Consider the following 144,179-nt stretch of genomic DNA (forward strand, 5'->3'; position numbering starts at 1 on the left):
TATTATCGTTATACCGAACGAGTACTGTGTTGTAAGCCTTTTAGGCTAAGACGCTATGGGGAAATATCCTTTTTTTCAGATTCCTTTTTCAGTCACGCTGTGGAACTGCATGACTATTGGTTTGTGAGTGAGCCCACCTGAGCCAGCCAATAGTGGCGGGGCATAGGGCTATATAAGCAGCTGTCTCACCCAAGCAAACTAATTTAATTCGACTGAAGTGACAACATGAGGTGTCCTTGAGCATAGCATGGCAAAGTACGCAGTACTCATTCCATATCTAAGTAATCCGAGGTTATGTTAGTAACTGAGTACATTCCCTTTTGATACTACATTAGTACTGCATCGTAAGCCATTTAGGATAAGATGCTATGGGGACAATATGGGGACTATTGGACATTCGAGACCGCTATGGGGACAATACGATCATGCCGTGATATCAGGGAGGATGACTGGGTATTTTCGAAGAGCACTGAAAAGGGCTTGTAATGCTTGTAAAGGGCTTGTAACGAACACATAAATTATCCAAAACCAATTGGGGATGTAGTTATATCAGTCATCTCATTGACCTCCTACAGTTCAGGCGCCATGGGGCAACAAGCAAAAACCGACCATGACGGTGGGTTTATGCTGACAGGACCTGTGATTGTAGTGCAGGAATATCAAGGTTGTAGAACCTGACAAATGTAGACGGCGAGGCCCAGCTAGCCGCCACAGATTTCTGCAATAGACATGCCACTAGACCATGCCCACGAGAGGTGGGGCCTCCAAAGGACACAAAGAAGCGTTTGGGGACAATACAATACTGCTCTTAAGCCGTGGTGGACGAAGTACAGATATGTATAATAAAATATTACTCCAGTAAAATTAAAAGTACTCCTTTTTCAATTTTACTCAAGTGAAAGTACAAAAGTACAAAACAATTTATGTACAGTACTTAAGTAAAAAAGTACAGAAAGATAGATTTTGCAATTTTATATAGACTTAATTAAATTTTATATTAGAAAATATTTTTTATAATTCTACTGCTCAAAATACCTGGGATTCTCCCAAAATAACCACTATAACCACAATATAACCACAATAAACCACAAAATAACCACAATAACCACTGGTTTTGCAGAACATCACAATTATATATGACATGAGAATAAGGCCTGAAGTTAGGAAGAACATTTTAAGGGAAATGTAACTATATTTTCATAATGATTTTTTTCCTTCTCAAACCTGGTTTGTGGTGTGAAGCCACCCCTGGTTAAACGCTCCCAGAGGGCATCACTTCCCACTTTGATAATTACTGTTACCACGCTCTGAACATCACATTCTTTATTGTTTCTTCTAGGGATGCACCGAAATGAAAATTCTTGGCCGAAACCGAAAACCGAAAAAGAGAAAACCAAGGCCGAAAACCGAAACCGAAACACCGAAATAAATTATGCCAATTATTAGTACCATTGCATTTATTGCTATGACCGTGTACTAACTTTACTAAAATTAAGACATTGCAATTGCATAAATTAATACTAAAGTTTCAAAGATAATTACAATTAAATAACTTATTAAAAAAAAAAAAAACATAAAAATACATAATTACAAATGATGTAAATATTTATTAAGCACATTGCAACAATGCACAGTATAAAATAAAATTCAAACTAAAAATTTATCCCACTCATGTGTCTATTTAATAATAATGTACAGGCCTACTGGCTGCAGAAAGGTTTTAAAATGAACAGTTCTCTCATAAAAAAAAGTGCATTTAGGTGAAGTGCATTTGAAATTTTTCTATGTAGGACTAGAAAGTGCATTACTTCTCCATTTGGCAAGACTGTTATCACTTCTGGGGATGGGGACTTCAGACAGATAACCATCTAGCTGTTGAGCAGTTGAGCTTGTCATCTGCCTGACATTTGAGAAATATTTGAGAGAGTGTATTTAAATAGGGCCAGGGCATAAATAAACATTTTTATCAAATTAAAGCAGAAATCTAGCAGAAAATCTAGCATAAATATGGCTACAATCTGATATTATGTATGTATATATGTTTGTGTGTGTGTATAAGAACAAAATAGCCAACGTATTATTATTATTTGAGGCACTTTCTTGCAGAATTCCACTGAACATATCAGACAACGATGGTGCATGCCACTCATCTGGTGCAGAGGCCAGTCTTTTTTTTCTGCGCTCTGATCTGTCTCCTGCGCTTGGCGCTTCTCCGTATCCGCGCGGGTTCTCCGCATCCAGCGCGGCCTGGATCATTTCTCGTGCGCGCTGCCTTATTTCCGCATCCAAGTAATGGTCATTATAACGCGGATCAAGCACATTCGCGATTAAGTGCAGAGGATCCGAAAAGATCTCAGTGAGACGTGTGCTAACAGACTCTATAAGACTGTACTTTTCTTTGTTTTTACTTCGTGGTCCGTCTTAATCTCTTTGTTAGGAGACGCTTTAGTGCTGCGAATAAAGGAATACGAAGAGAGAGAATGTTCTCACTGGTGTGAAGTGAATGTCGCGGGGAGCTCGTGGTCTTTGCTATGCAGGTGCACGTGCAGGTCGCGGTTTCTGTTTGCGTCATCACAACATTTCGGCCGTGTTGTTTCGGTGATAAAAGTCTATCGGCCGAAAACCGAAAAGGCCATTTTCGGACGAAAATTTTCGGCGGCCGAAATTTCGGTGCATCCCTAGTTTCTTCCAGATGTAATCTAATGTGGTTGAAAAAAATATTTTGACTTTATTTTTAAAAATTACCTCCACTTAGCACCATCAAGCTTGTCAGCTAGACAGTTAGCATCAGCTAACAATATTTACTTATTTCTAGTATGGTTATGAACAAACATTCATATCCGTCTACTCGGCTAGTTAATCCAAACAATATAAAAAATTATACTGTTGATAAACAATATAACAACAGATGTCACACAGGCCATTTTAGCATTTCAATAAAACATTACAGCAGTGTGGAATTTGAACGTGCATGAGTTATTTTATTTAATCTGTGTTATTTTAAGGTTTTTTTTTAATTTATTTATTTTTACCTAAAACATAGAGACACTGATTGATGTATCTGGATCGTCTGCATTCAAGCATTTCAGTGGGCTTAAAGGTACAATTTGTGAGATATTTGAAGTAAAATATCCAAAAACCACTAGGCTACAGTTATATATTTTGTCCAGCTGATTAATAACAATATCTCTAATGTTTTCAACTACTTGTAAATCATGAGAAAATTCCCATTCTAAACAGTGACATGGGGCAGTGCAGTCGCCTGTCAATGACGTTAGTTACCCTTTGTTACCTCCTTTACTGACTTAGAAACCACATGACAAAATTGTCGTGTATACAGCCTGGGTCTGGGGTGCCATATCGAGGCGGTCCCAACTCAAGGGGATCAACCATGGCTCCACTAGTGACAGCTGCGACAGGTCCACAAGCCATGGTTGTCTCCTCCACTGAGGGGCTACCAGGAGGACCTTGTGGGCATCTTCTCTGATTCGTCTGATGACCTGGCGGATCAGAGCGATTGGAGGAAAAGTATAAAGAAGTAGACTAGGCCAGTCATGGGCCAGAGCATCATTGACTTTTGAAAAATAGATTGGGAAATGAGAATTGTCGTCAGAGTTGAAGAAGTCGAACTCTGCCCTCCCAAAGACACCCCAAATCCTTTGAACAGTCTGGGGATGAAGCCTCCATGCCTCTGAGGGGAGGTTGCTCCAGGACAACACCTCCGCCCCTCTGTTCAGAACGCCCTGCACATGCACTGCCCTCAATGACAGCAAGTGGTGCTGGGCCCACTCTAGGATGCTTTTCACTAGAGTGAATAGGAGTTTCGAGGAGAGCCTGCCTTGGTGAAGGACACCACTGTCGTGTTGTCCGACCCTAATAGGATGTGGTTCCCTGTCAGAAGTGGCAAGAAAGCATTGTAAGCTTGACATACAGCCAGCATTTCCAGGCGGCTGATATGGAGTTCTCTTTCTGCACTTGTCCAGATGACAAAGGTCGGATGGCTTGTGCACAGGGCTCCCCAGCCCATCTTGTAAGCATCTGTGAAGATGACTTTCTGTCTGCCAACTATCCCCACCCCCTGCTCGTACAAGCCGGTGTTCTTCCAAGTGGGTTTTGCACTGCACCTCTGGCTCACATTGATCATGTGGAGACTGTGCCGGCAGGCATGGGGCGGGACTTGAGGTTTTAGCCAAAACTGCAATGGCCCCATTTAGAGCAGGCCAAGTTGCAGAGCTGGCGATGCAGAGCTCATGAGAGGTAGCATCTTTTAAAACCTCTTGAGTGGCAGAGCTGTTCCGGAAGTGAAGTTTTCCACAAGCTGCCGAATGGCCAGAGCAGGCTCTGACAAGACTAAGGCCCTCATATGGGTTGAATCGATGATTGTCCCCAGGAAATGTGATATGCTGGGTGGGGGACAACGAGCTCTTGGAAAAAATTATCCTGAGTCCCAAACACTCTAGGTGGTTGAAGAGGAGGGATCTGTGAGTCACCAGCTCTACCTCCGACTTGGCCAAAATGAGCCAGTCATTGAGGTAATCCAATATGTGAACTCCCATCTGTCTCAGAGGGGAGAGAGCCACATCTATGCACTTCGGAGAAGTGTGGGGTGCCTGGGACTGCCTGATCAGATGGACTGTGTATTGATATACGACTCCCTCTAAGGTGAATCTCAAGAAGCGCATGTGATGGGGGGCTATCTGGATGTGAAAGTAAGAACCAGGCCCCTGGGCATATTTGCACAAGGATCTGCTTCAAATTGATCATTCTGAATGAGCGCATCATAAAGGCCCAGTTCAGATGGATGTCTTATATCGAGGATGGGTCTCACATCCTTTTTGGTGATGAGGAAGTACTGGCTGTAGGAGCCTGACTCGCTTTGTGCTGGGGAACCACTTCTATGGCCCTTTTTGCCAGCATAGATTCGCTCAGCGAACCCTTCCACAGTGGGGCCGAAGAGACCAGCGGGGGAGACAGGCGAGTCAAGAAAATTCTTTAAATCTGCATTCTTGATCTCCAACACCACCAAACTGGCCATCAAATGCTCGTCCCACAAGAGCTGAAGTTGCTCGGCATGGCTTGGATGGGAGGATCATCTTAGACTTCCATCCAATGGCAGCAGGCTATCAGTTGTGCGCTTCAGCTTCGTCCACTGGAGGGAGCTTTTCATGGCCCTTCTGCCCCATCCCCTCAACCATAGTGAGGGCATGAGAGGCAGATGTTATGAGGAAGGAGTAAGGGGCGCGTCATGACTTCATGTGCTCCTTGTGGACCTCTGGGAAGAAGGGTGCGGCCCTCTGGGTGTCGCCTGGCTGTGTAGACATCAAGGGGGCGGGGTCAGGAGTCTTCGCCCGACCAATCCTCTGCATTATTGTCATGCTGTCGTCTAGCGGCTTGTCTTTTGACCCAATGAATTCATTTCTGAAATGAAAGTTATCCACAAGCACAGAGAGGCCAGACTCATATCCATGCAATGTGGACAGATCATAGAAAATGAGCACTTTTAGACACCTCAGCAAAGCAGGTGGAAGCGCTGAAGAGCGATCGACACTTGCAGGCAGCTCGCAAGCATTGTGCTGACCAGATGCTTGTGAAGCAGTGTAAGGGCAGAGCTGCTCGAGGGTGGCAAGCTGAGGTTAAAAGCTGCGAGGGCTGCTAGCTGCTCGAAGCAGGCGGAGAGCAGGGAGAAGTGGCTAATCTGCTGTGCAGATAGGCGAGCTGGTCAGTGGTGATCTTGGCTGCTTGATCGGCTTCAGGTCTTGGATCCTGCGAAGAGATATCAGTCGTCGCTGAAGGAGAATTAATCAGTTTTCCTGGGTGAGATGGCTTCTTATATAGCCCTATTCCCCGCCCCTTTTGGCGTGCTCAGGTTCTATTGAACTCCACACACCAATGGTCATGCAGTTTAACTGTGTGATTGAAAAATTTGAGAAAAATTACTTTTCCCTGTAGCGTTTTAGCCTAAACAGCTTACAACGCAGTACGAGTCTAGTACTGAAAGGGAACTTAAGCAGTCTGCTGTTCACTGGTCGTATTCGGCAGTTTTTAAAATAATCTCCGTCCACACTAGCATTTTCAAACATTTCCTAGCCTAACAAATTGCCTTTCCTAATAATGTGCTAACGATGAATGCGGCTAAAGTAAACAGTCTGTCTGAGAGCGGGCTCGGAAGAGAGGGGTGGGGTCAGCAGAGCTCATTAACATTTAAAGGAAATGCTACAAAACCGCTTGCTCTGAAAAGAGCTGTTTTTGACAGGGTAAAAACAACATTTTTTTTACACCATTATTGAGAAATTTTAACCAAACTATGTTACAGCCTTTTAATAAAGACCCTAAAGAAACATATCAACTTGTGGGAAATGGGCATCCGATGACCCCTAACAATAATAGTCTATTTTTTTGTATTTTCAAAATACAAAATACTGTATTTGTATGTAATACTTTTTTTATTTTATTTTTTTTTCTATTTTATTTTTTGCAAGCAGTATTTTGTATTTGTATTTAAATAAATGTTTCCATGCAATATTTAGTTTTTTATTTTAAATACATTTTCATGTATTTATGCCCATGTCATCTTACTCTCACCTTGCATGACGTGTGACCAAAACTCAAAAAGTACTTTGGTGTTATATGTTAGGGCAAACTTGACAAACTGCCAAGTCCTGCTTTGCTGGGCTGTGACAAACTAAAAAAAGGATGAGCTCTTTGATAAGTCTCATCTTAACTTCCTGTTTAAACTAAATATATCTGCACATTGAAGAAAACTGATCTTGTCACATCAATTAATGTAAACTTTATTATTTAGTTACTGTTCTGTGGATATTCCACTGACTTATAGAATCCTGGAAATGACAGAGGGAGATGCAAGGATGAAGTTATCAAATTAAATGTCACAAGCAGAATTTGGGATCAAGTAGGGAAGCAGACTGTGACTTATACATCGGTCTTGTGTGTCCCACTGACCACTTAAACCATACAACCAAAAAAAAAAAAAAAGTGTAAAATATGCCAGAACCATGCTTTATCCCATAATTGTGTGAGAGAACCAGTTTGCGAGCTTGAACAACACACTTTGGTTTTACAAACCTAATCAGAGCAAACCCCTGATATATAGTATCTGAATTGGTTCTGCCACAGATAAAGAACTGAATTCAGAATATTGTACAAACTTAACTTACCTTGTTCTTTCTCCTTCCTGGGACCAACGGTTCCCCTCCTCACATTAGTCTGAGGATTCCTCTGATCAGACAACTTTTGACTTATCATGGCTTCCAGTATGATACTCTCATTATCCCCAGACCACAACAATGTAGCTTATATTTTTTAAATAAAAGTGGGTAAATTTCGCCCTTTTGTCTGTGTATGTTTCTCTTACTAAACTCAGAACTCACTGATGTTGGGAGAGTCCAGTGGTCTATTTTGAGTGGTATAATAAACCCTGAGAGGACCTCTCTCACACTCTGCCTTTCACTAATACCATCAGATTACCATGAAGGCATATTCAGTTTTTGGCACAGCTATAAAGCATAGCTTGTCGCTCTTTCTGTAAAATTCACAACAAAATTATGGGGGGGAATTTTTATACTCATACGATTATCCTATTTCTCCAGCCTACATGTGTGCTTCTCCAGCTACTTCAAGACATTCTTTGATCTCCTTTATTAGTTGTCATATAAAGTCAATATTTATTTTACTAGTCAAGCCATGAACTTATCTACGGTGATATTCATTTAGCTACATTTCATTCACTAAATGGGAAATACATTTCTGAGTGGATCAATAATGCTTTGTAATTCCTTTACTCTTGTTCAGATTTGTTATCATTGTGGGTCTAAATAAAAATACAGGCATCAGTCCAACACAGCCACATCTATAATTGAGAATGATGTGTGGCAGAGTAACAGTAAATCTGTAACTGGAGCTCTGGCACATTCCAGGCTGTAAATACCCAGAGATAGATGGAGAGAGAGAGACAGTGGGGAGAAGAGAACAAGATGAGATACCCAGTGCCTAAAAGAGAAAGAGTGAGAGGTGCTGAGTGTTCTGACAGCTGATGACCCTGCATAGTCATAGCCATAGACTGTGTTGTAGTTGGTGTGGCTCTTGTGTATTTTAGATTCAGAACAGCAATAACTCACAGAAGTGTGACTTGAAATGTATAAACTGTACCCCCATTACTCAAAAAGAGTGAAATAAGCCTTTCTGATGTAACAATTTTATGTCCTAGACATTATCTTTATTTTATATTTTGATTATAATTTTATAAATTAAATGAATATAATTTTATATATAACATAAACAAACAATGAGCAGTATGTTTTTTCAATGTATTTAATATTTTTTAATGTTATCATGTATATAATAATAAAATTATTCCTAGCTCCTAATGTTGGGGTAATGTGAAGTAATCAGCAATCATATGATTTGTTCATGCTTTTGTTATACACTGATTTTCTGTCATGGTCTATGGACCCCCTGAATTAGCTTTGGCCAGCCTCTGGCCATACCTTGTATAAAACTCTAGCTCCGCCATTGTTAGGGATGCAACAGCTTATCACTGGAGCAATACCCTTAAAGGGATGATTCAACCAAAAATGTCATTATTTACTCACCTCCATGCCGTTCCAAACCCGTAAGACCTTCGTTCATCTTTGGAACACAAATTAAGATATTTTGATGAAATCTAAGAGCTTACTGACCCTTTTGCAATGCAAGAACAAGTTAATTTGTGTTCCGAAGATAAATGAAGGTCTTATAGTTTTGGAATACCATGTGGTGATTTTTCATTTTTGGATTATGGATTATCCCTTTCAAAGGTCATCTTTGTATCTTATTTACAGGTTTATATCAGTACCTTAATGGTAAATGTTGCTATTTTAAGGTGCCAACATGCATAATTTAGATAAAGTAGATAAGATACAATGTTTTCCATTTAGGGGTACAGATATAAGCTGTTGTACTCTTAAAGGTACTTTTTTTCTGATAGTGTATATTCAGAAACATTGAAAGAAATAATGCCATGCTGTACTGTAGATCATACCAAGAGAGTCAAGAAGGGACAACCTCTCCCCCATCACATTAGGGGAAATGTATCTTTCATTAACATTCAGACCACATAGTCAAGCTGGATCCAGCAGACTTGGGTAATCTTTTTTTCTTCTGCAAGATTTTGCATTTACTCTCAGGCACCTGCTATACAGTGCAGCTTACCTTCTCCAAGGTCCAGCACAGCAAGGACAGCACTGGTTCTAGATTCACCCAGGTGATTAACGGCCACACAGGTGTAGAGGCCTCCATCAGTTTGCTTGCAATCTCGTATCCACAATCCGTCATAATCCTCATGATCATTTATCAAAGGGTCGTCATTATGGTACCAGTGCAGTGTGGGTATTGGGTTGCCTCCCACAGATACCCTCAGACGGACATCACATCCTGCTGCAACAGCAGCCCACTTCAGCTTTCGGAGGAACACAGGTGGCGCTTCAACTGGGCACTGCTCCATCAATGTTTCTTGGTTCGGGGAAAATATGGAGCTAGAGTTCCTCTTCACCAGCTCAACTTTTTTCATTGTGATTATTTTATTGAGCAACACTGTTAAACTTAATCTTTTGCACTGAGACAAATCCTTTGGTGGCCACTGACTTCTTGTGATATTATCTTTCCCAGTTTGTTATAGGCTGACATGATAAAACTAGTCTGTAATCTGCAAAAATAATTAAAAGCAATGTTATTTTGAAATTTAGCAATTATTAAACATATTTAATTGCTGACTGTCTGATCAGAAACTTATATAAACAAATATAAAATGATAATGTGCACATAACATTAAAATACATCTAGATTTTAATTTAATGTACACTAGAATATGGAACGGTATACTTCAAAGGCAAATTAAGCCCTGTCATACCTCCTTGTACCAAAATCCAATTAACAGTAAAAAAAAAAAAAAAAATTAAAAATAATAATAATAATAATATACATACATACATACATAAGAAAGAGAGATGTTTACCCCAACACGATGCCTCTGAATACCTTCATTAACTGCAGCTTAATCTTTTAGCCATCTCAGGATCATGTAGTATTAGTCCAGTACCAGGGTCTGTTTATTCAAGAGAGGGTAATAGAGTGTTCCTTTCCTCTTTTGGATTGTGACCCTCTCTCCCAGCAATCTACCAGCACGTCACACGGCCCCTTGCTGACTAGATGGTAGTGTAGCTCAAGTCATTTAAAGATCTAACACATTCCATTCTCTCTTCTACCCCCCTTTATCTTTCCTTCCATGCCCTTTATACTACACTGACTGTCTGTAGAGGTGACAGGTGACTACTACCAGCTTTAAAGAGACAGCTGGAGAAAGGATATAGCTGGACATTCGCAAAGCTTCCTGTTATGCTTTAATTGTGAGATTTGAGTGTTTAATACGGTTATAAGATTTACTCCATAAATGTATTTGTTTTGAGAAAGAACCCCCAAAAAAGTATTATGTCTCATTTCAGACTTCTTGAATCCATAATTAATAAAACATCTACTGTAAGATAATTCACTTTTATTTATTGCTTCCTAAATTTAACTTGATCAGAATACATGATTAATTTTCAGTGGCAATCATTTGAGAAAAAAATACTTTTGCATGCATGATGGGGTAGATACAGCATCTATCAGCACGGTCTAACTGTTGACACTGATGTGAGATTTAGTTCATCTACTTATGCTTCTGATGTTTTTGGGAAGTGCAGCCCTATTTGAACACTGTGAGCCATGTGTCAGCAGCAAACGCCGTCTGTGATTGATTGGTTCTGTCTTTCAGCATGACTGTGTTCTGATGAGCAGAAGAAATAGTTCTATCCAACACAATTATTTGCTAATATCGTCTATTTTTCCACTTAGAAGCTTTTTATGCACTGAAGTTCTTGATAAATAAAATAAAGTTAATGGTTAAAAATGCACTTCATTTTTCATCATCAATATTTTTATGTGAGGATCCCGGAGGATTCATGAGGGCGTACATCTGAACACTGCAGGTATGACCGACATATACTGTACTGACTGTGTCTCTTTCTACAAACATAGTAGACCTTCATATAAAGACACAAGTGGCAAAATGGACTACTATGAAGCATGCAGACATAAAGGCTATTGTGATCAAAGTCCTAGGAAGTTACGGGACTGTGGACTCTCTGGATCGTTCTTGTTGTTCCGACTGTGGTCAGGTCAACAGGTCTTTTGGACAGCTTCTCACCAAAGCGACAGAGTCATTGTTCCCCAAGTCCTGAACATGTGCGTTTCCAGTTGCCTTTACATGTTCCTCAGAGCCAGGGAAATTACTGGTAGTAACAATGAGGGCCAATAGCCAACTGCTGCTGACACCAGGCCCATTGGTAACTTGGTTGAACATCATGTAACTTTAGACACTGCTCAGTTCATGACATAAAATGTATCACTTGTAATTGAGGACAAAGTAGTTAATGTGGTTGTTGATACTGATGCTTATGAATAAAGATTTCAGAATGTCTACTGCTTTACGTAAAAGACCTTTGGTTTTCATACCTCTGACACTACCTGGTGTAACAGATATGCAGATCATCGATTCATGGGTTAAATTCAGGCATAAAAAATTGAAACCCATTTTGCACTAATTGCCTGGCCTGGCGCCAGCCTGGCTGGACTTAAATTAATTTACGATGCCCGGGGGAGCCTCAAAGGAGACACTAAACCAACCACATTCCAACATACACAAAAAGAAACCTTTCGTAAAGTTCCTTACTTTTGTAAGTCCTTATTAATATGTATTTTAAATATGTTTATGGATTGCATAAAATGGTTAATTCTTGTTATGTGAAGAGTATAAGTTGCTAGCTTATACTTTAGGAAATGTCTCTCCTCACTTCAACTTTCTCAAAGAGAGCCATGTTCCTGCAACCCCCACCCCTGCAGGTCGTAAAACTTTATGACCACACAGGACAGGAAACCTAATCCTTACAAAAGAATGGTAAAATGTACTCAAATGTAGTCTTAATGTGTATGTTATTGATTTTGCGGTGCATTAGAAATTTCCCATATAAATTGGGACTATCTGCAGTGTTATCATGTGTTAATCAAATCTTTAAATATGTGTAATTCTGCATTTGAATGTAACTTCATGTTTTGATCATTTATATATTATGTTTAGTATTGTTCTAATCGTCATGCTCTGACAGACCCATTTATCTAGAGCAACGTAATGAAAAATGTATGTAATCTGAATTACAAACTTGCTAGAATAATCCCTGGAATTTGGACAAGCCCTAGATCTCCAGAGGGGTTGTCTCCACAGAGACAAAGGAACTTTTCCCTCCGCTTCAGATCGTGGACTTTCATTGGCTGTTTACGCGAAAAAGGGGCGTGAACCATTTCAAGCCATAAGAACGACCGAACAAGGTCCGCCCTCCTCTTCTTCTCCTTCTCCGTTCTCGGACACGCTGCTCTCCTGTGCGACCAACGTTGCTTCCATAGCGCAAACTCCCTCAGCACAGGGGCTGAGAGAAAAAGCCATTTTAATGGCTCCTTTGGAAGCTTTCGTTTTTGTTGTTTATTTTATTTTCTTTACTAAGTTTATTCAACTATTCGCCTCTCCACGCAAGGAAGACGAATTCTGGAACATTGTTTGTTGAACCTTTCAAATACCGCGCGAGGACAGAACAAAAGACCACGTGCTCCAGCGTGCGCCGGTCTCCAGCACGCGCACGCCGGTTTCAAAAGATCCAGCGCGCCCCGATATCCACCTCATGCACATTGGACACTTTGCAAGTATCACTTTCTCTATGGAGAGTTAAATGCTGCTTTAAATTATTGCTGTGATCTGATCGTTGTTGGCTTCCAAAAGTTACTGACTATGATTTCCATACCTGAGCTCCTTATGTGATCTCATTCTATTTTCTCTCTCTCTCTCTCTCTCTCTCTCTCTCTCTCTCTCTCTCTCTTTTATTTGGATTCAGTTATGTCTTGTAAAGCTTACTGTTTGTATTGTCGTACGCATATTTACTCTGTGTGATTTGTAGTTTGACGTATTACTAGTTTAATTATTAAAAACCCATATACTGACGATTGGCTTGGACTCCACCCCACTCACATTATGAGTCACTGAGATGTCTGATCTATAGCTACAAGCTTTAAATTTAGAAACTAAATTTATCATAAGGATAGGATAATGTTTTCATGGCCAGAGAATATTTTTCCTTGAATTATAAGGCGTGATAACCTTATTGAAAATTGATAGGTCAACAGTGGTTTGCTGGACATACCACTGTTTGATTTGCAGTAATTTACAGTAAGAGATCACAATAATTGATATGAAGAATGTAATATTGACATATTAATTAGTAAGTTACAGTGCCCTGTGATTATTTATTGGTATAGGCAATTGAGCTATTTTTCATAATCAATCAAATTTAATGTAACTGTCATCTGAGATATAAATTAATCATATTCCTGATTAATTATTCTAATTCCCTATATATCATTTGAGTTAATTATTCTGTAAAACTCATTGTTGTTACACTGGTGACACTTTAGATTTAGTCGGTACTTTGTCAGCTAATGTCACTCTGGGAAAACGTACAGTGTCACTCTCACATACATTTCAAGTGATCAGAAATTACTCATAAGCTGTTGTACTTGTGTATTGCCTTAGGTTTACCTGGGGCAATACACAAGTACAACTGGTCATTCCTGACATTCTCATTCAGGATGATTTACATTACCCCTGTGCTGGACACTACAGCACTGAATGCACACTCAAATGAGCTCAAAGTTTGTGTTTTTAGCCAGGATGGAGAACTGCCAGTATTCTGAGTCACATGAAGCTTTTGAGTCTCGGAAAAAGCCTGTTCCTCAGCGTAAGGCGCCTCTCTAGTCAATTAGTGTTGTGTGAGACCTTTTCAGTTTGTATGTACTGATATCACTGAATTGCCAGTCACAGAATGCAGAATGTGTCAGAGATTTGCAGGACCTTTGCAAGAGACCAATAACAAGAGAGCTACACCATACCATCCTCGTGGTAATTGAATGGTAGAACGGTTCAATAGAACTTTAAAGGTTCAGTTAGCCAAAGTTATCTTTCATAGTGATGGTGAATGGGACCAGTATTTATCTGCAGTATTTTGATTAGCACTGGTTACTCCCCATTATTTTCAACACAGGGACAGTTTGCTGTGGACATCCTACAGACTTGCAGTTCAATTCTAGTCAATCGCATTGAAACTGTGTTCCAAGAAGTACTTAACACTGGTGATGATCAGAGACTCAAGCGTGATTACTACTTTAATAGATATGAAAAATTCAGACCTTTCAAAGTTGGTGATCTAGTGTGGATGAATTATCCAACCACACAAAGAAAGAAACTTGATCCTAAATGGAAGGACCATATCGAGTGGTTACAGTGGACATAAATGGTCCCACATAGTAAATGTCTTCTGGCCCAGATCCGGGGCAAACAAGCACTTTTCCCTCGGCACAAGTGCCACAAAGAATGACGGCCTTGAAGTGGCCCAGAACTGGATTAAAGACAAGGGCCACACATGGGCCATAACTGGCCCTAATCTCAGCCAGTTAATACCCCCTTAACTGGCCCTAAACTGGGCCAAAACTGTCATGATTCTGCCCTCACATCCTTGATTTCTCTCTAGTCTTGAGGCAGGATCATGACAGACCTGTGTTTTGTGTGCAAGCACATGGCCTTGTCTTTGGGCCATGTGCTTGTGTTGTCTCGTTTCCTGGCCCTGCCCCCTTGTTATCCTTGTTCTGTCATTATTGCTTTACCTGTGTCACCTGTTATGTTCTCATTAGTCTCCCTATTTCATTCCCCTTGTGTTTGCTGCCTAATGCGGTTCATTGTTACACTTTGAAGAAACGTTGTGAGACCTGTGATTGGTTTTCTGTAGTGAGAGTTCCTGAGTGAAGAGTCTTTTGTTTATTGTTTGGTTCTAGTCTTGTTAAGTTATTTGTCTTTGCCCTAGTCATTGTTTTCTCCCTCGTGGGTTTTGTTTTCCTCTTTTGTCACTAATAAACCCTGTGTGTAGTGCATTCTGTCTGCCCCTGAGTTCATCCCCAAACCCCCACGTGACAGAATGAACCGCTGAAGAAAGAACGAAGAAATGTCCTCCGAACTTCAGCAACAACTGGAGTCCCAAAAGCAATGCTGGTTGTCATCCCCCACTGACAAGAGGAGGGTCACCCTTCCATTCTCGTCCCAGTGTGAGTGGATTCTGGGGAACTATGAGAGTTTCTCCCGGGGGGAGCCGCAAGTTTCCCCCTCGAGATCTCCACCTTCTGCCAAGCTGCCAGTGATCTCGGAGGGTCGTGTCCTGGCCGTTGCAACACTGGGGGATCAGGCTCTTCCCTCCCCGAATCCCGAGGCACATTCCACACCAATCAGTCTCTGCAAGAAACAAGGGAGAAGGTTCTCGTGGGAGTCTGCTTCGAAATCCTCTGCATCAGAGTCTACCCTGCCTGAGACTGAACTTCCCCAACCAGTCTCAGATCCGACTACTGCCTCTGCACCGCGGCCAAGGAGAAAGAGGAAGAAGGGTTCTTTCAATCCTCCGTCCCTGTCTCCCCCTGAGTCTGTGATGCCTCTCCAACCCACCGCTATAACTGAGAGTGGTGTTCCTGAGCATGCTGCTTTAAGTACGGTTCCAGAGGTTCCTGCAGAGGAGGCTGTTCCGAAGACTGCGGTGTAAGATGTTGTTCCTGAGATTACCTCAGTAAAGGAGGATTCTGAACCAGCAACAGAGAGAACTGTGTCTGAGTCAGCAGTTGTGACTGCCGAGGAGAGAGCCACGGCCGACTCTTCTGCTGAAGCGGTGTTGCAGTCTGTTTCGGATCGTCAAGAGATGCCGGTTGTCATTGCTGCCAAGACCCTGTCAGAATATTTGTCACACCTAGTCAAGATCCTAGAAGTCCCTGCCAGACCTTTCTTGTCCCCAGACCCCGTTCCTAGAGATGCAGTGAGCGCTGTTCCCGAGTCAGCTGCAGTGAGCGCTGTTCCCGAGTCAGCTGCAGTGAGCGCTGTTCCCGAACCAGCTGCAGTGAGCGCTGTTCCCGAACCAGCTGCAGTGAGCGCTGTTCCCGAACCAGCTGTAGTGAGCTCCTTTCCAGAGCCAGCTGCTGTCAACGCCGCTGCAGAATCAGAGATGAGTGTGGATTCGGATGGAAGCTCTGATTCCAGGTCGGTAACTGTGAATCCCGGACTATTTCCCTCTTCTCATTTGCTTGCTGCACCCCCTGTCATGGTCCAACCCTGCACTGTTTCTCCCAAGATCACTTCCCACTCTACGCCACCCAGACCTGCCCGGACACCTCGTCGTCAGCCTTCGTCCCGTCAACCTAAGACTTCTGCCCCACCCATCCACCCTGGATGTCCACCCATGAACTTTGTTGTTCTGCCTTCTCCCCTTCCTTGTTAGTTTTTTTTCTGATTTGTCACCCAAACCCTGTCGTGGTGTTTTCGTGTTTACCTTTAATGTTATTTGTCATGTTTTGTTGGTTAGTGTCTGTATCTCAGTCAGTCATGTCCCGCGTTTGATGTCCCCTTGAAGAGCGTCTGGAATCCGCTCCTTAAGGGAGGGGTACTGTCATGATTCTGCCCTCATGTCCTTGATTTCTCTCTAGTCTTGAGGCAGGATCATGACAGACCTGTGTTTTGTGTGCAAGCACATGGCCTTGTCTTTGGGCCATGTGCTTGTGTTGTCTTGTTTCCTGGCCCGCACCCTTGTTATACTTGTTCTGTCATTATTGCTTTACCTGTGTCACCTGTTATGTTCTCATTAGTCTCCCTATTTCATTCCCCTTGTGTTTGCTGTCTAGTGCGGTTCATTGTTACACTTTGAAGAAACGTTGTGAGACCTGTGATTGGTTTTCTGTAGTGAGAGTTCCTGAGTGAAGAGTCTCTTGTTTATTGTTTGGTTCTAGTCCTGTTAAGTTATTTGTCTTTGCCCTAGTCATTGTTTTCCCCCTCGTGGGTTTTGTTTTCCCCTTTTGTCACTAATAAACCCTGTGTGTAGTGCATTCTGTCTGTGTTTGAGTTCATCCAGGACTGAGTTCATCCCCAAACCCCCACGTGACAAAAACAGGTTTAATTGTTGGAGTCAATTCTCAGCCTTAAGTAAACCAGAATCCCCAAAATGAGCCAAACCTCAGCCTTATATAGCCCAGACAGCAAGCAGTTTTGGGCCAGATGTGGGCTGAATCTGGGGCGAAACTGATTGCTGTCTGGGAATACAGAATCGTAATATTTTATATTATTGCATTGTGTATTACTATCGCCATTATTCATTTTGTGACATGCTTTGGTCCCAGACAGCAACATAGTGTTGGCCCAGATCTGGCCCACATCTGGCCTTTGTGAAATCCATGCGGTTTGTGTAGACACAAACTATGCCATCAAAGTGCATTATACTGAATAGAAAATCAGACTTAAAACCCACAAATCATGTAACTGTGCAATGAAAAAAATATATTGCATTGATTTTTCTATTTATTTTTATAAAGAACCAATCAACCAATAAAGAGTGAGTGTATAAAGTATACAGTCTATAAGAGATGTAACAGATAGACACATGTAACTTAATCATAAGAATTTATAACAGATGTGTCACAGAGCAATACCACAGTAGTCCAAATGACGATGCATTTCAGTTGCAGTCCTCTCTGGCAGAATATAATAGTAGAGCGAGGAGCAGGGCATAATTTAATTTAACATAATTTAATTGTTAAAATACTATCCCGTCAAGGCATGCATTTTTCATTCAAAATACACATCCCCGGAAACGGCATGTCGCAATCTAAGACGAAACTGATGAGAGCAAATGAGCGTTCGATATCGCTGCCATAAAACTTGTTGTAAAACTTCTTAAAGGCAGATTTTTTTAATTGTTACTATAGCTACAGAGGAAGGAGATACATATGTTTGATGATGAATAGTTTGAATTTGGATCTGTACCTCACACCAAGCATCACATGGATACAGAGGATTTAAATAAAAAATAAGATACTGTTATGGTAATTTTATTTAATCTATTTAATCTATTTAATCTTCATTTAATCTATTCATAAACACTGACACGTGCGGGTTGAGTGGCTTTGAGGACGAGGGCGTCGGGGTGCAGGCTAAGAGGTTAATACTTGTGCATGACAGCATACTAATAAAAATGATGTGCCCCCACTCCCTAGATCAGTGTGTTTCCCATGGTAAACCAAACAAATATTACATGATAATGGTTAAATGATCTCTCTCTCTCTCTCTCTCTTCATGTAAGGATTCTAAGATTATTTGTACCAAGATAATAATATAAAATTTATTACAATTATAATAAAGTGCAGTTTATGCACTTGACTGATTTACTTCATTTTGAAATGATAATGTTTAATTCTGTGTAGACTTCCCATTTCAAAGACTACATTTTAACATTACTACACTTCATTTAAATGTATGTGATCATTTAAACATTATCATGCAATATTGTATTTATCTTGTTTATCATGGGTCACATAGCCTGATCTGGGCCACACTCCTTCCACCAACAATCGGCCCTCATGTTGTTTGCCATGATCCACACCGTGCCATGATTGCCACACATGGCCCAGCTCTGGCTGAAAGGGTACATGCCATTGCCAACAGGAGGCCAGCAGTGTCAGCTTGAGGCCACATTTGGGCCAAGTCCGTTTGCTATGTGGGGTGTAATTTATACAATACTGAACTTGAGAAATGTACATGCAGAACCCAAGGTTGTTCACTATGAATGGTTGAAGCCTTACAAGTTACATTTGTTGTAGAGAATAGGGCCCAGTACTTCCCTCTGTTCCTCATGTACGTAGACCTTCGGGTCACATGTCACGAGTTTCACATTCTGTGCAGTAGCCACTACAGTTGGTTGAACAGGCCTCATCATTAGTTGGGGAGCACATGGATACAAACTATTTGATATTGCCTGTTGGTATGTTATTTTATGTTTCCTCTAGAGTTTGGGACATTAAAGAAAAAAACTGAGATTTATTTTTTCTCTGTGTATCTGAAATGAGAACATAAGAAATGAAAACCATGACCCGTTGGTCTTAAAGAAAAAGTACAGACAAGTATTAATACGACTTCTACACTTTTTGGTACAAATATGAAACTCATCCCCACTGCTCTGAAACATACCAGATACTTTGTAACCAACCAACACCATTGTTTTTGTGTGTGTGTAGACACTGAATGAATGTTGCCTGATTCATTGGTTAAAGATAGCAAGGTCTAGCACATGATATGAATACAAAACAGTGTAGTATAATAGTGGAATGGAACATGGGCCTTATGTTGTGTTGAAGCATAATAAATACATAAATAAATATATAAAATTATTTAAATGTACTTTTATTCCAACAACAAAAAAGATCAGTATGAGTTTTTCTTCTATCCAGTTTCACATAAAGTTCAAATCATACAAATTAAGGCTACTATATAACATTTCATACATTATGCAGACTTCAAAACTGATCTTTTCCTGTAAAAATAAAATAAATAATAATAATAATAATAATAATAATAATAATAATGCTAAGCCATTTGCAAACTACACTACCTACTTGTAGGTTTAGCCCACCTGCTGGAACAGTGCGGAAAGCTTAGACATCTTCTACATGTATCCTGTTATTATTATGATGCATATTATGTTATTTTGACTGTTTAAAAGTAGAAAAAAATCCATATGTACTGCATCCATTAGTACAATGGTCTAAATCTAAACCAGACACGTGACTAACAAAAATAAGGTGTCAAAGTGTTCGCCAAAGACAAAAATAAATAAATAAAATATTTGCTAAAATTAGCTCAGAGAAACCATTATATATTTGCTATATTTAATATCAATCACAAGATCTGATCTTCACCATTTATATATTCTGGTGGTGTATCTGAAGTGGCAAGTGGCAGAACTGATCTTCTATATTTAAGAATAGGCCTGCCAAGACACTGGCAAAGCACAAGACAGAAACATTTGCACATCCAAGGTCAAACATTTGATAATGTATTATCTTGTTTGTTCTTGTCAAGCTCACATTTTATACTGTGGGAAAGCAGGTGTCATAGTATCCAAACTGTCAGAAGAATCGTACAGAGGACAAAGAATAAGATTCAGCCAATATAAAGAGTCCAATATAAAGAGTTTTGATGCGAGGCAACAATACAATTATCAAGAATATATAGTCATTACAGCCAATACGGAGCCACTATCCAGACACAAAATAATATAGTTGAAATGTAAAAACCTTGTTTTATTGATTGATTGGCATGTATTTTTTTTTTCTTTCTTTTTTTTTTATGTTTCACATTAATAAGCAAGTCATACAAAAAAATTTAGTAATGGAACATGGAACAACATGACCGTGAGTTAATGATGACAGAGTAAATGATGACAGAATTGCAATAACATCACATTCACATAATAAATAATATGGGCCTCTGAATTTAAGATAAGTTAGACACTTGAAGCAGGCTGGAGGAATAAAAGCATGATCAGCTTTTGTGTAAATCTGCTTTCTGACTATTTAAAAATCCTTCTGTTATATTGTGTCAATTCCCTTCAAGGACAAGGGAATGGGGGAAGAAACCGACTCAAAGGATTGTAATCTCAAAAGCTGTTTTGTCCTGTCTACACTTTGATAGCAGGAACCCAAACAATGGTTGCCATTTGTTGGAGTGTAACAAAAAACAATCACAGACTCTTTCTACCAGACGGATCTGCAAGAGAGAGTTTGATTTCAGCTCTCTCATGAAACAGCGAATCAAAAGTGTGAACTTTAAGAACTTGCTGTACATATCTTTGAAAACCTTCTATACAAATCATTTTTTGTTTTTGAGCCTGCAGTTTTCAGTCTCTGATTTTAACCTTAGTTTTGAGGATGTTTACCCTGACCAGCTCTTTGCCTTCATTTGCTTGTGCACTGATGTTGTGGGCTTTGTTGTCACCTCCTGTGGTCCAGGCCTGCCAAGGAGATGAATTACCGCGTGACATGGTGCTTGGCTGGCTGAAAAGACGGATCCTTGACGGTTTGGGGATGGATGAGCCTCCTCTGCCAGTGCTTCATCTGCCAACACAGCAAGCAGTGAACAAAGTTGTGCATCACGTAGCTTCGCGAATGACAAGGGAGACAAGAGTGGAAAGAAGACACCATCAGGAGACCTCACAGGTCATTCTGTTCCCAAGCTCAGGTGAGCTTGTCTCATGTCCAGTATTTATATGAAAAACATTAATGTCTAACATTATGATAGTTGGTAGGATTCTTGGCTACTTGTATGATTATGTGTAGTCATAATATTTTTGAAGTGGAATTCATACATACAATAGCTTTAATACACTTACTGTAATATACATATTCTAAAAGCATGTTTTCAATTCCTGACCGTCTGTGAATTGATTTGGGTGGAGGTGATGGTAGTAGTTTGGCATAATTATTGATTATTGTTATTTCTTTCAGCTTAGCTACTTATAAATATTTGAAAGTTGTGTGAGACAACACAGAAAAGAGGTAAAAACAGCTACCCTGCTTATTGATACGGGTGGTGCAAACAACATTAAGGAATATGTAGAACAAAATATGTTAAAATGGTGGATAATTTGACATTTTTGTGACAGGACAAGGTTAGATTGTAAAATATCATCTAATGCGACTCTCCAAAAACCTAATGATATTTATGAATATATATATATATATATATATATATATATATATATATATATATATATATATATATATATATATAGTCAACGTGTATACTTAAGTTTTAAATGTGGGAGGGAAATATGGTATTACTTCTGATAGTGACAGTGACGCCACATGGCATTTTTCATTATTGAAAATTGTATAAAAGTTTTTCAAAACCATATGACACCAACATTAAATAAAAAATACACTTCTAAGAATTTGCTGTCTTAAACTAGATTTTTTAAAAATATATTATTTATTTAATTATTTCTTTATTTATCATGGAAATTTGTCATTGACCCACTTAAGGCTGAAATCAGAATCAATTTTTTTTTTTTTTTTTTTTACAAAGATGCTATTTTGACTAGTGAACATAGTTTCAAATGCTGTACATTCTGACTTTTTATTAACTTTCAGAGTCTACATGCAAGGACACCCTTGATAACTCATCTGAGGCTGCATCTGGTTACTTTACTTACTACTTTCAGCCCTCTCTGGACAGCCAGGACTCCATCATCACTTCTGCCCACTTCTGGTTCTATGCTGGAGAGGCCATAGCGTCTAGTAACATTTCAGCGCCCCTTTTCATTCTCACCCCTTACCATGAGCTGCTCCAAGCATCTGTAAGTCCAGTCAAACGCTCCACTGATGGCTGGACCACCTATAAGTTAGATCTCCATCTCCACATTGCCATGGCTATAGGCCCTTTCATGTTGCAGGTCCGTTGCCCATCCTGCAGTTGCTATGATTCAGAAGATAAAACACCCTTTTTGCACCTTCACACCCGTTCAAGTGGCCCCGACCGCTCTCGCAGAGCACCCAAAATTCCATGGTCACCAGCTGCTATCGAAAAGCTCAGGAGACCTGCTTCTGATGACACTGATTGCAAAAGAGAACAGATAGAAATCTCCTTTGAGGACCTTGGCTGGGATAACTGGATTGTACATCCTAAAGCCTTCACCTTCTACTACTGCCATGGCAACTGCTCTAGTGCTGAGCGCACTACTACCCTTCTTGGCATCAACCAGTGCTGTGCTCCTGTTCCTGAGAGCATGAAGTCTCTCCGTTTCACCACCACCTCAGATGGGGGATACTCATTCAAGTACGAGACCCTGCCTAACATCATACCAGAAGAGTGCAACTGCATCTAACACTCTGCCGTGGCTGAGTTTAAGATTATCTGTAAAGTGCATGTTTTTTTTTTTTTTAACAAAAATCTGCCATTTTAAATAAATGATCAAAGCAAATAATGTGTGCATTAAATCTGTGTGAAAGATATATTCTATGATTGTAAATGTAACTTTATCAAATGCTTAACTTCAGTATCATTACAATTTTGTTAATGCACAAACAGCAGTTTTCTGAAAAACCTTGCTCAGTAATGTTTATCAAACATACACAACAGTTAATTTCATGTAAGACAATTTGTACTAAATTAAACAGCCATTTACAGAAAAGGCATCTTAACCTTGTCTACTAAGTTCTTTAAAAATAATAATGCTAAAATACTTAAATTGCACATTACCCAGATACTGTATCTATGACAATAAAGAACAAATGTTTGAAAAATGGACCCATCATTATTATGTAATATTTATCCACTTTTACTCTTTTAACTTTTTTTTTTTTTTTTTTATCTAGGTCATCATTCAAATGTGTTACTGATTAATAATGAATCTCAAAATTATGTTAAAAAATTTGTTAAATGCTGGTGATTATTTAGCAGAAACTTACTTTAATACACACTGAAAAATTAATGATTAGCCCCAAAAGGCATGTTGGGTTTGCACAGGGACATTGTGAAAAGGAATATCTGTACTATGATTTAAACACAGGAATTTTGGCTTTTCAGTCCAGATCAGAATTTTCTTTTTTTTATTTATTTATTATTATTTTTTTTTTTCTTCAGTTCTATCAAACCCTTTATAAGAAAAAATGCTGAGGGTAAGAAACAAAGGAAATATTTTTTCTTTCTTTCCTTTTTTAAGAGGCATCAAACAGAGTTGTAGTGCACTGATGCACCCATGGGTGCACTGATGCACCCATGGATTTAGATTTTTGTCTAATATCAACATGACAACCACTGTAAGACGGAATCCAATAAATACAGGTATTAACAGGAATTTCTAGGACCCAGCCCTGGAGTAATTTATTCATTTAGTAAAGGAGGTCATAAAAAACAAATATTAATCAAACAATAACAGTCTTCATTTAATATGAGTCTACATTTCACACATATTTGTCAAAGTGCTATTCTTTTGTTAAGATGTAAACTTTGTAATTCATCTCTAAACCAACAACATGTATGTTAGACCCTAGTCCATCTAAGCTCCTAAAAGAGGTGCTTCTAGAAGTCATAGATCCTCTTCTGACCATTATTAATTCCTCATTGTCAGTAGGATATGTCCCCAAAAACCTTCAAACTGGCTGTTATTAAGCCTCTCATCAAAAAACCACAACTTGACCCCAAAGAACTAGTTAATTATAGACCGATGTCGAATCTCCCTTTTCTGTCCAAGATACTAGAAAAGGTAGTATCCTCATAATTATATTCCTTCTTTGAGAAATATGGTATCTGTGAGGATTTCCAGTCAGGATTTAGACCGTATCATAGTACTGAGACTGCTCTCCTTAGAGTTACGAATGACCTGCTCTTATCATCTGATCATGGTTGTATCTCTCTATTAGTGCTATTGGATCTAAGTGCTGCGTTTGACACTATTGACCACAACATTCTTTTGCAAAGACTAGAACACTTTGTTGGCATTAATGGAAGTGCATTAGCATGGTTTAAATTGTACTTATATGACCGCCATCAATTCGTAGCAGTGAATGAAGATGTATCATATCGATCACTAGTGCAGTATGGAGTACCTCAAGGCTCAGTACTAGGGCCGTTACTCTTCACGCTTTACATGTTACCCTTGGGAGATATCATCAGGAAACATGGTGTTAGCTTTCACTGTTATGCTGATGATAGTCAGCTCTATATTTCTTCATGGCCAGGCGAAACACACCAATTTGAAAAACTAATGGAATGCATAGTCGATATAAAAACAATGGCAAGTAATTTCTTACTGCTAAATTCCGAAAAAAAAAAACTGAGGTGTTAATGGTATAGTTTTAAAAATACTGCTTGTTACTTATAAAGCGCTGAATGGATTTGCACCTCAGTATTTGAATGAGCTCTTGTTACTTTATAATCCTCAACGTCCGCTGCATTCTCAAAACTCAGGCAATTTGATAATACCTAGAATATCAAAATCAACTGCGGGCAGCAGATCCATTTCCTATTTGCCGCCTAAACTCTGGAATAACCTGCCTAACATTGTTCGGGAGGGAGACACACTCTTTCAGTTTAAATCTACATTAAAGACCCGTCTCTTTAACCTGTCTTACACATAACACACTAAAGTGCTTTCTAATATCCAAATCCGTTAAACGATTTTTAGGCTGCATTAATTAGGTAAATCGGAATCGGGAACACTTCCCATAACACCTAATGTACTTGCTACATCATTAGAAGAATGGCATCTACGCTAACATAAGATCCAGTCTGTATCCAGATCAGAGGTTCACTGCAGTCACCTGGATCCAGTATGTATCCAGACCAGATGGTGGATCAGCACCTAGAGAGGACTTCTACAGCCCTGAAAGACAGCGGACACCAGGACAACTAGAGCCCCAGATACAGATCCCCTGTAAAGAACTCGTCTCAGATGACCACAGAGACAAAACCACAGGAAATAGATTCTTCTGCACAATCTGACTTTGTTGCAGCCTCGTATTGAACTGCTGGTTTCGTCTGGTCAGAGGAGAAATAGCCCCCCAACTGAGCTTGGTTTCTCCCAAGGTTTTTTCTCCATTCTGTCACTGATGGAGTTTTGGTTCCTTGCCGCTGTCGCCTCTGGCTTGCTTAGTTGGGGACACTCCATTTACAGCTATATCATTGACTTGATAGCAAATGATTGCACAGACACTATTTAAAATAAACTGAGATGATGAAATCACTGAATTTAATGATGAACTGCCTTTAACGGTCATTTCCCATAAATCCCATGTAAACCACAGGTATTTTGCATATGAAGTAATGCAATAGTATGTTGCATAAATTATTTATTTTTTTAACAGTAATACAAAGCATGACACCTAATAATAAACAATTCAGTTTTCCAGGTTCTTATATATATAGTAAATGTGGTAAGATGCACATGTATTGCCATAACTTTATTCAAAATTTCTAAATACAAAATCCTCAAAATGCATATCAACAAGACAAACAGACATTTATTGTGCCCTTGTTACGGTTCGAAAAATGTCTTCCCACAACCAACGATATTTACATACAGGAAAATGTTCCAAAAATATTAGACCACACAGGACTTTACTCCAATCAAAAAGCAACATTACAAAACACTTCTGTTTTTTTCCAGACAAAGACAAATACAGCTTTCATTTCATTGTAGTAATCTGAACAGGATGATCTGTGAACTTTGGCTAAAGGCTTCAATCAATACTGATTTGCTAAAACTGATAACAATGAACAGTATTCATAAATATCTTCACCAACACAGGGAAATGGTCTTTGTTCTCATGCTGTTGTTAAAATACACTATAAACAAATATAATTTCTTGGTAAAGAAAGGTACAGTAATGTGGATTATAAGAGCTGGTGTTTCTCTAGTCTTTAAACTTTGGCAGCTATGGTTTTAATACTGTTAGTAATACTTCTTCTGATATGCATTTAGAGGAGCACACAAAATCATGTCAATAATATCCCAGCCTTGAGTTAGAGTATTCAATGCAAGATGAACCGGAAATCTTGTCAACAACTGCCCACCAAAAATAACATCACAGCCAGGTGTTGGAAAGCTGTTAGTCTCTTCAAGCATGACCCTCTTTAAAAACAGAAAAGGAAAAAGTATATATATATTATTAAATATAAAAAAATAAATTGTGCACAAAAATCACATTAAAAGATAGCAATTTCCTGTACAACGAGCTGCACTTCAGATCTGACTGGAATTAATGCTTTATATCTTATGAACAGAAGAGTTTAAATATAACTTATTCACCAGCCAATTTTGCTATTTTTTATTTTTTTTTACTTCCATCCATAACGAAAATAAACCCAAAGCATATTTAAATTTATCATAAAATTACATATTTATTATTATTATTATTATTATTATTATTATTACCATTCATTATACTGTATCCTACCAGCCTTAACATTTTCTGTGACTTCCATTATAAAACAGTTGCGGTAGTGAATTGTCTTGCAAAGTCTGGAGGCTCTGATAATGCAACGTGATAGGCTAAATGTGTGGACACATTAGCAATATTTCAGCAAATACTATTATGGGGAAAAAAAAGATCCACTGTCAATTTCAAACAAAAAATCTTTCTGTTAATCTATTTTAAGTTTTACATTTTCGTAAAATCTAACAAGAGTAAAATCTACGTGGTGAACTTTTTTTGCCCTGGCGAAAAATTCCAATTGAAATGACTGGATTTTGCCAACAAAATTTGGCAGAGCAATGGTAAATGTGACCACACTTTTCCTTAATGAGTTAATAGCGTTACCCCCATGATGGTCGATTTCCATCCACTTTTGGTGGGAGTTAATTTCCAATACGTACTTACATACAACATAATGTCAAAAAAGGTGTAGCCCAAAACAAACCTTTTTCCTTGGAGCTGACATAGCCCTCCTGAGCTAGGTTGAGCCGGTTTTGCTCAACAGCAATGCTGTTAGAGTCTGGACCACTGCTGCGTGAAGCCCCAACATCCTCATGGTGGTAGGCCTGGTCCAGATGTCGCATTTTCAGGTGTCTTTGTAGACCAGTGTTGGCATCACCCAATGACTCCCGTCCCGACTCTCCCGCGAATTCAGCCTTAAGCTTGCCAGTGGAGTCCTTTTTCAGGACAGCCTGATATCCCGGGGGTGCACTGGCAAGGCGGTGACAGATAGTGGATGTGGATGACCTGTGTACGGGGAGCCTCCGAGTCGATCGACTACGAAGAGTGTCCCTCACACCACTAATTCCCAGATGAAGGATTTCCAGCACAGTCAGCGCCAGGCAGAGTATACTGACGACATACATGATGACCAAGAAGATGGTCTTTTCAGTTGGACGTGAGACAAAGCAGTCCACAGTGTGTGGGCATGGGCTTCGGGTGCAAATGTACGATGGCGCAACTTCAAAACCATACAAAACATACTGCCCAAAAAGGAAGGCTACCTCAAAGGCAATGCGAGAGATCAACTGCAGCACATACACCTTCATGAGACCATCTCTCTTGATGCGACGACGACCGTCATGCTTCGCAGACTTAGTATCGGATGCAGGGGCAGACTTGGCTGCAGCTGCCACTTTACTATCCTTTTCAGAGGGCTCAATCTCCTCCAAGATCATGGGAACTTCATCATCCATTTCGTAAGCCTGGTCATAGTCACGGCTCACACCTCGATGAACCATAGACATCAGTTTGCGCTTGCGTGGTCGGTATTCGTCATCAGCCATTCGAGCGATTTTGTGCATGGCAAAGCCCAGGTACATAATGGACGGAGTGGTGATCATAATGATTTGAAAAACCCAGAATCGGACATGTGATAGAGGGGCAAATGCATCATAGCATACATTTTCACAACCGGGTTGTGCAGTATTGCATACAAACTTGCTCTGTTCATCTTGATAGATGGTCTCACCGCCTACCACTGTCAGAACGATTCGGAAGATAATAAGGAGTGTCAGCCAGATCTTTCCCACAAATGTGGAATGGTTGGAGATCTCATCAAGCAAGCGTGTTAAGAAGCTCCAACTCATGTTGCCACCAACACAAGAGACCTGATCTTCAGAAGATAGAGAGAGAGAGAAAAAAAAAAAAAAAAAAAAAAAACGGTTATTGGGATTATAGAGGCATTGAATGTGGAACACACAACTTTAAAATTAAAAACAGTTCAAGTAGTCTCTCTTTGAGAATAAACACAGAAACCAATGCATGTCATTAATTGCATTTGTTTAATGCTGTAACACACTTATATTATTATTTGATATCGCAAGTGCTTCATTCTGTTCTGATGATGAATGCTGGAGCTCCAGCAGATGTCTGTTAAAGAACTATAGCTTCTGTTTATCAGCATACAGCAGTGAACCTCTTAATGGAAATCATTATCAGCCCAATGGGTTAATGACAGACAGTAGGTGCCCAATATGACAAAAGTCTGATACAAAACATTTACTCTTGACAAAGCAAAAACAAACAAAAAAACTCTAGTTTAAAACATGCCACATTAGAAAAGCACTTGTATTTATAATAATAATAATAAAAAATCGTTTAAGAAAAATATTTAACAATTCAAAAGGTGTAAATAAAATAAAACAAAATTCTCTCTTTCATTCTTTTGTTTTTTATTATTATTAGGACAATAACTCAAAAAAATCAGAAAATGATTCAATTCATATTTGGTACGTCCTTTAATGGAAATTTACTGAGTAGCTGCATGCCAACATCAGCAACCCCACCTGTGAGCTGGAGCTTCAAATATAAGGACAAGTCACAGCAAGTCACTACCTGACATAAACCAAGACTGATGATGTTCTTTGGTCAAGAGAAAGCTAGGAGGAGTTGTGAAAAGTCATGTGTGTACTCAGAGAATTGACATTCCATCTCCACTACTGAAACAGTAAAGCTACGAAGTGTTGATTGTATAGTCACGTGTTAGCACAATACAGTGATCATTTAATATCAAATAACAAATAATAACATATAAAGAGTTCTCTTAGCTTGTGCTACAGAAGACAGGCCACAGAAGACAAATGCTTGTAGAAACACAACAGTGCATACTTGGCCACATTCTCTGAACTGAGTGTCCCTCATCATCCCACAAAATAAATACAACATGACACACACAATGCAAATAACATCCATACAACATAACACCCCTATAGTTGAAGGTGAGCAGAATGATCGTTGATTGGAGTCAGACTATTCAAACTTCTAAAAGTGAGTGATGTTTTTGAACAAGACCTTTACGGTACAAACACACATACCAGAGTTAAAGTATAGATTATTATAGCCTATAATAATAATAATTATTATTACTATTTAAATTAGCTCGACAGGTTTTAAGTTAAATGTGACAATCGATTTATTAATCGATATGATAAAGTTTCTTAGCCATACTGAGCTCATTAAACTTTCTTTTTTAAAAGAAAGAAATAAGTTTTTAAGTTTTATACGCGACAACTTTGTATCGACGATAACTAAAAGTCGCTCACGTTGCTCCGGTAAATGCGCAGCAGCAGTACACCTTAAACAGGTAAGAAACAAAAACATTCACATACCTTCGTCTAACAGATGATTAGTGCTCCGGTGCTCAGCTGTTGACAATACTTATATGTTTGACCAAACCTCCCACACTAGCGTGTCACCTGTTTTACAATTTACTTCCAACCCCTTGTTTCCACGTTGATACACTGTTTGGAAGCCAAACCACGTGAGCCTTCCATCCTTAGCATCGTTTTCACCTCTTCTACACCCACACACAAGGCCTTTAATCTTGAAACCTGAGCTCAGTCGTTTCCCGTCCAAAAAAAATAAAATAAATAAATAAATAAATATATATATATATATATATATATATATATATATATATATATATATATATATATATATATATATATATATATATATATATATTAAAGAAAAAAATAAAAACATTCCATTCAGTAAATATTTCCCCATAAAAGCAAAGTTCATTTATAATGAAATATATCAACTAATTATAGATTTTAATAGGTTGCATATCTCCAGATGTCTGTCTTAGTACGTCTTAGAGAGTTTTTTCCAGTCTATAACCTAAAAAACGTTTGTACTGATGAAGATTATTTTTTTCTAGTTAAAAAAATACACTTTTAATTCTACTTCCTTTAATTCAAATTGTAATTATATACAGTATCTTGTTTGCTTCCTTCAAATTAAATTAAAATTCAGGAATTGAATTGGAGCAGGCATTCTCAGTTCCTTGTCACATATCAGCATCCAAGAAAAGCAATCTCCAAATGTAACAGGGCTAAGCTGCAACTTAATGTAAACCATAATGTTAAAGATTTTTCCTCTTTCATTTCACTTAAATATTTCAGATATTTAATTCCTATTCCCTCACGGACACAAAATATTGCTTAAAGGGACACTAAGTAGGAATTACTCCGATCTAGTGGTGAAATTGTATTATGCATTCAAACTAGTGATGGCCGATTCGTGAACGAATCGTTCAATTTAACCGTTTCTTCTTAGTGAACCGGTTGAACCAGTTCACCAAATCGAACTGAATCGTTTGAAACGGTTCACGTCTCCAATAAGCATAAATCCACAAATTACTTAAGCTGTTAACTTTTTTAACGTGACTGATACTCCCTCTGAGTCAGAATAAACCAATATCCCGGGGTAATCCATTTACTCAAACAGTACACTGAATGAAATGCTGTGAAGACCGAACTGAAGATGAACACTGAGCCGAGCCAGATAATGAACAAACACGCCCACTGCTGGAGCAGTTCTCGTTCTCGAGTCAAGAACCGGTTGCTTCGGTTTTCGGATCACCAGTACACTCAACCGAGAATCGTTTCTGTCGGACGCGTCCGATTTGAGAACCGATGAGCTGATTCTCGTTCTCGAGTCAAGAACCGGTTGCTTCGGTTTTCGGATCACCAGTACACTCAACCGAGAATCGTTTCTGTCGGACGCGTCCAAATTGAGAACCGATGAACTGATGATACTGCGCATGCGTGTAATTTTGTAAGTATTTTGTTAAACATCGGAAAGTGTGATAAAATAACTATATTTTATTTTGATTTTTTTTTATTATAATTTTTTTTAGATTAATGTTTCCAATCTGTATATTGTATATAATGTATAGGCCAAATGAGTTTTCAGGGAAGTTGGACAATAATTAAGATTCTTAAGACTCTTATGTTTAATAGGAATAAGGGATGATTTATGAGATATCTGTACTGTATTTGTAGTTAATGATGACACATTCACAAATTGAGTTTGTAGAACATGAACACGAGTAGAGCAGCTGACACTGAACTGCAGCACGTGCCGGTTAGAGCGATTCTCGTTCTCGAGTCAAGAACCGGTTGCATCGGTTTTCGGATCATCAGTACACTCAACCGAGAATGGTTTCTGTCGGACGCGTCCGAATTGAGAACCGATGAACTGATGATACTGCGCATGCGCGATTCAGCGATCACAGCATGTCTGAACCGAAGTGATTCTTTTGGTGATTGATTCTGATTCTGTACTAGTAATGTTATGAGCACGGGTATTTCGAGGGCTTGGATGAAGGGCAATCTGGAGAAACGTAAGCTCATTTAATAACAAATACATCGCAATGGATTATGTTTAGTTAGTGGATCATGGTTTCTGCGCTGATGACACCTAATTTATTTACTTTATATCTTCAAGACTTAAATCCTCATATGCACATTATTGCTGTTACTGTATTTAGGTGTTGTTGCAAAACTCAAATGTAAACTTCATGATTATGAGGTTTTAACTGACTAAAGTTATGATTACTGACTTTATATATTTGAATGTTTGATAGACGTGACGCCATTACGTCATCGCGTGAAAGAACCGATGAACCGGTTTTTTCAACCGATTTAATGAATCGAACCGTCTGAAAGAACCGGTTCGCGGAAAAGAATCGAACTTCCCATCACTAATTCAAACTAATTTTGCTCTCCAGCGCCTCGCTTTTTCAAATGCGCGTTGCATCTACGGTAGGCGATATGTACCAAAAAGCTTTGACAGGATGTCTTCTAATAGCACTTCGTCGAGTTTTCCTGACCGAGAATTACTGACTGTGGAAAACATGAAATATTGTAATTAGTAGTTATGTCTTCTTTATTCGTTATATTTTCTGAATTATATGCATTGTTAGATATAAAAAAAATATATTATAATATAGATTGTAACACTGACTTACCTGTCGAGAAGAAAACTGGTCACTTCAGCTACTCTTTTGAAATCTTTATCCAGCATTAGCTCTTTCCACCTAGAAAAAGCTTCCCCGACATTAACTCTTGTTTTCTGTAATCTACGGTCACGTTTCCTTTTACGTTCTATTTTTGACTGTTTTGGCGACTATGTTTTCTTCTCCTGTGGCGCGGCATATGTATGGTCCATAATAAGAATGCAATCCAGACTTTTAAACTTGCCGGTGCAGTTTCAAGCGCCTCTCACTGCTCTGCACCTGCGTTTCTGGCTCTGACAGAAAACGCGCTGTGGAAACGCGTTGGCTTAGTACTTTTTGTCCCTCTCTGCTATTATAGTTTTGCAAGATGGCGGAACTACATGGAAGCCTCCGTCGACCTACCGTCCCATGTATATAAAGATAATAAATTCTTCATTTACAAGGATTAGTTTAAACATTGGCATAGGTATTTGTACACCATTGAGGGCATATTTATGAATAAAAATATTGATTTTAGATAATAAAATACCTAAAGTTACTTATTGTCCCTTTAACATTCTGATGGGAACTACAGCAGCAGCTGTCCAGTTGTATGTGTGTGTTTTAATATACATTTATTTATTTAGCATATATCTGATACATCCCATAATAATGTTGAAGAACAAATTCTGAGCGATTTCAAGTTTTCCTTTCTCTTTGGAGTGTTACAAGCTGTTCGTGAATAGATAAGATCCCTAAAGTTGCAAAGACTAAAGTTTCAAACCCAAAAAGATATTCTTAAGTAATTGTAAAAGTTAAGACTCGTCCATGCCCTCCAAAAACGCCTCGTTTAAACATGCCCCCACGTCTACTTCACTGTGTGGGAATATTTGCATAAAAATGCCCCAAATGTTCACGCAAGGAAGGTGCAACTTTAAATCTCGCTGTAGTATTGTTGCCTCCACTGCCCTGTCATGGAAACTTTGTTTGGCCTTCCAAAAGTGGACACCACTAGAAATCAGTGGTCAAATTGTATTTATTACACTGTTCCAGAACAGTTCAACCCAAATATTCAGATGTGTGTACCGCTTTTTATGGAGGATTGTTTCCTGATCCTGGGCTAATAGAGTACAATGACGGCTGTTCTAACTCACAGACTGTAAGTACATTTTCAAATTTAAAGAATTTGCCAGGACTATTCAAATGCGAGTTTTAAGCAGTGTAGAGTAGCGCTTGTTGTTTGTAGGCACAACGCACTGGATAGCTGGCCAATCAGAGCACACCTCACTTTTAAGAACGATGAGCTTTGTTAAAATTGACCCGTTTCAGAAAGGCGGGTCATAGAGGAGAAACAACAATGTACAGTATCTGGAAAATATATATATATTTTTTTACCTTAAACCGCATAAACACATTTCATTACACAAAGTAGTGTTCTGTTTAACAACATCTTTAATAATGCGGAGATGTTTATATTGTTTTTGTCTTTTTTGCCATAACTTTACACAGCGTGTTGCCATGATTTATTTCATGCTTCACAGTCACCAAGCATAGGAATAGATCACAAAACTAATTGCTGCAACACTGCTATACAGAAAGAAAAAGTGAGAGAAAAAAAAATATATATATTAGATCCACATAAACAAATCAACAATAATAGTATTGTTAAAAAAAATAAAATTATATATATATATATATATATATATATATATATATATATATATATATATATATATAATAAAAATAATAATAAATAGAGAGAAAGAAAGAAGGAAAGTTTCACCATAACAGACACAGAACGAGGGGGGCTCTGCTCCCTACCTCACTCCGGGCTTCGTGTCAGCTAAGGACAGCCCTGCGCTTGGAAACGGTAAAAGTGCTGAACAGAAATGAGTGACCAGCAGAAAATGAAGGCTTGTTTTCATGGTGAAATAATTCAAATTAAATATTAATAATAATAATAATGACCAACTCACTTATGTGCAACAATCATTCTCAGATATATCTCTCCCTCTGCCATGTATTGGACATAATAAAAAGCTATGTAATGTTTAAAGAGTTTATTGTGATTACAAAAATAAAAGTTACTATGATTTCCTTACTGGAGACCAGTACAAAGATGAATAAATACACATTAAATACATTTTACATTGAATGAGAATATGCTTTCAACTTTGTTAACAACATCTATTTATAAAACAAAGCCATTTCACTAATTTTCAAGCCATTTAAATTGTTTCAAGAAATGAAAGTGCAGAACATCTGAGTGACACAAACGACTTGGCACAAAACTGCAGGTGGTTGTACTAAATTTCCTCTTCACAGCTATTTGAGGTTTCTTTTGCCCGTGACCATTAAGTTTCAACGTGTAATCACTAGTTCCCTTTTTGTGCTCTCTATACAAGTGCTGGAACAGAATATTGTGGGGGGGGGGGAGGGGGGGACAACTATAGTTACGCTCCACATATATGCTTGTTTTTTTTAATTAAACAAATAAACACAAAACACTTCAAGTCCAAGTTCATTATAGAGAATCATGTGTACCTATACAGTTCATAACTACCTTCAACAAAGTTTCAAATAGTGAGAGGTTATTTTAGCTCATTAACGTGTCTTAACTAACATTGCATTAACACCACCAACACTCAAGTAAACCTTTTATTCTCCTGTGATCTGCATAACCCAATTATGAACCTTTCTGAGAGCACACTGAAAGGCTTTTCCCCCTGAGATACAAACACATCTTCACTACCACATTCATACTACTCACACGAACCCATTTGCAAATAAACTGTGTGTGCATGCATAGTTACTGTATGTATTTTAAGGTGCGTTTGGTGTTTGTTGGTGACAAAGCCAAAAAGGCACTCTATGCAGCTTTGTTACTGTACAATTAGTATATAGAGGAGACATGAGCGCAACCAAGAAAAAATAATAATGGAATTTGGAACATATGGAGACAAAAGGACAAATAGTCCACATGTACACCAAGACAGTAATACAGATTAAAACCGGTTTAGGCAGGAATCTTCATAATGTAAGGTAGGTGCTTTTCTTTAACACTGTGGCTAGTGGTTACTGCTTGATAGTAGTGAGCTTGACCCCAAACATGGCTTCCCACTGATTTTTGATCCAGTTCACCAGGTCTTGCACCAGCTCTTCATCTTCAGCATGTAAAGACCATGTCTTTTCTTTCTTGGCCATCTGTCAAAAACAAACAGCAAAAAACTAAATTTATTCTACCCATATAGTAGCTGTATGTTACATTCAGACATTTGCTTTAGGGTTCTCTATGGTTTGGTTGAAAACATGAGAACATGTGAACATGTACCCACATACCTCATCATAAAGTTTTAGGTCCACCTGGCATGGATTTGATGAAAACAGATGAATAGAACTGACACAACTGATTGGCTGAGTTTCCTGAACGTTCACCTTCCCACTGCTCATTTGACTCTCAGGTTGGCTCTTACTCCATTGGTGGTCTTCATCAAGGAGAAAAAGCATTTCTTTGGTGGCTAGTACACTTACAGAGGCCAAAGAGCCATCCACTGTAAGAAAAAAAGAAAGACGTTGTAAAATAATTATGTCCTTACAAAAAGCTTGAGTATTGAAGATTTGGCCCTGTAGCAGTTGAGGTGTAAAACGTGTAGCATAAAAAGTAACTCGCAGAGTAATACAGTTTTGTTATCCTGCCAGTTGAGCTTCAGCTCAGCCCAATAAGCATTTATCAGAGCGAATATGATCATCCGATTTAATTCAGGCTTTTGTAGTTGTAGCTACAAGCTGTCAGAACTAAAATACGGCAGCGAATGTGCACTAGTCAGACATCCTTCTCTTTTTTTCACAGATATAATGTATTCAAGCAAAGGCGAATTAATAAAAAACAATTCTGACAACTCAAAAATTAATAATCTGAGCTTAAATTAGCTAAATAATTACTATAATCTTACTCTAAAGTTATTGCAAGGATAGAGTTCTGAACAGTGAATTTAATATACTTGCTTTTAACAACACGCATATATTGTTGCTGCAATTGCCAAGACACAGCGAGACACCATTCTTTTATGGAAAATACAGACATATCAGATGCATTTCACCAACAACAGTACAAGCACAAATGATAGCACATTTCCGCGCACTGACCACCCACAAAGATAAAATAAGAACATCTTGCAGGAAAGAGAACAAAATGTCTGTTTGTGATATCAGATGCACTTCTTGTTTATTCATCAAAATCTTCAGTGTATTTTTATGTTAATGAGCATTTTGGCAGGCGCACACAACTGAAAGCACAAACGACTTTATGAAACAGATTTGTTTTTGGGGGACATGAACGATGTTTCAGGATGTTCCTGTTTTTTTAAGATCATTGTAAGATTGGCTGGGTTTGGTCTCACCAGCTGAATGCTTATCACACCACAGGTCTAGCCTGCTGTGAGCCCTTTCAATGTAGTGGGATTGGGGGGATGTTCTGGAGGAGAGTCAGCCTGCCAGCAGGGTACTGGGACTCTTGAAAGCTGAAGCAGCCGCTCACAGTTGGAATACTCTCTCAAGAAGAATCAAATAAATCTGTTTTATGTGACTCTCCTTTCTTCCACCAAGACATGAAAGTTTGGTTCCAAAGATAATAGTAGGATACTAACAAAAGCAAGCACTCATACATACACCTTTGTGTCCTAGTGTTAACCTGGGCAGTACTATTTCCCACAGTTATCTGATGAAAGTGTGTATGAATCATTAAAAGAACTGTTTCTTTCATCTCTGAGTCACATCTGCGCTTAAACTGAGATGAATGGGACATTCACTGGGTGATAAATCAGACCATAAATACCCTGGAGGTGAACATCACACCCATGTTAATACTTATTTAGTCTAATAATGTCTAATTCTGTAATTTCTTAAATATAAATCAGTCTACCACTACATGTTCTCTTACTCTAACCATTTGCATCTCTTTCCCGTCACAGGCAAGTCATTACATGCTGTAGTCACTGTATAATTTCTTGCTATCTTCATCCTGGAGAACATAGACACTAACCTTGGTGAAGGAATGCCAAAAGGTAACGGAAAGGAGGATGGCTGTCGTCTTCTTCACATGGCAGGGCATCCTCACAGACTAGATGCCTATAGAACAGACAGATTTAAAATATGTTAAGAAATTACTTATGGGATAATGTCTTTTTTTTAACTGTGCAAATGAGAGTATTCTTTATTTCTATTCTCACACATTTTATGCATTACATTTTGGGTAGGATAGGCAGGCAGAAAAATGAAAAGCCTGCAACAGAGATAAAGACAGACAGTGTTGGAGAGGAAAAAAATGCCTGCCTGTTTTCCCTGCTTACCAGAGGTGGTGCTGTGGGTTGAGCCGGGTGGTGGAGATTCCCTTCAGTTTGCTCTCAGACTTTGGGGCCATTTCCCTTGCAATTTCTGCATGAAAACATAGTGCTGAAGTGAGGAAGAATATCTACACAATTTCTTCACTAACTCTTAAATCTAAAAAGCTCTAAAATAGCTTTTCACATTATGTACAGTACACATAGTTCTGTCCACATAATTGCTTTTTGAACATCATTGACTGTACCATGCCTTTAACTAAATAAATTGGTATAATTAAACATTTAAACCCTTGAAGAAAAAGATTAAAAACAAAAGAGAATGTTTCAGCAAACCAAATAAAGCTGCAAGCAGAAATTATAGACTAAGCATCAACATGTTAATAAAATTTGAAATTGTTTCCACGTTAATTTGCTGATTTAATGTGCAAATGCTTGATTACAAATTTTAATATTAGGTGTGATTAATTACATAAAAATAGTTCAGTGTCTTATGCTAGGTCTTATGACTTCTAATGTAGTCCCTATTTTATGTATTTTCCTTTGACTCTCCTTTTGTTTTTGCTAATTGTTTTTATTTCTAAATAGACTTAGAAACCAATACATTGCGTAAACTGATACATTTTACATTGCTGGGTGCTCTACAGTGGATTTCACAAAGTAACGGTGGAAGCACTCATGGAAATAGTGTTTGACAGTTGCTGGGATGGTTGACTACCTGATACTGTAACTGCATGATGCCCCAGGTAGTAGAGAGAGGGCAGGAATGTCAGCCAATAAGTTTATACCCTGGAATGTAAATTGCCCAGTAAACCAGATGGAAGTTTTTTTCCTCATCTTAAACTTCATAAAAGTCCTCCTTCAGGTAACACTTATTTAATTTAAACTAAAGAAACCAGTGACAGACAACTGTAGCTATTCTACATAAAATTAATTTTCAAATCGCTGCTGTGTCCAAAGGTTGTCTCATGGATTGCCACATGTACAGTATAGTGCAGCCTTCTTTGTCACTGGTGGGGGATTCACATGTAATAAATATAGGGAAATAGTTAGGTAGTTAATAGATACCGGTAGTTAATTTCAGGACTAGAGACACATCCAAACTTTAATTGAGTAAAGTAAGAATGTGAGGGGCTTAGATGCGGCTTTGGATGCAACTAGCTTAGCAAGTTCCACACATAATTCGGTTTCGTTGCAGAAATAACACGCCCACTGCTCAGGGAGGGTGTGTGTTCACTGCTGTCTGTGCACTTAAAAAAACTGTTGCTACAGTTTATGGCTATATTTTCAGTATTTCTAAAAGGTCTAGTTTAAAGTTTAATTTTTTTCAAGTAATGGTACATTTTTTTCAAGCTTTAATAACATGATCTATTGTAATGAGTGGTAATGATAAATCCCTACTGATGTTTGTGCTAGCTACTGTATACAAACCACCAGGGCATCATATAAATATCAAAAAAATTTCCTGATTTTCTAAGTTAGTGCTAGCTTTAGATAAAAGACTTAATAGTTTGACATTTTCATATCCACATGGATAAAAAAAAAAGATAAACTGGGATCAGCATTTACAGTAGGTAAAATACTTATTTGATTCCCATCTGATTTTGTAAATTTTCTCACTTAAAAAAAAAGAAAAAGAAATGAAGGATCTGTAATTTTTATGGTAGGTTTATTTTAATGGATAGAGACAGAATATTAACCAAAAAATCCAGAGAAAACACATTATATATAAAAGGTTAGAAATTATATTACATTATATATAAGGAGTGAAATAAGTATTTGATCCCCCACCAACCAGCCAGAATTCTGGCTCCCACAGATTGGTTATGTGCCCATGTGGAACAGATTAGCCTTGCCACTTTAAGAAGTTACTCCTAATGTCAGCTTGTTAGGTGTATAATGGCCCTTTTCCACTGCGTGGTACAACTTGGCTCGGTACGGCTCAATGCGGTACAGCACTGCTAGACTCGGCTTGGTTTGTGTTTCCACTGCAGTTTAGTACCACTTTAGAGTGGGCTGGATTATTCACATGTCGTTATAGTTGAACCGCTTCTACTGCCGTGACTCAAAAAACTTTTTCATTCTGCGTCACCCCGTTCCTCTGCTATCAATGAGAGGAATGTCTGTACTTCTTCAACAGACAACAAACAATAATTTTTGGGTTATTAAAAGGGTGCACTCATTTAAAAAATTGTGTTCACTCCTTTGCTGGCTGTGCTGTGAAATCTAGCGGTTCTGTAATGTTTTTGTCGCAAGTTCAGTGACGCAGGTAAGAAGATTCTCCCCGGCAAAGTCAGTGATGTCAAACTGGCTGTTATTAAGCCTCTCATTAAAAACACAACTTGATCATGGAGAATTAGTTAATTACAGACCAATCTCAAAGAAACGACAGTCTCCTCACAACTATGTTCTTTCTTAGAAAAAAATGGTATCTGTGAGGATTTCCAGTCAGGATTTAGACCGTATCAAAGCGTTGAGATAGAGATACAAATGACCTGCTCATATCACCTGATAACGGTTGTATCTATCTATCTATTAGTGCTACTGGATCTTAGTGCTGCATTTGACACTACTGATTACAAAATTATTTTGAATAGACAAGAAAATTGTGTTGGAATTAGTGGAATTGCATTGCCATGGTTCAAGTCATACTTATCTGACCGTAATAAATTCATAGCAGTGGATGAGGAGGTATCACTTTGTTCTCAAGTGCAATACGGAGAACCGCAAGGCTCAGTACTAGGACTGTTGCTTTTCACTGTTTACATGTTACCATTGGGAGATATCATCAGAAACATGGTGCTAGTTTTCACTATTATGCTGATGATACTCAGCTCTATATTTCTTCACAGTCCGATGAAACGTACCAAATCGCAAAACTAATGGAATGCATAGCTAGAGAAAACTGGTCCCCTGACTGTGCCTCATTTCTTCCAAGGTTTTTTTCTCCATTTGTCACTGATGGAGTTTTGGGTCCTGGCAATTGTTGCATTTGTCTTGCTTAGTTGGGGACACAATTTCTGGCAATATTGTTGACTTGATTGCACAGACACTATAAAGAATACTGAACTGAGCTGGATGATGACATCACTGAATCAGCAATGAACTGACTTTAACTGACAAATGAACTACTGTCCTCTTGTCTTAGCTCACATTTGTACTGTTTAACACTGTAAAACTGCTTTGACAAAAATGTATAAAGTGCTATATAAATAGAGGTGATTTAACTTGATAGTCTCTGGATTTTTTTCCCCACATGACTGTATTTCTGGAGAATTTCTGCTGAATCTTTTTGACAATAATAGGGCCAATAAGCTTGTCTCAGCACTGACCAACTTGAATCACATTGTTTGATATAATGGGTGGGAATCTGTGTAAATGGGATCAATCTTAAATCCAAATTGACATACTCAATTTTAAAATGCAGACTAAGCTGTAAGTGTTTCTGAGTCAAACTGGGTGTAGATACCTGGAGGTGTTTTAACCAGTAATGGTATTGGCACATTTTGATATGGACATCACTTAAAGTAAAGCCTTTGCCATTTATAAGAATCAAAGATTAAATGAACCAGATGTTAATTTATTAGATTCCCTGGTGGATTCAGTTCAGCAAATCATTCATCAGACTGATTAAACTGGTGATTTGTCTACTTGACCTATTTATGAAAATAACTGGTTCACATTAGTCCTTTTCCCTATAACAGACTACACTGGTTTTACTGTTTGTTGTTTTGAGATCAGCCTGCAAAGGGAGTCACAATATAAATAAACAAATATTTTTTGTGTGTTTTTTGTTGTTGTTTTTTTACATTATTTTTTGGTGTACCATCTTTTTAATAAATCATACTCAATACAGACTGCAATCTCACATTCACAACTCAAGGTAAAATGCTACATTTTGCTCAATATACAGCTGCAGGGGAACACCAATGCTGAAAAGAAATGCAGAGAGAAAAGAAAAAAAAAGCTTTCGGAAAAAAATAATGACAAAGTACAGTTAAACTGAAAACAAGCTGCAACAAAAGCATTTTGATTCAGTTCATCTCTTCTGCATCTCAGTTTTTCACTGAATAATGACAGAAGAGAAACTTTTGGGCTCTCAGATAAACCCTGTAAATCTTAATAAAACCGTTCTGGGTTTTGGCAATATGTGTCGAGATGCACAAGTGCTACTGTAGAGCTCCATCTGGCAATTAATTGATGTTAATACTGTACATGCTGCGGAGATCATCTCTACTGGGTGGAGTTCACATAGTGTCAACTACTGAGGCAGCGCAAATATGACAGAGAGAAAGGGAACATTATGTGTGTCTGTTTGATGGCTTGTCGTCAAAAATGAACATTTCAGTTTGTGAGAAAATGTACTCTGGGATTTTTTTTTTTTTCAGATTTTGCAATACACCTTGACAAGTGACTGAGCACACACGGGACAGTGATCTTCAGTCTTGTATTTTAAATTTTTCTCCAGTTTTTAAAGAAAGTCAACAATAATGAGTCATGAATAAAAGACAATGCAGCCTTGGTTACTCTAGTTTTAAATGGTAAATGGTAAATGGACTGCATTTATATAGAGCTTTCAACAGACCACATGGCCATCTAAAGCGCTTTACAATTTTGCCTCACATTCACCCATTCACACACTCATTCACACACCGACTGCGGTGCCAGCCAGTCAAGGCGCCATCCAGCTCGTCGGGAGCAGCTGGGGTTAGGTGTCTTGCTCAAGGACACCTCGACACTTGGTCAGATGGAGCCGGGGATTGAACCACCAACCTTCCGGTTTGTAGACAACCTACATGAACCACTGAGCCACTGCCGCCCCGGACATTTTAAAAGACAAAATACTACAAAGACAAAGAACTGCATTCCAAAACATCTGATATATAGGTTAGTACCCCTCTAAAAAGAAACACTACTTGTTTAAGTTTTTTTTTAGTAAGGTTTTTGTTTTTTACAACAAGAGTGGCTTTAAGCTATGCAGACAATTTCAAAATGTCATTCAAAAGCAATGATGGATAACAACAAAAATATAACTTTACTCAAAAATATAACTTCAACTGTAACTTCAAACTGGTCAACTGTACTCATCTACTCATCTTAGAAATAAACTCATCCTCCATCAACATATTGGTCATGAACTAATTTGATGCTTTTGAAGAACAACCACAACACAAAGAAAATGATCTAAATCAAAGAAACCAATTTTTTGAGTGATATATGTCTGTCAGTATGTTTCAAAACAAACTGGGAGGACAATTTCTTAATGGGGAACAGAGGTACATCTGCAGGTGAATTGATAACCACAAAAAAGAAATGATTAAATGGGTTGCTGTGAGAAAAAAAAAGTGTCAGTTTCATTGTTCAGGAGAGACAATATGCAGACCTGTTTTTGTAATGAGGTCAAGGTTTAGTTTCTTCCCTGCTGTATTGTGGTCTTTGTAAAACAATATATTTTTTTAGACAGGATCCTCTGTTTTGCCACATAATGTAGTGAAAATGAATACCCATTACAAGAACACTGAGGTGGACAGGCAAATACACCCAAAGGTTGTGTTGTGTCTGGTTGCAACTGGTTCCTGCAATGTGCGTCAGAAATCTGCCAACTTCTAAGATCACAGTGGCTGTGCCAGAAGGTTACTGTTTCTACAAGTCTACTTTCTAAGCTAGGTGTACTGGTGGATTGTCGGTGATAGTTCATACCCTGTCTGCTCCTCTATAAAGATAACAGTGAATCTGTTAAATGGATTTCAAGAGTTGTTTTTAAACTTTGAATTAACAATATTCAATTAATGTGTACAGCATTTTGGATCCATAAGATTGGGTTTATGCAATAAACCAGACATGGGGACTTGTGACTTGGTGACTTGGACTCGAGTCGACTCGAGTCGCTATTTTTAGGACTTGAGACTTGACTCGGACTTGGAAGTTAAAGACTCGGGACTTGACTTGACTTGAGACACGATGACTTGAATGACTTGAGTGTTAATCACATCATGTTTTCAGTTTGAATATAAAATATATAAATTATTTTTTAAATAAAGTTGATTACTCAGCTGGAGCGCAGGCTGAGAATAGCGTCGTGACTGGATCAGGACACTATCATCAGTCATGCCCTCTCTACCTTACACACACCACGCCAGTAGCGGTTTTAGGCACGGGCGAACCGGGCAGCCGCCCGGGGCGTCATTTTTTCGTGACACATTGGGGGCGGCAGCACGAGGAGATAAACAAAAAATCCTCTGTGTCGCGAATCGGTTTTTCGTCATTAATATAATTTCACTGTGTGTGGAATTGGCAAATTGGCGCTCCCTGCAGCTGCCGGCGCCCCTGCTTGCTGAAAATATCCACTGAAGCTTTGTGTTGTGAGAGAAGTGTAAGGGGGTGGGGCGAGAGGCGCGTGCGACATTTCACCTCTGGGTCTCTCTCAAATGGAACGGGCAGGGCGGGGGTGGACGGGGACGGGGGATCCACACTAGTAATATAATTAATAATAGGCTAAAGTCAGTCACACACCTCGACTTTCTTCCAAATAACACACATTTCATTCATAATGTTATAATACAGGCCTATAGTTCCTGCAAATGAAACTAGGTAATACAAAACGATTATGCGGTCATCAAGGTGAATTGGTTTAGTCTTGACTTCTGGTCCTGAGTGACAGTTGGGGGGATGGGAAATCTGTTGATTGTCGAGTGCCAAATAAACAGAGATGGAGAAGAAAAGGTCAAAGCCAGGTGCCCAATTTCGAAAAAAAAGAAGAGGAGAAACGAGCAAAAGATAAAGGTATGCAACTATTGTCTCTGTATGATTACAGAATCCATTTCATGAATGAAGGGCTAATGTTAATTGGTGGTGGGTATAACTCTTTGTTAGCCTTTTTGCTATGATGCTTGCTATGCTTATACAACAATAATTTGGTTTCAACTCAATCACGAGATCTAATTTATAATATTGTGCTTTGCAATAAAACTGTTACAAGTTCAGTTATCATTTCCATCAGTTGGTTTAACATTAGGCCCTGCAAATAACCAACGGCATTTTATTTGCTACACAGTATGCTAAGTATTGTTTCCTAAGTATAGTTTTACAAGTCATAACTAAAAGTGTGTCATGCATATAATTTGAGGCAGTAACCTAATGGCACCTCCATGAAAGTTAGATTGATATACAAATTTTGGTTGAAAAATATCCTGAAACCCAAAAAGTTTTTGTTTTTGCCTATACATATAATTTAAAGTCATTTTATTTTTTTAAACAACTGAGTCCCAGTGACCATAGCATAACATGAATAAAATATAATTTTTCAATGTATTTTTTTTACTATTTGTTTCTATGCTCTAAACAATGTGATGACATGGGGAGAAAAAATAAAATAATTTTTTTTCTTTTCGGGTCTAGGAGGATATAGCGTGTAATGACAGACATTAAGTGTGTAAGAGCATGTTTATGTAACCCTTCTATTATGTTTTGAGTCAATTTGACCCTAGGCTGTTTTAACTTTATAAAACATTATCCTATGGTCTTTTGATTTCAAATGCAGTTAAATTGCAATTTCAGGGGCACTTCTAAAATATTTTGGAGCATCCTCTGCCACTGGTCAGGATGAGCCAACCACCTCCTCCGCTACACATATGTCTCCACAAATATCTGATATTGAGGATGAAGACCTCTTTGCCTCTACTTCTACCCAGCATGAGCTTTCAGGTGTGCATATCGTGTGTGTGTGTGTGTGTGTATGTGTGTGTGTGTGGGCTACAAGACAACTGCAATTTAATGTAATTTTAATATTTCTGATAATTTATGAGTAGGACTGTGTTTTTTCACTGCTATGTGTTTTGAGTAATATGCCAATATGCTGTCTGATAGAAATGCCTGGAGCTGAACCCCCACTGAGCCCCACTGGCTCACATCTGACTGACAGGATTCGGACTGAGCTGGTTCACAGAGGACCAAGTAAAGTGCCACCTGGCTTTGTTTTCCATAGGAATGAGAGTAATGGGAGAAGTTGCCACCACTAATATTTTAATAAGACATTAGTAAGTGGTGAAAAGATGGCAAGAAGTTGGCTGATTTCTTCAATTAAGAACAACAGCCTCTTTTGCTTCTGCTGCAAATTGTTTTCCAAGAGGAACATCAATTTAACAAGTGCAGGAATGGCAAATTGGAAACATGCATGCAATGATCTCACATCATATGAAAACAGTTGTTATAATAAAATATTGCTGTTTGTGCAGAACTTTGTTTGCTTTTTTTTTTTTGTGTGTGTGGGGGGGGGGGGGGGGGGGCGCTCGAAAGGGGTCTCGCCCAGGGTGTATTTCAATGTAGAACCGCCACTGCACCACGCCCACTTAAATCAGATATCACATCACATCAACATGTCAGCCTGAGAGGTACCGAGGGTCATCGCTTTTGTCTTCAATAGTTCGCGCCTAAAAACGCGTGGAAAACGCTAGTCGCGCCGCTTTCTCCTTCTTTCCACAGCGCTCGGACAGAAGTGCTCCTGGGGCGTCTGTCGTTGCTAAGCACCATGACACGCTCTCTCTCAATGAATTTTCAGCAAAGTATAAATGGATTTGCAGCACTAAAAATCGCTCGCAGTAGCTCTGCTACTAAATTCGTTTCAAAATGGCAATCCATATACAGCTATAAACAGCTGTTCCTTCATCTTAGCTGAGCTTTCAACGTTGATACGGGAAAGGATGAAGCTGATTGGTTAGTTATTGTCATATGACCTGCGGTGCGCTTGCGGCATTCTGAAAAGTTTAGATTGTTTTTAACTCGATGCGGTGCGACGCGCGCGCGTTGCTTCCATTATGAGCGCGCATACCGCGCGCCTACATTGGAAATAACGAACTTGCGCGCGCAAAAGACGTGATGTGAACGGCCCCTAATGATCCGCTAGCAGGCCGTCAAAAAAACGCATTGAAAGGGCTGGGCTAAGGGGGCATAAGCCCCGAACATTTTGTTACCTTGTCTTTCTCATAGAGCAAAACAATTAATCAGAAAAACTAATGTAGCTGCCGCGATTACCCAATAATGAGAAGTGCACACACACACACACACACACACACACACACACACACACACACACACACACACACACACACACACACACACACACACACACACACACATATATATATATATATATATATATATATATATATATATATATATATATATATATATATATATATATACAGTACAGAATAGAAATATGACGTATTTTAAGTTTTTTGTTATGTACTGTTTTTTGTTATGTACAGTACAGACCAAAAGTTTGGACACACCTTCTCATTCAAAGAGTTTTCTTTATTTTCATGACTATTGACTATTGTAGAGTCACACTGAAAGCATCAAGGGCTATTTGACCAAGAAGGAGAGTGATGGGGTGCTGCACCAGATGATCTGGCCTCCACAGTCACCGGACCTGAACCCAATCCAGATGGTTTAGGGGTGATCTGGACCACAGACAGAAGGCAAAAGGGCCAACAAGTGCTAAGCATCTCTCAGGGAACTCCTTCAAGACTGTTGGAAGACCATTTCAGGTGACTACCTCTTGAAGCTCATCAAGAGAATGCCAAGAGTGTGCAAAGCAGTAATCAAAGCAAAAAGTGGCTACTTTAAAGAACCTAGAATATGACATATTTTCAGTTGTTTCACACTTTTTTGTTATGTATATAATTCCATATATAATTCCACATGTGTTAATTCATAGTTTTGATGCCTTCAGTGTGAATCTACAATTTTCATAGTCATGAAAATAAAGAAAACTCTTTGAATGAGAAGGTGTGTCCAAACTTTTGGTCTGTACTGTACATAACAAAAACGTATGAAACAACTGAAAATACGTCATATTTATATTCTATACTCTGAGAGAGAGAGAGAGTGTGTGTGTTTGTGTGTGTGTGTGTGAGAGAGAGATCAGATTCTGCAGGTAAAATAACAATATTAAGGTGACTTGACTTGGACTTGACTTGACATAGCTTGTGACTTGACTTGACTTGACTTGCCCAAGAAAAAAATACTTGGGACTTACTTGAGACTTGAAGGTTAAGACTTGAGACTTACTTGAGACTTGCACATGTGTGACTTGGTCCCATCTCTGCAATAAACCGTGAATCCAAGTTACCTTATGATGTTTCCTTTACAGACTCTTGAAAACAAATTTTATATATATTTTTACTATTATTTTAATTTAATCCGAGAAGCAAATATATTGTTCACTTAAAAAAAAAAAAAAAAAAAAAAAAACAGCTGGTATGGTTAAATGTTTCTGCCAGACTTGCTGGGTTGTTTTATTTAAGTCAACCATTGTTTAAAAATTATTATTAATAGGCTGGAAATTAAAAATCACATATACGGAATTACTTCAAGCAACAGCAATAATCAAAAGATGAACACTGATTAATAAGCAAGAAAACCCATGGACAAAAATATGACAAATTAAATATATTTGGGTGAATACAGCATAATTTACGATATTAAATACAATTAAACTAGTTTAACAAGTATTATAGAAATAAAAACTTAACAATTAAAAGAAGCTTTTTAAATTTAAGTGTATTCAATCGCTCTCTCCATTTCCTTTTCACCAAAATAGTGCTAATTATTGTTGCCGGTGTGTCACCGAAATCTGAGCCAGTGATGGGCTGATGTTTGCCGAGGCAACTGTGAACCTCAGACCACCACCTTGCATTTCACTCATAGCTGAAAGATGCAATAACTGACTTCATAACCTGTCCATGAACAAACAGTACTGAGATTAAAAATCATATTTTAACATTAAATTATATTCAGTATTACAGGTGCATCTCAATAAATTAGAATGTCGTGGAAAAGTTATTTCAGTAATTCAGCTCATGTATTAAATAAATTCAATTCACACAGACTTGTTAAAGGTAAGCAAAAATAGTCACAATTAAAAGAACCAAAGACTTAAACTTCAGGGGCCGGTTGCACCAGCTGGACATACACCCGGTCGTAAGACTAGGCTGGACGTAAAATGCACTTTAAGTCGTGTGCAGAATTTATACCCGTTGCACCATCTCTGCTTAGTGCTACGTCTGAGGCTAAATCTTACGCCTAGTCAGAGGTAGGTGTAAAGGTAAAAGTAATTTGCTCGGACATCATTAGTTTTCAGGATCATCTGTTAGTTTATTCTTACTACAGATGTGAATGTAATGCTTTTGGATAAAATGTTATATATGTTATATATGAACTGGGATTATTAAAAGAAATTGAACCATTTGACATCTTGGACAGTGTAAATGTTTGGTAATATGTAATTTCTTTAATTCCATTCATTATTTGTAGCGTGCCTACCATCCAATAATTGCAATACGTTTTGTGCATTGTTATTTTAATTAGAAATCAAGGGTCAGCTTTAAAATTTTGATTTCAAATATTTTCACAAAATACAAACTATAAACGTGTTTTTAGCCACAGAAAGACGACAGTAAAACACAAAATGTCACGTAAAGTCACATTTAAGACATTCATTGTACATAAACTTGATAGTCAGCTATAAAAAATAACTCTAGAGTGTATTACATTTATTATATTTTACTTAACCTTAATTCAATCTGTCATGGGAATGTGAGAGACTTCAGATTTAAAAACTTGGACTTGTTAAAATGTTTACTCAATGAAATCATGGCGCGGTGGCTTCACTTGTTATGATGTCTTGAGCAATTTAGTTCTATATTAGTAGCTGTAGTCATTGTGGCGTGAACATAGTCTCAGATAGATCTATAACTGTGGGAGAATGTGTCGCATGGACGCGCCTTGTCTGCACCGGACATAGTTGTGCCTGATCGTGGTGCAACAGGTGTAAAGATTTATAGTAAAGCTGGACATTGCAAAGCCCAGCACAGGACTTACACCCAGCTTGTTTACGTCTAGCTGGTGCAACCGGCCCCTGCAGTCTGTGTGCATTGAATTTATTTAATACACGAGTTTCACAATTTGAGTTGAATTACTGAAATGAACTTTTCCACAACATTCTAATTTATTGAGATGCACATGTATATCAAATAAAATCCGTTTATGTTATGCAAGGCAAAATGTTTCCATTAAGCGAAACGACCGCTGCTGACAGATTTAGCTGACTGACATCTCGTCTTTATGTTGCGTTGCATAAAATAATCTAATTTAAGCACAGTAAACACTATAAATTATATAAAATGCATACAAACCTTTTTTTTTTTAAGAAGTGCACAAAATCTGAGGCGCTAAAAATCGCTCTCTCCTGTAGAGGACGTAAAAAGCCTGTGCACTGACTAACCCAGCAGCTGGGTTTTTTCGTGCCACTGTGGCCAACAGGCTGAACACAGTATTTGGGTAAAAACACCCCATCTTTTTTTAGAGTGCTGAAATTTACCCAGCACATGGGTAAAAATATTGAAAATAACCCCACATTTTTTAGTCTGTGTTCAACCAGCCATTGTTCACATACATTTTAATGCAATTTCTTAGCAAGTCTACTAAGTGCTATTTCTCATTTCCTTCTTAAAATTTTCTAAACCACATAGCACGCAAAAGGAAGTCTTGCCTGTAAGCTTGCTGAAGAACCTTTTGCAGCGGGCACTGTTTCGCACTAGTAGTGTGTACGCTGCTGCACCCTCATCAAACTCTAGGTGAATACTCTGAGAGCCCAGACCAACCTCCAGATAGCTGAGTTCACACAGCCGATGGCTTTCTCTTTTCCGCAGCCAGTCTGAGGGTTGCCCTCTGCAACAGAAATGCGAGACAGTGTGAGGAAATGTAAAACACATGAAAAGAAAGTTAAGAGAAATGTAAAGAGATATGCTTTTAAATCATTAGTAAAGTTAGCCATTTCAATTGTTTCTATTAAAAACATTAAATTCAGGATGCGTATAATCAATGAGATTTTGTGGAGATGGCTTAAAGATATAATCTCTTACGGTTAAACTTTAACCAGATTTGTTAAGCCAGTGACACACTGGACAAAAAGCTACATGTAACATCACGTTGAGGGTGTGACAACGAACACACAGTATTGAACGTCAGGCATCATTCTGTATTTGCTTTTAAAACTTAATCTATTACCATGCAGGCAAAAGTTCACTTCAAGAATGTACAAGTTGGTAAGTATGAAATTGGCTGTATTAAAAAAAAAAACTGAAAGATTACAAGGTCGATGTACTGTATTGTACTGTACTTTATGAATTGTTGACTTTACAGGCAGCAATATTACTGACTGTATAGAAACCATTGGATAATACAGAACAGAACTAGATGATGACATCACTGCTTTCAGGGCAGCTTTATAGCTGAATTGAAGTACTTTTACAATTTATGATCTTTACAGAGTTATTGAATGAAACTAATCAACACTAAACTGACGTAAGCTGAACATGACACTATTGTTTTGTTAGAGCTGCAGAATTGATCTCTGAACAGTTATTAAATCATTAAAAAAAAAGGTGTATTGCATTATGTGCTTTTCAAATATAGGTGACCTGACATTTTCAAAACTTGAAAAAGAAAAGTCTATACACAATACAAATTCTACTATAGTGTGAAGTCTGTATGGTCGGTCCATAATAAAATTAAAGAAAAACTATGTGTGTGGTGTGGAAGGATTTTGAGCCTCATAAGTGGTAGTTGGGTGTAGGGCTGGTCCGAAATACAAATTTTTTGAGCTTCTAAGCTTCAGTAGTAATCAACACTGAATATTAGAAGTTTTGGAGGCTGGGGGGTGAACATATTCTCTCTAACATCGTGTCTACACCGGACGCGAGCGGTGCAGAATACAATAAAACTTACATGTATTATGCTATCTACACGGCCTGCGATGCGCATGGCTGAAAAATCTGTGACAGTAAACTGCTGCTGCATTATATTTATGACATAACGACAGAAATTTCAAATTATTTTTAATGGTCGCATTGTCACGTCCAGTGTAGACAGACTTTAGCTGTTGCGGCACAGCGTGACATGACAACTGTTGCGACCAGTGTAGGGTAGGGTAGGGCCTCAGGAGGGTAGGGCTTATATGCTCCGAGAACGGACACTGCACTAGTGATACAAAACATACAGGTCTGTCAAGAGCAATACTTTTAATATAGACACATTATTATTAGGCTGGGCTACTACTGCCATTTTCGCAACTATTTTCATAGCAAATAAAGTGCACGTTTTTATCACGTGTAAAATTACTTATTAACATGGTGGATAAAAGGCAGATTTACACCAACAATATACCATAGGCTTACTACTTACAGAATTCAGGTGATATTTCAAATTTGTTTAACTTTTAGGACACTTTGTGTCCTCCGCCAGACATGTGCAACCTCTTTTAAAGTTTTATGTAGGTCAACAACTGTTCATCCAAAAATATACATTTGCTGAATATTTACTCATCCTCAGGCCAAGATGTAGATGAGTTTAATTCTTCATCAGAACAAAAGTAATTACATCACTTGCTAATGAATCCTCTGCAGTGAACAGGTGCTATCAAAATGCCAGACCTTAATTCATAATAACGCATCCTTCAGTCAAAAAATCCAAAAAGTCCAGCCTCTATTGTTCTCTCATATTAAAATCCATCAACAAATTTGTTTAGAACAGTTTTTGCTTGTAAATTATGCTTGATCTGTGCATATTTCTCTCTTAATGCAGCAGAAATGAATTCTTCACTAAAGAAAGCAATATTGTGGATAGAGGACTATTTTTGCTTGTGGACTTTTTTTTAGCCAGAGGATTATGTAAGTCTTAGTAATAGTTTGAGGTAAAAAAAAATATTTTGATTAATTTATTACAAATACACAGATTCTCACTTTACAAGAAATTAATTGATGGACTGTAAACATGTTGATTACTTGTGGACTATTATGATACTTGTGATACTGGATGGCACTACTGTCTTCTGTAGAGGTGCTTTACAGCTGAGTCATATCTTGCAACATCAACACTGGTACTTCAATCAACACTAAACTGACTCAAGCTGAATAATGACATTGCTGCTTTTTGTAAAACTGCTAATAAATACCTGACTGATTAAATTCACCCTGTTATTGATCTGAACTAAGCCAACACTGAACTGACTTGAGCTAAATAATTATACTATTGTCTTTTAGAGCTACTTTACAGCAGAATCTTAACCATCTAGATGAGTTTCCATAATTGATTCAGTGATATACCTTTCTATCTTTGTGAAGCTGCTTTGACACAAGCTGTATTGTGTAAAGCACCACAAAAATAAAGGTCCCATTCACAATTTACTGCAGAAGATTCATTCCTGAGCAAGTGACATATTTAACTATGGTGAGTCAACTGACATAAAGAAAATACAGCATTCTTATTAATGTGATATTGCTTACATTTAACATGAAAAATGTACAACAGGTATGGTGAATGGGTGGATTCTAGAGATACTGCACAAGAACATTTACCTTGCTGACACATTAAATCCACAATATTACAGAAAGTTTCAGTGTTTCTTTTTTCTGGACTACCCATTTCCAGCTGAAAGCTGCTCTTTCAAAGCCTGCATTTAACTTTAAGTTGCTTACTCAGACTGTGAGGTTATTTCTAAGATGTAGATGTACTGGTCCGACACAACCATAAGGGAATGGAACTCCGCTGTATCCCCAAACTTCACAATGGACATCTGAAATCAAGTGAAACAGGAAAAGGTTAATACAACTAATTCCAGCTTCTCAAACACGAAGTATAAAGTAAAATAATGAAACTACACTGATCTCAACGGTTAAATTAACAATAAAACATTTACTAATTTTCCAAACAGTGAAGAAATTATGTAAACCAACTTGATATGATATGGTTGAAGTGAACAGTGAAAATAGTAGCAATAAATATCATAAATGTACTTTAAAAAATAAAAGATCCATAATGGATTGTTGGTTTTGTCTAGGTAGATATCCTCTTTAAATATGTCTCTAATTTTATTGAGGGCATTTTATACAGGTTATCGTGCCTTTAAAAAGCAGCGAAGCTCCTCTTCTCCCCCAAACACTTCCACATCCAGGAACAGCTGAAGCCGATGGTCCACGGTCTCTGACAGCAGGTCAAACTGAGCTGAAATGAAACATTATGCTTATGTTTAAATCCCTCAATGGAATAAAAAAAATACATGTATAAGCTACTATGCCAAAAAACATACAAACAAACTGATGTTACAACAGTATACATGTACCCGAAATATCCATATCTTCAAAATTAGTTCACATGATTTATGGCCAGAAAGGCCTGCCAAACATTTCATTTTCTGGTACCAATTTAATATGTGGCATCTAAAAATACTGGTGAAAACAGAAAACTTCCTTTCTATAATCCTATACTTTTAGTCATGTTTACAAAGCACTCAGTCAAGTCAATGATTTTCAAGGCTACATTCGTTTGGTAAAAGTGTTTCAAGACTACATTATTTGCCTGGCAATCCTAAAGCAGGCCTGTGCCCAATAACCATAGTTTTTCTTGCCATTTCCAATCAGAGTCTGAATCCATTATTTTCAGACTAGTTTTTTCTTCTTTGAACAAATTCTCATTACTGTCACCCTTTCTAACCACTCTTCTGATCTTCATCCCGAGAGTGGACAACCTACCATTGTTGGAGCTTTCTGTGCACTTCGGTAATTGTTGGTCCTGATGTTTTGGATAGCCATTGTAGAAGGAATTGTCAGTCACCTTCTCCTTAAGCCCCTCTAAGCTACCCCGTCCATCAGTTGTGGTGTTGATAAGTTGAGAGGTTCTCTGGTCAACCCATGTCTCATTTTGATTAGTCAAACTATTAGACAGGAAGCTATGGGCTGTGTGGAAGTAAGCTGCGGTTTCCTCTGTGGAGGCCTCTGAATGCTGAGTCGAACGGAGGGGGCTGCCACGTGATAGCAAAGACTGTCCTGGGACCAATGCCTAGAGGAATTAAGCAAGTTAAGTGAGTGAAAAGAGAACATTAACATTATACTGTCATGGAAATATCAAGTCAAAAAGAGCATAAACCCAGACCTCATTGTGCTTGAGTTGATCTGTGTTGTCCCTGTCATCAAAGGTGAAGTATCTGGCATCATTCTGTTCAAATGGTGTACTGGTGGAAGGAGCTGATTGGGCAGCCAACTCAACTACATGATCACTATTGCACTCTGAGCAGATGACAGTACAACCTGGAAAAAATAAATATAAAAAGGTATATAAAGACAAATGCTTCTTTCTTGAGACATTCAAGACCATCTTTTACAGTTCAAGTGTTAAAATGGCAGCAAAAAAGAAAAGCAAAAACATCCACTACGCCTTTCAAGGTAACACTCACTACAGGACAGAGTGTTCAACATACTCTTTCCTTCAGATTTATTTTAAGGAGGTTAATGCTCTTAAAATAAACACCCTCATTGATCTCTGCCCCATGCAGAACCAACTATGTGTTTGGCCCAGATGATCTGCAGGACTCCAAGCAAACAGACTGAAAGCAGCTGAACAAATGTCCCAGAACCTCTGGTTTGCGTGTCAAAGCACGTTTTAAAACTATGCAGCATGCACTGCAGAGGAGGAGGATGAATTGTATATCAACCCATTCATTTAAGAGAAATAGGCCTGCAAGATGTTACAGTGGGTTACTCTGAAAATAGGTCACATGATAAAATTATAGGCTGCCTGATGGAGTTCCAAGACAAAATGCTCTCACACCCAGTGTTTGGCAATTATTCCATATTCATGAAATTCTTTGGTGGTACATTTTTATCCATGTCCTCTCATGCTCCAACACGACAATCGCCCACTCATGGTAAGCCTGATTCATCTTTTCTGATTAACTCTATCTTGTGCTGAAAGCTGGGATATAAAAAAAAGTGCAGCCATGATAATAACCAGTATTAATCAACTTGGTGTAGTCCCAGCTTTTCATAGCTTTCAGTCAAGTGACCTGCAACCAGAGTCATGCTAGAGCAGATGATTGTAATTGCCATGTGTTGAGATTTACATGTATTTGTACTAAGCTTGCTGCGATAGACTGTGCTGACGGTGTTAAGCCGCAACACTGGTTACGTTACCTGTCCACCACGGCTCCAACTCCCACCGTAGTTTAGATTTTTTTATAGTGATAAAAATCATTTAGTTCAGTAAAAGAACAGAAACTACAATTAAAAACTGAACGTGGCTGCCCAATGAAGCGTGCCAAACGACAGTCACATCACAGATCAGATTTCATTTATCCAGTGAGGAGTCGAGCTGACTGACAAGAAGAGTGAGATGAGACAGGACAAGACGATAGCGGATGATTTAGTTTCAAAACGAAATGCAAGAGTGCCTGTTTGGCAATATCTTGGATTTTGAAAAGCCTGTTGACTTTTGTTTTTTGAAACATCTGTTTCTTATTAAATTGGTTCCACATTGTTTGTCTGATTTTTTACTTTAGACTTTAAACTTTGTGCCATTTATTTATTTTATTTGACATCAATATTTAAGCCGTGCCTCCAAGCTTTCTAATTTTTTTTTCCAAATAAATGTCCTATGTTTCTTATTTATTTGGTTATATATTATACGTTACCAGTTTTGTATACCTATTTTAACTATGTAAGTTATTTTTTTATTTTATATTAGGCATATCCTGCCCTAAAGCATGGCGTATTTTTCTTTGTTTTGTTAATGAAAGTTCTATGTTTTATATATAGGCTAAAGTGAGTTTGATGTATTTTGTTGTTGCATTCAAGCAATTGACATTGAACTGCCGCTAATTCACTTTTAAGCTATTCAAAAGCAAAGGAAAGCGAGGAAAAGAGGGAAAATTTAAACTTACTAAAAACAAACAATTGCTTAATGCCATATTGCTGCTATTAGAAAGTGAAAGTAAAATGTGCATGCTGCTATTTAAAAGCGAAGTAAAGTGAGGAAAAAAGGGAACGCCCCTGCCCCCACAGTGATACGATATTACCCATTTTGTCACACATCGATTAACCAGTGGGAAAATTTCCTCACCATCACAGCCCTAATTTGTACCACTCCCTGGAATGTTCAGGCATGAATCTTTGTCCGCCTATGCTTCCAGGCCCTTGCTCATGACAGAAAAATAATGATATTTTTGATTGTTAGGGCCATATGCTTACGGTCATTCCTTAGCTCATCCATGTGACTCAGGCTGCTGTCGGATTCAGTGGCTGGCTGGCAGAACTCAGTCTGACACTTTAGGCACTGTAGCCAAACTGTCTCTGGTCTCTCCTCATCCACCTGCAGCTTGTTTTCCTCCACGACTCTTGAGAGAACCTCCAATAATACCTGATGAGTCAAAATTCTGATCTTAAGTAATATTACATTGCTTAAAAAAAAAAGAAGTGTAAGTGCATCATTTTCAAACACTGCAAAGACTCGGGTTCCATACAGTAGGTTCTGTGAAACAACCAATCATTTGGTTGTAATTATTGGTGCACCGATATATTGCAACACAATGCACATTTGCATAAATGCAATTAGCATTTGGAAAAACTAACATTAAATCAAAAATAGTCTTGACATGCTGGAAATCAGTACATACAATCATATCACATGCGGCATAGACAGGTTAAAAACATGCAGTGGAAAACAATTAATTTAGTGTGTGTCTTTTTTTTTTTTTTTTTTTTACCACTAATCAATAACTAACCAAACATGGTGCAGTTTTTTAAGATTAAAATTGTGTATAACACATAAGTTTGTATACAACCATACATCTCTATAAACATACAGTACTGTGCAAAAGTATTTTTGCAGTAATTGTAATAATCCAGTGATAACAGCCAGACCTGATAACACTCGTACATCACAGAGACGTCTATTTGACATCTACATTTACTTCTAAAACATATGTCTATACATTTATTGGACATTTCCTCTAAGATGTCAGATGTATATTAGATGTTTTTAAGATGTTTATCATTTAATGTATGTAAAACTGGCATTTTACAGACATCTGTCAGATGTAGGAAGGTTTCTTCATGTGTTTTGGAGACGTTGCCTTGGTCTTTCTGAATTTCTTCATGTAAATAATACCAGATGGATTCGGTGATGGTGAGACCAGATCTCCATGTGGAGCACTGCCTGTTCTCAGGCATGCAAAAATCTCACTAGATTATCACAATTAATGGTAAAATTAATGTTTGTAAATGTAAACTGATACTTCCTCCTAACACACTACAGCAAAAGATAGAAATAACTGGTTTAAAAACTTTTTGGGTGAAAATACAAAAGGCCTAAGACTTTTGCACAGTACTGTATCTCTGTAGATAAAATGTAAGAAAAAAATCTGGAAAAAACATTGGAGGAGTGAGAAAGCGTATTTGAGTAAGACAGAGATTGTGCATATAAGCGCACAAACTGCCTCTTTTGCCCCAAACTGTCGTAGGATCACGATTAAATTCACATCAAATGCATAATGATAATTCTGGAACAAAATAGAATCTAGAATTTTTCTCTAATGTCATTATAATACAAATGTCGCACTTGATGGCGAATCCTTCTTTGTCTCTAGCATTCTTGATATCAGGGGCATTTCCACTAATAAAAATACTAGGGATGCACGATAATATCGGCACAATATCGGTATCGGCCGATAAAAGCTTAAAATGACCATTATCTGTATCGGCCGATATGAATATTTCTGCCGATGAGCCAAACCGATATTCTCCAAGTGAAATAATTGACCTGTTTTTCAGATGTGAATGTCTGTCTACATTTGTAAAATAATAAATTTATGGTAGAATCAGTACAGAAGAGATACATGGATTTCTCTTCAGTAAAATTAAAGTTTAAATATATCAGTATATATTTGTATATATATCGATATCGGTATCGGCATCAGCCAAAATTATTTTGAAAATATCGGGATATCGAATATCGGCCAAAATCCAATATCGTGCATCCCTAAAAAATACAAATTATGTCTTGACTGATATCTCAAAAAATGACATAAATAGCTGATATTAAATTCTTGATATCCAATATTTAATTTCTATTGGCAAAAACTATTACTGATATCTGTCACAGAATTTTCTGAATGATTCAATAATACACCTTTGCAAGCAAATTTTTACTTCGTAGGATATAATTTTTTAATATCATCTATACATTTTTTAATAGTTAAAAATGCTAATTCTTGATATCAAAAATTTTATTTATACTAAAGATTTGTGGATCGGTGCACTCCTATTTGTAATATTGGTTGTCATTTTAGAATTAAATCCCAAGCAATAGTTTATCATATCTGATTGTCTAATGATGATTGAGCCTTCTGACCTGTAATGCTTCTTGTGGCTTGTCATCCAACATTATGTAACAACGTTTACGTCTTTCACGACTAATGTACCGGAAGTGGAGCTCCAGGGCTGGGTGAGTCATCTCCACCTTCTATAAAATGTAAAAACAGAGTGTGAAATCGAGGCATAGATGCTCAATCACATTATAGATCCTTACGAACATCAAATATGCAATCTGACCTCCACTGTGCAGGTGGCTTCAGTGGCGATGACATCCTGCAGACTATCTAGTTCCACTCTTGTTTTAACACACCCCTGGTGCATGTCTACCTCCAGCATGTGACCCTGTCGCACTCGTAGGAAAAGCGGTTCAGAGGCCCTTTTCTGATCTCTCTCCACATCCTCTAAGAGCAGCCCCACCAGCATTGGTCTGCACAGGTCCACTGTCAAGAAAAGTGCAAAAGTGAAATAGAGTTCTACACACAAAATAGACAGGTTGTGAGACAATGAAAATAATAGATTTGATATAAATGAAGAGATAGAGATATCAAGAACCAATCTCAAAGAACCAGATATCACTAAACTGTAGTGCTGTGTGTGAACGCGCTCACAACAGACCCGGGAGAGAAGACAATGCTGAATAAAGTCCTAGTTTTTGCTATTTTTGGACCAAAATGTATTTTCGATGCTTCAAAAAATTCTAACTGACCTTCTGATGTCACATGGACTACTTTGAAGATGTTTTTATTACCTTTCTGGACATGGACAGTATACCGTACACACATTTTCAATGGAGGGACAGAAAGCTCTCGGACTAAATATAAAATATCTTAAACTGTGTTCCGAAGATGAACGTAGGTCTTCCGGGTTTGGAATGACATGAGGGTGAGTCATTATTGACATAATTTTAATATTTGGGTGAACTAACCCTTTTAGAGGACGACATGCCTGAATACACTACTGTTCAAAGGTTTTGGATAAGTAGTTTTTTTTTTTTTTTTCTTAAAAGCTCTTATTCAGCAAGGATACTATAAACATGTTTTTACAAATATTTTTTTCAAATAAACAATGATACATTTTTTAAAGAATCATGAAAAAAAAAGGTTTCCACAAAAAAATATCTCCTTTGATAATAAACATAATACTTAAGTTGAGAACAAAATCAGCATATAAGAATGATTTCTGAAGGATCATGTGATACTCAAAACCGGAGTAATGGCAGCTGAAATTCAGCTTTGCCAAATGAATAAATTTTTTTTTTTATATATATTAAAATAGAAGACTTATTTCAAATTTAAATAATATTTTTACAATATTACTGTTTTACTATATTTTTGACCAAATAAATGCAGCCGTGGTATTATCTTAACAATCCAAAAAAAAACTTTAAACAGCAGTGTACATAAAAATCAATCAATCAATCAATAAATCAAATGTATCCAGTGATATAATGTAAATAGAAAACCCACACTGAAAATATCCATATTCATTAGAGAAAATGGATAATGTGGATGATGGTACTATCACACTTAAAATATCAGTACATAAGGTATAGTTATCAGTATCAACGTATCTCTAGGATAGAATATACCTCCCCTGTCATCATCGTCTTCCTCTGGTGGTGGTTTTGGGTCCGAGTAGGCCTCAGTTGTAGCCTGAGTGTTTCCTAGACTTGTTTCAAGAGTAGATTCAGTGTTCAGGGGGCTATGGCCTGTGCACTGCAAGGTGGACTCTGTCTCAGGCTGCAGGTCTGTGCTCTCCATCTCTTCTTTGTCCTCTTCCTCTTTCAGTTCAGAGGACAGAAGCGGAGGGGGGAGCAATTGCAGACTGGTTGGAGGTGTGTTAGTTTTAAGTAGGGGGGATGCAGGTGTACAGTGGCCGTTGGTGTTCACTTTAAAGGTTAAACTGTCTACTACTGGGAAAGATGGGTTCACTGGAGTATCATCAAGGTGATGCTGGTAGCGTAACCAGTCCTCTCCTAACTGCTCTCGAAAACTGTCCATTCTCTCAATATCCTCCTTATGGGGGAGGACAATATCTGAAGAGAATCAAACATTTCACATGAGAAGCGTAACACATATGCTTAAAACACACAAGCTGACTTAACTCATATTTTCATCACCTTGTAAAGCAGACTTCACTCTGACCTCATGGTCTGTGTCACTGGGCTCTGAAATACTGGCTCTCCTCACCTTTACCTTGTTCTGCAAATGGCAAAAATTGGCACACAATCAGACCTTAATAAAATTTTATGGTGGCTTTGCATCATCAACAATCATGTTCATTTAGTTTAACTGGGAACCACAAAAACTTTTGGCCAGATTTTAGACATGTACTTACTCTGTTTCTCCTCTTCCGAACTTTGGTCACTCCTGATATGCTTACAGTCAGACTGTCAGTCATGTCCCCACCTCCACTGGACACTTCCTGCCCTCCTTGGTCAGGTTCTATAGAAACTTGTTGAGAAATGCGGGACATCTGACGAGTCAGCTTTCCAGATTTAGGTAAGATCTGTGAAAAATTAAATAAATGAAAATAAAAAAATGTCACAAGAGTTCACAAAATGTTTTTTTTTTTTTTACCAATAAATACAGACCATAAATTAAATCTTAGAAACATCTTATATATAAAATAATAATAATAATAATAATAATAATAATGATAACATTATATCGATCTATCTATATAAACAGACTAAATTTCTACATCAATAGAAACACATTTTTTTCTTAACCTATGTGACAGGGTTAAAGGGTGAGATTGGCTGATAGCAAATACTTCTGTGTGAAAATGGAAGTTCATTCATATCTTCCCACCATGAGACAAATAAAGTTACCTCTTGGGTGTTACTTGTAATAAACAAATCTTGTAATTATGCTAACAGATATGTGTCCAACACGGCTAAATATTTTAGGATTTATTTTTTTATAGGTTTTTTTTATTTTTTATTTACATTATTTACAATATTAGTTTTCTCATTTATTTGGTACAGTTTATTACAATGAATATCTTGTGAGATATAAAAATAAGTGACAACCTCATTGTATTAACAAATCATTATTAACAAATCATCATACTGTATGAACACTGGGTGTCACTGTAAGTATACAACGTAAGAGTCCAAAAACAAATGTAAATGTAAATATAAATGTAAACGTATGAATATATGAGGAAAACAGTTGCACAGCGGATTTAAGACTTCTCACACAAAGCATCCACATTTGATTTTTTTGAGCAATGTGTCATGAGAGTGCGGATGCCACTCTATCTATCTATCTATCTATCTATCTATCTATCTGTCTGTCTGTCTGTCTGTCTGTCTATATGTCTTTTAAATTAAATTCTCACATATTAGACATTTCTGTTTCATTGTTAAACGTGATTTATTTAATATTTTTTAATCTTTACATCAGTCATACGGTCAAACATTTACTAAACACTAAATGTCATTTAGTGATTGTTGGGCCATGCCTGCAGCCAATTGATGTTTAAAAACTCCATTGGGTCAGAGGAATTAAAGCACTTTTTTGCCCACTATTCTATTGTAGATTAAAAGCAGATTTGCCTCCCACAATACAGCATGAGAAACAAGGAGGGTGATACGACCTGAGAAGGCACATGAAGTAACATTTGATACCCACCAGCAAATCAGACTGCGACAGAGGGGTGCCATCCAACTGGAGCTGAAATGCAAGAAGACATTAAAACATCAGTTTACAACTCTAAAACATCTGCAGAACAGCGAGAAAGATCTACAAGCAAACATCTCACTATTACTTTGAAAGAGTTAGTTCACCAGATAATGAAAATTCGTCCAACTTCTACTCACCTCGAAGCATCTTAAGTGTATGGGACTTTCTTCTTTCAGAATAATCTAACTAATATTAATAATAATAATAATAATAATAATAATAATAATATGCAATAATCTAATTCTTTCAGAATACTAACACTAGCTTGCTCTATTCTTTTTCTATTCTATCAGTTTTTTTTTATTTATTATACTATTTAAAAGACCTTGCTACGTGTACAATGTTTAAGCTAAATGAGACTTGCTATAGCACTTATATATCATTGCTCTTTTGTTGTTTTTGATTGCTTCCACTGTCCTCATTTGTAAGTCGCTTTGGATAAAAGCGTCTGGTAAATGACTACCGTATTTTCCGGACTATAAGTGACACTTTTTTTCATAGTTTGGCTGGTCCTGCGACTTATAGTCAGATGCGACTTATTTATCAAAATTAATTTGACATGAACCGTGAGAAATTAACTAACAGAAAACATTACCGTTTACAGCTGCGAGAGGGCGCTCTATGCTGCCAGAAATGCTGCTCAGTGTTCCTGTAGTCTACACTGAGCAGCATAGAGCGCCCTCTTGCGGCTGTAGATGGTAATGTTTTCTCTTGGTTCTTGGTTCTAAATAAATGCGACTTATAGTCCAGTGCGACTTATATATGTTTTTTTCCTCATCATAACGTATTTTTGGACTGATGCGACTTATACTCAGGTGAAAAATACGGTAAATGTAAATATTGTCCTTGCTCCTCCAAGCCTTTCAATGGGGGTAAGCGAGTGTTTGTAGTCAACAGTTCTGAAGACGTGAAATAAAGTGCGCACATCTATAATAAAACGTCCCTCACACGGCTCCGGGCCGTGAATAAAGACCAACTGTAGCAAATCCATGCATTTTTGTAAGATAAATATCCAGATTTCAATAAACACTGATAATAAACACTTTTTTGCTAACATCTGCTGACTGTGGGACGCAGAATATGTGCAGGCGGAACTGTAGAAGCAAAGGAACAAACATTTTGGCTCTTGGAGATGTAGAAGCAAAGGAAACAAAGTTTCCTTACTTTAGCAAGGCTTATTTGGAAATCCTCCAATGTTTTTCTTTACAAATCCTTGTTTTGTGCTTCTAATTCGTGACCAGCGTTTTGTTTGTTCTCTCCTCACGCTCATCAACAAGCACGCAGCGCTGAAGAACAACGACATCCACCTGTATGTCTTCCGGTTCCCCACAGAAAAAAAGTGTTTATTACATTTGAAATCTGGAAATTTATCTTACAAAAACAAAAACACAAGGATTTGCTACAGGGGGACTTTATTTACCCCTCCGGAGCTGTGTGAGGAACGTTTTATTACAGTTGAGCGCACTTTATTTCATGTCTTCTGAACTGTTGACAACAAACACCTGCTTACCCCATTGAAAGGATTGGAAGAGCAAGGACAATATTTCATATAACTCCGACTGGATTATTCTGAAAGAAGAAAGCCACATACAACTAGGATGCTTCGAGGGTGAGTAGAAGATGGACTAATTTACATTCTCAGGTGAACAAACCCTTTAAGAATGACATCAGAAAAAAAGGGAGCAATGGCACCTCCCTGTGGTTGCCATTGTAAACATGAATACAATCAATGATGTATATTTAGATATACTACATTTGCTAATGTAAATATTAATTGTAGCAATTCACAGACTGCTTCAGATTATTGTATGCCACATTATATAGACTGACCATACTTGATAATAAAGCTTTAACATGGGGACCTATTAAAATAATAACTTTGAGGATGTACACTGTTTATAGATGTTCGAAAACAGAGAAAGACTCACCCCTTGACAAGCAGCTCGTGGAGAGAGGTGGTGGATAGTCGATACCCTGTGTGTCTTCTGAAAATATAAAGGGTTTCCCTCCAAAGTTAACTGAAAAGAGACAAAAAAAAACAGTCAAAGTGGTACATGGTAGAAGGCAAATGAAAAGTGAATATGTCACATTCTTCAGAGGAAAATAGTCATATTGTGATTGTAAGATCCAGTTGGCTGAGCTAGAAGACGTAGTATTCAAATGTGTACTTATGATCCTCATCAAACCCAAATTTGTAGCATCATAAAAATGCTAAGTATAAAATCTGAGACTGAGGATAATCACTTTCATATGCTTGAAACAAGCAGTTTAAGCTAAGCATTACTTAGATAAGGTGTGTTTATCTTACTATACTGAGATTATGAAGGAGGGACAGAGGCGCCAACTGAGAATGCTCCATAAGAAGGTTATAAGCCAGGTCAAGAGACTGAAGTGATGACAACTGCTCCACTCCTGCATTTTAGGATACAGGATAACAGGATAATTCATTTAGGTTAGTAAACTAAAATGGTTTATTCAAACTAATCACAGTTTGTTACACTATTCAAAAACACACACAAATTACTGCATCAATTACATTTTTTTGTTAAAAATACCATTTTAAACAATATACAATAAAGAATATGTTGTCAAATGATGTGCTGACACTCAGTTAACGTTCTCTTAATTTTTCCATTTTTGATTCAAGTAATTTATTTCAAATTGTTCTCCAAAATTGTAAAAGAGCCACCATGTGTTTCAATTAAAAAGCTTAAAATAAATTCAACATTTGAGGGTGATAAAGTTGGGAAAAAGAGGAAAGTGAAAATGGAAAACTTACCATTGATAGTTTCCAGTTCATTGTTTCTAAGGATCAAGGTTGTGAGTTTGGCTTGGGCACTGAGACCCAGCACTGGTGTTCTTTGGAGGTTATTATAGGCTAAATTCAGATGCTCCAGCTCAGTAAGAGGCTTGATGGAGACAGAAAATTGTTACTAATTGTAACATCATGCATTAGAATTTGTATTGGGTGTGCAATGGTATCCCTTCACTGACATACTGTAGAAATAAATTCTCATTATTCTTATTTTGTCCAATTAAGCCCTTTTTAAAGACTACACATCTACCACCCCTTGCATGATTGTTTATTATTTTGGCTCATTTGATTATACATTCAGTTACCGTCAAGGTATGTAGAACTTTAAATTAACATAATTTTTTCACACACATCCACCGATTTTCCCTCAAAATCATGAAAAAAATTTACAAAGAATTGTGAAAAAAAAAGTCTAATACTAGTCATGAAAAAAAGAAAGAACAAAAGCAACCTACCTTCAAAAATTCAGCACAGTCTTGAATTTTGTTGTGGCTCAAGTCAAGCCACTTTAGGACATTTAGTAGACTCTAAAACAATTTAGAAAATTGTTACATGCAGATTCCAATTTCTGTTACTCTATTTCACCTATGTCATAAGTTTAAAACAGGAGATTCTTACTAGCGACTCATCAAGACGGGAAATGGAATTGTAACTGAAATTAAGGGTATGAAGTTCTAACCAGGGTAAAGCTGAGCTAAGGTCGCCTCCACACAGAGAGAGAAGCTCCTATTAAACACAAACACAATTACATTCTGTATGCAAACATGATTCAATTTATAGCCATTGTGCCAATGCTTGTTGGTGCAAAAATTACCTCTAGAGAGCTGACACTTTTTGAGCAAGTGAAGACTTCCAGCTGAGAATACACTCCTCTAAGACCCTCCAGGCAATGAGGAGGAATACGCTTGAGCTAAATAAGATAATCAAACAAAAAGCACCAGGATAATATTGCAGAATAAAGCAACAAATATAACTAAATTAATTTGGTTGGTTTGTTCTGAAATACCTCTAAGTGTTTGAGGGACTTGAAAGGGAAGATTTTCACAACATACTGTAGTTTCACACCAGGTGGATTAACAAGCTGTTTCACAGACATATGATCAGATAATTGCAACAACAGCACAGTGTATTGGATCAGTGTAATAAATTTAAGTCAAGACAAGACACTTAGAAGTAACTTTACACAAAAAATGTAGAACTAATAATTAATATGGAATACATTTTTCTTCCATCTATCAAAATGAAGCTATACTCCTAATAAGTTCATAATGTTATAGACACATCAAAGCATCATCAGAACCTTTAGTACCTTGAGTGATATCGTCTTCTGCAGCATGTCGAAAAGAAACTGGACTTCCAGCAGGGAGGCAGTGTCTGCTGGGTGGGACGGCAGGGCCAGAAAACCATGCTGATGTGTTCGTGAGAGAAGGTGCCGCTCAAAGAGTTGTGTCAGGTGCTGTAAACATCCCACTTGCAGAGTGAAAGTACTGGAACCATCCAGCACGGAGTCACCTATAGAGAGACCAATTAGAACATTATGCAATGCTTCAGCATGCTAAGCATCCTCAGAAGCACAGCATGCAAAAGCACTCTCAGATTCAACTGATTATCTCTGTCAACATGCAAACATTATCTTGCATAGCAGTGTCCAAATTTTCAATTATAAATATGTATTACATTGCTTTGTCTCCATGTCTTCAACATAAAGATAATAACATTCAATTCTCAACTTGAATCCTACTCACTCCAAACCTTGCAAAAAGTTAGATGAGTGACCGTTGACAACGTCTTTGTTACATTTTTAGCTGTGTGGTTTTTTATTTTTTGCATGCCTGGAACTAGGCCTGGTCCCACTGCTGAATTTAACAATGAGAAAATTTAAATACTGATTCTATACCATTATTTCGCAGTAACGTGGCAAGCCTGTGTACAACCGTTGTCTGACCGGCCTGAGTGGATGACATCCTAAAAAGGGTGAAACATATCATATCAGCAATTACTCTAATCCGAATATATATTAAGCTTATATTTGTCATTGTTATGAAGACAGGGCATTGATGTGGGTAATAAAACTGGCATGTAAAACTACATGTAGCAGAAAAAAAAGGGTGGGAACCGAACATTCCCCACGCTGTTCCTTAACTGTAAACAAATGCAAGCCCTGTCAGTTCGCCCTATTTGTGATATGTAAGCTAACGGTGAAGAAAACAATATTAATTATATTTACCACTACAAAAGATATGATCACAAAAAAAAAAAAAATCCAGGTATCTAGACAAGCTCCAGATATTTCAATTTTCAATCACAGTACCTACGCTGTTATTTTACATTTGTTAACCAAAAACAAATAAACACTGGCAACTTAACTCCTGACGCTCCAACAGCTGTGTTGGTCAATGTCTGTTCTTACGAAATGCGCTAAAACATACCTTATGCTTCAAGAAATAAGTGACCTGTAACCCAAAAAAACGTTATGCCCGGTTTTGTACCGGCATTGGGATTTATTGCATTAGCTCAGTTTAATTCCCTTTGACGTTTGTTGACATCCTTCCTGATAGCCGTCATATGATCTTGTTTCTTAAACGTACGGCGGCCCGAAGACGCCAAACAAGCGAATATTTAACTGAGCGCGCCCTCCTGCGTCTTTTACGAGCACTAAAAAACAAACAAACAGAAATAACTTGTATTTTGAAGTTGATCTGTTTAATGGCATGAGAATATTAAATAAATATATCCCATAATACTTAAACTGTGATTATTTGTTTATTAAATAATAATAATATTTTTTTTATTTGTTAATTTGCCCTCACTGCTGGATATTGCAGTCACAACTCTTATCTCACTGACTATCTTGACATGTCAATTTTTACAATAGCTTAAAGTGCAACACAGCAAAATCTACATTACCAACCTGATTGTGTAACTGCTGTTTTTATGGTGGACATGTGCAAATATGTTTCCTCTCTCTTGTCTTATTTCCACATTGGCAGCTTTTCTTGGAAATCAAAAACCACCTCAATAAACAATATTCCAGAGAACACACTTTAGTAAATGGTTTAACAGAGTATACATATGATATGTTTTAATATGGAGTCACACATATTAAGAAATGCATACCCTATATTTGAATATTATCGTCATTAAGATAATATTGATTAGATACATTTTATGAGACACAAATCTCTGTGTTGTTAGCCACAAAATCTCACTCTTTGTGAAACCAAGGCCAAACATTATCCTTTATATTATGTTAGAGTTTTATATATTAAAGGATTTGTTTTCTGAACTCTGACTACAAGAATAAATGTTTGTACAAAACTGTGCAACTTACTTAATTCTCTAATAAATAATAATAATAAATAATTATTATTATTATCACTGACTTTATATGGCTTGTATCTTAGTAATGTAAAATTTTCTCTAATTTCCACAGTGGAGCATACTATATAGAGGTTTCTCGGGGCATAAGAGTAATTTATCTCACTTGTTTACTCAGAAATGTCCTTGATGGAGATCTGCATTAACCAACTGGAGATACTGTGGCTTACAGCCCTAGAAATTCTACAGAAACCCAGACGCTGTACAAACTCTGGGTACAAAGGCATGGGTTATGAGCCTGTGGGTCTACAGCTGGTTCTTTTTTAAAAAGTGACACATGAGGTTCCGCATAAAATCTCCTGCTTCATCACGACACCCACATGACCTGGCATTTCAAAATTCCCCTTTCTCCATCAAAATCTCCAAGGCGAAAAGGAAGCCTGCAACCACAAATACATAAAATGCCATAAAAACAGAGGGTACCCACAAAGAAAAATAATCCTCATTTATATCTCTTCGACTACCGCTGCAGATACAGGTCTCACATGGAGCAGCTATTTCTGTTCCCTTAAATAAATAACGATTAGTCTCAGAGGGGAAGTGTGTGTGGGCTTTGCTCTAGATGGGTTAATGGTTGTTTGGTTGGTAAGCATGATACCTCGACTCCTGGCCCCTGTAATCAATAGGCAACTGAGAGATTACAACAACATTCAGCTTGTAGGCTAGTCCTAAGTACACGTAGGCACAGTACTGACATTTACTTTTAATATACGCAGAGAGCCTGTAGCCATGACTACAATGACGCAGAATAGTTTGCTTAGCCTATTTGATTATTCACTATATCAGTGTTACTACCACAGCCCAGACTGAACAGACAGTGAGGGACGCATCAATGCCCACTGCCTCCCTTCACGCCAGTTGTTTTGGGACAGACTTAAAGATGATAAATTAATCATTATCTTTAAAATGTAATAATTTGCATTATACATAATGCATTCAATAAACATGACCAGTATTGCACATGTAATTATAATAGGCTACATGCAATTTGTGCAGCTGGTGCCTTGTGGTGGGAGGACAGGCTCCCCCTGTTGAAAATAAATAAATATAACTTAAATTCCACTTGTATTTCAAGAATTTCATTTCATTAAGCCATTTAATTTACCAAGACCCTGTTGGTTTAGCTTAACTCGGGAATTCTTGCAAAGTCTTTTGGAGCTAAGTAGCCTATGACTCCAGCTGCTCTGTAAGCACTTTTATTAAATGACTGCAAATTAAAAAGCACATGAAAACATCATGATTCAAATATTTATTCTAAAATATCTGTTCAGAAATTGAAGCAGAACTTAGGCCTAACAGAAACACAAACCCAAGGCACTGGCACTGTAGCCCTTTTGAGGATTTGTTTGACAAATCTGCAGCCCGCCTGTCATCTCCTATGATGTCAGCGGCATATGAACAGTGATAGGAGACCTTACTCAGCTGCCCCAGTTAGCCTTCACCTGTCGGCGCACATACCTTTCCTTCTTACCTGCAGAAGTTAGTGCTCCCATTCGCAGAGTTTTTACATCGTGGACACGATGCTGTTCTACGGGAGTTGCAGCTTGCTGCTGGCACTGGTGACTTTTCACGGCGCCGCTCGCACAGAAATGGTGTTCCGTTGTCCGAGCTGTACTGCGGAGCGTCAGGCGGCTTGTCCGATGCTCATGGAGACGTGCGCAGAGATTGTTCGCGAGCCTGGCTGCGGCTGCTGTCCAGTGTGTGCCCGGCAAGAGGGCGAGCTGTGCGGCGTTTACACACCGAGATGCGCCAGTGGTCTGCGGTGTTATCCCAAGCCGGATTCGGAGTTGCCCCTGGAGCAGCTGGTTCAAGGGCTCGGGAGATGCGGACGTAAAGTGGATACTGAGCCCACTGGAAGCGCAGAGCCTCGAGAAGTCAGCGGTCAGTGATTTAAATTGTTTATAAGTGATTTAAGTCATGATTTATATTGCAGTAACCTAGGCAATTGTATAAAGTAGCCTAGCAGAGTTATAAATATGGGATTTGCATAATTTGCTTCTACATGTTAAAATAATGGTAAAACAACAGTTGATTTATTGGAACTAATATATACTTATACAGGAGTTTGGTATTTATCTATTTTTTTCACATATTATTATGTAGCCTAATAGACACAGAAGGCATTTATTTTAATAACACACTGTATGAAAAAGTACAAATAGCCTATTTAATAAAACACCATTTGTATGTCTTGACAAAATTAATGAAAAAAAGTATATTTTCTAGTTAAGTTTTCTATTCCAAATTTTTCCGATATTGTAACTTATCAGCAGTCATCAATAAAAGACTTGATTAATTGGTAGGAGCCCGGTATCCGTCGTTCTTGTTTTAGCCAACAATACATATTCTGGCCTAAATAATATTTTAACAGCCTGTTAGGCACCTGTTGTAGCAGAATAAATGTTTTATCTCTCTGAAAGTGAACATAAGGTGAAAAAAAGAAAATAAATAAATAAAAGGAAAGCGTTTTCTGGAGAACTATAGGGAGTAAATGGAATGCAACAGTGATAGCAAGACGGATTTTGCGCTTTGACCCTTTCCTGCAGTAAATGTATCATTGTGTGTGTGTGTGTGTGTGCGCGCGCGTGAGAGCGGATGGGTCTGAACAAGTAGAACTGGAGGACGGGTCTCGACCAAGAACAAATAGTGGCGCCTTAAGGAAATTTTAATTGGTAGCCAGATGCGTGCAGTAAAAAGGTTAGATACGGTAGTACACCCAAATTAAAAAAAAAAAAAAAAAAAAAAAAAACTGCGTTGTCTTAAAAATAATTGATCACTTAGGCTACTACATATGCAATTTCATAAATAACCTAAGTAAATAGGCTGATGTTTATTATGAATCCTATGTTTGAATCCCATGAATGTTTAGGTCTGTGAATCGATTTGGTTAGGAATGTGGAGCCTCTATATGCTACTGTAGATCGTATAGACACATAACAAACTTACTAAGTAGGGGGATAAACGTTACATTTAATCATTATAGCCCCACCTTGTGTTGTATAGATCTAGGCTATACTGTATAGGCTATCTGAATAGAGAGATTTGGGATTAGCAGGTCTCTGTGATTTATGGTTTCTCAAACAATTTTAGGAAAGAAAATAATATTAATTATTATTATTATTATTATTATTATTATTATTATCATCATCATCATCATCATCGCAGAAGGTGGATCTAGCACTTTTGTTGCTTGGTCATCTAATAAAATAAAGTAGGTGCATTTCAGTTGAGTAGTCTGTTTTTGGCTCCATGGTTTTAAAAAATTTAGCACTTTTGATCACGAACATGATGATGAAGCCAGACGGAGTGCTTCCAAGTGCTTCTAAACAGAAAATAAGTTTTTAGAATACACTGGCTAAGTTCCTAAATATATTTATTATTAGGTATTAGAGTGAATGCAAAGTTTGGAATAATTAGCAAAATAATTTGGTTGAATTGGATTGCAAAACATCAGGTGAATATGTGTTTAGATGCTACTATTAAAGGGCTCCTCCAAAGGTCTGCAAAAGTCAAGAGGATGTGATGGAAGAAGTACAGTGTCTTTAATGGATTGTATTGTTGTTTAATATGACTATTGTTTTATGATTTTTCTTTTTGAAAATGATTTTTCTTTTAGCTGAAACTTAGTAAGTTTTGTAAAATACATGTAATATTGGATTTACATTTACATTTATTCATTTAGCAGACACTTTTATCCAAAGTGACTTACAAATGAGGACAGTGGAAGCAATCAAAGACAACAAAAAGAGCAATGATATATAAGTGCTATAACAAGTCTCAGTTAGCTTAACACAGTACACGTAGCAAGGTGTTTAAATGTTTAAATGTAGAATTTATATTTATAAAAAAATATTGTACAGTATGTATGATTTTTTTCTTCTTTCTTCTTTCACCTGTAAATAAAATCAAATAGACCAACTGTAACCCATGTTTTTTTTGTGATATTGGAAATAGAGCACTGTTGAAACAATATACTATGTACTATAATTCCTGCCTACAGTCTTAGATTTTAAAAACAGGCATGTTTTATATCATATTTTATATATATAGTACGTAGTGTTCATGAACTGCAGGGTTCTTCATCTCCTGCGCTGGTGTTGACAAAATAGCTTTGGTGGCATCAACATGCTAGATTGTGCTGCAGCACTGTCTTGCTAAATGTGATCTTGTCTCAGACGACCACTGGGACAAGACCACAGGAAACAGATGATTCCTCTGCACAATCTGACATTACTGCAGCCTGGAATTGAACTGCTGGTTTCGTCTGGTCAGAGGAGAACAGGCCCCCTAACTAAGCCTGGTTTCTACCAAGGTTTTTTCTCCATTCTGTCACTGATGGAGTTTTGGTTCCTTGCCGCTGTCGCCTCTTGCTTGCTTAGTTGGGAACACATAATTTACAGCAATATCATTGACTTGATTGCAAATGATTGCACAGATACTATTTAAACTGAACTGAGATGATGACATCACTGAATTCAATGATGAACTGCCTTTAACTGTCATTTTGCATTATTGACACACTCTTTTCCTAATTAATGTTGTTCAGTTGCTTTGACACAATCTTTTTTGTTTAAAGCGCTATATAAATAAAGGTGACTTGACTTGACCAAAAGGTCTTCTTAAAAACAAACAAATTTGGTCTGTCTGTGTGGAAATATTCGTGCTCAGTGTGAATAGGAATCCATTGTTTTTGTTTAAAATCTTGAACATTCACATCAATATTTGATCTGGGTTTTTTGAAGCTCTACTCTACACAAGTGTTCTCCAAATCCTGTTATGGCAGAGGGCATATTTTCTGGTGAAAGACAAGCGTAGCTTTAACACCAGACAGCCTCACTTAACATTGCTGTGACACAACAGAAATGCTATTGAAGTACATTTTGACCTGCTAAGCAATTGTTTATAAGGTGGTATTTTAAATCTTAACAGTCTGAAGGGTGATTGGGAGCATTCAATTGGTATGTCGTTGCTCTATTTTTTTTTTTTTTTATTAATTTTTATTTGGACTTCAGGAGTCCTCATCCTAATTTTCACCCTATTTTTTCTAGCTTAAAAAAGGTTCTCTGTAGGCCAACTACTCCATCATTTCTCCTTTGACTAAATATTTCTTGATTTTCACAAAACAAACAAAAAATAACAATAATGAATAAAAACAGATAATTACAGAATAGCTAAAGTTTAGAAAATATTAAATATGAAAATAGGTATGTCTGAAAAAAACAACATGATGAATATTCCATTGTACATAATAAATATTACAATTTAACTATTTCCATTTGTCTAAAGATTTATGAAAGATTATGAAGTACCATATATGTGAACTCTAATCTCCCAAAGTACAGGTATAAAACCATTTTAATTAAATTTAGCAGTATTTAGGAACTGAGAAAGGTTCATCAGTTTAGTGATTTTTTATAAGATGACAGAGAAATTCAAGAGAAAATATAACAAATTTAAAAACAATATTTTGAAATAATTGATACTGGTGTGTTTGTCTCATTATCATATTGGAAGGGGCAAAGGCAATATAGAATGTATACTTGAAAATTATGTAATTAGATGAGAAGGACATGCAAAGTTTGTTGTTGTCGTTTTCTTTTTAAACAAACCATAAATTTACAGGGCAAGAAAATTTAATTAAATTAAAAACTACTATTAATACTAAACAAGATCATCCTTGATCTTGATCATATACAACCAAAACCCTGTGATAGGCTCCAGCATCCCCATGACCCTGCACATTAGAAAATGGATGGATGGATACATGGATGGTTGGATACCACAAAATTCATCAGAATTACTCAGCTCATGAAAAGATTTATATGGAGATTCCAGACACAATGTCCATCTTATTTTTAACTTGTGGGCACAAGTCATAAACACACTGTTGTGTTTTACAAAGAGTTTGACTATTTACTGCACTTTATTATTCATTCTAGTTATTTACCTCTAGTGGCTAATTTATCAGTCGTCTCACATATATTGCTATTTATTTATTTATTTGGAGAAAAAAAAAAGTACTTTTCAACATGCCCTTGCTCTCAAGCTATCTGCAGTTTGATGGTCTGGAGTCTGCTGGTCTGTCAAACTGAATATACTTGAATATGCCACCCAAATTAAACCTATAACAACGAGGATACATGAACAGTCAACAAAACGGAGGAATGATGGAAATATATCAGAGATTAATATAGTAAATGCTTGATTGGCAAACATACAGATAACAGTACAGACAAGAGGCAAAAATGGCACAACACAACAGTCTAAAGGAGAAAGGAAATGAGGAATAGGTGAACAGATGTAATGACCAGGAACCAATAAAGGAAATCAAAAGCAAACACATCAATCACTCGACAAACAGGAGAATAAGAGAGAACCCACAGACTAGGCCAGAGTCCTAACAGTACACCTTGGCAAAGGAACTCATCAACTAGCAACAAATTAAGAATGGCTCTACTGATGACATTGAATGCTGAACCACATTCAAACACACCCCAATCTCTACATCACTAAGTGGAAATATTTGCTTAATGCCGCCCAAAAGTTCATGCAAAGAAAGAAGACCTGGTTTCAGTAACCATAGTTAGTGTTGAAGCAGCCATGTCAGGGAGATGCTGTATGTATATAGGCAAAAGCAAAAACACTTTATGTGGCATTCCAGTAGATGCATCTAGGAATCTTTAAGATTACTTACAACAGAACAGCAATGCATTTTATAGACGACCATTTCATGAACCTAGGAGAGGAGGTAATTATGACTTTTGTGACAGTTTGGCACTTTTGAGTTTTGTTAATAGTTTAAGTATTTGCTATTGAATGTTCAAATGTGGAGTTTTGTGCATTGTGCACACGCATGTGTGTGTGAGAGAGAGTGAGAGAGACAGCGTCACACATTAGAGTTAGCTGTCTTAATCGTCAGTGGCTTTTGTACTGCAAACACATAAGAGCTTCATCACTGTGTCTGTCGTGGGACTCTGTTCCCATTTCAGGCTTGAACTGATGGTAAAACTAAGGACATTCTTTACATTTATTTTGAAAGATGAAGCTCGCAATTATTGAAAGTGGCATTACATTTCCGATGAGTGCTTGTGGTGTTTGGCCAATTACAATGCACTGGGTCTGTTGGCCAATCAGAGCCGGCTGCCCTTGTCAGAAGGGACTTTGTAGAAAACAATGCGTTCGAGAGAGGCGGGGCATAGAAGATCTACAATAATGTACAGTATTTAAAAAATAATGAGTTTTTTGAACATTAAAGCATGTCAACATATTATGTTACAACAAAAACCCCTTTAAGAAAAGGCAACCTTTTAAAAATTTCGTTTCCTGTTTCTGGATGAAGAAAACTATCTAAAAGTCTGAAAATGCTTGCTGGCATGCTGTTGGTAGAGAGGCAGCCTTTGCATACAAATGTACCTGGATGCCCAATAATATGCAGCTCTTCTTCAGCTTGGAGAAGCATCTTCCTAGCCTTTCTCCAAGTGGGATGACATAGTTGAATGGAAGCCCGAGCTGGTGGAATAGCAGACTGGACTTACTGGACTTATTTTGAGTGCAGATGAAGCAAGCAACAACAAACTGTCTACCACTGTTTGCATTAGGATCCAAGTCCAAGTCTAAAATAGAATTTTCTAACCTGATATACTGTAATTGATACAACCTCTTAAAAATGTGGCACTTGTTCTGCAAAATGCTTAAACAACAGTAAAATAGTAAATCAGTCAATTGTGTTGTTATTCTATAAGAATATAATTTGATGCCTGTGAGATATTGAAGTATAATACAGTATATGACATGAATGGTGGAATAGTGGGACTGCATACATTTGAACATGGGTCATGGAAAACCCCCAGTGTAAAGTTTTGGCCATAATGGAAAGTACTAAATGTGCTAACAGCACAGAGCAAGTAGGTCTTCATATATTGGTCTCATCTTCACTAAGAGGAAAATGGTTGGTGACCCCCTTCCCATTTGCAGTGACCCGAAAAAATAGGCCTCACAAAGCCCTCAGCACCTGGCAGATGGACTCAAAAATAAACGGACTGCTTATAAGCTATACCTACAGGGCTGGGGAAGCGGTACTCGTTGGACTAAAATAGCGCAAACTAATCCCCCAGTTTTCTGCAAGAGCGGGTATGGCTGCCATCCCCCCCTAGGGCGACTCAGCAACTCAAATGCCAAGAATCTTACTGTGTCTGTGTCTAGAATAAACTCTCTACCTCCCCGCAGCAGCTTGGAGATAACACAAACAATGTGAGAAATGTTGAGGCGAGCATGTTTGGGGTGGGAGCAAGCAACGGTCTAAGGTCCTCTTTGGAATTTGCGGAGGTGGTGTTTTTTTTTTTTTTTTTTTTCAGGAGTTTTCATGGTATAGTTATAGTTCATACATGTTGGTCTGGGGTAAGGATGTAGGGCAGCAATGTTTCCCCAAGGCCCAAATTATGGTTATTCAGTGAACCTTGTTAGTCACTTAATACCATTTAGTCAAGCTTGTACTGTCTTGCCTGCATGCTGTAAAGCAAACCTCATTTGTCTCTAATCATTGCTTTTGATATCTTATGTGTATAGTTACTCTGCAAGTGTCCAGTGAAATATAGATGCAATTTAATTTGGAGGAATTCTTTGTGGAAAAAGATTGCTGAAACTCAATAAAATGTTATTTGTTTAGTTAGAGGTGATGTTTACATTAGTTTTTTTTTTATTATCTAAAAATAAAACTGAAATTAAAACTAAAACTAAAGTACTATAATCTTAATTTATCATAAAATAATGGAAATAAAATAACTGTAATAAAATAAATAACATGCTGCATTTTACTCACCTATGTGTATATGATTTTCTTCTTTCAGACGAATACAGAGTTATATAAAAAATTGTCTTTGATATTTTACGTTGCAGTCAGTTGGTGTTGCATTGCTTGTCAAGATCCATTTGTCTCTCCACTCACCTTGAGTCTGTTTGAGCCTATAACTCTGCCTGATATTTTAAGACAATTTAAACCCTCTGGATCTTCCTCCTCGATTTTTTAAACATCTGAGAAGAGATTTATGCTGACCCCTCAGAGGACCTCAGATGATGCTAACCCTGTATCAACAAACAGAACTAACAAATATTGCTGCAAGTGTGATTGCATCATAAAATAATTGCTGTTAATAATGTTCATCATCTGGTTGACTACGTCTTGTATAGATTTTTCTGAAAAATCCTGTCAAATGCACACAAACTGACAGTCACCACTCATAAGCTTCTACTAAATATTGTAGAAACATAATTTTCTGTAAAGTTGCTTGGTAATGATTTATATTGTAAAAAGCTCTATACAAATAAACTTGAATTGAATTGAATTAAACATATTTTTAAACATATTTTTGAGGTGATTGGGCCTGTTTTTAAGATTATGGACAGCTGCCTTGAAATAGCAATGGTTCCAGAAGACATGAAGCACACCATTGTACATCCACTTCTTAAAAAGCCTAATTTAGATCTGACTAATTTTAGGCCAGTCTCAAACCTCCCTTTTATGTCAATTTTTTTTTTTAGAAAATAGTGTTTCACTAACTAAAGAGCTTTCTGTGTAATAACAATATTTTTGAAGTGTTCAAATCTGGTTTTAGGAAAAAACATTATACAGAAACAGCACTGGTTAAAGTCTGGTTAAGTTAGTGCTGTTAGATCTGAAGGTGACATTTGAAAGAACTGACCACTCTGTTTCTCTGCTTTCTCATTTAGAGCACCGGGTGGGCATTCAGGGTAATGCTCCCAAATGGTTTTATTCCTATATTAACAATAGAAGGTTCTATGTTAGTGTTGGTGAATTGACTTCAGGTGCAGCTCCTCTTATGTGAGGGGTCCCTCAAGGCTCTATTCTAGCTCCAGTCTTGTTCTCTTTGTATGTACTTCCTCTGGGGTCAATTTTTAGGAAACATGGTGTCTCCTTCCATTTTTACGCAGATGATACCCAAATCTATTTGCCCTAGAATCTAATAACAAGGGTTTGGATGCTCTGCTGTCGTGTCTAGCTGATGTTAAGACCTGGTTGTCCCTAAATTTTCTTCACCTTAATGAAGTCAAAGCTTTTTATTGGTGCTATATAAATAAAGTTGAGTTGATATACAACTAGCATGCCTCAGGAGTGAGTAAAACACAACCTAATTACAATTTTTGGGTGAACTAGCACTTAGAACTTAGCTTTAATTAAGAACTAGAACTTAGCTTTAATTACTTAACCATCAGATCAGATTTCGGAATAATCTGACCTGTGTTGCAATGCAATGTGAAGATAGGAACATGTTACTGTGAGGTCCCATTAGTTATCATTATATTTACATTTAGTGATTTAGTAGACACTTTTATCCAAATCAACTTACAAATGATGACAATGGAAGCAATAAAAATCAACAAAAGAGCAATGCAATAACAAGTTCAGTTAGCTTAATGCAGCACACACAGCAATATTTTTTTTATCATATAATAAATAAAAAGAAAACAAAAAGTATATAAACATTATATAGTTTTAACTTTTAGAAAGGGTGCTAATATCAAATATACATTTTAACAAAAAAAAAAAAACAAATGCAGGTAATCCATAGATGAGAGATCAACAGAATGTTTAGGTTTTGTTATGACTATTGGCAAGTGGAATTTGCATGCCAAGACCTTCCCTATTAAGCATGGGCTGGTTGTCACAGTGTCTGGTCTGTGTTTCCCTGGGTGTCCACTAGTGGTCTCACTTGCCCATATTCACCCCACTGCAGGCACTACATTTCCCACAAAGCCTTTGTCCCTTTTATCACTGTTAATTGCACCCCTGTTAATTGCACTCAGCTGTCTCCACTTTCATCGTTTTCACCTGTCTATATAAACCGGTCTGTTTCTATCTGTTTCATGGAGTCCTTTTTTTTTTCCGTCACCCGGCTTTCTCATGTCCCTTGTGTTTTTGTTTTTTGGACTGCTTTCGTTGTTTTTGACCTCCTGCCTGTTTTGGATTTGCTTTTGGATTACCCTATTAAAACACTGCAATTGGATCTCTCATTTCCTGTGTGCATTCGTAACACTGGTATGAGATTTTGACGGTATGATAACCTTAAGCAAAAATATCACTGTATCACGGTATTGTTACAGCTCTGAAAAGTGTTATTTTTAAATAACTGGGAAACCGCTGTACATAATATATTTTGTTTTTGAGCAAGATACAGAACATTAGAAACTTGTTTTTTTTTTCTTCTTTTATTTATAAAAAGAAACAAAAAGACTGACATCTTTAACCTAAATCTGTAATTACAGTTATTTAATTTTAATTATATAATTCAAATATAATTTATATCATTTCACATAATTTAGTTATATAATAATAATCATACACATAACTTGATTGAATAATAACCCAATTTGAATCAAAAACAGAATATTCTGACAAGATTTGTGAAATTATACCACACCAACTTTTTAGAAGACAGTCAGCTTCCCTCAGAAACACATTCATGTAAACCCTCAAATCAATATTGAGGATTTACTTCCAATAGTTTGTGCATCATGAACAGTGAGTGATTTGCCTGCTACAATGTTTTTCTCTGTGCGTCCATCTTCAGCGTCTCTGGCCTGTGATAACGGGCATTAATAGAGTTCATATTATCAAATAAATGACATTTGTGCAATTCCAGAACAGAGAGTCGCAATAAGGCAAAAAATGGCCGGTTGCTGATCGTGTAAATGCGTATATTTCAGCTATCCGCGGCGTAACATGGCGAGAGAACCAATTGCGGGTAAGTCGTTTATTTAGGGATAATACAAAGGGGTAAACAGTCCAGGCAGGGGTCAAAACCAAACATAATCCAAATCCAACATAAACAAGACACGAAGACAAAGCAAGGCAAGACAAGGCAAGAGTTGACGGACCTGAATAATACACGACATTAAACAGGGACTCCGTAACACAGACTAAGACAGACTGGGTATAAATAGACAGAAGGATAATGAGGGAACAGGAGACAGGTGGGGGACAATCAATTACACAACAAGGAGGAAGGTGACCAAATAAAGGAACAGAAAGTGATCTGGTGACAGACACCGTGAGAAAGGAGGACATCTAGTGGAACCCCAGGGAACAACAACCCAGACACTGTGACAGTACCCCCCCTCTACGGAGCGGCTCCCAGACGCTCCATGACAAGACACAACACAGAGACCAGGAGGGAGGCGGACAGGTGGAGGCTCAGGGGGAGGGACGGAGGGCCAGAAAAGAAAAACATGGAGAACAAACACCAGAAATGTAACCATAAAACAGGGAGACCAGGAGGGAGGAGGGCCGGAGGAGGTTCAGGGGGAGGGACGGAGGGCCAGACTAACTGAGGGGAACAGGCAGAAACATAACAAAAACCAAAAACACAAAACAGAAGTCCATGAAGGACATAATGTGGCGCCCACCAGGGCAGAGCCGAAGACCACCACAGCCATGTGGTCGAAGCCAGAGCCCTCCAGGGCGGAGCAGAAGACCACCACGTCCTCGTGGTCGCCGCCAGAGTCCCCCAGGGCAGAGCGGAAGACCACCATAGCCATGTGGTTGAAGCCAGAGCCCTCCAGAGCGGAGCGGAAGACCACCACATCTTTGTGGTCGAGGCCGGAGTCCACCAGGGCGGAGCAGAAGACCACCACAGCCATGTGGTCGGGGCGAGGGCCCCCCAGGTCAAAGCAGAAGACCACCACAGCCATGTGGTCAGGACGAGAGCCCCCCAAGGCGGAGCTGACCTCTGTGTGGCCGGACCAACGGGATTACGAAACTCCGGTAATCCCCCTGTGTCTTTACTGGACTCCAGAAGATCGGTGACTTTACCTGACTCTGGAGGGTCAGCGGTGACTAGACCTGACTCTGGAGGGTCAGCGGTGACTAGCCCTGACTCCGGAGGGTCAGCGGTGACTAGCCCTGACTCCGGAGGGTCCACTGGAACCTGACTCGACTCCGGAGAGTCCACCGGAACCTGACTCGACTCCGGAGAGTCCACCGGAATCTGACTCGACTCTGGAGAGTTCGCAGGAACATGACTCGACTCTGAACTGTCTGTGAAAACCTGAGGCGCCTCGGCTTCGGGCACTGCCTCTGGAACGGCCTCGGTCACTGCATCGGGAACGACCTCGGGCACCGCCTCGGGGACGGAAGCGGCCCACTCGGGAATGTCCTCCTGGATGGCAGCGGCCCGCTTGGGAACATCCTCCTGGACGGCAGCGGCCCGCTCGGGAACATCCCCCTGGACGCAAGCGGCCCGCTCGGGAACGTTCTCCAGGCTTTGAGGAACGGTAGGAGCCTGTCTCCTCTTCCTCCGCCCTCTACAATGGCGAGTCAGTGGCACCTTGACTGGCAACTCAGACGTTGAGTCGGCCATCTTGTGCTGTGGCTCTAAGCTGGCGACCATCTTGTGCTGTGGTGCTAGGCTGGCGGCCATCTTGGGCTGTGGTGCTAGGCTGGTGGCCATCTTGGGTTGTGGCGCTGGACTGGCGGCCATCTTGTACTGTGGCGCTGGACTGGTGGCCATCTTGTACTGTGGTGCTGGACCGGTGGCCAATTTGGGCATTGGCGCTGGATTAGCGGCCCTCTTGTGCTGTGGCGCTGGGCTGACAGTTGTCTTGTGCTGTGGTGCTGGATTGGCGGCCATCTTGGGTTGTGGCGCTGGCTCAGCAGCTTTGACGTGAACAGTCTTGGGAACTTCTCGGATCAGTGGCAGCATGGAGAAATAGTCTAAAAATGAGTCAGCGGCCATCTTGAGCGTCGGTGCTGCGCTGGTGGCCATCTGGTACTGTGGTGTGAGGCTGGCTTCCTTCCTGTCTCGTGGTGCGGGGTTGGTGGCCATGCACCGCAGTGGCGCTGGGTTGGCGGCCATCTTGTGCTGTGGCGCTGGGCTGGCGGCCATTTTGCTTCGTGGTGCTGGGTTGGTGGCCATGCACCGCAGTGGCGCTGGGTTGGCGGCCATCTTGGGTTGTGGCGCTGTGCTGGCGTCCATCCTGCCTCTTGGCGCTGATCTAGCGGCCATCATGGGCAGTGGTGCCACCATGGCTGGGGTGCGCTTCTTCTCACCTCTCCGTCTGCCATGGTGAGACGGTGGCTCTTATCCATCCCACACGAGCCCCGGGTCGAAGGGCGGTCCTGCTTGAGAGCGATACTGAGTATCCTCTCGACCACTTCCTCCTCGGCAACCTCCTCTGGTTCCCCGGAAAACCACCAGGCGAGTTCCTTCAAATCCATTCCTCTCCCGCACTGTGGCTGGGGAGGAGACATAAGTCGACATATCGCTGGCTCTTGCAGTGACGGAGTCCTTCTGTCACGACACGAGATGCAAGAAACACGGCGAGAGAACCAATTGCGGGTAAGTCGTTTATTTAGGGATAATCCAAAGGGGTAAACAGTCCAGGCAGGGGTCAAAACCAAACATAATCCAAATCCAACATAAACAAGACACAAAGACAAAGCAAGGCAAAGCAAGACAAGGCAAGGCAAGAGTTGACGGACCTGAATAATACACGACATTAAACAAGGACTCCGTAACATAGACTAAGACAGACTGGGTATAAATAGACAGAAGGATAATGAGGGAACAGGAGACAGGTGGGGGACAATCAATTACACAACAAGGAGGAAGGTGACCAAATAAGGGAACAGGAAGTGATCTGGTGACAGACACTGTGAGAAAGGAGGACATCTAGTGGAACCCCAGGGAACAACAACCCAGACACTGTGACAGGTTTGTGCTGAGAAGCATCCTGGCATTCAGTGCTGTTTAGGGTTGTGGCAGGAGGGATGTAACTTCTCAATTGCCTTATTCCGTGAAGAAGGGTTACATAATTTTCAGTCAGTCAGTCATGTTCAACGTTGCATCAACACTGACGTTAGGGGTTAGAACAGCTCCACTTGGAGATTATCGAATCTTTCAAAGGTATAAGGTGTCGCCCAGCCCGCAACTCTGAAGAGGCATGTGCATCCACGACCAGGAGGAGGCAACACTTTAAGTAGAGTGTGCTCTCACCTCCAGGGGGCACAGCTCTCCTTGTGTCTGGTACACTAAGGTGATGGCATATACTAGCCAGTGCAACAAACCTTTTCTGGGAGATAGCCTTTCCCTTCTGCTAACCTCCAAAGCAGACAAAGAGCTGGTCAGAGGATCTAAAGCCCTGGGTGCATTCCACATAAATGGGACACAGCAACACAAGGGCTGGATCTGCTTCCTGCAGGGGCAGCACTTGCAGGTTCACTACCTGGTCCCAAAAGGGAGTAGTGAAAACTTTGGGCACATAACCAGGCTCGGGTCTCAGGGTAACATGACAGTCAGGGGGCCCAAACTCAAAGCACGATTTGTTTACCAAAAATGCCTGGAGGTCCCCAACGCTCTTGATTAATGTGAGCTTGACCGAAAGATTAGTCTTAAATTACAAGAGATTCATCTAAACTAAGTCATCCATCATTGCTTCTCCAACTATTTTGCATACACTGAAATGGCGGCAACATACACTTTCAAAGTGGAGGGGGACAGCCTTCACTTCAAATGTTCTTTCTCTTGACAAGAAGAACACCAATCAACTAACAGACCCCACTTCAGAGTATAGGCCTGCCTCGTTAGAGTGCCCTTTCTGTCCGATCTATGTGCCCCCCGACTGCAATTTCAACCAATTGCAATTTTGTCAAGAGGACAATGCTTACTACAGAGTAGTACACCCTGACCACAACCTCCAGCTCCCCCTGCCCACACACTTACCACTGGACCACAATGTAAAACATGGATGAAATAAGTCAGTCATCAAGATAGTCGGGGACACGAATGGCCTGTCAGACACTCCAGTAGTTGAGCACATACCATGAAGATGCGGGGAGACTGGGACAGCCCGAAGGGGAGAGGCCCCTTTGCTTATACGCCCAACCCTCAAAAGCAAACCGAAGAAACGTCTGGAGTCGAGGCAGAATCAAGACAGGAAAGTACGATTAGGTCTATAGATGCAAACCAATCCTTGTGCTGAACACACAAAAGAATGCACCCTTGAACGGAAGTTTGTGAAGTGACTAATTCAGGACTGGTTTGACATCTTGACAGCCCCGAATGAGATACTAGGTCTGTCATGGGCTGGTCCGACTGAACATTCCTTACAGTGATCCTCAGATAACCGTTGTCTCTATTCAGCGGCCGCATGGTCTTTATGACCAGAAGAACCGGACTGGGTAGTACAATATCAGACCATGGACTGAAACACAAGAGGATATTAAATACACAGTGATAACTAACAGGTTTGAGGATTGAATGAATTGTCATAGCAACTGATGAATGGCAGGAAAATGGAACAAGGGAAAACAGGAATCTAAAAGTTCATGAAAGTCCAAACTAAGACCAACTAAACTTAATGTAAAAGCGACAATAATGTATTCACTAAGAACATTTGTTAAACTATGGATTCTTATTTGCCAATGCTAAGTAATATAAATGCAACTGTTCATTGTTCGCTGAAGTGTTACGCTCAGAAACCCAGGGAAACACAGGAGACGAGAGATCCAAATGCATTGTAAGTTTAATGGGAAATCCAAATTCAGAATCCAACAAGCAGAGGGTCAAAACCAAAAATCCATCCAAAACAAACAAACAAACAGGGAAAGGAACAGGAATAGGAACTAGAAACTCGGAAGGCGAGGAAACTGGGTGACAGAAAGAAAGGACTCCATGAAACAAACAGAAACAGACCGTTTAATATAGGCAGGGTAATGACCTTCAAGTGAAGACACCTGAGTGCAATTAACAGGAGTGCAATTACTGTGATGAAGGGACAATGCTTTGTGGGAATTATAGTGCCTGCGGTGAGGTGCTTATGGGGAAGTGAGACCACTAGTGGAGACTCAGGGAAACAGAGACCAGACAGCGTGACATTAGGTCTGTTAAATAATATTAACAGATAAAACCTTTGCTTTTTATAATGTATTTGTGGTTACAATTTATTAAAAGGTGTCCTTGTTACATTGTAATTATACATTTAACTACGGAGTAAAATTATTGACATTAACATTAATATTTTATATATATTTTTTATTTGCCAAAGACTTTAAATTTTTCTCATGACCTCAAGTTCATCACTCAATTAATTTTATGATCGCACTGAAAAGGGAAAAAGGTATACTAAATCTAAGTAAACTATACAAATATTCAAAGTGTTTCTAATTGCTGTACTAAATGTAAATTATAAAATTAAAAGTGTACTACAACAGTTTGCCTAAATATAATTTTTTAAGTTCTGTTAATTACTTAAGTATAATTACTAAAACTAAAAACAAGACAAATACTTAAACCAAAGTTACCTGAGATCTAAAAATAAAACTAAGAATACAAATACAACTCATTTGAAAATGCAAAACTATAATAATGTTGTTTAACACAGTAATATTCATTATATTTTCAAATATATTATTAATATATATTATTTTAGAATATGTCTGAGTTCTCCTGTACCATGGCACAGGTTCTGACAGGTTCAGGGCTTGTCATCAGTTTACAGTAGCAATCCTGATAATAATTTAAATTCTCAATTGAGATATATTTTGTGTCATAAGTGTTGTGTACAAACCTGTCTGAATTGCTTACTGATAAGAACAATTGAAATATATTATCTGCTCTTCTCTCATTGGAAAAGAAAGAAAACTATCCTTGCAAAGAACATAGGATATTAAATTAGTGTTGATCCAGTGTAACAGATCTATATCTTCTAGTTTTCACTGACATTCTTTCAGTGGACAGTAGAACAGAGATTTTTGATCCCAAACAGATGGAGACAAGATCTTTTACTAAGGCAAGGAACATGTAGTTCCCATGTAACATCAGTGCTGACTACCATGCCAGAGTTCCAGGGTAGAATTTGCATTGGAAGATGCCAGATAAGATGGTAGTGATTAAGCTTTTTGGCATGACCCTACGCCAACATATTGGCATCCCTTCCAGCACTGCAAGTTCTTTACCCATTCAAACCAGCATGCATTTTGAGCGTCCAATCAGTTATTTCTCATGGTAGATGTACAGGTAATGGAAACAACTTAACAACCTTAACAACCCCCATTCCCCCATACCCCCTTCCCCTCATTTATTTCCTGAAGGATTTGGAAAACATCTGCAGATTAAAACAGTACCTTCCACTTTCCATTGAATGATTGTACTTGGGGAACTTGTGGAGACATCCAAAAAGTCCACTGCAGCTTATTAAGGGTGGCTTTTGAATACAAATACATAGAAAACATAAAGATAAGACTTCTGAACATAGATTCTGGGATTGATTAATGTCCTCCAAGCAACATTTGAACATTTAAGCGATACAAACATTATGGTCCATGGTTTCTAGGCTTGGCTCAAAGTGAAGATGTTTCAAGTTGAGTTTACAAAAAATCATATATATATTTCACTTAACAATAATGTCTCATCAGTTACTGCACTAGCTAACAAACTAACAATGAACAATATGTAATAGCATTTATTCATTTTTAATAATGTTACAAAGTACATTTTAAAAAACATTTTAGTAAATGTTAACAAAGTATTATTCATTGTCAGTTCATTTTAAATAATATTAACTAACCTTATTGTGAAGTGTTGTTACATTATATTTTAATAATTGTATTATTGCTATGTCATCCAGACACACCAGCTCTGCACACTAATCTTCAGTGTTTAGATAAGAAAGGACACAGTGTGCGGGACTCTAGGTCCACTTTGCTTGGTTTATCCGCTTTTATTCTAAAACAGGCCATGTCTGACGTTTTTCAGGGAAAACAGGAATGCTTCATCTCTGGATTGAAAAAGCCAGCCTCTTGCATACTGTACACCTGATTTCATTTCACTTTTGTAGAACCTGCTGGGATATAGCTTCAAAGTGATCACCACTGAGGTTAAGCAGCAAGCTCTTAAAACGTGTTGACAAGTGGAAAATTAACAAAAAGTGTTTTTGTTATTACCTGCTGTTCAGTCTTGCTGTTAATGCTGTGGTATGATTAATTTTAACCATGCATTTTGTGCCTTAGTTCAGATTTGTTTTTCATGAATGCTAAAACTCCTCCTAGATGTCTAAGAAGCTTTAAACTTTGACTGTTTATACACTTTTAATTGGTTACTTTTATTAAGGTTATTATGTAAGGAATAAATCAAGATTTAAAAAATACTGCACACCATATGTTTGTCTGACATTCATTTATCTGGCATAATTTTAAATAATTTAACAGTCCAGGCTCAATTTTTCTTCAAAACATAATAAATACCAGATTGAAAGTGTCACCCAAGGCTGTTTCTATGGAGTTACTAGACTAAGAGAGGGCAATCTTAATGGAGTCAGTATAATTTTCAATATAAATATGTACATGATTCAGAAATGTGTTAAATAATATCTTTATGTTGAATACTGAAATGTAACCATTTACTTCAATCAATCAGAATAATATAGACTGCTAGCAATAAAAAAAATTCAGCATCAACATGTCACGGTCTGCTGTTGGAAGGAGCACGTAGGAGGCACAAGGAAATGTAAACAGTCTTTAATCCAAGGAACAGAGGAGAAATCCACACAAAGGGCGATGGTGCAAACAGGCTAGGCTGCGTGGATGGGCAGGGAGTGTTTGCCCGGAACAGAACCATTCCCCCAACCTAAAATGTATGCTAATCGTAAGTTATATTGACAATTTTGGTTCTGACAGAACTTAAATGCTATGGATAATTAACAAAAACAGGTGCACTGAATGACAAATTAAACTAAACGAGGACAGGAACATGACCAAAAAATGGAACACAAGAACAGAAAGGGCAAAACAATGTTTAAAATAGCCTAAGTAATGTATAAAGTACATATACATTTTACGTTTTTAAAAATTAATTTATTGAAAAAGGAATTGCAGTAAGCACGCACACTAAACCAAACAGCAGATTTCTTCATCACTGGGCTAGTGGCTGTTGGCCATTGCATTTGTAAACATGTGTGTGATTGGTTACAATGCTCAACTCTGCAACAATACACATAAAATGAAATCTTCAATGCAGAGTGAGCAGATTCAAAGGTCTCATTTTAATTGTGGCAGCCATAATAATTTTAGTGTGTTATTGTTGTTGTTTTGCCCCCCTTTTCTAGAACTTGGGTGGCATTTTTTAATCCTGCCATGCACAGAGAAAAGTAGCTCCAGCTGTGAATAGAACTGGGCTGAAAGTTTGTTGTCACAATGAACAACGAATGACAAAAATAAATGAAAATTATAAATAAATAAAAATGACCATGAATCATTCATAGAACTGCAACTTTGACCTATCAACTCCATGTTTTGAGCCATAGATATTTAGATCACCTTTCAAAAGAAGAAAAGCAAAGATATGTGATCCCCCATAGGGCATCTAGAAAATGATTAACAGCAAAAAACAATTGCTCTTCAGTAAGTGTGTGTCATCGTGTGAAAACTATGAATACTAGTGGCATGGCTGCTGAAATATTTTTTGTAGACCAATAATGGATTTTAAATTTAAAGGCTAAAAGAAAGAAATATGTATGAATACCCTGTTAAACGTCTATTAAGTCATAAAAGGTAACAATATTAATATCACTTTATGATGAATTTTAACCTGTAAAAATCTTTGTGTCCTATCATCAGGTGAGGTACAGGACTCTTTGGACATTGGTTTGACTGAGGTTCCTCCCATAAGGAAACCCACCAAAGACAGTCCATGGAAGGAGAGTGCTGTCCTTCAACACCGTCAGCAGCTGAAGACCAAGATGAAGTACAATAAAGTTGAGGACCCTAAAGCACCACATGCCAAACAGGTAGGCGATCATAAATATAATCATACATACAATCTATAAAGTTGTTTTGATCTTCTCTGTGATATGTTCTTTGTGTGGAATTGCTCATTTGGAAAGTGCAGAGATAAGTTTATATTTGTCTACAAGAGTATATTTTTTACTCATTGCAGTATAATGTTATAAACTGTATCTAAAATCAGAATCTGCCGTAGCTGTTCCAAACTTGGAGAAAACATGTTGCTCCAATTGACTTATGATTAATAATTGTCTCTGGAGCTTATTTATCTTGGCTAAGGGCCTTGTCCACAATACAATTATCAAATCTGTTCAGTTTGTAGACTTCAGAAGCAAAGTAATGTGCAAAGAATTTTTTTTTTCAGGCTCAGTATACAAAACATTTATTTTCAGGTTGTATTTTCTTAAATAAACACCCACACATGACACAAATGCATTAGTAAGATTTTAATGGTGTGTTTGCATTACAAATTTATTACATGACACATATCATTAGATCATAGAGGAAGATAAGCCATTTGGTAGTCGATTTGAGAAATGAATGTTAAATATGACAGTGTTGTGGATATAACAATCTGACCACCATTTAAAAATACAAACACATTTATTAATTATATTTTAGAGCCAATGTCAGCAGGAGCTTGACCAGGTCCTGGAAAGGATTGCAAAAATACCCTTCAGAGATAACAGGGGCCCCCTGGAGGACCTTTATTCCATGCACATACCCAACTGTGACAAGAGGGGGCAGTACAACCTGAAACAGGTATTTAATTCCCTATTCAGCAGCAAGAAGTTCAAAGCAACAGACATTTTTGTAGTATCTGGGTAGACATTAAAATTTTTTTGGATCATTTATATGTTTCTCAAGTGGAAATCATATAATCCATCTGAATCAAAACCCATCCTATCTTAATAAGAACTGCGGTAATTCTTCAATATTAAAGCTCCAGTCCATAACTTTTTTATAATTAAAAAAATTATCCAAAATCAATATTTGAGCAAGTACATAACCAGCCAGTGTTCAAAACTATGGGCTTACTTTAGCTCAGTTTACATTGGTTAGCTTATAATAATGTTTTCTAATTTGAGTGGTATGGGTAGGTTTTCATGGGAAATTCAAACATGGCGCTGTGTCATTACGTTGTGTCTGTAAACATAAAGAAGTTATCGCATATGAGGATCCTGCAGGTGGCGGATCGTTTATAGCCTTTTCTCACAGCAGCTGGAATAATTAAATGTATCATTTTGATGGTGGATTGTAATCCAGAAAGTACAATCATAAAGTGATTATGAAAAACATGTGAATTAAATTAAATGATATTAAAGTTTTAAATGTGCTTCTGATTACATATAGCCTAGAATTACACAATAGTTTTATTTTAAAGACGAAGGGAGCATTTGCCAGTTCGAAGGGAGCTTAATTTGCTTTTTGGATTAAAAGGGCCCTCTATGTGAATGATGACCTCCATAAGGATGCATAAAACTCAACAAAGCGGTTTAATAAAGGATGTATTAATCTTGTCAATTAGCAAATTTTACTATATCAATATTTTTAAGTTGGCAGTTAAAGTTTATATGGGAATATAATATATTGTCAGTGATTTATGGCTCTGTGTATTAAATGCACCTGAATAATTTCTATCTGAAAGCATGTGATGGAGATTTACCGGTACTACAGAACCGGCTTTACTGACAAGATGTGCATGACAGTCACATCCGATTTATCATGCAGTTTGTTGATCACAAAGTACAAAGTAGATAAGGAAAACTAGGATGTTAGTTGTATTTAAAGTGCCACCATCACTGTCTAGTCCAGGGATTGGCAACCTTTTCGGCATGACGTGGCTGACAGTTCATCCCTCTCATTTCTCCCCCTCTACATCTCATCTCTTATTTTCTTAATCTCTCTCTCTCTCTCTCTCTCTCTCTCTCTCTTTAGATCCTTTATTAATTGCTTTAGTTTGAGGGATCTTAAAGTTTCTGATCCACCTTAACTTATGATGCATTTTATGTGGAGAACTTATCCTGCTTATTCAAAGAAATCATTGAAATATATGCATTTAACAGAAACATTTATATAAAGTGTATTACAATGCATTTAAGGCATACATCTTATTAGCTCATGCATTCGGCTTAAAGGAATATTCTATAAAAGTTTAAATTCAATACAAGTTCAAATCAATTTGTGGGCCTATATTTATTGCATAAAAATAAGGTAAAAGGTAAAAATCAAGGTTATTTTATTCCTCTTATTATGGAAATGAATTTAGCCAATCCATTTTAAAGAATTTACAAGTAGAAATGTTGAAAAGCTTATAATTCACTTTTATTATCCTGTCAAAACCTTTATTAAAACTGTAATTCTTGAGCTGTAATTTGTTCTCTTTTTTTAACAGTCATTTTAAGGTTTTAGGGTTAATGCATTCCTTTTGTCAAATTTCAAAATTTATATTATTTCACACAGAAAAAGTAAGCAATTTTTCCACACTAAAATCATGTTAATGTTGTTTACTTTGATATAAACAAAAAGAATGTTACACATCTTCATTATTTTCAGTATTTCCCATTCACTTCCATTGTACCGGTCAGTGCTTTTAAAAAGAAAAGTATTTCTAAAAATGTGTTTGTTGTAACCATTACAGTATATGGCCACAAATGTGTCAATTACATTTTAAATGCTAAATTTAGTTCTAAAAGCTGATTTGACTATTGTGTGTGTTTCAGTGTAAAATGTCAGTGAATGGATATCGTGGTGAGTGCTGGTGCGTTAATCCACACACAGGAAGACCCATCCCCACCTCTCCACTGATAAGGGGTGATCCCAACTGCAGCCAGTACCTTGAGGACATGGATCCCTCTATGGACCCTCAAAACTAACAATGTCCTAAACATTCCTATCCCTTCCCATCTTGACCTTCAAGCCTACATACCCACACCCTTGTCCCTAATGGAGTCAGTATTTTACACTCTCTAAACAAGCTACCAATATACCTTGTGTGTTTATACATTTTTGCGCTTGTAGATTTGAGATGGTTTGAAACAGTATTGTTACAGTTAAAGTACAAATATAACTTAACTGATAGTATTCATTCAATCCAAGCTAAGTGATGACATAAAACCAGAGGACTGAGATTAGCAGGCTCAAACTACTACTTTTCTGTAGGAAAATAACTAGGACTGTAGGATTGTAAGCTTACCTTTAACACTTTGTATTTCTCTCATTACGTTACTGGTGCTATTTGTTTCAGTACACTTCTTTTATAGGTTACCCCTTCTCACATTTTGCAGGAAATGCTATAGTAAGGTTTTTTTTTTTTTTTTTTTTTTTTTTTTTTTTGTTGGAAAGGACAGTGTTCCTTTTGTTAAACAGTGTAGTACTACATTGTACAAAAGTTTCAGTAATTTTTTTGTTAATGCATCAGGAGAATTCCAACCATATAGTACTAGGACTACACAGTTTGTCCTAATGCAGTTGATCTTCTTTTTCCAAATGCATATAACTACTGACATCTGGTGGTCACACAAAAGAGGGGCAAACATAATTATAATGCTGCATAAAATGTCAATAAACATGTGTTAAATAGATTTAATAGAGCCGTTCACTAACTATTTTAACTTAGCATTGTGATTTACTTTGTGCAAATGTTATACTCAGTTCAACCTTGCAGTTAGGTGTCATTTGTCACATGGTATTTTGAACCCAATGTTTTACATGTACACAAATAAAGAAGTATTTCAAGGTATTATTTGCAGTTTTAAGTGACAAAAGTAACAGGTGTCTTCAAATCATTCATGAAGTCAGAACAAATACATTAACTAGAATTTATAAAATATAAAATAAAAAGAAATAAAATAAAAAACATGCTGCAAATGTAATTAATGATGCTCCAATTAAATATTTGAAATTACTCATGTGAATATGCTCTTCTCAAAATGTATCTGATAAAGCACAGTATACAGACAAAATAAAAAGTTAATATTATTATATCTGAATATCTTTATATTCATATATTTATTAAATAAATGTTTTATCTTTACAAAAGAGACAAAAATAAAAGTACATATATTACATGGCAAATACATATTGCACACAGGTATTAGACGTGATACAAATAATTTGATCATCCATATAACTTGATTTGGACACCTTAAATAAGCTATTTAATTAAAAGAAAAATAATCTATACTAAACTTGTCAAACTGGTCTGCTTTGTATTTTTTTCTCATAACAGTGAGCCTGACTCTACCACATGGAGTGGTATAATTCAGAATCCTTTAAATGTTATACAACAGTATCAAGAAGAATATTGTCCTTTAGAATTCTCACAACTTTGAGAATTATGGCTAAAATAAAATCAGTAAAGTAAAATGTAAAGTCAATATGTTTTACAGGTGATGATGACAGAGGGCTTTCTACAATTCTGCAAACAGGCAACAATTCTGAACTATTGTCAGGCTCATTTCTGATACGTAATTACAAATGCCATGCAAATAAGCTCATAAGCATGAAGAGCATATTTTTGATACCATTAGATGGAAAATGTGGTAGCACAAATTCAATTCTGTGGGCCAACATCTAATAGTACCTTTGGTACTGTACTACTATGGCATTTTCATAATGCAAATATTCTCAATTTGCCTACTTTTAGGAACACTGAATTTGCTTTTTTGAGTCTACACTCCTGCAAACTAAAGGTCAGCATTTTGAGTGTTTGTGTTTTCCTTTCGTTGGCCCCTTTGATGCCTCTGATGTAAATCAGTATTCAAATATTTGAGTAAAAAAAGGCACTGAGATTTCCATAAGAACCCAAGGACCCTGATCTGTTAAAGTTTGAAAAAACAGAAGAGTGGCTGGTTGTTTTTCACCATTGTGCATTCAAATGTTGAGTCTTTCTTATTCAGTAGTGATTTATATAAACTGCATGCTAATATATGTGTCTAAGCTTATTGAGAGGTTGTGCTTTGCTTTTTATCATAGGACTTTTGTTTGTTTGTTTTCACAGTGCACAACAGTGGTTATTAGAATATACATTTCCTTTTATCATTCAGGCTGGCAAAACAATGCGCCTAGACAGTAAGCTAATGTGCTGAAACTTTTGGAAATGGTGGTACAAAACACCTGCAATGGACAAAAGCAAAGTCATATGAAACAGTTATATTAATAAATGAGGACAGGTCACCCAAAATGCTAATTCTGCCATCATTCACTCACCTTGTCATCGCAAAATGGTATGCATTTTTTTTTTTTTTTTTTTTTGGTGAAAGACGAAAGAATACACAAAAGATCCAATGTTTTAGACCCAACTCATTTAAATTATATTGACAAAACTGTTGTAAATCTTATTTTGTGTTCCACAGAGGAAGGAGTGTCATATGGGTAAAAAAAAAATGGATGGGTGGGTGGGTAAATAATGACAGAATTGCATTTTTTTTTTTTTTTTTTTGGTAAACTGTTCCTTTAAGCTCTTAAAACCTTATAAGATGTCCATGATAAGATATTGTGGAAAATAATGCATGACTCTAGTACATTTGCCAAATGATACTTGATACATCCCACCAACCTAAGTGACATGTGAAAATCAATTGCAGGATTCAGTAACTGTTGCGTGTATTGATCATATAATTTGCTTAGCTTTAAAATAGTTTATATATATATATATATATATATATATATATATATATATATATATATATATATATATATATATATATTACTATTACTATTAGAAATGACTGGCAAATCACATGATATGGTAGATGAAATTGAGTGTACAATGAAATTGTAACGCGCCCAAATTTGAGTAGTCTCATTCGTTGTTGTTGTTGCTGTTGCTTTCAAGATCTTTGCATTGGATGTTGCCTCCATTAAAGTCAGTGCCCGGCATCTGAATTCCATGCTTGTTTACACACCAGCAGATGCCTCGCTTGCGCCCCCTGGAGGGTTTACACTGTGACAAAAAACCAAAAATGGACATCACAAAGTAAGCAATGTAACTTGACCCTGCCCTCAGCCAATAGCTTGTGTTTATAGAAAAGAAAACTTTCCGACTACTAAGCTTGCCTGTAGCTGACATCTATAAACATGCTGAAGTGCAGAACTAACCTGTTTGCGCTTGAAAAAGCCTTTCTTATCACAGTTAGGCAGGTACAATGAGAGAGCCATGATTCTTGAGTTGTCCTTCATTCTCTGGATAATTCCATCCAGCTTGCTTCGGCATGGACCCTGCAATTAGCAGACATACCATTAACAGAACAGTCTGGAAAAGGTGTTAGGCATTAATATAAACATTAAAATAATGGAAACAGCATGAAACATTTTTTCACTAACATCAGATGAATGTTGATGAACAAACTTACAATGTCAGACTGATGTTTGTCTTTTCTGAAGAGCGGGTATTCAGAATTGCCCCTGATCCTGAGTTTAGCCTCCTGCCTCTTCTGATCCTTTCGCATGGCCAGAGCCTTCTTGCTGTTAATGTGGTCTCGTTGGAATAATGGAACTTTGGCCTGGGGAAGAAGATCCTCTGTTACCTCTGTAACGTGGGTGTCTTCGTGTGACTCGTGATCTGAGAAGAGTACAATAGTCGAATGCAATGGTATAACTGAGATCCATGTAACAAATAAACCAGGGTTGTTTGCACTGTCAAGATGCCTGTATGTAAATTACAAAACAACCAAGACCATCAATTTAAGGCCACAACGGACTGGTATGCTTCAAGTTGATTATAGTCACCTTGCCATTTACTATCCTCAAGAAAGACTTTTATCTTCCAGCACTGGTCTTCTAGCACACACTGAGAATGTTGCCGCTCAGATTATTGGAATACTGATTGTAAAGAAGACTTAGCATGGCTAATAGCATCTGAGAGTGAGCCAATACTCTTGAGAAGAGAGAGATCAACAGATTTCTGGTATTTTTTAAGCTGTTGGTTTTCTCAAGATGTCGTCTTCAAACTTTATTAGCGAAGATAACTCTGTCAAGAATGTCATTTAATGTGCCTTCCTCACAATATAACAATGAACTTATTATAGAAACTACAGAAAAGTTATCCAAATTGGAAACCATAAAAGGTAGGTATTTCTGAATACACAGTCTGTAAAAGCCTATAATGGAAGTTTTGGAGGTTACATTTTCACTTCATAGAATCAAATCAAGCCTGACAAAAGCGGTCAATAGTTTAAACTCAACCGTCGGCTCTATTATTTTAATTGTAAGCAGAGATGGCAGATGCTTTCTTCAATTTGTCAAGTCTATATCCTCTTTTTCTCTCTCTCACACGTCATTGCATTTGCCCAGCTGTACAGTGAGTAATCAGATTCAAGGGCTTGACCCCTTCCTTGTCCCTTCTGTGTTTTCTGTGGAAATGCTAAGCAGCCAGGGTCACAATGGATGAGTAAATCTCTCAAGCCATTTGTGATGACATCACTGACAAATCAGAGAAATACATCAGCAAAGATTGGTAATCATTGAATAAATCAACATCGTTCTTCTGCTTCTTTCCTAATCTATTGATTTATTTATTTTATTTTTTTAGGGATATTACATTTTATTTTAGCAATGTGACAAGTGCAGTTCCAAGTCTCCTAATCTGGGGGTACTGTTCTGGGAATGCATGCTAATCTGAGATCTGTGCAGTCCTGGGAGAGGTGGTGTGCTCATTCTCTCTCCCTGATTTGTCTTCTAAATGTCTTCTGTTACACAGAGTACTGTTAACATACCTTTTATTACTAAAATCTCATTGTTATAGTAAAAAGGTGGCACTAAAGTGTATTTACACAAAATGTTTGATACAGAACCTTTCAAATAACATGCAGGGGAAAAAAGTTCTTGTGGCCACGTATTTAGAAATTATTCTCACAATTTATTAATATAGTATGTGAAAATGTTTTATTAATTTGTTAAGTCAATTTAGTTAAATTGCAACCGCAATTTATGTGTGTGTGTGTGTAAGTGTGTGTGTTTGTGTGTGTGTGTGTGTGTAAATTAGATTTTTAAAATTGTATTTATATTCAGAATGCTGCTTCATTTTTTTCAGTTCGTTCTCTGTCAGAACCATTCTCAAGCCTCCCATTCTGGTCTAAATTTTTAACGACTTACAAGATGATGAAGATTCAGAGTGATATAGCTGCAGCAGCTGTTTTCAGTAAATGTGATGAGATCGCATAATCACAGTTTTAAGAGTGCTGACAGTCGAGTTAATCGCTGATTTTTGTGGAGCTAAAAAGAAAGGCAGTGGAGGCTAAAGCCGGTACAAGAGTGTGATATAAAGAGAATGACAGCAAGATAGATCTGCTGGTGTGTGGGTGGGGAGTTGCTAGAAAATAATTTGATTTGAATACCAATCCTGTAGCTATTCAATAAATGTAAAAACTCATCCAGATAAAATAAAACCTACAAGATTTTCTGTTATGGCCTGACCTATATAATACAGGATAGATAGATAGATAGATAGATAGATAGATAGATAGACAGACAGACAGACAGACAGACAGACAGACAGACAGACAGACAGACAGACAGACAGACAGACAGATAGATAGATAGATAGATAGATAGATAGATAGATAGATAGATAGATAGATAGATAGATCGACAGACAGACAGACAGACAGACAGACATAGACAGATAGATAGATAGATAGATTTTTGTTGTTGCATATATTTGACATATTGCATGTCAATAAAAATTACCTCTGGATTTGTATAGTTTCTCGTTCATGCAAACTCCTTTGCCGTAAAGCAGAGCGTGCAGCGGCTTTTCCTCCCCGTTCCGAGGCAAGCAACGCAGTCCCTGTCCACAAGTGCCCGTGTAGACTCCACACGCCTGCCCCTCGGTCAGTGCGCAGGTCAAGCAGCATCCGCAGCCGGGCTCCTTCACCACTTGACACCCAAGCCTTACCGGAGGACACATGGACATAGCCTTCTGATCGCACGGCTCACAGGGCACGTACGAGGCAGAAAAGCCGGGTAGTCCCCATACAAATGTCATCAGAGTACACAAACTTAGCAGCATTGTACTATGTAGAGAACCTATTCCACCAGCCTTGAATTAGTAGAACCTACGCTTTCTTTCGTTTGAGATGTCCGAGAACTAGACGTAGGTAGCGTCCGGTTAAATGAAGAAGTGTATCAATTTTCAATCCTCTCACCACTTAGTAGAATAATCCAATGCTGCAAAACACCTGAGATCTATAAATTAAAATGCAATGCCCTGAGAATAAAAGGGATCAGCGGAATTCGGGGGAAGAGCACAGACCTAAGAATTAAATTCACCTTTATCCCTATAATAAAAAATAAATCAATATTTACCGATTCTATTGGAGCACCCTCGAGAGCTGCTTGTCGGTATGAAGCTCTGTTCGTATTAAACGGGGTGAACACTGCACTTCGTTTAAAGGTAGGCTGGTTCTTGGGCGGATCCCCGAGCGATGCTGAGCATAGTAGCTTTCGAGGTTAAGATTAAGCGAAAAGCTAGCAACAAAACTATGAGATAAGCAGATAAATAATAATTATTAAAATTACAATAATTAATAAATAAAATTAACACAAATTCAAAGTCTATATATGATTTCTGTTCGATGCTAATGAACGTCTTTTTTGGGTGCTTGTACGCTCTTTTTTTAATAGTTCGAAAATAACGAATGAATATTCAAATGAATCGATTTATTTTGCCTTCATATGTAGAAATATTGAGAACGCTTGATTCGAGCATAATATGCACCTTTCTTCTCCGATTAAGGCTGTACTGTCAGCAAATTTAAGTTTAAATTGGCCTACAAGATTAAGTCCGATTAATTATTAGATTAGGCTATCTGATTATTAGATTAAATTTGAGTATTAAGTATTTGTATTATGTATTATGGTTAACATTACCGACTGAAACTAATAATATTAGCTTACATGCTAACAAATTGATTAATGTATAATCAAACAATCAATCAATCAATCAATCTATCTATCTATCTATCTATCTATCTATCTATCTATATATCTATATATATATATATATATATATATATATATGTATATATATGTATTGCTAGGCAAAGTTTAAGTTGCAAATTGTTATGCAGAAAACAAATAATGCATTCAAAAGTATAGTGTATTGTGCACTTTTTCAGTTAAAAGTTCTGCTATATGAAACAAAAGTGAGACCTATTAAGTGAGAACTATTAGAGACCTGCACAATCTTGTGACCCAATGCAGCAGAGGAGACAACACTTGATGTGCGGGTAGATACTTGTGTGTGCGGGATGCGGGAAAATAATTAGGGTGTGTGCACACTATGCAATCTTAACAATGCCGGAACGCATTTGACCCACAAACCCTGGTTCGTTTGACTAGTGTGATCAATCCGTTTAGTAGTCCCTGGCTTGGTTGGAAGAGGTGTGCCAGAGCGCGGTGCAGTTATATATACAGGTGCATCTCAATAAATTTGAATGTCGTGGAAAAGTTCATTTATTTTAGTAATTCAACTCAAATTGTGAAACTTGTGCATTAAATAAATTCAATGATCACAGACTGCAGTAGTTTATGTCTTTGGTTCTTTGAATTGCAATGATTTTGGCTCACATTTAACAAAAACCCACCAATCTCAACAAATTAGAATACTGTGACATGCCAATCAACTAATCAACTTAAAACACCTGCAAAGGTTTCCTGAGCCTTCAAAATGGTCTCTCAGTTCAGTTCACTAGGCTACACAATCATGGGGAAGACTGCTGATCTAACAGTTATCCAGAAGACAATCATTCAGACAATCGAGCTACTGCCTCATGAGGATTGTCAAGTAAAATCGATTCAAGAATTTGAGGGAACTTCACAAGGAATGGAGTGAGGCTGGGGTCAAGGTCCTCTTTTCAGGTGAGAGCAAGTTTTGTATTTCATTTGGAAAACTTTTGGACTTCAAGTTGCTTGAAGTCCAGCTTTAAGTTTCCACAGTCTGTGATGATTTGGGGTGCAATGTCATCTGGTGGTGTTTGTCCATTGTGTTTTTTGAAAACCAAAGTCACTGCACCCATTTACCAAGACATTTTGGAGCTCTTCATGCTTCCTTCTGCTGACAGGCTTTTTGAAGATGCTGATTTCATTTTCCAGCAGGATGTGGCACCTACCCACACTGCCAAAAGCACCAAAAGTTGGTTAAATGACCATGGTGTTGGTTTGCTTGGCTGGCCAGCAAACTCACCAGACCTGATCCCCATAGACAATCTAGTCAAGAGGAAAATGAGAAACAAGAGACCAAAAAATGCAGATGAGCTGAATGCCACTGTTGAAGAAACCTGGGCCTCCATAAAACCTCAGCAGTAGAACAAACTGATCACCTCCATGCTACGCCGAATTTAGGCAGTAATTAAAGCAAAAGGAGCCCCTACCAAGTATTAAGTATATGTACAGTAAATTAACATACTATATAGAAGGCCAACAATTCACTAAATTATTTATTTATTTTTATTTTTTTGTGGTTTTATGAAGTATTTTAATTTGTGGAGTTTTTTTGTTAAATGTGAGCCAAAATCATTATAATTAAAATATAATATAATTAATCATCATAATTAACTTAAACTACTTCAGTCTGTGTGCACTGAGTTTATTTAATACATGAGTTTCACAATTTGAGTTGAATTACTGAAATAAACTTTTCCACGACATTCTAATTTATTGAGATGCACCTGTAGATCAGTGAGTGTAAGCGCTAACCACACCTGAGTGCAGATCTTCTATACATGCTGCATGATTGTGTGGATATTTCTGAGTGGCAAAAGAGATAGATGTGTAAAGAAATAAATTGTGAGAGGGCTGTGTGTTACCACATCCCATGCGACTCAAAATAATAAACTACACAGTTAACAAAATAATGCACTCTACTATGCTGAGCAAGCACTTCTCTGCTGTCTTCACGTGCTATCGGAAACTTTCTATTTCCAATTTATGAAGTCATGATTATGAGCTTGTTGCTTTCTTTTCTGTTAAAAATAATAGTGTATAGTAGTTTGTGAATGACGATGCTTAGCCTAAATAATTTGTTTGGTAGCATCCCCTTCTGTGACCCATGATTTGTCTGTATGTGTATTTAGAGCCAGTGAGCAAAGGACTTTTATAATAATAAAAAAAATATTATTATTAAATAATTACAGACATTAATCAATTAATGCATTAACACGCTAATAACACGTTAATCAGACCAAAAGTTTGGACACACCTTCTCTTTATTTTCATGACTATGAAAATTGTAGAGTCACACTGAAGGCATCAAGGGCTATTTGACCAAGAAGGAGAGTGATGGGGTGCTGCGCCAGATGACCTGGCCTCCACAGTCACCGGACCTGAACCCAATTGAGAAGGTTTGGGGGTGAGCTGGACCGCAGACAGAAGGCAAAAGGGCCAACAAGTGCTAAGCATCTCTCGGGGGAACTCCTTCAAGACTGATGGAAGACCATTTCAGGTGACTACCTCTTGAAGCTCATCAAGAGAATGCCAAGAGAGTGCAAAGCAGTAATCAAAGCAAAAGGTGGCTACTTTGAAGAACCTAGAATATGACATATTTTCAGTTGTTTCACACTTTTTTTTGTTATGTATATAATTCCATATATAATTCCACATGAGTTAATTCATAGTTTTCATGCCTTCAGTGTGAATCTACAATTTTCATAGTCATGAAAATAAAGAAAACTCTTTGAATGAGGTTTGTCCAAACTTTTGGTCTGTACTATCTATCTATCTATCTATCTATCTATATATATATATATATATATATATATATATATATATATATATATATATATATATATATATGTATAATTTATTATAATTGTTTTTTTTTCTTTCTTTCTTTCTTTCTTCCTTGTTTATTTGTTGTTGTAATAGAGGCAAACCAGCAGTTGGCACATCGGGGGACTTTACAGCTCTACCTGGAGGCATCACCGCACCCTCTTGTGGCCACCCCAGAATAAACCTAGCCTTTCTGTTTCAGCTATGGCTGAAGAGTTACAGGAACTGAGGAAGCAGGTGCGGCAGCTTCAAGTGGACAAGGAGCGCTTGCTGTATCTCCCTAGGGAAAGGATATGTCCTGTGTTTAGGGGCAGATCAGGTGTTTGTATTGATGAATGGGTGGAAGAAGTGAATGCTTGTGTGCGTGCAAGACATTTGAGTTCACGTGACCAAGCCTATTTTATGTTTGATCATTTGGATGGTGAAGCAAAGGATGAGATATGTTATGGCCTAGGGAAGAGAGGGAAAATCCGGAGCGAATTGTATCTATCCTTAAAGACCTTTATGGATGTTCATTCACATACCTGGGGGTACTGTTAGGTTGGTGCCTGCCACCTGCTCTCCCCACTTTTGTAATGCATCTGCTGTTCTTCTTGTTTCACCTGCCTTAGTTCAGGTGGAGCAAGGTACCGCTTTTATCCCCATTGGTAATGTTGGATTTACCAGTGCTACACTTTACCCTTGTAGAGTAATAGGCATGGTGGCTCATGTCACAGTCGCAAGCCTCCCTACAGGTATTACTGGGGTGGTTCAGGGAACTAAAACTGTTACGGCCACCCTTAAGGTTTACACTGGGCAGATTGATAGTGTAAAAGAGCAGATTCAGGCTATTGACCTATCCGTACTCTCTGAGTTTGAACAAGAACGAGTGATGGCCTTCCTGTTGAAACTTGAGTCCGTTTTTTCAGCATCCCCTTGTTAGATGACCAGCCTGTTAGACTGAGGTATGGGCGTCTACCCCCTTCTGACTATAAGGCTGTGAAGGCTCACTTACAGCAGCTTCTAGACAGTCAGGTCATTCTGCAAAGTAGTAGCCCATATGCCTCTCCTATTGTTCTGGTGAGGAAGAAGGACGGAAGCCTTCGTATGTGTTTGGATTACCGACAACTCAATCACAAGACACGGAGAGATGCCTTTCCACTTCCTCGTATAGAGGAGTCCTTAGATGCATTGTCTAGGGCACAGTGGTTTTCCATGCTTGATCTAACTACAGGCTATAACCAGGTACCAGTGACTTAGAAAGACTGCCCAAAGACCGCCTTTTGCATGCCCTTTTGGGCTATTTGAATTTAACCGAATGCCTTTTGGGCTATGCAATGCTCCAGGCACCTACCAGTGGTTAATGGAAAGGATGTTTGGAGCCCAAAATTGTCAGTCCCTCTTGTTGTACCTGGATGGCATTATTGTGTTTAGCATTATTGCGTCTAGCGTGAATGACCACATTACCCGTTTAGATCTGGTGCTGAGTCGACTCCAGGAAGAAGGATTGAAGGCAAAGCTGGAGAAATGTTGTTTCTCTAGGAAGGAGGTCCAGTATCTGGGCCATTTAATCTCCCATGAAGGTGTGTCTACGGATCCAGCCAAGGTGTCTGCTGCTGCTAACTGGCCTCACCCTACCAATGTCTCGGAGTTGAGGTCCTTCCTTGGATTTGCAAGTTACTACAGGCGGTTCGTTGAGGGATTCTCACAACTAGCAGCCCCATTACATCGTCTGGTAGCTGAACTGGCAGGGACTAAGATGAGGAAAGGCCACGGACCACTGCTAAATGGGGCCTGGACAGACTCCTCTGAGCAGAGTTTCCAGGAGTTGAAGAGGAGGTTAATGAATTCACCTACCTTGGCCTTTGCTAACTTTATCTACCCTTTATCCTTGAGGTGGATGCCAGCCATATTGGTCTTGGAGCAGTGCTCTCGCAAGAACAGGATGGTAAAGTTCGCCCAATTGCCTACGCCAGTCAGAGTCTTAGCCCTGCTGAGAAGAACTATAGTTCCATGAAGCTGGAGTTTTTGGGCATGAAATGGGCAATGACAGAAGTTCCGGGAGTACAGTCTGAACCAATAACAACCCTTTGAGCCATCTGGATACAGCTAAGTTGGGCGCAACCGAGCAGCGATGGATAGCAGAGTTGTCTGCCTATAATTATACCATTCGCTACCGTTCTGGTCGCTCAAATAAAAATGCAGACTCTCTGTCAAGACAGCCTCCTGCAGAATGCCTTAACTCTGTTCCAGGGCCATTGGCTGCAGGAACTGCTCTACCTGTGCACGTGCAACAAGTTGCTTGACGAGAGAGGTGTTTCCAGGTGACCCAAGAGACCATGTCTGTCTTTCCTTCTTATACTGCTGAGGACCTAAGGGCCCTGCAAGAGACTGACCCTGCTATCGGTGCCTTCCTCCCATTCTGGCGGAGGCGGGAGCCCCCTGGCTCTGTAGCCCAGGGGTGTCTGCCTGGACCAACCAAGGTGCTATTTTGCCGCTGGGATCGTATGGTGGAAACCGCTGGTTTGTTGTACCGCCGGATTTACCAGCCTGATGGCGGTTGCCAGGATGCTTAAAGGGTGAAGTACTGAGGCAGCTCCACGATGAGCACAGTCATCAGGGCATTGAACGCACCTCTGAGTTAGTGCGACAGAGGTGCTATTGGCCAGGGATGAAGGACGACATTAAACACTGGTGCCTAGACTGTGTGAGATGTCCACTCACCCCAAGCCCTATGCGCCCATGGGACACCTGCTAGCACCTTGTCCCAACCAGATCCTACCAGTGGAATTCACCTTCCTGGACCCTTCCAGAGATGGTAAAGAACAGGTCTGAATTATAACTGATGTGTTTTCTAAATTCACACAGGCGGTGCTGTAGCAACAATGAGTTTTACAGAATAATTAACTCAAATGATATATAGGGAATTTGAATAATTAATCAGGAATATGATTAATTTAGATCTCAGATGACAGTTACATTAAATTTGATTATGAAAAATAGCTCAATTTGCCTATATCAATAAATAATTACAGGGCATTGTAATTTACTCATTAATATGTCAATATTCCATTCTTCATATCAATTGTTGTGATAGCTCTTACTGTAAATTACTGCAAATCAAACAGCGGTTTGTCCAGCAGACCACTGTTGACCTATCAATTTTAATAAAGTTATCACGCCTTATAATTCAAGGAAAAATATTCTCTGGCCATGAAAACATTATCCTATCCTTATGATAAATTTAGTTTCTAAATTTAAAGCTTGTAGCTAAAGATCAGACATCTCAGTGACTCGTAATGTGAGTGGGGTGGAGTCCAAGCCAATCGTCAGTATCTGGGTTTTTAATAATTAAACTAGTAATACATCAAACTACAAATCACACAGAGTAAATATGCGTACAACAATACAAACAGTAAGCTTTATACAAGACATAACGAATCCAAATAAAAGAGAGAGAGAGAGAGAGAGAGAGAGAGAGAGAGAGAGAGAGAGAGAAAATAGAATGAGATCACATAAGGAGCTCAGGTATGAAAATCATAGTCAGTAACTTTTGGAAGCCAACAACAAATCAGATCATAACAACACTTTAAAGCAGCATTTAAATCTCCATAGAGAAACTGATACTTGCAAAGTGTCCAATGTGCCTGGCGTGAGCTGGACATCGGGGCGCTCTGCTTTTGAAACCGCGGGCGTGTGCCGGAGGCCGTGTGACGCGCGTGCACGCTGCGCTTGATCTTGGCGTGAGCGTGGAGCACGTGGTCCTTTGTTCTGTCCTCGCGCGGTATTTGAAAGGTTCAACAAACAATGTTCCAAAATTCGTCTTCCTTGCGTGGAGAGGCGAATAGTTGAATAAACTTAGTAAAGAAAAGAAAAGAAAAGAACGAAAACGAAAGCTTCCAAAGGAGCCATTAAAATGGCTTTTTCTCTCAGCCCCTGTGCTGAGGGGGTTTGCGCTAGCAACGTTGGAGAGCAGCGTGTCCGAGAACGGAGAATGAGAAGAAGAGGAAGAAGAGGGAGGGCGGACCTTGTTCGGTCGTTCTTATGGCTTGAAATGGTTCACGCCCCTTTTTCGCGTAAACAGCCAATGAAAGCCCGCGATCTGAAGCGGAGGGAAAAGTTCCTTTGTCTCTGTGGAGACAACCCCTCTGGAGATCTAGGGCTTGTCCAAATTCCAGGGATTATTCTAGCAAGTTTGTAATTCAGATTACATACATTTTTCATTACTTTGCTCTAGATAAATGGGTCTGTCAGAACATGACGATTAGAACAAGACTAAACATAATAGGTATATGTGATCAAAACATGAAGTTACATTCAAATGTAGAATTACACATATTTAAAGATTTGCTTAACACATGATAACACTGCAGATGTTGGGAAACATCTAAATGAACCAAAAGGGAATACGTAATACATTTATAAAACATAAAAACTAACAGGTAACGAATTCATTCCATAGAATGCATTGGGGAGAAGATTTGGCTTCTCTCCTCTCCAGTGTCCAGGGTGGTCGTAAAGTTTTACGACCTGCAAAGATGGGGGTTGCAGAAACGTGGCTCTAAAAGTAAGGAACTTTATGAAAAGTTTCCTTTTGTGTATGTTGGAATGTGGTTGGGGGTTTTCATTTCTTCTTTGAAGCTCGCATGGGCATCGTAAATAATTTAAGTCCAGCCAGGCTGGCGCCAGGCCAGGCACTTGGTGCAAAAAGAGTTTCATTTGGAAAATCTGAATTAAACACATGAATCGATGATCTGCATATCCGTTACAGTGCCTACTCGGGACCAGAAGTCAGCAACAGTGGCCAACGTGCTGGTCTGGGAGTGGTTCTTCCGGTATTGGCTCCCTCCCCGTCTCCACTCCGACCAAGGCCACAGTTTCGAGAATGCTGTTTTTTTTCAGCTTTGCAACCTATATGGGGTCCAAAAGCCCCAGACGACACCCTACCATCCACAGGGCAATGGCCAGTGTGAGCGGTTTAATCGCACAATGCACGATCTGTTGCATACGCTCTCGGCTGAGCAGAAGAGCCGTTGGACTGAGTATCTACCTCAGTTGGTATTCAGTTATAACACTGCTATCCATCAGTCAACGGGTGAGTCCCCATATTTTATAATGTTCGGTCAGTTCGGTTAATGTCACTTCGTATAAAACCGGCACATCGGGTGGAACACGAAGTAATCCCTTGGCTTGCATGTCCTCCTGATATTGTGTTTGCTGTGTTGTCGCCCATGAAAGACACTTCCGGGTAGCATATTGTTGATCTACCGAAGGTCTCAGCTGGAATACGCATTGTCATTGCCTCTTGGAATACGAGTTGAGGTAACATTGGCTGAATGTCTCACAGCAATAGAATAGTGTTCGCCATGTAACGTGTTTGTATGTGTATGTTTACAGTTAGTCGATTTACTACATGATTGTTTCACTGTAAATCCTTGGGATGTGACTAACCAATGACCTTGATGTATGATGGGCTATTTTATGTGAACTATGCTGTGTGTGATTTTCATGTAGGTTTGTATGTGGGGGAAGTAACCAGGGAGTCCCATTTCCATTTATGTTGGGTGCTGTATTCCTAGAGGTAAAAGGAAATATTGGTTATTGTACCTGTATTACCTATCATTGATTGATAATGGTTAGGTTATATTTACTATACATAATGGATTTTAATGGTGTTTGTTTCTCCTTTTAGAATGGTTGTCACTGCTGCTTTGCCTCCTGTACTTTTAATGTAATTGTAGCTTTTGCCTTATTTTGTTTTCTTTATTTTTGTTATTTTGTTTGCCCATTTGAGCTGGCCTAAACGTAAGCTTGGTTGGTTCTATTGTTTGTTTGTTTATGTTTTTTTGTTTTTTTTTTTGTTTTTTTTTTATTTGTGGGCTGTAACTGGAGTAATATTGGCTGCCCCAGTAGGTTTAATAGTAATCTCAATTTTCCTTCTCTTTGGGGAAGTAGAGTGTTGAAGCTAGTTTGTGGAGTAGGCTGCCGGATTTGATTCTTCTTTTTATATCGTATTGCACACACAGTATTTGCAGTGGTAACGTGCACCTCACTATTTGCAGTGATTGTTTTTGTAGTGTTTGTGCCATGCACTTGTGTGTGAGTATGTCTGTGTGAAAAGGCAACAGAATCAGCAGCATGGGTGGTGTGTTAGTCTCATTCCTCTTCTAGGACAGGCAACCTCTGCCCAAAAAGCCGATCTATCAAAACATTAATTGTTTGTATTTTTGATATTTCAGGTGGTAGGTGGTGTAGTCTAGCACCCTACAGACAATACCTTTTGTCACTTAGCTCCCATAAGTCACATATATTTCACAAATTAGCATAATATGGGCAAATATTTAATATATTGTATGAGGGATGAGAACTGAGTAAACTTTTTTTTTGTTTAGTTTTTTTGCTCTACCTCTTAAATGTCCTAAAATAGGGATTCAATAGCCTACTTGATTCAAGATTATTCGTTGGAGACTGGCAATGTTTAACCATGTAAAAGGGTGGGGGGCAATGCAAAAGAGCTTCTTAAGTGCTTATAGCCTGAATTACACAAATAAAAACAATAACATTGGAAATAAACAAAAATGAGTTAAGATAGGAGCCACCAATAATTAATTTAAACAGAGGGTTTTATGAACATAGGATTCATTTGACACGTGTGGAGACAAAGCTGGTGGTATAAAATACCAGAGCAATGTTGCAAGAACAGAGGACCAAGGTGGATCAAGGGGAATTGAGGACTATAATGGAGCCAAAGAAAAGGGGAATCCATGGTAGAGCTAAAGAGATGAAGGGCCGAGGCACAGTGGGGTGGGGCCAAGAGCCGTGGGAATGGAGCGAGGACGGTGGAGTTAGTGATAATGAGCAACACCTGTACCACTCACCGATCTCCAGTCCCACAGGGGAGCTCTGGAAGGATAAAAAGAAGAGTAACTATAGTGAAGGACAAAAAAGGACCAGGCCTGAATTTTATATTGATTTTGTTTTGTTTGTAGCCCAGTCATCTGTGAATGGGCTGTTGTGCTATTTTCAGTTTTGTGTTTATTTTGTGCAATCAATTATGTTTAAATGTTTGCTGGTTCCCACATCCTTCTTCCCATGACTACAAACTTTTTTTACATGCAGGTCTAGGACTCCTCGGTGAAGCCAGGGAATCTAAGGATTTTGCAGTAGAAATGACATTTGCTAAGCATTCACCAGTTCATGTGAAACGTGGCACAATAGCCTGGTAAATTGCCCCATGCCAATCATTGGCTACAGTTACATTATAAGCCAGAGTGCTGAATTTAATTTTTTTCTTAGATCCGATTTTCTAGTATAGCTGTTGACATTGTTGTTTTAAATGTGGCCAATATTAGATTTATAGTGTGAACGGATCATAATACTAAACTGACCCGCATGCGTAAAAGAATTATACAAACAGGGTTTCCAGGTTTTCTCAACAAATTCCACCCAATTTTTTCTTAAAACTAGTCCAAAACTAGCCCAGCCATGTTCTGTGGGGTAAATATTGTGTTAGTGGGGTCACATCAATCCACGAATTTGAAAAACAACCCTCGGTAACAGTGGAAAAAGTAGCCAGATTGTGGATTTGGAAACAGTTGTCACACGGAAGTAAACACGGACAACATACAATAAGTGATTTTGTGTTTATTTATAGTGTGATCTGGCTTACACATAACATACTAATATGCTTTTAATATCCAATTCCGTTAAAGGATTTTTAGGCTGCATTAATTAGGTAAACCAGAACCGGAAACACTTCCCAAAACACCCTATGTACTTGCTACATCATTAGAAGAATGGCATCTACGCTAATATTTGTCCGTTTCTCTCTTATTCCGAGGTCACTGTAGCCACCAGATCCAGTCTGTGGATCACCTCACTGCAGTCACCCGGATCCAGTACGTGTCCAGACCAGATGGTGGATCAGCACCTAGAAAGGACCTATACTGCCCTTAAAGACAGCGGAGACCAGGACAACTAGAGCCCCAGATACAGATCCCCTGTAAAGACCTTGTCTCAGAGGACCACCAGGACAAGACCACAGGAAACAGATGATTCTTCTGCACAATCTGACTTAGCTGCAGCCTGGAATTAAACTACTGGTTCCCAAGGTTTTTTTCTCCATTCTGTCACCTGTAGCAGAAATGAGTCGAACCAGACAAATTAAAGAGTCTATCAGAGCTGTGTGCATTGAAACGAGAGCTGAACTCCTCAGGAAGTCATAAATCAGTTCTAGTGCCACAAAAACCAAGCAAGATAACCAACCAACCAACTTGTTCACACAACAGCTTTCAACATTAACACCAATAGAACAATTATTGACAATTTTAATTTGAAGAAGAGATTGTCAAATTTATTGTTCGTGATTGAAATGCAACGCTGGACATCACATGTAAACCCAGGAGATCAAGTTAAATACTTGCATTGACTTCCCCCACCTAGCAGAACCAGACTGAAATTCCTAAGGGGGAAGAGCTTTAAACCTTTGTCTTCACAGAAAAGTCCCTTTGCCAGAGAATGGCAAAGAAACTGCCTTTTGTACATTATATATGGACCAGAATGAACTCAAAAGACTTGTAAATGAATCATTCCATTGCTTAACTCCTTATTCATTTATGTGTAACCCACACATTTGACTATCATGTATAATCACTTATTGTGTATGTCTTTTGATAACTATAGGATACATAGTCATGTCTAGTATTGATATAATCGAATTTTCTTGCTTGATATTGTCCTGACAATCATTTATTTGTAAAATATATCATAATCGTGTTATAGGAATCATGTCCAAAATTAGACCCTGCGGGGCAGGAACCACATGCTTGGTAAGATAAACAAATGATTTATGATACCCCCGAGCCAAGACCATATCTGATTGGTCAAGGCAACATTTGAGGGGTGGCCAACAGGGAAGTTTAAATACTTTGGACACCATGAAATTTGGCTTTTAGTTCCAGCCTTGCTCGTGCTATCAGTCATGCTATTAGTCATGCCTGCTCTTAGCTTTTAGCTTGTAGCTTTGCTACCTAGCTTTAGCTTGTAGCATCTAGCCATGCGGTTAGTCATCATTGTTCTTTGAGCGCGGTTCCAGCGTGCCTGCCTGCTGCTACTATGCCACGATGAGAAGGAACACAACCTAGTCTCGTCAAACTTTATTTCTTTTCTTTTCCGTTTGAGAGTTTCGTGTTCTAAGTTAAGTTCTGTAACGTCGACCTCGTCTGCGCGTTTGAACTCCAACCAGCCACACAACTCCAGCTTCAGCCAACGCCCAAGCACGGGCTCCCCAAGACGTCACTTCAGCCAACTGAACTTCCAGCCAATCAGCGACACCAGGGTACCCCTTTCAACGGGAGTCCCTTTCACAGCAAACGAAGGCAACGTATTCCCAGATATTTGTTGTGCTGGTGTATCTAATATAATTTTAACCCCATTGAGGAACTCAATGCGAGCGCTAATTACGTGATTGATGGTTGTTCATGTCTATGCAATTTAACGTATTGCTGTAAACATGGGATTCCATATTTCCATTCTCTTAAACTCATCTTTTCCTAACTTTAGATCTTCCTGCAACTTGTGTGAATGTGTGAGTGTGTGCGTTTATGTGTTAGATTAGTTTATATGTCTTAGATTTATCTAATAAAGCCTTATTCATATTGAAAAGAGAAGTATCTTGTGTTTTGTGCTTACAAGTTAATGTCTTAAACTGCCGATCTTGTTACTGTGCTAATTAATAGTGTTTTCACTATAGTTTGGATATTAGTATCCAGCGCAGATTTGATGTTAAACGGCTAGTTCACTGAATCGCAGGGCGTCTCCGTGAACAGCCGTGAAACAGTGATTCTGTTCAAATTCCCTTTAAAATCTTAAATGATTCCCTTTGAGCTAAATTGACCTGTTTCCCTTACATTTATTATGGTGGAGAATGCGGGCAGTTTAATCTAAATTGTGAGCATAAACCAAGTTATTTAATCTTTGATTTTGCTAAAGGAATGAAAGATGAGAAGCTAGCGAGACGTGAGTGTGTTTGTGTGACCCGTGACGTAAGCAGCGCGTGCCCCCCCCGCTTGAATGAAAGGAGCTAGAGGAGACTTTAACTCAAGTCCGTTCAATGTTAACAGCAGTAAGTGAACTTAAAAGTAAACATCTGAGATCGTACAATAAGGTAGAATTTGAGCGTGTTCCTCATTTGTGTAATGCCTTGTTTTATAGCTGATTTGATTTCACTGCGTGTTCCATTGTCTCAAACGCTATCTCAGTCACTGTTTGCTGAACGGAACTAAACTGTTAGTGTTTCAAAAGGGATATAAATCGGTGAATAAAGAATAGTTTTGAGCGTGTTCCTCAATCTATTTATCAAAGCCCCCGTATTCATATTTCATATAGTTTGATTGCCGGTGCGTGTTCCACTGCCGAATCAAATTTGATATTCGACTCCCCTAAGTTAACGTTAAACATTAGAGAACAATGTTTGCCCGTTTGTATCCGTTCACAAAGTGAATGCAATCTCGCGTAACACTGCGTGTATCCGAGAGTAATTTGAATGGGAGTGTTTTAAAAGCTTGATCAAGTAAATTTTAACTGTGTACCAACAGCGAAGGAAAACTTTTATGTTTGTGTCCAGAAAAACTGGCACAGAGATTCAAATTGCTGAGATTGATATAACTGTGTTCCCTTAACTACAGCAGGAAGCTGCTATTTGAATTAAGATAAATTTAACTCTATACAAACTGAGAGTTTAAGTGCCACATTGCAAAACCAACTGAAAGGCGGTGTTGTTATTTGTACAGTGTTGAAATGAGCCGACATTTCATGTAACATGCTTAACTGTATTTGCAACAATGCAACGATTCATGTGCTAATCCACTAGAATGTGTTTTGGTTGCCATAGTGACGACCGTGACCCGGAAGCCTTAACGTACTTCCGGAGCAACTATAAACTGTGCACGCGCAGCGCACAAACTCAGCAGTGTCACTAAGCTAACGAAACCATTGCATTTACATTGAAGTCTATACTAAAGCCACTAGCCTCAAAGGTTAGCCATTAGCATTACAATCCAGTGGATGAATAGTGTGTGTTTGGGCAACGCTGACGTGATTTAACCATTTTAAGCATCTTAACTAACACTTGTTAGTCTCTTTCTTTTTATCGCTCTCTTTTCTCACTAGACCACTTATTTTCATTTTACTAGAAAGGGAAATTCTGACTCACAATTATTAATTGTCAAATTGAAATTTAATTGAAACATTAAATTTATTTTGAATCATTTAAAATTTCCCTCTCAGATCATTTCATATGATCTTTTATTTCTAGTATTCTCTTTTGGTCTTAATTATTTTAGGAATGAATAAACCTTGAACTTTGGAAGTTAAAGTAAACTTATTTTTCCTAATTTATTTATTACCCATCCGAATATATGCTATTCAGACCTTTAATTATTTGAATGCGTTTTACCCCTCTTCCTATTTTGGTTATACACTTAACCACTATTGTTTTACTTATTGATTTCCTCTTTTTAATTTCATTTTTGCATATTTTGCCCATTTATTAATTTTTTTAATTTTCCTATTTCTTACCATTTCTTTTGTGTATCCTAGCCTGGGAACGACAAACCTGAGCCCTAAAAGGAGACATTGTTATCCCTCACTACGAGTTCAAATAAATTAGAAAGACAACTCTCTTTCACTTAAAGTTTATTTTGTTTGATTAGTTGTGCAGCAACTAACACAACACTCTCCTTGTAGTTGAGATAACCGCTACTGAGACTTATCATCTCCGTCCTCTCTCTCCTTTACTTTCCTCTTCTCTTTTTACATTTGTAGGACATGTAAGAACCATTAATCAATTCTAATTTAATTAAATACACAATCGTGCCAAAGACGACGAATCATCCTTATGAATTTGATTGTAATCATCCTCTCATTTGTTCTTCCTAACCTCCCTACATTTGGAAACGCAATCCAAGTTTTAGCATCTCATCCAACGTTGAGATCAATTTAATAGAGATACGTGTTGAACAACTGTCGCCTTCGCTGACTCCCTGGTGAGCGGTCCAACTGAAAGGTGTACGGTGTCAATCCTGTCAGACTAAGAAAAGAGATATCAGAATTATTATTGTATTCTTTTGTCCAAAGCAAGAAATCTAATAATATTGTTTATGTTTTTGATAACATTTAATTGGAAAAAATAATTTTCCTCATTTGAAAAACAGAAATTTTTGCTTGTCGTTTGAATTTGTTTTTCACCTCTGTCTCTCTTTTCCTCTTCTTCATTAGAGTGACAAAGTCTTTGCATCTCTAGTCTACTTAGACACCCTGAGACCAACACAGTCATCACCACATTTCACTAGTGGTTCACAATCACTGATACAACACTTAGTTGTCCCACCACATATAGGCTTTTACTCCACACAGATCTGTGTCAGTCTCTCTTCTCCCTAGCGTGCCAACATGCCGCAGACTGCAGACCCCATTGCCCATGGGGAAGATGTGAACACTTTCCTGAGAGGCATGACAGACAGCCTCACTCCAAAGACATTTGAACTCTTATTATTTTTAATAATAATCCTAATCCTGAGAAGATTCCTGACACAAGATTCAAGCCAGAACAACAACCACGAGGAGCTTGTCAAGATCACGAGCTCACTAAGCTATGCCTTCACAACCTAGCTAAAACTGAGCGACAAGCACATCACCCACCTTCAAGAGGAGCTGACACGTGCTCAACATCGCATAGACAAGCTGGAAGTGAAAGTTCAAAATCAACTCAAAGCACCCAGCGAGAGGGAGCAGGATACAACAGAAGACGTTATGAAGCTCCTAGCAGCCCTGGCAGCAGCTCAGCTCGACCAGCAACATGCAACGGCTGCTCAGAAAGACCTGGTAAACAGACTCCAGTATGCCGAACAGCTACTAGAGAAAGCCAAGATAGACATCAGAAACAAGAATTCTGAAATCAGTGCTTTGAAAGACCACCTTGAAAGGTACAGAACTGAAACGGACAATCTGACCCAACAACTAGACGATACCAACGATGAGCTCTACATGGTCAGAAAAGAACTCCAAAATGCTTACAAGCACAAACAAGAGCCAAGGAAAGAGAAACCTCTCTTAGCCTCATCACTGCTGAGCAGAGCAGAGTCCCACTTCCAAGAACTGGCATATGATGAAAGGAGCGAAGGGCCACAACCCAAAACCTCACCTGCCTTCGCCACACAATCCTTTCCTGCCAACGAAAGAAAACCTCCCGTCCAAGGCCTTGGAGCTGCACACGGGATGACCATCAAAGACCTCAACAAGCTGTCTGAAAACATCAGCAGGTTCAACCCGAACTCCACAGAGAGCCCCGACATCCAAGCTTATCTGCGAGATATCGAATTTCACCTGGAAGTGAGACCTCATGTGTCTGACAGAGACTGGTTATACCTCATTTAGAGCCACGTCCAGCTCCGAGGTACGAAACTTTCTAGATCGACAGCCCAGTCAAACATGTCAAACTACCAGCGACTTCGTGAGGTCCTGATTAAAGAGTTTACAGACCCAGAGTCTGAACATGGACTGTTAACTGCCTTGGAAACCAAACAAGGTCGTCAAGAGACTCCACAAGCTTACTACAACCAACTCCGACAAGCCTACTTTGGTGCACACAACAGCCCTGACCTTGAAGAGGATGTGAACTTCAAAAGCCTCTTCCTAAGAAATCTGCACCCTGGAGTCAGTCACCATCTAGGTGTCATGGCCTGTCCGAACTCCATGACCATCCAACAGTTGCGTGACCTAACACAGAAGGCCTATAACAAGCAGAAGGTGGCCTCAAAGAAAGGTAACAAAACATCCACACTCTTGAACTCTGTCAACAAAGACTCAAGCCTTGCACTGGACGACACCCAGTGGCATCACAACACCAGAGTCTTCCATCAAGAGCACAGAGAACGTGACGCCCATATCCACAACCGCTTTCAGCCCAACTGCTGGAAAAATCCATGGGACCAGCCACGCTTCTCAAGAAACCAAAAGGATAAGAACATCTGGAAACCTAACCAGATATCCAAAGGTAATCAGCTGACTCATCCAAGAGCAACTCGTGTGGGTAAGCGACAACAAAACCCACCTCAGCACCACTCAGACATGCACAGTGCTGAGTATGCACAAGAACATGACCGCTTACCATTAGAAGACACGGAACAAGTCATGGAACAACTAAGAGAGTTCCTTCAAGACAATTTACATGCAGGTGACCACAAATTTGAGTCATGCTCGCTGTGACCAGCGACAGAACGGAAGGCCGGTGATCACCTGGTGCACCACATCAGAGATGACAAGCACCTGTTCAACAACGACCCAGAACGAACAAGTCTTTCACGGCCAACTGTTGATGAAAAATCTGAGGTACTAAAGGACATCACCTCAGACACCTAACACAGTCACTAACAAACTGTCAAATTAACTCCAACTCCAAGAACCACCAGAGCACAGAAGGTCAGAAAGTCTGCTACAGCCAGAAGGCATCACAAGAAGAATGCAACATAGGAGACAAAGTTTTGCAACCCAGTTTCACACAGCCATGCCAAACTGCCTCCGACTGCGTGCTAAAGAACTTCCTGCCTTGCTGGACTGACCCCTCATTAGACCATGGACACGCCCTCATCCAAGCCAAGGATGCAGAGAGCCAGTCTTCAGTGACATGCTAGAAAAAGGGGGAGACAACACAGACTTGAACAGATTTGACCACACATGCACTACACCAGTAACACACAACATTACCTACACCCAGAGGTAAACACATCTACTGATAACACAGTCAACAAACATATTCTTCCCACAGGTAGAATATCCAACTTTTATTATAACAAAGTTACACATACCCACCATGAAGAAACGTGCAGCCATCCTCACAATAGGTAGAAAACCTGACACTAAGTTAAGGTTCATGACACACTAGCTGCACCTGACGTCCTAGTTCAATAGTAGTTGTAACCCATGCTAGGAAAACCCACAGCAGCCTTGTTTTGTTTTGTTCTTCTTTTACCTATCCTTCTCCTTCCCCTCTTTCCTGAGTAGGTGAAATGCCTAGACACCCTGCGAGGGTCGAAGGTCTGATATTAGGATTGACTCGCAACACCTAATATCCGCCAGCCACTCTAAACTGAATGGAAGCCAGAGAGCTCCATGCATGATAGGTCAATTCATTGAATTGAAAATGAAATTACTAGAAAACTAACGGTAAATGTGTAAAGTAAGACAACCTAGAAGAACCAAACAAAGTTAACCACAAATTTGATTGATGAATCAAAATAAAACAACAATTTCCAAAACTATCTAAACTATCCTCAATGTGCTAAACCACATTGACTAATTGAACTTAACCACGTGTACCTAAATAACCTGATGCCTGCACCAGTACAGTAACTGTCATGGAGGTGTTGTCTTGCTGTTTGCTGTGTTTGTCTGCTTCTTCTGCCTTTGTTTCTCCAGCGATTGACGATGTCTTCACCTAAACACCTCGCCGATCGAAAGGGGGATATATGTAGCAGAAATGAGTCGAACCAGACAAATTAAAGAGTCAGATTAAATTATCAGAGCTGTGTGCATTGAAACGAGAGCCGAACTCCGCAGGAAGTCATAAATCAGTTCTAGTGCCACAAGAACCAAGCAAGATAACCAACCAACCAACTTGTTCACACAACAGCTTTCAACATTAACACCAATAGAACAATTATTGACAATTTTAATTCGAAGAAGAGATTGTCAAATTTATTGTTCGTGATTGAAATGCAACGCTGGACATCACATGTAAACCCAGGAGATCAAGTTAAATACTTGCATTGACTTCCCCCACCCAGCAGAACCAGACTGAAATTCCTAAGGGGGAAGGGCTTTAAACCTTTGTCTTCACAGAAAAGTCCCTTTGCCAGAGAATGGCAAAGAAACTGCTTTTTGTACATTATATATGGACCAGAATGAACTCAAAAAGACTTGTAAATGAATCATTCCATTGCTTAACTCCTTATTCATTTATGTGTAACCCACACATTTGACTATCATGTATAATCACTTATTGTGTATGTCTTTTGATAACTATAGGATACATAGTCATGTCTAGTATTGATATAATCGAAATTTCTTGCTTGATATTGTCCTGACAATCATTTATTTGTAAAATATATTATAATCGTGTTATAGGAATCATGTCCAAAATTAGACCCTGCGGGGCAGGATCCACATGCTTGGGAAGATAAACAAATGATTTATGATACCCCCGAGCCAAGACCATATCTGATTGGTCAAGGCAACATTTGAGGGGTGGCCAACAGGGAAGGTTAAATACTTTGGACACCATGAAATTTGGCTTTTAGTTCCAGCCTTGCTCATGCTATCAGTCATGCTATTAGTCATGCCTGCTCTTAGCTTTTAGCTTGTAGCTTTGCTACCTAGCTTTAGCTTGTAGCATCTAGCCATGCGGTTAGTCATCATTGTTCTTTGAGCGCGGTTCCAGCGTGCCTGCCTGCTGCTACTATGCCACGATGAGAAGGAACACAACCTAGTCTCGTCAAAAATTATTTCTTTTATTTTCCGTTTGAGAGTTTCGTGTTCCGAGTTAAGTTCTGTAACGTCGACCTCGTCTGCGCGTTTGAACTCCAACCAGCCACACAACTCCAGCTTCAGCCAACGCCCAAGCACGGGCTCCCCAAGATGTCACTTCAGCCAACTGAACTTCCAGACAATCAGCGACACCGGGATACCCCTTTCAACGGGAGTCCCTTTCACAGCAAACGAAGGCAACGTATTCCCAGATATTTGTTGTGCTGGTGTATCTAATATAATTTTAACCCCATTGAGGAACTCAATGCGAGCGCTAATTACGTGATTGATGGTTGTTCATGTCTATGCAATTTAACATATTGCTGTAAACGTGGGATTCCATATTTCCATTCTCTTAAACTCATCTTTTCCTAACTTTCGATCTTCCTGCAACTTGTGTGAATGTGTGAGTGTGTGCGTTTATGTGTTAGATTAGTTTATATGTCTTAGATTTATCTAATAAAGCCTTATTCATATTGAAAAGAGAAGTATCTTGTGTTTTGTGCTTACAAGTTAATGTCTTAAACTGCCGATCTTGTTACTGTGCTAATTAATAGTGTTTTCACTATAGTTTGGATATTAGTATCCAGCGCAGATTTGATGTTAAACGGCTAGTTCACTGAATTGCAGGGCGTCTCAGTGAACAGCCGTGAAACAGTGATTCTGTTCAAATTCCCTTTAAAATCTTAAATGATTCCCTTTGAGCTAAATTGACCTGTTTCCCTTACACACCGATGGAGTTCCAGTTCCTTGCCACTGTCGCCTCTGGCTTGCTTAGTTGGGGTCACTTCATCTACAGCGATAACGTTGACTTGATTGCAAATAAATGCACAGACACTATTTAACTGAACAGAGATGACATCACTGAATCAAATGATGAACTGCCTTTAACTATCATTTTGCATTATTGACACACTGTTTTCCTAATGAATGTTGTTCAGTTGCTTTGACGCAATGTGTTTTGTTTAAAGCGCTATATAAATAAAGGTGACTTGACTTGACTTGTGATCTGCTGCAGAAGCAAGCAAAATTATGTGAAGGCAATATGGAAAATAAAGACGAGTATGGGACAAAAGACAGCAGAGTTTTGAAACTTTTATGATACGAGCCTTCATGCTTTGCTTGTGTATAGTGTTGTCACTGATAAACTTATGAATTCTTCTGACACATCACACTTCCACTGATTACTTTTTGCAACTGTCTTGATAATTTTGGATATGTAAAATCTCTGAAGTGTCTCCCGACAGGGCACAATTATGACGAATGTCAATCTAGAGTGACATAAATGTCACATGAATTCCGACATTTTGCCAATGTTTACACTGAGTTCACATTGCAATACATCTGACCGTGAAAACAACTGATTCAGTATATGGACGTGACACAAATCAGAATTGAAAAGATCAGATTCCATATGGTTTGTGCTGTTCACACTTTCATGACAAAAACAGATCTGAGTCATATGAGCAATAAATAAATAAATAAATAAGTTTTGGGCCAGATTTGCCTGCAGTATGAACATATCCATTTTGTTGTTTATACAGTACAAGTGCCAACTGCCAAGTTGCATAAGCATGTGTTTCACTTGGTCCGATACCAGTAATTGCTAAAATGAGGGTGCTGGGGTTGCACCACCCTCCCATCATGCAACGTCAACTCCATATAGGCTAGGTGAATTAGCAAAGTCACCTTTCAGCAGCTGTGTACCCTGAGGACACCAGTGCATCTACCGGTGCTGCAGCTCTGTGAGCTTAACCTGAGAATGCAAGTGTATTGTTGGTTCCCTGAGAGGAGGTAATGAGATATTGCAGAGTTTGCAATGGTTCTTTCAACTCAGAGTCTGTAGAGCACTGCTCTTTTCAGTTGAACGTTTCTGAGGCAATGAAGCTCAGTGCTGCTATATATAGCACAGTCTTTGTGGGCTTGAACATTATTGGCCAATGTAGGACATTAGTAGGGCTGCCCCCGACTAAAGATATTCCTAGTCGACTAACACTCCTGCATTTTAGCGATTAGTCGAATAATCGTTCATTTATGATATTAATATAAAAACTTGCGTATATACAAGGAAAGGTATAGTCCAAGTTGAAGTTTAACACTTCCATATGACAGAAAATGCTAAAGCATGATATTAGCGCGTTCACAATGAAAATGAAGCGCTTAAAACGGAATAGTAAAGCATTTAAAGTATCCAGTGATTACAAAAATCAGTGGCCTGAAAGTTATAGGCTAATTATAACATAAAAACAGCAATCAGACTTCCTGTGCATTTTAATAATTTATTATCAAAAATACAAACTGTAACAGTTACATGTAAAAAAAAATGCAGTGGAAAATTAATATAATTTTTATATTGTTCAAAAGGAAAATTAACAAGAACGAACAATTTAATAAATGCACATGGCACATCGCACAACGCCAAAACTTAGAATAAAAAAAGAAGGCGGCAAACAAATCAACAGCCTAAGTATTTTATTAAATTATTTAGAACAATTATATTTAAGAAAAAAATGTGGAACAAATAATTTAAAGAACACTAATACAAATCAAAAATATCAGAGCAAAGCCAACTGCCATTAAGACGACGGATGAGTCTTGACCTGAAACAACAAATTGCAAACATCAGACTAAATTTTCTTACAGAATAAAAAACAACTTCTGCATTATATAAAAACGAATAAATAAAAATAATATGTATTTATTTATTTGTATAGCCTACCCGTTATAAAAAAAAAATACCCGTTTTTTTTAATAGCCTAACAGATAGCAAACAGAAACACTACAAAAAGGAAATTAAGCATTCTTACCTAAGCTTTCAATTCGATTTTAATTTTTTCATATTATGTGAGAGGAACACCAGCTTGTCCACATTGTTGGGAAGAAGGGAGCTTCTCGACTTGTTCACAATGAAGCCGGCCTTTGAAAATATGCACTCTGATGGAGTGGATGTGGAAGGGATACAGTGGAGTCGTTTAGCTGCTTTAGCGAGCTTTGGATATCTATGTTCATTTTTTTGCCACCATGCCAATGGTCCCGAATCAACCTTTGTTTTATCGGCCACGTACATTTTATTTCATCCTTCTCTTCTGCATGATCCTCCTCATCAATGGCCATCAGCATGGATATCTCGGCCTGCTTTTCCTTTTTCGGTTCGGGCTCACCCTCCTCTGCAGGGCTAATGCTGTCATGATCACTTTCTGGCGCAGCTTCTGTAGATAAACTTTCTGCCAGATCCGACACTGTGGAGTACGCATCTTCTCGTTTGTGTTGGTCAAAGAATGACAAGCTCTTAAAACGTGGGTCTAAGACAGCAGCTTGAATATAAATGCTGGTCGCGATATTCTCCGTCAGTTGCCATTTCGTGTCAATTTCTTTTGCTAGTGTCGGAAATACCCCTCTACACACTAACAGAATCCCAGGAACTAGAGTCAAACAGATATTTTAGAAACCTTAAAATCCAATTTATTCCTTATAATTCACACACTAAAACTAAGACAGATTTTGCCACAATGAATAAATACACAGTTTTCTACAAATAAAATAAGATCTGTTCCCAAACAACAGCTAGCCAGATTGCTCTTCAAGCTGGCCGTTTAAGTCAACCCACGCCGGGGGAGGAGAAGGGAGGGCGTGGCGACAGCGAGACACAGGGGTTCCCTGGAGGCGTGGCCGAATGCAGACGCGTTAGAGCGGGGAATCCCGGAAACGTCTTCACCACCGGCAACGGATCTTCTCCGACCCAAACAAGGAGTAATATGGCAAATCAATAAAAGACAGAACCGCAACAGAGCTCAAACTCTCATTCCTGGACGAGTGCAGAAAAACTACTTTCCTGTCCAGGATGGGAATGACGCCTTCCACTCCTTTGCGCTGTCGAGCAGGCGGCCTGTCTCTAGTGTGGCTTGGCAACTTTCTGTCCTATAAAGAATCAGCAAAAAGGAAGTCCTCAGCAAAGCAACCACAGCGAGCGCTAGACCATCGGCATCAAGCAATGGATTTCGAAAGGAAAAAAAGAACGTCCCTTTATAGGAATACTTGCGTGCGTTGTTTACTCGTATCTTCGATCAATCGTGTTGTCTGCCAGCCGAGGAGCACCCGCATAGGAAAGATAGATCAGCGTCCGGACTCCCCTCCTGCATCGTAAGTTTCCGTCCCTTTTATAGAGCTATAAGTTTATGATTATAATGATAAGGAGGTGTGGCAGCCATTTAGTCAATGGGGATCACCTGTAGTAGTCCATTACACACCCACAGTAGGCTTCCAACAAAACAACGTTAACACACGTGCTCATTATAAACACACATCACACGTGCTCAATATCTTTACACACTGACACTGCACACTACACTGCAATCAAATTAAAACACACCCATTACAAGGGAGCCATACTATCCCTCAACCCACTTTACATTTTCCCCATCTGACAGCTACCCCCCCACTTTAACATAAGTCGTCCCGACTATGTCACCACTTGGTACCTCAATGGCCGGGTGCCCTGTGTAGATCGCTGGGAGCGACGTGGCCCTAGGGACTCTTCTGCAGGGGCTTCTGATGGTGGACATTCCATCTCTGTGGGACCATCATGTACCTGAAGGGCTGTACTGGGCCTCCCTTGAGAGTCAGGGTCGCTGCTAGTGGCCTCCACCTCCTCTAATTGAGGTAATTCCAAGTGTGGTGGAGGGTCTGGAACAGTTACCTCCGGTACTGGTGGGGGCCGAGTGCTCCAGAATACCAGGGGTCTGTATCCACGGCGGTTACTACCCCCCTGTGGCCAAGATATTCCTTCCTCCTGGATGGATTGCGCCGGTTCATTGGCTGGCAGCTGTGGAAAAGACACTGGGCACACTCGCAAGTTATTCCTATGAGCAGTACGAATAGGACCTTCCTCACCTTCTGGACGAATCAGGTATACCGGTCGGCCCGGGCGCAGTTGGGAAACTACCACAAAGGGTGTTGGTCGCCATCGAGGTGCCAGCTTTCCATGGGCTCGCCGACGGAAGTGCCTAAGGAGAACACGCTCCCCAACTAGGAGGTCCAATGCCCTGGCTCTCTGATCCCGGCAAGCTTTATCATTTTGCTGCCTCTGCCAGGTATGTTGTTGGACTACTTTGTACGCCTGGCTAAGTACCTGGTTGTGGGACTGGACCCACCCATTAAGGGTCTGTCGCTTGGTCACTGGCCCAGCCTCATGAATCCAATCTACTGGGAGCCTTGCATGTCTTCCAAAAACAACATAGTAAGGAGTGAGTCCAGTGGTACCATGAGGAGTGTTATTGTACGCCTGAAGAAGGGCAGGTAATCTCGATGGCCACTGGAACTGTGCCTCATCTGTTAAGGTTCCCAGCAGCTTCAGGAGTGTCTGGTTAAATCTCTCACAGGCTCCGTTACCCTGCGGATGGTACGCCGTAGTACGCTTCATCCGGCATCCATACAAGAGACAAAGCTGCTGAAATAAATCTGAAGTAAAGGCCGCTCCGCGGTCCGAGAGGATATACTCCGGGCTCCCATACACCTGGAACAGGTTCTTCCATACTGCCTTAGCAGTAGTGGCAGCGGTTTGATCCTTTGTGGGCACTGCAAGAGCGTATTTTGAAAACAAATCGGTCATTACCAGAATATAGGGATGCGCGTCTCCTGGACGACCCAATGACAAAAAGTCAATGCCTACCATCTGAAATGGATATGAAGTCTCTATGGGCACCAAAGGTGCTCTTACCTCGGGGCCTGCTTTGTACACCACACACCTAGGGCATTCAGCAGCCCACCCAATCGAGTCCCGTCTCATCCCATGCCAGAAAAAGCGCTTCTTCAGCAGGGAGAGTGTTCTCTCCGCACTAGGATGGCCACCTTCTATGTGGTATTCCTGCCACAGAGTTTTCGTTTGGGCACTGGGAACCAAGATCTGGTTACAGGACTCACCCATATGCCCCTCGGTTCTGGTTATTCTCCGCAGGGCATCCTGGCCTACTTCAATCTGGTCCCACTCCCGTAAGAGCTGCTGGAGTCCCACACTTAGTCCAACCTGTTCTTCTACAGGAGGGGGTCGACCCTGTTGTTTCCAGGAGAGCAACTGACTTAAGTCAGGATCTTCACGTTGTCGTTTGTACCACACAGATTGTTCTGTAAAATCCCCCCCTCAGTGGACTTTGCTCCCACCAGCCAGGTCATAACCTCTTGTTGTTCCCCTGGAAGTCTAGATAGCACATCAGCATTACGGTTAGCAGTCCCCGGACGGTATCGGATTGTATACTTAAAATTGGCTAGCTGGGCTGCCCACCGTTGTTCTACTGCGCCAAGCTTCGCTGTCTCCAAGTGCACGAGTGGATTATTGTCGGTAAAGACTTCTACCTCCATTCCCCACAAATAGTCTTTGAACTTGTCGGTCAGTGCCCACTTAAGGGCCAGTAGTTCTAACTTGAACGAGCTGTAATTCTGGTCATTCCTTTCCGTAGGGTGGAGACTTCGACTGGCATAGGCAATGACACGTTCTTTTCCATCCTGAACCTGGGCCAACACTGCACCCAGACCCTCCAGGCTCGCATCAGTGTATAAACGGAAAGGTAGGTTGAAGTCGGCATAAGCTAAAATGGGAGGACTCACCAAAACTTCCTTCAGCTGTTGAAATGCCTGTTCACACTCTGTGGTCCAATGGATGGGTGCAGTCTTGTGGGCGGTTGCCATGCCGCGTAACAGGCCATGGAGGGGAGCAGCAATCTTTGCGAACCCAGGAATATACCGACGGTAATATCCCACCAATCCAAGAAAGGACCGGACCTGGCGGACATTCTGCGGGGCAGTCCAGGCCTGGATGACTGCAGTCTTCTCAGGGTCAGTGGCTACCCCTTCTGAGCTTACTATATGTCCCAAATAGGTCACTTGTTTCTTGAATAATCGACACTTTCTGGGCTGGAGTTTTAAGCCATGGCCACTGAGTCGCTCAAACACTCTGTCCAAGTCCTGAAGGTGCTGATTAAAGCTTGATGAATACACAATGACATCATCAAGGTATATTAATAGTGATTCATTCAAAAATTCACCAAGACAGCGCTGCATGAGTCTTTGGAACGTTGCTGGTGCGTTACAAAGCCCAAAGGGCATACGCTCAAACTCATATAGCCCTTGAGGGGTGGTAAAGGCAGTCTTCTCCCTGTCCCGCTCGTCCACCTCGACTTGCCAGTAGCCACTGGCCAGATCCAATGTCGAGTACCATTGGGCACCTTTGAGACTAGTCAGAGACTCCTCGATGCGGGGGAGGGGGTAAGCATCTTTATGCGTGGCAGAGTTCAACTTCCGGTAATCTACACAGAATCGCCAGGACCCATCCTTCTTTTTTACGAGTACGATGGGTGCAGCCCACGGGCTAGAACTCTCCCTGATGACCCCACCATCCAGCATATTCTTCAACAAGCTCTTTAATTCAGGATATAATGAGGGTGGGACTGGTCTGTATCGCTCACGGCTAGGAGGGGCAACCCCGGTGTTGATCTGGTGTTTCACAATATTAGTGTGGCCAAAGTCCTCATCATGCGCCACAAAGATGGAACGCCATTTCACCAACAACTCCTGCAGGCGTTGGCGCTGCTCCTGGTTCAATGCAGCACCCTCTTGTTCCAGGCCAGATGGTAAGGTGGGGGGATCGGCACAGACAGTGCTGACCCCAACTTCAACCACTCCAGGGCTGCCCGGTGTCAGTATAAGCTCCCTCTGTCCTACGATGTGTTCGGGGGGCAGTGGGGTAATCTCTGCAAGTGGACGACGCTGGGGGACCTCTACAGGGAACATAGTTGGATTGCAGAGCCTCAAAGGTAGGCGGCCATCATGCACTACAGCAATAGTGCGTGCTGTACGCCAACTTGACTCCTCCTCTGCCATTGGTTCAATCAGCACTGTACAGTTGTCTCTAGGCACTTCATCACTCGTTCGACACCACAGCACCATCTCTGTCTGAGGAGGAATAACAACAGAAGGCTGCTTAGTTAGCTTTGCCACCCCATGTCCCAATGCTGTTAACCCCTTCTGCTGTATTCGTCGACACACTGCAAAGGCCTTCTCCCATAAATTACCTTCAGTTGGCGCCACAGCAGCCCGGAAAGCCACCACCCCTGGATGGATACCCTGCATGAGTTCTTTCCAGCATTCGGTTATCACATTCATTCCCAAGACTGCCCTGTCACTGCCCAAACACTGGTCTTCAACAATTATCACACCCTTGTTAGTAATGTATACCCCTCCTACCTTAAAGTCCATCATGGCATAGCCTATGTAAGGTATTTGTAGTCCATTGGCTGCCTTCAGTGTCAACAAGTTAGATTCATCTATCGTATTAAGGACGGTCTCCTGGAGTTGGCTCTTAAACAGGGTCTCACTAAAGAGGGTCACTTGAGAACCTGTATCCAAAAGACACTTAATTCGTTTACCATTAACTTCAACTTCTACTCCAGGACACGTACCTATTAAAGCAGGTTTTGACAACGGACCACCCTCTGTCGCATTCACCCCCGCCACTCCTTCCCCTGTGACGGGGGTCGCTAAAAACCCTTTGATTGTCCTCGCCTTGGGCAGTATCTTTGTGTATGACCTGCTTCACCACAATCCAGACAGATTGGCCGGCCATGTACGTCCCACTGATAATTCATGGTGGATGGAGGCGGACGTTGACGTCGCACTGGAGGAGGAGCCTGCCGGGTCCCAGGAATGGCTGATTGGCTAACTACCGGAGCCACATAGGGAGATTGATTCCGCAGTTCTTCTACCAATTTGCTACTAAGGGTTTTTAATTGCGCTGCCAGCTCATCCCGCAGCTCGGACCTCAGGGTCTCTCGGAGGTCATCCAGGTCAGACTTACGTCCACCCCTTGCATCAGAAGAAACTACTTGGGTACGAATAGTATGAGCCTCTGCTTCAGCAGGGGGGCTGTCTAACTCCCTTTCCAATACACGAGCTTCTTTCAGGACGGCCTGAAATGTTAGCCTCTCGTCTCTTCGCAAAAGTCGCTGTAACTCATGTCTCACTGGTCCTGTCCGAAGGCCCAACACCAATTGGTCGCGTAATAGGGCATCTTCGTCCATGGCAGCATTTCGTTCGGTGGCGCACCACCTAGCATAGCATTCTCGTAGCCTCAGGCCAAATAGACTGACGCCCTCATCTGAACCCTGGTGACATTTATAGAACTCTGCACGTCGCTGTGCATGGGTGGCTGTATCCCCAAAAATTCTTCCTAAGGCCTCTATGACTTTCTCACCATCGGCACGGTCCGCATCCGGTAGAAGGGCTGCTTCCCGTCGGACTTCTCCATCCAGTGTACTAAAGACAAAATCTACCTGTTGTTGGCCATTCAGGGGTTGGGCACGCAGCATGGCTCTCATCTGGGTCTGCCATTCCCCAAACCTGTGTCGCTCCCCAGCGAACTTAGGGGCCCAGGACGCACTAAAAAACCAGGGCATAATTAGTGGCGACATAGGTGGAACTATTATATTACTACCTGACTGCCCGTCATCATTCTGTTGGCTCATGTTGCTGGGACCCTGCCGACTACGCCAAAAAAATGTCGGAAATACCCCTCTACACACTAACAGAATCCCAGGAACTAGAGTCAAACAGATATTTTAGAAACCTTAAAATCCAATTTATTCCTTATAATTCACACACTAAAACTAAGACAGATTTTGCCACAATGAATAAATACACAGTTTTCTACAAATAAAATAAGATCTGTTCCCAAACAACAGCTAGCCAGATTGCTCTTCAAGCTGGCCGTTTAAGTCAACCCACGCCGGGGGAGGAGAAGGGAGGGCGTGGCGACAGCGAGACACAGGGGTTCCCTGGAGGCGTGGCCGAATGCAGACGCGTTAGAGCGGGGAATCCCGGAAACGTCTTCACCACCGGCAACGGATCTTCTCCGACCCAAACAAGGAGTAATATGGCAAATCAATAAAAGACAGAACCGCAACAGAGCTCAAACTCTCATTCCTGGACGAGTGCAGAAAAACTACTTTCCTGTCCAGGATGGGAATGACGCCTTCCACTCCTTTGCACTGTCGAGCAGGCGGCCTGTCTCTAGTGTGGCTTGGCAACTTTCTGTCCTATAAAGAATCAGCAAAAAGGAAGTCCTCAGCAAAGCAACCACAGCGAGCGCTAGACCATCGGCATCAAGCAATGGATTTCGAAAGGAAAAAAAGAACGTCCCTTTATAGGAATACTTGCGTGCGTTGTTTACTCGTATCTTCGATCAATCGTGTTGTCTGCCAGCCGAGGAGCACCCGCATAGGAAAGATAGATCAGCGTCCGGACTCCCCTCCTGCATCGTAAGTTTCCGTCCCTTTTATAGAGCTATAAGTTTATGATTATAATGATAAGGAGGTGTGGCAGCCATTTAGTCAATGGGGATCACCTGTAGTAGTCCATTACACACCCACAGTAGGCTTCCAACAAAACAACGTTAACACACGTGCTCATTATAAACACACATCACACGTGCTCAATATCTTTACACACTGACACTGCACACTACACTGCAATCAAATTAAAACACACGCATTACAAGGGAGCCATACTATCCCTCAACCCACTTTACATTTTCCCCATCTGACACTAGTTCTGTCTTTAGTGCTTTTGTGGTGGGACTGTCTTCGTTGCGCAGCACCAAATGGCGGCTCTTCATGTTTATTAACATGGGCAGTGTGGCAGATAGGGATGCGTTTAAATCCTGAGAAAGCAGCTCAGTGAGAGTGACCATAGGCTTTAGCACTGCGACCGTGTCCTCCGCTGTCAGCCAATGTGCTGTTGTGAGATCTAGACCTCGTTCAGAACGTTTGGTAATTTCAGGGTCTGACAGCACAGCTGTAACCGGCCATCTCTGTTCCAAGAGTCTCTCCAGCATGAAGTACGTGGAGTTCCATCTTGTGGAGACATCTTGGATAAGTTTGTGTTCTGCAACATTCTGCTGCTTCTGTTTATGAGTCAGAGCTGTTGTAGCCTTGGTACTTTTCTTGAAATGCCCCACAAGGCGTCTAGCAGCAGCGATGCATCGACATATGGGGTCAGTTTTAAGAGCCGCGTTTATGCATAACTGTAACGTGTGCCCTGCACAACAGACGCCCTTCGCATTACCCCAGGATGGATCATCAGAAATCAGTTCTGTGCACAACACCATATTAGCGGCATTGTCATGTATGACTGCTACCCTCTTTTCTGCAGGTATTTTAAATTCTTCCATCACTTCACTGAGTCGCTCTTTTATGTTGGTAGCTGTGTGGCTCTCCTCCAGCACTTTTGTTTCCAACACACAAGAATGTAGTTGCCAATCTTCAGAGATGAAGTGTGCAGTAACGGTCATGTAACCCTCACTCTTGATAGAGGTCCATGTGTCTGTTGTAAAGCTGACTGCTGTACAACTTTTAATTTTCTTAACAAGAATTTCTTTAGTCGTGTTGAACTTGCTTGTTAAGCCATGCATTATTGTGTCGCGTTTGGGAATGGTGTAGCCTGGTTCGAGAAATTCAAACATTTCTTTGAACCCGTCACCACGGACAACGTTGATTGGTCTCATATCAAGCGCAATGAAATCGACAATTTTCTCTGTGATTTCTCGCTTTCTTTTCTCACTTAGAGGGGGTCTCAAAACTAATCTCTGCTGCATCATTGTTGACTGCGAAGTCAAAGCACGACGCCACATCATTGCTGCTATATTGTGGATGAGCCTAGAGACAAATGCATGTCAAAAACCATGAATATGATTTAACTTAACAGCGCAAATGGGTTTATATCCTTATTGTTAAAACGAGGGGCCTTGTGGTGGTTAACGATACTACTTACATGTTTTAAATGATAAGACATATTCGATGTTGACGAGTGATAAGCAAATGTTTGCCTGCAGAGTTTGCAAACAGCCTTTTTAGGGTCGTCCTTCGACTTTTCAAAATGATCCCACACTTTGGACTTTTTTCCTGACATAATTATTAGCATCAGCCAGACACCTCTCCCACAAGTGTGCTTTGGTATACCGCGAGGCACGAGATCTCGTTGATCTCTCGTTGCTTTGATGTCATGTCATACGCTGACTGCGAAGCCCCTGATTGCGTAATTTTTCACGTGATTTTTTTTTTTTTTTTTTTTTGCGACTAACCACCTAATGAAAATGTATTCGACCAAGCCCTCTTCATATCGACTAACGTTTAGTCGACTATTTGGGGGCAGCCCTAGACATTAGTGCCATTCAGTATTTCTGGAGAAAGAGTTTTCCCCATTGTATCAATTACTGATGCAACGTCTTGTTTCCCAGATGTTCTGTGTTACCAGATGTTCTGTGTGTATCTCAATATGAAAAAAATTCAAATGTGGGAGCAGACTCTGGTAGGACATCTGGGGCTCGAGTGGGCTCAAGTATGTCAAGATCTTCCTCAACCTTACCCACTGTGCAAAAGATCCAGTTATTTTAGTGGCAGATCCTTCCTTCAAATTAATATGGGACCATCGATGGGCATCCTTTATATTTATAGTTCATTGAGTCCAGCTTGATAAAAACATGTATTGGCACTGTTAGGATAATGAATTCGGTATGAAATGCAAAACAAAAACAAACAAACAAAAAAAAACGCTCACAAGGTGATCCATGAGGGGTTGAGCCCCATATGTGAGAAGGGGGATTTGAACAGCTATACTAAATTGGTTTTTGCATCTGTAAAATCATGGTAGAGACCCATGTTTTGGGCATTGAGAAAGAAAACAATGCTTATGCATATTATCGAACTAACTGACTTTTTTAATGAATCCTTACATTGTGCAAATAATAATCCATTCAGATAAACTCAAAGTTCAGCACTAAAGTAAAGATAATTAAGATTTTGAGCAAGTAATCAGGTTCTTTGCAATGTCTATAAGTCACATACTGACAAGAACAGTATTGGAAAGTGCAGAACTAATGACCTTTGTAGCTCTTAACTGTTGAAGCTGTTGACCTTTTCTCCTCCCAATATCCTCAAGTCTCTCCTCTCATATGCATGAGAAAAGTATCTGGACAGAAGTGTATCACCTCTGAGGTCACTAGACAACCATTTCAACACCCTGATGTTTAAACAAGGAACTTTATAACCTTTAATTCAGATCATGCCACGTGTATTCCAAGAGGTCACATTAACCCTTAGCTAGCTTTTCTTTAAAACAAAGAGATCTATTCAGGAGCAAACCTGCAGGACAGCTGTATCCTGGATAAGAGAGCTATTTTGCAGCACTAATTGCTATAACAAAGAAATTATGGTAACATTAGTTCACAAATAAACTTTATTTATCTTATTTTGGCAGTTCAGTGAATGTCTATAACTAATGTAATTTTGATTTATAAGAAGATTGAAAGGTAGGGGAGAACCGGGGTGAAAGTAACACGGGACGAAAGTAACAAAGAGATTTTCTCCGAGCCTCTTTCTGCATTTGCATTCCCAGCTATGACAGCATGTTCAGCATGCGATCCTTGACGGTGCTGAGAAATATCATGTGATTTCCTCATCGTTTCCTGCAGTTAGGTCCGTAAAACTGTTTTCGAGTACAAAAAGTAAATTGTTGAAGCGGTATTTTTTTTTTATTAGTCGTGTTGTTTTTCTTGTTTCATGTGTCAAAGTAATGATCAATCTACAGGTTATTTAGTGCTTTAACACATCCTAAAGTTTGCATTTTAAATTTTTTTTTATATAAAATTAAATCGAGTTTAAATGTCAGGAGTTCCTGTCGGGACGAAAGTAACAGTTGTTACTTTTGTCCCGCTACAGTCACAAAAAGTATTTATTTTGTTCCAGTGCAAGCTATTTTGTGAATTTCTGTGTCTTGCATCATTTCTTACAAATGTTAATGTCATATTATACCAAAAGAATATGTCTTAGTGAGGGTCAGAAAGACAGACGGAGGTCTGGTTTTATCCAGATGTTTTTGAGAGGGTGTTTCAGGACATAGAGGAACATCTCTCTCTGGGCAGCTGCTACGTCACATTTATATTTAGGTTTTAGCCATATCTTAGCCTTTACACCTCCACCTGTGAATTTGCAGTGTTTCCAGATGTTTTAATGCACATTTTCAATTCATGCATAAAAACAACTGGATGGAAACATAAATAGGCCTACTGTTACATTATGTTTAGAGTTTTTTTATTATGCTAATGTGATAAAAAAAATTTTTATTGTGCATTCTGTAGATTTTTTTTATTATTATATAAAAATACATTGAAATTTACAATAAAAAAAAATACAGTCAGGTTTTAAGACATCTGATGAAACTTAAATTTAAAATGAAAATATGAAAATGTAATTTAATAATTTTTTTTGCAAAGATAAAGGACAAAATATGTTTGCAGTTATTTATTAACAAGGTCACAATCAGGTATACTTAAGAAAAATAAGATTAACAGAAAAAAATCTAGCTTATATTGTTGTGTTACTTTTGACCCACCTGTTACTTTCGTCCCAACCGATGGGGTCGAAAGTAACAATGTTCAACTTATGTTCAAAGTGAAATTATACTGAAGTCTTTCTACATTTCTACAAAACACCACCTGGTATTGTTAGACCACACTTCTGAATTACTGGCCACAGCAGAAATATATATCTGTATACAACATTATCTTTTAAAATGAAGTTTTTCTGAAAAATGGTACTTTCGTCCCTGCTCTCCCCTATGTGCTAGAAATTTGACTAGATTATTAACATAACTTCAGCTAAAACACAAGTTATAATTGCTTCCATAAACTAATGTATACACAGGTGATTTAGATGAATGATTTCATATTATCCCGGGACATGGGTTATTGTGTGCTCATTAGTCATGTCAATGCTAAAGGCATTCCCGTAGGTCACTGAAAGCATGGCTAGCGGCGTCAAGGCAATGGGTTAAATTCCTAGGGAATGCGTACTGCTAAAATATATAGCATGGCTAAAAGTGTCTGCCAAATGCATAAAATATTAACATAAATAGGAACCCATGAGATGCTCAATTTGGAACAGTTTAGCAATCAAATTAAGTGCTCAACTGTTTCCTTGCTGGCACCAGTGGATACTTCGTGGAACTAGCACAATCTTTATGTATCTGCTTGATTTTTCCTATTATTTTTTCTAGTAGTAATAGTAATACATTTATATATCAACCATGTATGTGTATATATATATATAGATATATATAGGTGAGTCCAGGGCTGCAACATAAATTTAAACACTTGGATACAGGGACTTTGCAAGACTTTGGTAAAGCCAGATATGCCAGGACAACCTTTCTCACTTTCCCATTTGACAGTCAGTAATACAGTCATAATTCCATTCATGACTGAAGTGCATGCCAACAAAATGGACACAGTGAAAGTCAAATTAAGTAGGACATTTGTTGATTTTGAAACAAAGCAACACAGTCAGTTGAGTCAGCTGAGATCTACTTACTGAATGTCACAACCATGCCTTCACACTGCTTTCAACATGTCTGTGTTCCGAAGATCGTATTTGTGCAAGCAAGATGTTCTCTGTAATGAAGGTGACATCCCATGGATCCTGCATCACAGACCAACGCTTGTTCTCATTATTGAAAGTGGCCATAGCAAAGGACATTGTTAAAATAGTCCATGTGACGTCAGTGGTTCAACCACAAATTCACGAAGTTACGAGAAAAGTTTTTGTGTTTGTGTGCAAAGAAAACAAAAATAACTATTTTATTCAACAATTCTTCTCCTCGGAATTGATAGATCTGCTTGTAAACAAGGTGCAGCACATGCCTGCTCTACATCAGTGGCATCACTCATGCATTTTTGGGTGGACTATCCATTTAACCATAGAATATATATATATATATATATATATATATATATATATATATATATATATATATATATATATATATATATTTTTTTTTTTTTTTTTTTTTTAAAGTACTGTGTTAGTCCTTTTAATTTCAAGTTGGCTTTTCAAATTAAGAGCTACCAAAATAAGCCAAATAATATGATTTTAGATACAACTTGTTGACTATTTTGCTTTATCAAACAGTTTTTCTGCAAATCATAAGTTTGCAATCCATACATTGTTTGGTTTTTGTCTAAATGGTAGCAGTCATTTTACAAAAAAGCAGAGATACTATTTTGCTTTATAAACCATTTTTGCTAAACAAAGACTTTAATTCTCCTTTTGTTAAGGTCAGAAATCATGTTGTGATACAAATGTATTGAATTGTTAAGTTTTGAAGTACATCTCAAAAACTATTACATACACATAATTCTACAATAAAGAAAATAACCTTCTAAATATATGTCTACCCCCATTTTATGCAGAACACAAGTTTAGATTTGATACCCGATTTATTTTATGTAAGATTTACATAATTTTAAAAACCTCTACATATATTTTATCTTGATACCTGAATGCAATCCAGATAATGTAACATCATAGAAAGAAACAAAGTCAAATCCATACAGGACTGTAGTTTTCAAGAGAATTCCCAGTTACCATAGTTACCAATATTTTTATGAAGAGAGGAGAGGAACATGGGGTAGTCAGTCAGAGACTTCAAAGGGAGCAGCTCACTTTTTCAGAAGTTATATATACACAGAGATTTTAGCAAATTGGTTCAGGGTGTTCATAATGACAGGAACTGAACACCTCAGTGAGTAACACTTTTAAAGCCAATGTCACCTCGAAGCAAAAATTACTAAAAGAGCAACTGCATTGGCAAAAGTAAAAGTGAGAAAGGGCCCTGCAGAATGCCTTGATGAAATAGGACAGGGAATGAGCACACACTGTTTGTTTCCACCAATGCCACTTGAGGAACATATAGTTATTTGATCAAAAAGAAAAGAAATCATCACAAAAGTCAATTTTTTTTCCGTATGATTTTAATAGTATTTCCATTTCCAATAGTATTTGTCAAATGCCTTCTCTGTGTCAAGAGATAACACAATGTTTGATATATCTGTAGGTGTCAGATAGGTGTCATAAGAATATAGAGAAGCTTAGTGAGTCTTACAATCATGAATCCTCTTTGTTTTGTTGAAATGATTTAGGCTAAATCTAGCATAAAATCATGGCACTGGAGGGCTATGGTCCTGCAGAGTTTAGCTCCAACCCCTCCAGAGCAAGATTTGAGTAAGCTTTTCGTGGTATTTTAGCAATAGGGATGTTGGGAGTTCTGAGGTATATAATTCTATATAAAATGCTAAATACATTTTATTTGGATCATAGGGGATTCCTCTTTGTGGTGACCTTATTCCAGGAATCAAGCTTGATGATGCCGCAGCTCTGGCTTGGTGGGCCATCCTCCCTCAGGATTTTCAGCAATTTCCAGAAAGCACCAATTACTGTTGCCAGGATACTGCAGAGGCTTGAGCTTGCACAGTCACCAGAACCAGTGCCAACCCAGAGCTGTATTCTGTTTTGGCTGTTCTGCATAATGTGAGAAAATACAAGGCTAATCTAATCATAGTGGATTTGGTAAAGTGCTGAAGCTTGTGTGAATGCATGACTGAAAACTCCAGTCTTGAGATAATTTTTTTATGTGTTACTTTGCTAATCTAACTGTCCATAAGGAAGTCTTATTACTGTTGTCTTAGTAAAAGATGATAATTTTAATCAGATACAGAAGACAGCAAGAAAGAGGTAGACAGCATGACTATAATCAAGTGATATGGAAATGGTAACTTACCTTGTATAAGGTCTCAGAGGGTCCTTTGAATGATAATTAAAAATGTAAATGAACATTAATATTTCATTTTATTTCGAAAGGACATGGCTCTGCTAATTAATGAATAGGTTGACTGTTTCAACTGGTTTTATATATGTATGCGTGTTGTACTGGCAGTGGGATTCATTCCAACATTTCAAATTTTTATTTGAACAAATAAAACGTTAATATTTTTTAGAAAACAACATAATAATTAAACGAGAAAGAAGGTGAGTGAAAGACATAGACAAAGCAGAGTCTATGGGTCAAGTAAAAAGTTCTAGCAATTTCTTTGCCTGACAATTCCCTCATTGGCTGCAGTATTATGAATGTTGAGTGATTAGGGTGTCTGCAGAAATATTTTAGAATCTGACTATTTGAAGCATTGGGCTGATAAGCATCAGATATTGCACTTATTGTTACTTTTCCTCACAATTTAAAGCAATTTTATTAATCTTACCACACACAAAGACAAGTTAGAGAAGGAGAGAGAAATACACATGCACACTATACAAAATACACTTCTAAATTTGAACATGAAAACCCAAAGTAGGTCTTTAAAGAAAACTGATATGTCTGTCTAATGTGATGACTTATTCTCTAACTCTTTCTGCTGTAGTTCCTTTGGGAGATATAACAATGATGTCTGGGTTGTCAGGACAGTATTGCTTAAGCTGTAAAAAAAAAAAAAAAAAAAAAAAAAAAAATTCATTCAAGCATAGTCATTGTTTAATGATATTGACACCACAACTGTTAAAAGGTAAATAACTAAAGCATAAAGTGACTAAATGCCAAGTAATTGGAACATGACCCAGGTTGAATTCTGAATCCCTGTGAGTCAACACCCCTTACAGTATATGTAGTATTGTAAGTATATAATGTGTACTATGTGACTCTATAAACATATAACCCGACTTTATACTATTCATTAAATCTTAGATGATGGGTATGCCCAGGAGTGCCGCTAGAGTTTCTGAGCCCGCTGTATAGCATATTGACTCGAGGCCCCATGTTCGCATGGGTGTGGGGGTGGGTGGTTGTTAGTTGTGATCCCCCTTGGTAGAAATTGTAGAAATCATGACTGAAATCACTTTACGTAAAAACAGATTGTTGAATACAATGTTTGTGTTAGTTTAATTTATGTGTGAATGTTAATGCCCTAGTGTAACACAACGTATTGATAAATGCATGCATACCACAAATCTTTGGTTACTGTGGTATAAGTGATATTTTCAGACTGATCGAATGACACACACAATGCAATTTGTCTTTCCCATGCTCCTCACTTACAAATACAGTTTAATGAGTTTTTTTTTAGCTCTCTCGCTCCCATTGTTTACCTTTTCTTTGCATGTGTAAAGAAAAGGCAGTTTTCTGGCATCTGAACATCTCGACACATGAGCTGTTTTTATAAAGAATGTTTTTTTTCCAATAGACTGTATACTTTTACTGCAATAACTGTTCATTGCCACAAATAAACTGGATAATACACACTCACTCTTGTGTATTAACAAAATTACTATAGATACTTGTGGGTTCCAGTATCCGGATACCCCAGATAATGATAAAATGTGATGCCAACGGTTCAACTCCCGATGCTATTTTATGTTCCTTGGGAATTTTCCATTGCTTTATAGGCAGTATGAAAATCTTCTCCAACAAACTCAATTGTTTACAGCAACTTTAACTAAAACACTGAAGCACTTCCACACAGTAAATGAAGTGTGAATTGTAAATAAAATATTTAAAACAAGTACACAGACCTGTTGTAAATAAATAACCTTGATACACCTGCATTCATTTGTACTTCATTTGACCTTGCATTGTAACCCATGACAGACATAAAAGTCAGAGATAAGGAGATATAAAAGCCCTAAAATAAGCAGTAATGTGAGTTATTTCTGCTGATAGAGCGGATTCAGACCTGATTTGTTGTGAGTGGAATGCTCAGCTCAAACACAGGGAAGGAGTTTCATATACAAGCCTATCATAACTTCCACTAAACGGTGTAACCAGTTTCTTGCTCTGTGAACTATGTGGTGATACTTAACAGACCATTTCCTTTAGAATGCTTGCTCAGCTGGAAGAGTCCCCCCAGCTCAAGAGATGCTAAATAACACATACATTAGCAACGTGTGCTGATTAGCAAAGGTGATAAAGTTAAGGCTCCAGTGAAAGCAGTAATTAATAATGTAGAAAAAGTTCATTAGTCATTCATTTATCATTTATCACCCCTTTAGGAAATGCCATGATGTAAGAGTTAGCAGGTTTAGAAGTTCCTTCTCTCATTTCTAGGTTACATGAACTTGAATGCGCACAGCTTTCTCTGAATATGCTTATGATTTTTTTTTTTTTTTTTTTTTACATATAGAGTTATATAATTGTCACAATACACTCGGAGAGCAAAGAACGAGGAAACGAGGAGTTCTTCAATATCACAGTCTTAATAATCCAATCACAAGGGGAATGTAGAAGACACAGGAACACATGGAAGTACGCTCAGAACCGTCAAACGGTAGCTGCTTTTACATGGACACTTTTTGCTTCTGTGAAAGTGAATTAATTCTGCTTGACGGATCCAAATGTAGTGTTTACATGGATGCTAAATAAAGTGATCAGACTGATATGTGTGTTTATATGTCACAAGCTTCTGATCGGATTTACTCCTTTGACATGCACACTCTGTGATGTTTTAAAAAGTCAAGTCACCTTTATTTATATAGCGCTTTAAACAAAATACATTGCGTCAAAGCAACTGAACAACATTCATTAGGAAAACAGTGTGTCAATAATGCAAAATGATAGTTAAAGGCAGTTCATCATTTGATTCAGTGATGTCATCTCTGTTCAGTTAAATAGTGTCTGTGCATTTATTTGAAATCAAGTCAACGATATTGCTGTAGATGAAGTGACCCCAACTAAGCAAGCCAGAGGCGACAGCAGCAAGGAACCGAAACTCCATTGGTGACAGAATGGAGAAAAAAAACCTTGGGAGAAACCAAGCTCAGTTGGGGGCCAGTTCTCCTTGTCGAAACAGTCGAAACCAGCAGTTCAATTTCAGGCTGCAGCAAGTCAGATTGTGCAGAAGAATCATCTGTTTCCTGTGGTCTTGTCCTGGTGGTCATCTGAGACAAGGTCTTTACAGGGGATCTGTATCTGGGGCTCTAGTTGTGCTGGTCTCCGCTGTCTTTCAGGGATCTAGAGGTCCTTTCTAGGTGCCGATCCACCATTTGGTCTGGATGCTTACTGGATCCAAGTAACTGCAGTGACCCTGTGATCTGGTGGCTACGGTGACCTCGGAATAAGAGAGAAACAGACTAATATTAGCGTAGATGCCATTCTTTTAATGATGTAGCAAGTACATCGGGTGTTATGGGAAGGTTCCCGGTTCCAGTTTACTTAACTGATGAAGCCTAAAAATCCTTTAACGGATTTGGATATTAAAAGCACATTAGTATGTTATGTGTAAGCCAGGTCAAAGAGATGGGTCTTTAATCTAGATTTAAACTGCAAGAGTGTGTCTGCCTCCCGAACAATGTTAGGTAGGTTATTCCAGAATTTAGGCACCAAAAGGGAAAAGGATCTGCTGCCCGCAGTTGATTTTTATATTCAATTATCAAATTGCCTGAGTTTTGAGAACATAGCGGACGTGGAGGATTATAATGTAACAGGAGCTCATTCAAATACTGAGGTGCTAAACCATTCAAGGCTTTATAAGTAATAAGCAATATTTTAAAATCTATATGATGTTTGATAGGGAGCCAGTGCAGTGTTGACAGGACCGGGCTATGCTCATATTTCCTGGTTCTAGTAAGAACTCTTGCTGCTGCATTTTGGACTAACTGTAGTTTGATTACACATGCATTGCACAAATGGTATTTATCTACTTCAGGTTCTAATTAGGTGACAACCAGCACATATTGTGCAGTGCTGCTTATAAAAAAAAAAAAAAAAAATTGGTTTGTTCCGCGAGTCATTGGTCATTACGCTTTTCCTACATCACTGCACAAGCATGGTACTTTCCAGTTTTGGTTTTCAATCTGATCAAGTGTTTACATGCTTTCTTGCTCAGATTACAAAAGGAATAAACCACCCCTTACAATCAAATACATTTTAGTCGGATCTGGCCGTGGGGTGGGGGAGTCATGGGAGGAGGTTACGAAGGAGGATGGATATCTGGGAGGAGGCTGGTAGACAGAGACCAAGGGGATGAAGGAGGGAAGAGACAGAGAGGAGACAGGAGGGACCCAGAGCAGGAGGAGCACTGGAGGACCCAGGCCACAGCCATAACAGCGGCACACACTGGAGCCAACGGTGGGAGGAGCCATGGAGTAGTGATGTCCGCTGACTCCAGGGTGGTGACTAATGGCAGCGGAGCAGATGGAGCCCAAGGCAGAGATGGAGAGCCAACGAGCCAGTGGGATGCCTAGGATCCAGGGGACCAGGGTGGAGCCGAGGGCTCTGGCAAATGAGAAGGAGGCGGAGATCCAGAGATCCACGGTGACTGAGGACCAAGGTGAAGCTGGCGGGAGGAAGTAGCCCAGTGGAGCCAGTTGGATGAAGCGACGAGGTGCAGCCAGATGACAGCGGTGGAGGAGGCTGGAACGGGTGGGAGGTCAGATTATTTTCAAGGAGTGGGCACTGGAGGGCGCGCTGAATTGGATTCGGGGGCTGGAACCCTCCCCTATTCGTTTTGGCACCTACACCGTGCCATACTCATCTAACCCTCAGCCGTGATGCAGGGGGTGGAGTTCACACCTCCGTGTGAGTAAGGGGATCCATGGGACAACACTATGGAAACAAAAAACGGAGTAAAAAAAAGAGGAACAAAATGGAGGGTACAAATGAAGGTAACCGTTTCGGTCGGTTCTTCTGTCACAATACATTTGGAGAGCAAGGAACGAGGAAACAAAGAGTTCTTCAGTATCACAGTCTTTTAATAATCCATTCATAAGGGGAACGTAGCAGACAAATACTGACTGAAAGGACTAGGGCTTTTAAACAGGATAATTAGGGAATAACTAGACACACCTGGAATCAAATTAACACAATTAACAGAGACAGAAACTGGGTCACAGGGAGCAACAACATACGGAGACAGGTACATAACCCTGACAAAAATATAGCACTATCCAATATGGCATATTGTTTAGTATAGCATTTTTCATAGTGTATTATTTCACAACAGCTTTACAGAAAAATATACTTAAGTCAACATGCACATAACTAGTGCAAAAAAATACAGATAAATACGGTTCCATTTGTTAACATCAGTTACAACATAAATTAACATTAACTTCAATTAGAATAAATTTTCAATTTTAAGATTTCATCCAGCATACTTAACCCAAAAATGAAAATTCTAAAATTAATTAATCGCTCTTATGCCATTCCGAACCCGTAAGACCTTCATTAATCATCTTTGAGGGCTTTTACACTGGGCTCGCAATTTTTCATGCGAACCGTGCCCCATTCCACAATAAGCTGCCAGTGTGAAAGCCCCCTTTATGAAATCTGAGAGCTCTATGACCCTCCATAATGGAATAAACCTCCCTTTATTCCAGCGATCCTCAAAAAAAAAAAGAGATTCTCTTTTCTTAACCCTAATCAAATACACTGTTTCACTCTCATTCTTTCTCTAGAGTGAATAAATAACTCAGACTACTGCTAGATGCTCGTGACTATGCTTCTACTGAACAGCATTCACTTCCTCAAGAGCAACATACAAAAAGGTCCATGCTGCAACACGAGTCATATAGCAATCACATTGTTACACACACCTGAGTTTGCTAACCCTTACGAAAGGAAAATATATTTACCAATATATTTCTTAAAATATATTGTGATGTATTGTAATATATTATTTTTCCTTTTTATTTTCTAATATTTTATATATTTGAATACATTTAATAATATATTGATGATACATATATTATATTATATATTGCAAAATATACAAATGATTGCCGCTTTCAATATATTGCAATATATTGGAAAAAATAAAAATATCTAAGAATATATGCCTAATATATTACATGATATTTTCCAATATACTGCAATATATTTTTGTTTCATAAGGGAATCTCTGTCTTCAGGATCATTAGGAAATCACAGGTAGGTTTTTTTTATTTTTATCATTAGGGTTGAAGCTAAACTCTGCAGGAAAGTGGATCTCACAAGCCAGATTTGAGGATCACTGCTTTATTGGAATCAAAAGTTGTAACTTTTAATATTATTCAATTTACCTGAGCTGACGTCATAGTTATTCAGAGCCCGGCACATGACATGCAAGAAAAAATAAATAAATTATGCGCACAATTTACTAATTTGTTCCAACACTGTACTAAAATGTGCACTCGACTTACTATTGCATTTTGCAAATCGAGGGAACGAAATAGTAAATCGTGCACACAATTTATAAATCAAGTGAACAAAATGGTAAATTGAGGGAATGCAATAGTAATTGTGTGCACGTTTTAGTACAGTGAGGGAACGAATTAGTAAATTGTGCACACGATTTAGCCTAAAATTTTTTCCTGCATGTCATTTGCGAGGCTCATTGACGGATATGACGAATATGCATTAACGAACATTAACTAATGGTATCTTGTTGTTGAATGAACATTCTTATGCTGACAAAAACTGCATTTAGTTGATAAGTCAGAAACAGTAACACGGAAGAAAAAAAAGTTGTACACTAATATAATAATTTACACTGTAATGAATTAGCCATACACTGTACTTAATTAGCCTTTTTGAGTAATTCAGAATTTTAAGTTCACAAATGCACAAAAAATAAAAAATTGTGTCTCTAAATTTCATCAGCTTTATTTTTGATCACAGTCATGTCACTGGATCAGGATAGTGTGGGACATTTGAGGAGCCTGAAAGCAACTATACACACCTGGCAACCTGTGCTGTAGCTATTAATTGGTTGGCCTAAACAGGGTTCATCCTATGTTTCATAGTCTGTAAATTTGCATATTTCCTCTTCATTAAACATAAACTATTGAACGGTTTAGTGTACGAAATAAGCTGCTCTACATTAGTATTTCAGTTGCTCTTCCAAAAGCCTTTCAAGTCTAATTCAGTTTAGTACTTTGTGTCATTTATACTCCACTGAAAGGCCAATGTCATTTTGCTTGTTAAATGAGACAACTTATCTTTTCCTTCACTTATTAAGCGTATTTACTTTATGTTGTGTAGCCTTATTAATAAATTGAAAACTGGGCTTTGGCGACCTCTTGTGGCCACTTTCCCATCGACGGAAT

At 38.8% G+C, this 144,179-nt stretch overlaps 5 protein-coding genes and 1 long non-coding RNA gene across 8 annotated transcripts; 3 read left to right on the forward strand and 3 right to left on the reverse strand.

Annotated features, from left to right (window-relative positions):
- The first annotated feature begins 20,495 nt into the window (after nucleotides 1-20,495).
- On the forward strand, nucleotides 20,496-23,291 carry inha (inhibin subunit alpha). Its single transcript, XM_052558450.1, has 2 exons — nucleotides 20,496-21,226; nucleotides 22,138-23,291. The coding sequence occupies exons 1-2, from the start codon at nucleotides 20,917-20,919 to the stop codon at nucleotides 22,869-22,871; spliced, it is 1,044 nt and encodes a 347-aa protein (XP_052414410.1). The 5' UTR covers nucleotides 20,496-20,916; the 3' UTR covers nucleotides 22,872-23,291.
- A 2,528-nt stretch (nucleotides 23,292-25,819) lies between these two features.
- Nucleotides 25,820-30,232, reverse strand: LOC127959099 (gap junction gamma-1 protein). Of its 2 annotated transcripts, none has more exons than XM_052558090.1 (3): nucleotides 30,072-30,232; nucleotides 27,407-28,571; nucleotides 25,820-26,618 (listed from the first exon to the last, which is right to left on the reverse strand). In XM_052558090.1, exons 2-3 carry the CDS (start codon nucleotides 28,548-28,550, stop codon nucleotides 26,605-26,607), a joined length of 1,158 nt encoding a protein of 385 aa, XP_052414050.1. In that variant the 5' UTR covers nucleotides 28,551-28,571; nucleotides 30,072-30,232; the 3' UTR covers nucleotides 25,820-26,604. The 2 variants fall into 2 exon arrangements, with proteins under 2 accessions (XP_052414050.1, XP_052414049.1); XM_052558089.1 differs by having other exon boundaries at nucleotides 27,407-28,576; nucleotides 30,072-30,230.
- A 4,499-nt stretch (nucleotides 30,233-34,731) lies between these two features.
- On the reverse strand, nucleotides 34,732-70,704 carry stk11ip (serine/threonine kinase 11 interacting protein). Of its 2 annotated transcripts, none has more exons than XM_052558974.1 (26): nucleotides 70,585-70,704; nucleotides 67,633-67,700; nucleotides 67,045-67,247; nucleotides 66,742-66,816; nucleotides 66,550-66,645; nucleotides 66,354-66,461; nucleotides 66,191-66,262; nucleotides 65,700-65,829; nucleotides 65,229-65,332; nucleotides 64,849-64,938; nucleotides 62,870-62,911; nucleotides 61,569-61,739; nucleotides 61,351-61,432; nucleotides 60,820-61,266; nucleotides 59,469-59,671; nucleotides 59,269-59,379; nucleotides 57,108-57,276; nucleotides 55,018-55,172; nucleotides 54,618-54,924; nucleotides 53,990-54,090; nucleotides 53,565-53,662; nucleotides 50,579-50,757; nucleotides 38,035-38,119; nucleotides 37,728-37,813; nucleotides 36,026-36,237; nucleotides 34,732-35,890 (listed from the first exon to the last, which is right to left on the reverse strand). In XM_052558974.1, exons 2-26 carry the CDS (start codon nucleotides 67,697-67,699, stop codon nucleotides 35,762-35,764), a joined length of 3,522 nt encoding a protein of 1,173 aa, XP_052414934.1. In that variant the 5' UTR covers nucleotide 67,700; nucleotides 70,585-70,704; the 3' UTR covers nucleotides 34,732-35,761. The 2 variants fall into 2 exon arrangements, with proteins under 2 accessions (XP_052414934.1, XP_052414933.1); XM_052558973.1 differs by lacking the exon at nucleotides 70,585-70,704 and adding an exon at nucleotides 68,165-68,330.
- On the forward strand, nucleotides 44,161-46,280 carry LOC127959677 (uncharacterized). Its single transcript, XR_008154283.1, has 3 exons — nucleotides 44,161-44,808; nucleotides 45,583-45,729; nucleotides 45,892-46,280. It is a non-coding gene; the product is annotated as an uncharacterized LOC127959677 (long non-coding RNA).
- Nucleotides 70,634-93,646, forward strand: igfbp2a (insulin-like growth factor binding protein 2a). Its single transcript, XM_052558975.1, has 4 exons — nucleotides 70,634-70,994; nucleotides 89,740-89,909; nucleotides 90,526-90,666; nucleotides 92,628-93,646. The coding sequence occupies exons 1-4, from the start codon at nucleotides 70,634-70,636 to the stop codon at nucleotides 92,778-92,780; spliced, it is 825 nt and encodes a 274-aa protein (XP_052414935.1). The 3' UTR covers nucleotides 92,781-93,646.
- Nucleotides 93,647-93,791: 145 nt separating this feature from the next.
- igfbp5a (insulin-like growth factor binding protein 5a) lies at nucleotides 93,792-99,252 on the reverse strand. Its single transcript, XM_052558976.1, has 4 exons — nucleotides 98,596-99,252; nucleotides 96,261-96,469; nucleotides 96,007-96,126; nucleotides 93,792-95,851 (listed from the first exon to the last, which is right to left on the reverse strand). Exons 1-4 carry the CDS (start codon nucleotides 98,915-98,917, stop codon nucleotides 95,711-95,713), a joined length of 792 nt encoding a protein of 263 aa, XP_052414936.1. The 5' UTR covers nucleotides 98,918-99,252; the 3' UTR covers nucleotides 93,792-95,710.
- Between the last annotated feature and the right edge of the window lie 44,927 nt (nucleotides 99,253-144,179).

Source organism: Carassius gibelio, chromosome B6 (genome assembly GCF_023724105.1).
Source record: "Carassius gibelio isolate Cgi1373 ecotype wild population from Czech Republic chromosome B6, carGib1.2-hapl.c, whole genome shotgun sequence".
NCBI classification, from domain to species: domain Eukaryota; kingdom Metazoa; phylum Chordata; class Actinopteri; order Cypriniformes; family Cyprinidae; genus Carassius; species Carassius gibelio.

Bases quoted from the DNA above. Each gene is read 5' to 3' on its own strand.
- LOC127959099 (XM_052558090.1), bottom strand. From the start codon at position 28,550: ATGAGTTGGAGCTTCTTAACACGCTTGCTTGATGAGATCTCCAACCAT.
- stk11ip (XM_052558974.1), bottom strand. From the start codon at position 67,699: ATGTCATCCACTCAGGCCGGTCAGACAACGGTTGTACACAGGCTTGCC. The intron at 66,462-66,549 runs GTAATTTTTGCA...TGTGTTTAATAG, and splicing joins AAAGTGTCAGCTCTCTAGAG to GAGCTTCTCTCTCTGTGTGG. The intron at 61,740-62,869 runs GTGGGTATCAAA...AATTTTTCACAG, and splicing joins TGTCGCAGTCTGATTTGCTG to ATCTTACCTAAATCTGGAAA.
- igfbp2a (XM_052558975.1), top strand. From the start codon at position 70,634: ATGCTGTTCTACGGGAGTTGCAGCTTGCTGCTGGCACTGGTGACTTTT. The intron at 70,995-89,739 runs GTCAGTGATTTA...TCCTATCATCAG, and splicing joins AGAGCCTCGAGAAGTCAGCG to GTGAGGTACAGGACTCTTTG. The intron at 89,910-90,525 runs GTAGGCGATCAT...ATTATATTTTAG, and splicing joins AAGCACCACATGCCAAACAG to AGCCAATGTCAGCAGGAGCT.
- igfbp5a (XM_052558976.1), bottom strand. From the start codon at position 98,917: ATGCTGCTAAGTTTGTGTACTCTGATGACATTTGTATGGGGACTACCC. The intron at 96,470-98,595 runs GTAATTTTTATT...TACTCTTCTCAG, and splicing joins GAAACTATACAAATCCAGAG to ATCACGAGTCACACGAAGAC. The intron at 96,127-96,260 runs GTAAGTTTGTTC...TGCTAATTGCAG, and splicing joins ACAAACATCAGTCTGACATT to GGTCCATGCCGAAGCAAGCT.
- inha (XM_052558450.1), top strand. From the start codon at position 20,917: ATGTTTACCCTGACCAGCTCTTTGCCTTCATTTGCTTGTGCACTGATG. The intron at 21,227-22,137 runs GTGAGCTTGTCT...ATTAACTTTCAG, and splicing joins CATTCTGTTCCCAAGCTCAG to AGTCTACATGCAAGGACACC.